The 133,309-nt window shown below is 36.3% G+C and overlaps 23 protein-coding genes across 44 annotated transcripts; 12 read left to right on the top strand and 11 right to left on the bottom strand.

Annotated features, from left to right (window-relative positions):
- Positions 1–436: 436 nt before the first annotated feature.
- On the top strand, positions 437–9,638 carry MESR3 (misexpression suppressor of ras 3). 3 transcript variants are annotated; one of them, XM_066396700.1, is made up of 5 exons: positions 437–685; positions 6,621–6,833; positions 7,851–8,038; positions 8,793–8,949; positions 9,012–9,638. In XM_066396700.1, the coding sequence occupies exons 2-5, from the start codon at positions 6,635–6,637 to the stop codon at positions 9,413–9,415; spliced, it is 948 nt and encodes a 315-aa protein (XP_066252797.1). In that variant the 5' UTR covers positions 437–685; positions 6,621–6,634; the 3' UTR covers positions 9,416–9,638. The 3 variants fall into 3 exon arrangements, with proteins under 3 accessions (XP_066252797.1, XP_066252799.1, XP_066252798.1); XM_066396702.1 differs by lacking the exon at positions 437–685 and adding an exon at positions 861–881; XM_066396701.1 differs by lacking the exon at positions 437–685 and adding an exon at positions 6,151–6,557.
- A 779-nt stretch (positions 9,639–10,417) lies between these two features.
- Positions 10,418–11,887, top strand: LOC136413116 (ADP-ribosylation factor-like protein 6-interacting protein 4). 5 transcript variants are annotated; one of them, XM_066396497.1, is made up of 4 exons: positions 10,418–10,850; positions 10,946–11,138; positions 11,193–11,371; positions 11,437–11,887. In XM_066396497.1, exons 1-4 carry the CDS (start codon positions 10,597–10,599, stop codon positions 11,564–11,566), a joined length of 756 nt encoding a protein of 251 aa, XP_066252594.1. In that variant the 5' UTR covers positions 10,418–10,596; the 3' UTR covers positions 11,567–11,887. The 5 variants fall into 5 exon arrangements, with proteins under 5 accessions (XP_066252594.1, XP_066252592.1, XP_066252593.1 ...); XM_066396495.1 differs by having other exon boundaries at positions 11,181–11,371; XM_066396496.1 differs by having other exon boundaries at positions 10,940–11,138.
- Positions 11,888–13,872: 1,985 nt separating this feature from the next.
- Vha100-2 (V-type ATPase subunit a family protein Vha100-2) lies at positions 13,873–22,513 on the top strand. Of its 6 annotated transcripts, XM_066396611.1 has the most exons (16): positions 16,989–17,006; positions 17,454–17,562; positions 17,639–17,768; positions 17,822–17,998; positions 19,314–19,478; positions 19,529–19,702; positions 19,757–19,972; positions 20,023–20,196; positions 20,248–20,398; positions 20,453–20,660; positions 20,716–20,899; positions 21,152–21,261; positions 21,318–21,451; positions 21,512–21,747; positions 21,804–22,038; positions 22,096–22,513. In XM_066396611.1, exons 3-16 carry the CDS (start codon positions 17,652–17,654, stop codon positions 22,365–22,367), a joined length of 2,553 nt encoding a protein of 850 aa, XP_066252708.1. In that variant the 5' UTR covers positions 16,989–17,006; positions 17,454–17,562; positions 17,639–17,651; the 3' UTR covers positions 22,368–22,513. The 6 variants fall into 6 exon arrangements, with proteins under 6 accessions (XP_066252710.1, XP_066252709.1, XP_066252712.1 ...); XM_066396613.1 differs by lacking the exons at positions 16,989–17,006; positions 17,454–17,562 and adding an exon at positions 13,873–13,893; XM_066396612.1 differs by lacking the exon at positions 17,454–17,562 and having other exon boundaries at positions 16,877–17,006.
- Positions 22,514–24,821: 2,308 nt separating this feature from the next.
- superdeath (Suppressor of ER stress-induced death) lies at positions 24,822–32,350 on the top strand. 2 transcript variants are annotated; one of them, XM_066396608.1, is made up of 16 exons: positions 24,822–24,986; positions 27,896–28,633; positions 28,682–28,840; positions 28,892–29,041; positions 29,095–29,238; positions 29,488–29,671; positions 29,724–29,880; positions 29,931–30,012; positions 30,067–30,297; positions 30,551–30,694; positions 30,746–31,010; positions 31,067–31,266; positions 31,318–31,485; positions 31,547–31,690; positions 31,772–31,853; positions 31,915–32,350. In XM_066396608.1, the coding sequence occupies exons 2-16, from the start codon at positions 27,912–27,914 to the stop codon at positions 32,065–32,067; spliced, it is 2,985 nt and encodes a 994-aa protein (XP_066252705.1). In that variant the 5' UTR covers positions 24,822–24,986; positions 27,896–27,911; the 3' UTR covers positions 32,068–32,350. The 2 variants fall into 2 exon arrangements, with proteins under 2 accessions (XP_066252705.1, XP_066252706.1); XM_066396609.1 differs by lacking the exon at positions 24,822–24,986 and adding an exon at positions 25,875–26,066.
- A 1,881-nt stretch (positions 32,351–34,231) lies between these two features.
- Positions 34,232–38,010, bottom strand: LOC136413213 (gastrula zinc finger protein XlCGF26.1-like). Its single transcript, XM_066396616.1, has 7 exons — positions 37,800–38,010; positions 35,734–36,304; positions 35,500–35,676; positions 35,266–35,444; positions 34,750–35,212; positions 34,516–34,700; positions 34,232–34,465 (listed from the first exon to the last, which is right to left on the bottom strand). The coding sequence occupies exons 1-7, from the start codon at positions 37,905–37,907 to the stop codon at positions 34,253–34,255; spliced, it is 1,896 nt and encodes a 631-aa protein (XP_066252713.1). The 5' UTR covers positions 37,908–38,010; the 3' UTR covers positions 34,232–34,252.
- A 1,013-nt stretch (positions 38,011–39,023) lies between these two features.
- Positions 39,024–51,279, top strand: LOC136413197 (zinc finger protein 583-like). The gene is made up of 4 exons (XM_066396591.1): positions 39,024–39,344; positions 39,407–40,069; positions 49,107–49,943; positions 50,038–51,279. Exons 2-4 carry the CDS (start codon positions 39,734–39,736, stop codon positions 50,818–50,820), a joined length of 1,956 nt encoding a protein of 651 aa, XP_066252688.1. The 5' UTR covers positions 39,024–39,344; positions 39,407–39,733; the 3' UTR covers positions 50,821–51,279.
- On the bottom strand, positions 51,275–61,095 carry sNPF (short neuropeptide F precursor). The gene is made up of 4 exons (XM_066396300.1): positions 60,944–61,095; positions 54,505–54,625; positions 53,432–53,577; positions 51,275–51,834 (listed from the first exon to the last, which is right to left on the bottom strand). The coding sequence occupies exons 2-4, from the start codon at positions 54,608–54,610 to the stop codon at positions 51,787–51,789; spliced, it is 300 nt and encodes a 99-aa protein (XP_066252397.1). The 5' UTR covers positions 54,611–54,625; positions 60,944–61,095; the 3' UTR covers positions 51,275–51,786.
- An 899-nt stretch (positions 61,096–61,994) lies between these two features.
- Positions 61,995–69,801, bottom strand: LOC136413146 (uncharacterized). 3 transcript variants are annotated; one of them, XM_066396536.1, is made up of 13 exons: positions 69,636–69,801; positions 67,830–67,907; positions 67,255–67,508; positions 66,778–66,988; positions 66,437–66,723; positions 66,244–66,367; positions 65,273–65,440; positions 65,033–65,223; positions 64,672–64,858; positions 64,440–64,618; positions 63,979–64,240; positions 62,314–62,447; positions 61,995–62,260 (listed from the first exon to the last, which is right to left on the bottom strand). In XM_066396536.1, the coding sequence occupies exons 2-13, from the start codon at positions 67,900–67,902 to the stop codon at positions 62,084–62,086; spliced, it is 2,247 nt and encodes a 748-aa protein (XP_066252633.1). In that variant the 5' UTR covers positions 67,903–67,907; positions 69,636–69,801; the 3' UTR covers positions 61,995–62,083. The 3 variants fall into 3 exon arrangements, with proteins under 3 accessions (XP_066252633.1, XP_066252634.1, XP_066252636.1); XM_066396539.1 differs by lacking the exon at positions 69,636–69,801 and adding an exon at positions 67,643–67,770 and having other exon boundaries at positions 61,996–62,260; XM_066396537.1 differs by lacking the exon at positions 69,636–69,801 and having other exon boundaries at positions 67,255–67,770.
- A 2,040-nt stretch (positions 69,802–71,841) lies between these two features.
- Positions 71,842–76,625, top strand: LeuRS (Leucyl-tRNA synthetase). The gene is made up of 17 exons (XM_066396742.1): positions 71,842–71,980; positions 72,058–72,275; positions 72,328–72,688; positions 72,742–72,986; positions 73,039–73,264; positions 73,321–73,485; positions 73,541–73,735; positions 73,789–74,196; positions 74,249–74,637; positions 74,690–74,824; positions 74,957–75,154; positions 75,206–75,284; positions 75,336–75,462; positions 75,518–75,645; positions 75,700–75,912; positions 75,961–76,192; positions 76,244–76,625. Exons 1-17 carry the CDS (start codon positions 71,978–71,980, stop codon positions 76,450–76,452), a joined length of 3,531 nt encoding a protein of 1,176 aa, XP_066252839.1. The 5' UTR covers positions 71,842–71,977; the 3' UTR covers positions 76,453–76,625.
- On the bottom strand, positions 76,524–79,544 carry spel1 (DNA mismatch repair protein spel1). The gene is made up of 5 exons (XM_066396743.1): positions 78,115–79,544; positions 77,846–78,056; positions 77,490–77,792; positions 77,089–77,437; positions 76,524–77,041 (listed from the first exon to the last, which is right to left on the bottom strand). The coding sequence occupies exons 1-5, from the start codon at positions 79,482–79,484 to the stop codon at positions 76,524–76,526; spliced, it is 2,751 nt and encodes a 916-aa protein (XP_066252840.1). The 5' UTR covers positions 79,485–79,544.
- Positions 79,545–79,802: 258 nt separating this feature from the next.
- On the bottom strand, positions 79,803–81,751 carry LOC136412973 (protein FAM151B). 2 transcript variants are annotated; one of them, XM_066396253.1, is made up of 4 exons: positions 81,637–81,751; positions 80,805–81,011; positions 80,501–80,748; positions 79,803–80,448 (listed from the first exon to the last, which is right to left on the bottom strand). In XM_066396253.1, the coding sequence occupies exons 2-4, from the start codon at positions 80,971–80,973 to the stop codon at positions 79,915–79,917; spliced, it is 951 nt and encodes a 316-aa protein (XP_066252350.1). In that variant the 5' UTR covers positions 80,974–81,011; positions 81,637–81,751; the 3' UTR covers positions 79,803–79,914. The 2 variants fall into 2 exon arrangements, with proteins under 2 accessions (XP_066252350.1, XP_066252351.1); XM_066396254.1 differs by lacking the exon at positions 81,637–81,751 and adding an exon at positions 81,071–81,122.
- Positions 81,752–81,950: 199 nt separating this feature from the next.
- On the top strand, positions 81,951–83,443 carry LOC136413074 (putative neugrin-like protein DDB_G0288135). Its single transcript, XM_066396436.1, has 2 exons — positions 81,951–82,354; positions 82,713–83,443. Exons 1-2 carry the CDS (start codon positions 81,986–81,988, stop codon positions 83,427–83,429), a joined length of 1,086 nt encoding a protein of 361 aa, XP_066252533.1. The 5' UTR covers positions 81,951–81,985; the 3' UTR covers positions 83,430–83,443.
- On the bottom strand, positions 83,289–84,914 carry LOC136413075 (uncharacterized). The gene is made up of 7 exons (XM_066396437.1): positions 84,690–84,914; positions 84,518–84,635; positions 84,301–84,462; positions 84,017–84,250; positions 83,833–83,964; positions 83,612–83,781; positions 83,289–83,556 (listed from the first exon to the last, which is right to left on the bottom strand). The coding sequence occupies exons 1-7, from the start codon at positions 84,833–84,835 to the stop codon at positions 83,475–83,477; spliced, it is 1,044 nt and encodes a 347-aa protein (XP_066252534.1). The 5' UTR covers positions 84,836–84,914; the 3' UTR covers positions 83,289–83,474.
- Positions 84,915–85,224: 310 nt separating this feature from the next.
- On the bottom strand, positions 85,225–87,665 carry SCOT (Succinyl-CoA:3-ketoacid CoA transferase). The gene is made up of 10 exons (XM_066396737.1): positions 87,369–87,665; positions 87,199–87,310; positions 86,910–87,136; positions 86,599–86,855; positions 86,376–86,544; positions 86,206–86,326; positions 85,927–86,143; positions 85,803–85,878; positions 85,614–85,749; positions 85,225–85,559 (listed from the first exon to the last, which is right to left on the bottom strand). Exons 1-10 carry the CDS (start codon positions 87,462–87,464, stop codon positions 85,375–85,377), a joined length of 1,596 nt encoding a protein of 531 aa, XP_066252834.1. The 5' UTR covers positions 87,465–87,665; the 3' UTR covers positions 85,225–85,374.
- Positions 87,666–87,801: 136 nt separating this feature from the next.
- On the bottom strand, positions 87,802–89,302 carry Noa36 (zinc finger protein 330 homolog Noa36). The gene is made up of 6 exons (XM_066396738.1): positions 89,089–89,302; positions 88,887–89,037; positions 88,676–88,836; positions 88,548–88,618; positions 88,118–88,282; positions 87,802–88,061 (listed from the first exon to the last, which is right to left on the bottom strand). Exons 1-6 carry the CDS (start codon positions 89,226–89,228, stop codon positions 87,835–87,837), a joined length of 915 nt encoding a protein of 304 aa, XP_066252835.1. The 5' UTR covers positions 89,229–89,302; the 3' UTR covers positions 87,802–87,834.
- Positions 89,303–89,563: 261 nt separating this feature from the next.
- On the top strand, positions 89,564–92,198 carry Rep (Rab escort protein). 2 transcript variants are annotated; one of them, XM_066396251.1, is made up of 8 exons: positions 89,564–89,941; positions 89,993–90,059; positions 90,120–90,402; positions 90,456–90,684; positions 90,738–90,960; positions 91,011–91,345; positions 91,394–91,626; positions 91,677–92,198. In XM_066396251.1, the coding sequence occupies exons 1-8, from the start codon at positions 89,893–89,895 to the stop codon at positions 91,812–91,814; spliced, it is 1,557 nt and encodes a 518-aa protein (XP_066252348.1). In that variant the 5' UTR covers positions 89,564–89,892; the 3' UTR covers positions 91,815–92,198. The 2 variants fall into 2 exon arrangements, with proteins under 2 accessions (XP_066252348.1, XP_066252349.1); XM_066396252.1 differs by having other exon boundaries at positions 89,566–89,941; positions 90,456–90,681.
- A 21-nt stretch (positions 92,199–92,219) lies between these two features.
- On the bottom strand, positions 92,220–92,928 carry Atg12 (Autophagy-related 12). 2 transcript variants are annotated; one of them, XM_066396256.1, is made up of 3 exons: positions 92,757–92,928; positions 92,397–92,533; positions 92,220–92,313 (listed from the first exon to the last, which is right to left on the bottom strand). In XM_066396256.1, exons 1-3 carry the CDS (start codon positions 92,845–92,847, stop codon positions 92,302–92,304), a joined length of 240 nt encoding a protein of 79 aa, XP_066252353.1. In that variant the 5' UTR covers positions 92,848–92,928; the 3' UTR covers positions 92,220–92,301. The 2 variants fall into 2 exon arrangements, with proteins under 2 accessions (XP_066252353.1, XP_066252352.1); XM_066396255.1 differs by having other exon boundaries at positions 92,220–92,350; positions 92,757–92,924.
- A 169-nt stretch (positions 92,929–93,097) lies between these two features.
- On the top strand, positions 93,098–97,361 carry Mnn1 (menin 1). 2 transcript variants are annotated; one of them, XM_066395984.1, is made up of 5 exons: positions 93,098–93,945; positions 94,540–95,259; positions 95,556–95,618; positions 95,783–96,027; positions 96,133–97,361. In XM_066395984.1, the coding sequence occupies exons 1-5, from the start codon at positions 93,141–93,143 to the stop codon at positions 96,208–96,210; spliced, it is 1,911 nt and encodes a 636-aa protein (XP_066252081.1). In that variant the 5' UTR covers positions 93,098–93,140; the 3' UTR covers positions 96,211–97,361. The 2 variants fall into 2 exon arrangements, with proteins under 2 accessions (XP_066252081.1, XP_066252082.1); XM_066395985.1 differs by lacking the exon at positions 95,556–95,618.
- A 30-nt stretch (positions 97,362–97,391) lies between these two features.
- ND-B14.5B (NADH dehydrogenase (ubiquinone) B14.5 B subunit) lies at positions 97,392–97,986 on the bottom strand. Its single transcript, XM_066395986.1, has 3 exons — positions 97,754–97,986; positions 97,553–97,696; positions 97,392–97,499 (listed from the first exon to the last, which is right to left on the bottom strand). The coding sequence occupies exons 1-3, from the start codon at positions 97,923–97,925 to the stop codon at positions 97,450–97,452; spliced, it is 366 nt and encodes a 121-aa protein (XP_066252083.1). The 5' UTR covers positions 97,926–97,986; the 3' UTR covers positions 97,392–97,449.
- A 187-nt stretch (positions 97,987–98,173) lies between these two features.
- Positions 98,174–100,892, top strand: S (EGF receptor activation regulator Star). Its single transcript, XM_066396470.1, has 5 exons — positions 98,174–98,462; positions 99,249–99,495; positions 99,549–99,748; positions 99,803–100,000; positions 100,059–100,892. Exons 2-5 carry the CDS (start codon positions 99,282–99,284, stop codon positions 100,407–100,409), a joined length of 963 nt encoding a protein of 320 aa, XP_066252567.1. The 5' UTR covers positions 98,174–98,462; positions 99,249–99,281; the 3' UTR covers positions 100,410–100,892.
- Positions 100,893–101,063: 171 nt separating this feature from the next.
- On the top strand, positions 101,064–102,069 carry LOC136412870 (coiled-coil domain-containing protein 134-like). Its single transcript, XM_066396074.1, has 2 exons — positions 101,064–101,281; positions 101,354–102,069. Exons 1-2 carry the CDS (start codon positions 101,179–101,181, stop codon positions 101,908–101,910), a joined length of 660 nt encoding a protein of 219 aa, XP_066252171.1. The 5' UTR covers positions 101,064–101,178; the 3' UTR covers positions 101,911–102,069.
- A 257-nt stretch (positions 102,070–102,326) lies between these two features.
- Positions 102,327–112,366, top strand: LOC136413086 (homeobox protein Nkx-2.3-like). Its single transcript, XM_066396454.1, has 4 exons — positions 102,327–102,547; positions 107,985–108,184; positions 109,168–109,636; positions 110,234–112,366. The coding sequence occupies exons 1-4, from the start codon at positions 102,429–102,431 to the stop codon at positions 110,463–110,465; spliced, it is 1,020 nt and encodes a 339-aa protein (XP_066252551.1). The 5' UTR covers positions 102,327–102,428; the 3' UTR covers positions 110,466–112,366.
- Positions 112,367–121,192: 8,826 nt separating this feature from the next.
- Mf (myofilin) lies at positions 121,193–132,935 on the bottom strand. 4 transcript variants are annotated; one of them, XM_066396816.1, is made up of 6 exons: positions 132,913–132,935; positions 125,978–126,120; positions 125,672–125,923; positions 123,086–123,384; positions 122,578–122,830; positions 121,193–121,576 (listed from the first exon to the last, which is right to left on the bottom strand). In XM_066396816.1, the coding sequence occupies exons 2-6, from the start codon at positions 126,069–126,071 to the stop codon at positions 121,563–121,565; spliced, it is 912 nt and encodes a 303-aa protein (XP_066252913.1). In that variant the 5' UTR covers positions 126,072–126,120; positions 132,913–132,935; the 3' UTR covers positions 121,193–121,562. The 4 variants fall into 4 exon arrangements, with proteins under 4 accessions (XP_066252913.1, XP_066252911.1, XP_066252914.1 ...); XM_066396814.1 differs by lacking the exon at positions 132,913–132,935 and adding an exon at positions 128,566–128,726; XM_066396817.1 differs by lacking the exon at positions 132,913–132,935 and adding an exon at positions 128,566–128,726 and having other exon boundaries at positions 122,785–122,830.
- Positions 132,936–133,309: the final 374 nt, after the last annotated feature.

The raw sequence follows: 133,309 nt of genomic DNA, 5'->3' as shown, positions 1-133,309 counted from the left end.
CCTTTCTAACAAAGCAATTCCTCGCTCAACTTAGAAACACCACCGTTTGTCAAGACTTTTTCTATTTATCCAGAAATTTACAGTATGTCCTTCTGGGATGTCGTGTATATCCTCAGATTTTCAATCATATCTGATAACACACCAAGTCCTCATCGTGCTTCTGCCATTCTCATGATCTTCCGCCTATTTAAGTTCGATTACATCTCGTTTTATTGCGGTGGGTGTATTGTTTTTGTTGCACAATGCATTTTTGCAACTTTCGCATATAGAGTGAAGATTTAAGGGGAATCCTCAGAAACTGAAGGGACGTGAAGGGAATCCCCTTTGAACTTAGATTGGTGAGAAACTTAAATAGATAAGAACTAATGAACAATAAGCAATCCACCTCCTAGAGTTGTACTCGATCTACGAAGCGCATAGAACTACGCGAGCTACGAGGCGCATAAGCTCTCGTAGGCAGGTGAATCGAAACCACGAACGGAGATAGAATGAAGAGAAGCATCGATCGTCATTATTCACTGAACTACCGCGAGTGAGTAACCAACTCGGCTCCGGGCCGTGACGATTTCATTCCGGTCAAGCGCTCCGGAACACGTTGTATATCGCGAGCTTTGAACTGTGAAGTTATTGGTGCGTTCCTGGATTTAAAAGAAAGAATGTGCAAAGAGTAAAATACGGCCTAAAGGTAAGAACTTATTTTAGGAGTGCATTAAAATAAACAGGGATCAGCGGATTTGTTGAGGATTGTGGCATTTAAAAATATCAACAATCATAAATGTTATGGGTTTGTAAGGTGACGCGGGTAAATAATCGAACAAGTGTTGCATTTAGGCACGGTTTATGTGTGTTGTAATGGTACGAAATGCGGTGCTCTAAATACGGTAATAAGTTGTGTTAATATGGTGCATTTAAAATTTTAATTATTTCACTTCAAGTTGTGAAGCAATGGGCGATGGTTATTAACGTTGGCGGAAGATTCTCTATCTACTAACAACGTACACCTATCGTAGTTCATTAGCATGAACTGTACTTGTGTCATAACGCACCAGCGGCTTTCAAACGGAGAATATTCTCACAAAAAATACATAACAAAAATTAATCTTTCCTGGTGAGACAGTATCCGACATCTCCAGATACCCTTTATTGTCATTGGGAACTTGTGATTACTCACTTTATCAATTTTGTTCTGATTAGATAACAACCCTCCCTTCAAATACTTTGATATTTATAACTCACATCACTACATAAATAAGGATTTTTGCATAATCTGCACGTTGCACCGACGCTGGTGCCACAAGTCTTTCAAACCTTATATAAACATGCATAATCACACTTTTTGTCATTAAAACAGCATTCAACATTCAAGAATTCATAAAGTCCAGTTTGTCGAACTCCTGCTAACTTTGCCAGCGAGATAGTTCCCATGGAAACGGGGAAGTTGACCAATGCCCTGCTCTGCTTTCGTCGCTTCTATGAAAATTATCTTGCTGGCAAAATGGCCAAGAGTTTGAATTTCACCGCATACATTTTTTCTTTAACTTAATTCTATTGTATCGTTTACGATTTCAAGGAAAGACACCGCACTACAAATTTCTCTTTTATTTGTCGCAAAATAGGTTAATTGCTGCAAGGTTAGCGCGAGGTTATTCTAGGTTTTTCTCTCTCGTTCCTTCGTCGTCGAGCAAAATAAGACAATAATTTATATTGCCACATAGTATATAAGCACGTCGTTAAGTTCAAAGTTAGAATCATAAATTTGCTAACCGCATGACCTTCCAATGGGAAAAATGTGCATAAGGAGAGTTGATTAAATGGGCCCGTCATTATTTGGGTTTTTGCCATTTTTGAGATAGCCGTTTAGATGCAACTATCGTACTAGAGAAATTAAATAATGGCACTTAAATGTCCGACCGATAAAATCTTTGGTATAGCTGCAGAATGCACAGCAATCTTTCAGTTTATCGTAGAAATTTGTATCTAAACGTGCAGTAGTTTTGCCTCCAATTTGTACCTACAGCGTGCATCGTTTCCCTAAATTGTCGCTAGCAACAGCTATTTATTATACCTAAATGGTGAAGAAACTGATACTTTACCGCACGCTAAGGTTAATAAAATATTAGCGTGCTGTTAAATTTTTAACCGCACACCTCTGGTAAAATGCTTTACCGTGCGCATGACAATGTCACATGCTCGCAAAAAATTTGCGACACCGACTCCTGCTAGTTTGATTTGCGGGCGGTAAAACTTTTATGAGCACGTGTGCGGTAAGTGCTATGTTTAGCTCGCAAATGCGTGCGGTTAAACCAGTTTACCGCACGCTCGTAGGAGAAACTTCCATCTAGTTAGCCCACTTTTCTCCTCAAAATCTCGGGCAAAAATTCGGGATCGTGGGCAATACGAACAAATCTTAAAACATCAGCTAACATCAAACAGAAATCAGGATTTGCCCGAGCCAATTATAATTTCTGTTTCGTTGAACAATACGTTTCGAATTTCCCAGAATTTAATACCTCTAGGAGAGCGAAAAATTATAAATTATCCGCCAAATTGCACCTTCACTTTTTCCTAACAATTAAAGTTTTTTAAGTCAATTTCAATGTCACAATCATCGCAAAAAATACGTTTTGAACTGGATAGCAAATCATGCATTGGGTGGCTTTTTAAATTTAAATCGAGGCAGGAGCCTTTTTAATTCGTTTTTAGGGGAAACTTTCGTATGGGGTCTTAAGGATTGAAGTTGAAGCTCTCGAAAGAAGCTCTCTCCGGTAATAACTGAGGACCCCTATGTGTAATTCGTCGCAAAAACATGCAAATAACAAGATAATTATCATGTTCAAAAACATCTTAAATTAATGAATCTCTCATAACATCGATGATTTCATTTTCGTGAATCAGCGTCTAATGAGCGAACTACTATTTTATTATTGTAGGTGGAAGTAGTACCTAATTAAAGGCTGGTGGAAGAATGTTTGCAGTCAATTATATGTACAAGGAAATCTTTCAAATTGTCTGAGAAGGGAATTTTATGATAAACTTCCTGTTATAGATTTACATTGTTTACCAGGGTTGGCTAATAAATTCCTCAGTAACGAACGAAAGCGCCACACCGTGTCATAACGATATTCAAATCATCATTCAAACGCGGCATTTGAAAGTGTCTATTAATATCTACTCCTTTTCTGGGGGTGCAGTTCATGAAACTTTAAATGGCTCTACCTATTCATGGTCTGTGGTTCGCAATCAATAAACCGCGGAGCGTGACGATAATTGTTTCATTTATCATAGAAACAACCCCATTTTCGAGAACTTCGTTTCAATGTCGATTCAAGGCTTTCGTCATCGATGACGTAAAAAACAGGCAGGTAAACATTCCAGTCTCTGATAGTCTGCGAGAGGGACCCTCGTGACCTCATAGGATTGGCATCTCGAGAAACTGGCCGAATGAGCGACAAGAAGTGGCCCTTTGCACCTTGTTGTGTTGGTCATATTCGGTCAAAGACCGGCTGAAGCGGGGCTGGGACTTATTGCCTCGCATATACATGACTTTCCTGCAAACTCTTGCAGGCGAAGACATAAGGTTTCATTTATCCTGTTTGCCAACCATGTGCAATTGGTCTCGACCCGAGAAGATGAAACCTGTACTCCCTCAGGGTATCATTGGCGGAGGACCACATCCACCTTTCTTCGACAGCACGTTTGGCCAGTGCAGGTCCGTGCAAAAAATAAGGGGGTCATTTTTTCTTGTAGAGATTTCGGCACTGTCATGTCACAAGAAAACTTCAATCTGCACGCTAATTGTGTCCGCTTCAACAAGGAAGTTTCCTCAAAAGATTCATTTCCTCGAGGGGTAATTTTTTTGATCCAGAGGTGTTTCTTGATTAAACGTATGAGTTTCCGAGATTTACTGCACCATTATGTCGGGAATAAGCCGAACATTTTGCAGATTATTCACGGGTCCTCGCTTCAACCAACGCGTCGAAATGCGTAAAAATCGGCTACATGAATTTGGGATCATCGTTGTTTTAATTTAATCTCAAATGCGGCTAGTTAAAACACAAATTTCATCAACTGGTTCCCTTCGCAAAGGTTGTCCTTCACTCAATAACGTTCCAAATTTGAAACGCAGAAGTTCTCTGCGTGAAATCAGCCTCAAGATGGCGAGAGATTTGCCGGAAAGTTCTCGGAAGAAAAAGCAAGAAAATGCTAATAAATCGAGGTTTATTTGAATCTGAAGCTCTATGGAAGTATAAATGAAGAACAGGGGCACAAGAACTCAGTGGAAATCAACTGCAGGAACTGTAGAGGATTTGCCGAAACTTCCCCAATATAAACGAACTATTGAGGTTAGATACGAAATATTGCAGGGCTGGAGCGGCTCAGTTTGAAGGCCAATAAATACAAGACTCCGCAGGACTCCTGATAAAATTTTCATTCTCATTTTCCACTAAAAAATTCACAGACCTGACCTGCGCAAATTGCGAGTAGTAATTATGAAATTTTATGATATTGATTATGAAGTTCATCTTAAATAATTATAGAAATTTCATGTGCATTTTGTGTGTCTGCCGCACGCAGGATTGTTTTAAATAATTTGACTTTTATTATTTATCATAAGACACTTGTAACCTCGGCCCATGAATCATAATTGGTTGCTATGCATGTAAGGTTGTAATAAAAACGTACAACGTTCTGGTGATTTACATTTCGGAGAAACTAATTGAAATGCGCGGTTTGCATTAAAAACTGCACTTGACATTTTCTTTATATTTTAAATGGGCAATATTCCTCAAGCACGTCATACCTTGAAAAATATGTCGTAAAGGCCATTTTGCCCGATGGTACGTTAGGAAAACTTCAATGCCGAAAATTCTGTAAAACGAGTCCATTTTTGGCGGGGAAAACCTAAAGCAAATAAAATGACCAAATATTTACTTTTCAAAGCACAAATCGTCACGTTATCACAGTAGTATAACGAATTTGCCTTGCAAATATTTACTCAGAACCAAGCGATAATTTCAGCTCCCTGACGCAAGCTGTTTATGTGAGAATTTCCTTCGTAATCCTCAATGGTGGTATAGAGTCATTAGAACAATAATAATTGGACCAAGACTGACGGTAATCAGATTGTAACGAAGGATAATGGACAAAGTAGGTAAAAACACTGAAGAACGACCATCAAACAACGTTACAAGTAGATTTATTAGCTTCCGCTGTAGCGGGTTTTAACTCGAGGAATTCATGGTATTTTATTGGCGATTATACACATTGAATATGCAGGGATTCGGGTCAAAAATGCACTAATCTAAGACTGTAAGCAAGAAATGCGTAAGTGCCATCACCCAGATGGTCTTGTCTATAGGGAAAACGGTTATGATAACGTTCAGTATTTAAATTCTAATAGGGGTCTCAGTGCACCTGTATAAACGCTGATAGCTAAATGTTCAAAGTCATAACATTAGTTGATAACCAATCCTAGCGATAATTCCTATAATTGCCAGGTGGAAAATCTACTTGGCAACGATAGTTATAGTGAACTTTATGGACTGGATAAAATTAATCAACGCCAAGAAAGGTGAGATTCCATGTGTAAACGCACACCTAATTAAAATACACACACCACAATAATGAAATAAAATGACGGTTTTTAATTTTTCGTACTACTGACCTCGAATCTGAAAACGCCTCAAGTCATGTGAAGAAAGTAATTTCTCCTGTCCTCATCGAAGAGTGCCACTGTCTGAGGCAAGTGCTCTTACTTTTTTCATTCATCAAACTTGTTTTCCTTGATATGACTCACTTTTTCTCATCTCCAAATAAAATCATTCTTTAATGCGCCCATTTGAGGTGTGTTTATTAATACACAGTTCGAAGAATTAAATTCCATTGTGGTTATCTAACAAACCGTTTTTTTACCATAACGATTATATGTTTTTATAATAACTCTTAATGTAGTCTCTTGCCACGATTACAAGCGAATTAAGAAATTGAAGGTTTTATGGTACAAGGTTTTGTGGATTTTTATACCGCGTTAATTATTACAAATAAACAGTATTGAAAGCGTTTCTGAGTGACACAATCTAATTATTTTGTTGATTTAAAAGTGAAATTCCTTCAAAGATTTCCTCAGGAACCCAACGCAACTCAATACGGCAACAATTGAAAAGTACAGATTCATACGTATAATCACACACCGCCGGCATACGGATGAAATGTTAATTATTAATAATTAAAATTCATCATAATGTGAGATAAAATGTTGGAATGTTGCGTCTAGAAGGGCAGTGAACCTACCGTTCCATTAACGTCATCATTGCCATGCAGCAGATGCCCCTTCTGCCATTTTATGTCATGAAACTAGTTAATTTCGTGTGTAATTGCATGTCTGGACCGCTAGCAGGATTCAAATTAATGAAATGAAGCCAGAAATGCTCCATATTTGCAACAAACGAAGATTATATTAACCTATACCACAGGGCTGACCTGTAAATCGATATATTTGCATGTATAATAGCTTTCCGATATAATGACGGTGTATTACTCTCACAAAAAGAAGCAAGGTCAAGTTAAAGTTTACTAACATTAAGCCCTGAAATGATTAGAAATATTTCTATCTATTTCAGGGAACTAGGTCAACATGAATTCGAATGATGGATACCTTTATGCCCCCTCGTTTGTGCCAATAGAAAGGAGGATGTCTCACTTATCACTGTCTTCAAGGAATGCCGAAAGTGCCCATGGGATCTCAGAACACCCGATGGATAGGCTCTCACAGAAATACGAATCTTATCAGGATTTTCACAGAAATCAACTTAGGAGGCGATTATCATCCACAGGTAGGATATGATATAATTCATTTATTTTGATGAAATATAACAGAAAATGAGTAATAATATAAGTTATTCATTAGATAAAAATAATCCTAAATGAAACAAGGGGACATACCAGATGATAACAGAAAATGAAAAGAAATATTCCGTGACGGTTTTGCTATTTTTATAAAAATTAATTCTTTGAGTCACGTGAGCAAGGCAATATTGCGCACTTTCTATTATCGTTCAGCATAACAGGGATGAAATTAACAATGTAAACGCCCTCAACATTTTTTAAATAAATAACCTGATATATCATTGTGACAGCGCCACCTAACACCAATCAATGAAATTATTTTGGCTAGGTTTACCCAGGAGTGTGTCAGCGATGCCACCACATTCTTTCAAGTCATACCTCTCCAATTTTAGACATTTTACGTTAGGAAATAACTCTACATCCTAGACCTGCTTATTTATTGCTGAAAAAAGGTCAATGTTTTCCTTATCTCTCCAACAAACAAGGTATTTTTACTAGATTCTCTCATTACCAGTGGCGTCAACAAATTGCCTTTATCGACTGGCTATCCGGTGTTCCAAGAACCACGTCTTCTGTCTTGCCATATCGCACACATTAAGAGAAATGATAATAACAAAATGCGCGCAACCACTGCACTTGACATTCCAAAAACCGCAGTCTAAACCTAAAAAACCGCTGAATCCAGCAAGTATTAATGGATTGTTGGACTAATTTCTCTCGCTTTCATATTCACCACAAGTAATTAATGGTATTATTATAACAATTAACCTTATACCTCGCCAATTATATTACAATCTACACTTTTACATAGGATTTAAATGTAGCCTTTAAAATTCCCCTTAAGTTGAACTTACTGAGATCATTCCAGCGCATTGGACGCATTCTAATGCCGGCTGCGTGAACAGTTCACACAAGATCTAATGAACACGATATTCTCGGGGCACCTACTTACATTCGAATTAGTAAAATTGAAAAAAATAGCTAAAGATTCATCGCTTTTTTAGGAGAAAACAGTGGAGATTCCAGTACTACAGCTTCAGGAAGCAGTTTTGGCGAGCAGGAAGGCAGTGAAGGAAGAGCGGAAAGTGAAGCTTCTTCAGAAACTCCACACGATCGAAAACCCTTGGAAGGTCTGATAAGCGATGCGGAAAGACAAAAAGTCGAAACGTTCTTCAGGGGGCTCAAAACGCAGGTAATTGTCGTCCATATATGACGCAATTAATGCGCTGCAATTTAACGTGATATAAAAACTTATGTCGTAATAGCGTATAATGTACAATGGCAAATTACCGCCAAGAAAATCATTAATGCGAGTGGCACGATCAGAGCGTGACATCGGTTTTTCTTTTTGTTGGTTTATCTCTAATTCAACGTATATCCTTCTATGTCTCATTCACGTTAGCGCGAAATGTTTGTTTTCTTCGCGGGGCAAGTGCTAACAGTAATTTTTATACTATAACAGTTGCTTTTTATCAGCAATTAAAAGGTATCAAACGCAAAGTAATAAAACTGAGATTAGAACTGACATTATTGATCCATTTGGAGCAGTGACTCATCTTTGTAAGATGGTAAAAATAAAAAGTGGAGATATCGAACTAACAAACATGGGAGTGTTGGGTATATATCGCTTGAAGTCAAGAAAGCTGCGATATTGATTCAAGCACACGCCTAAGTCTCTTACACGCTGAATAATTTCGTTGATACAAGAATTAATTCATCACTTGCGAACTTCTAAACAGCCACCTTTTAAGGTTTGCATGTTTCTCATCAACATAATAACCAAAACAATAACGAATTTTCTTCTTCTAACTAACTTAAAGCCGTAAAACAATTTCGTCATTACCCTCATTGTGTCTGAAAATAATGTCTAATTAACAGATGTAATTTAGCCCACTGAGACCGTGAGATCTTCCTGTGGCTGTTTGTACTGAATTGTCCATTTTCAGGTCTTTGTTAGCAATTCCCTAGCGAATTTATACACAAAAGGTCCCAACGACAGCGAATGGCAACTTAAATATACAGGAATCCCCGTGGTCATATTGGATTGTGGGGAATCCAGAGCTAGAGATAAACGAAGAATTCAAATTGCATTAGCAGAAAGGGGTAAGTCCAGTTTAGGATACAGGACAATAGCTCATTATCAAATTTTTAACTTCTATCGACAGGAACGTGTTTCATGCTGTGGTCGGACATAATAGATAACTTATCTTCGTACAAAGTAGACGGGGATTCATTTCACACAATGAGATACTCGTATGACCACACAATGCACGTTGGATTCAGTTTTGATACAAAAGAGGCGGCTGACGAGATGTGGGGCCATATCGAAAAGTTGGTCGCTTGTCCAGAGAATATTTCATTAAGTACTCCAGGTAAAAAGAAGAAAAAGGCGAAACGAGAGAAACCTCCACCATTGCCATCCAAGAACCACATATCTCAACCCTGTTGTTTCCAACACATTACCTCAGTGGATAAAGAAGACACTGAGCGATACTATTCGCTTAAGGAGCTGCTACCTAGAACATCAGAAATGTTAACTCCGAGAATTCATCAGCTGGACAACTCTTAAGGGCTCTTAGAGCAGGTGCATGTGAAAGTTTAACGCTTATTATTGTACAAAGTTGTATGGAAGTGACTATAGTAAATGGGCTACTGAATGTTAAGTATAGTAATTAATGACTGACTGAATGAAATATGTAATTACTTAATATCTCTTCTGTTAATATTGTAGTTCATATTGAAGTTAGTTTAGTTATTTTAATAAAGACTTAATAAACACGTATATAATTATTAATTGAAGAGGTTTAGCTGTGTATTTATCTTAATAAAACTATTGAAATCGAACATTTCTTTATCTACAGCTATCGCTGTCGCATTTCGTAGTAAGGGATTGAATTTGTAATAGAAAACAACCACTCAACAACAAAAACAACAATAAAAAAATTCAAGTTGAATTGATAAATGATATGACTATTCAACATTACTATCAGATAAACCGCCAAAAATGTTCCCTTTAGGAACACAACTATATTTTGGACAGTTATTAAGTACCCAGTTAATGCCTGGGTTCTTTACTAGCTTGTGTTAATATTCCTAAATTTGAGTGTCAACAGTGAAATATAAAAAATCTGTATTTACCTTGTTTAAGCACTAACTAATGCAAACTTCAAATCCTGGGCAAAATGCATATGAATTTCATAAGCAAATAATTAATTTTAACAATAAACACTCTTTGTTGCAGCTGTCACGTTTTGTTCACGAGTATCAGTTTGGCAAATATATTGAAAAGGTTTTTAAAGTAGCAAAAGATTTCACTAAAAACTACATAGATCAATTCTTCTCAACAAAAACCGCCATTTTTTGTATGTTTGAATACTTATGTGTCATGTCTGATGTCAGGCGGCAACGATGAGCTCGTCAGATGGCAGAGACCTACATGATTTGAACAATGCAAATTGGCATCTTTGTCTTTTACTTGCTGAAACAAAGATAAAAGTATTCCCGCTCCACTGACCCAAAGGCAAATCGACAAACAAGTTGCTAAGTCTCCTTTGACGTTCTGTGTCATCTTTTGTCAGATGAAAAGAAAAACATAAAGCAAAATAAATAAATCGAAAATATATTATTATATTATATTTTATTTTTGCCTTTATCTCTACTTCTATTAATTCTCCTGTTTAATTGAAAAAGTTGTAATCGAAGCAGTGGTGCTACAATAACTTATTAGGAAAACACAAACTGGAAGGAACAATGCAAAAGGCCAAAAAAACGAAGTCCAAACTGAACCAAGACCTCTCCAAAAACCGGAGAAAACGGAAACGGAGTACGAGCTCGGACACTTCAACCTCGGATTCCGAAAGTGAATCCACTTCCATCACTTCAAGTACTACTTCTGGAAATGAGTTCCAGAAAAGAAAAAGAACCAAGCACTCCAAGTTGAAAAGAAGAAATTCCTCGAGCTCCAGTTCAAGTAGCACCTCATTGAGCACTGACTCCAGTTCGAGGTAAGGTTCTCCATTTTTGCTTGACATAAAGACAAAACGCTCAGGCTAGCCCAAGCATTTCCAAACAAGAGACATAATAACTATGACAGTTCTAGTTCAGAATCAAGCAGCTTAAGCAGCAGCACTACATCTTCATCAAGTGACAATAAGAAACGCAAAAAGAAGAACAAGGAAATACTAAAAAGGAAAATGAAAGAGAAGCGGAAGGAGAAATTGTATAATAAGCGAAAAGAGAAGTCAAGGAAGAAAAAACTGCTGAATAGTGAGAAAGGGGTGTCCAAAGAAGTGGTGAGTAGTGTAATATGAGAGATATGTATATGTTGTGTATAGCCGTTAATAAAGGAAGGCAAGAACCCAAATAAAGAGAAGAAAAAGAAGTTGGAAAACAATGATGGCACCAATGACATTCCATTACACCTAATGGATCGTAGTAGAGCCATGGCCCCAATGAGGAAAGAAGAGTGGGAGAAGAAGCAAAGTGTTGTTAAGAGAGTTTATGATGAAGAGACTGGCAGACACAGGTGAGTAAAGTTTCACCCTCTCACTCAAAATAATAATAATAATAATAATTTTGCAATGCTTTAAGACTTATTAAGGGAGATGGTGAAATAATAGAAGAAATTGTTAGCAAAGAACGACACAAGGAAATCAACAAACAAGCCACTAAAGGGGATGGGGAATATTTTCGAAACAAATTGGCTGCAAATATAAAGTAACATAAGGTTTTGTGAGAGTGTAGGAATTGAAGAGAAGACTAATATTAAGTAATTCAGTGATTGTTTCTAATGGTTATATCCAATTGTATACCTTCGTCTTAAACTCCACCTATAGTTAAAACAGATTTTGGCAGGTATGGAATGGAATATATGCTGACTTCTCTAAATTTAAATTTTAACTAATACTTAAATCCCAGGTCGAATTTGAAACTAAGGAATACAACCAGGCCTTAAAGCAATTGTTGTATAAAATATAGGAGTATTTAATATGAAAATGGTGTTATTTTGAGCTGGTAATTGAATAAAATTTAGTTCAGGAGGCTCCAGGGTTTTTAAAATGGTCTTATAATAGGTAGGTATATTGAAATAAGCACGTAGGTAATGCACAATTCCTACATGCTATAGAAATCAGGAACTTTGTTTAGAGAAGGTACAATATATCTCTAGTTACTGTACTGAAACTGACAGATTCTGAAAAAACTCAGATATGTCACTCAAGCGTGAGGATGGTTTGAGTATGATTCCTTGTTTCTTTCACAGTAAAATAATATGGGAAGATAAAAAGTAAGGAGATTATGGGAAAATAAAAGATGGACTATCGCACGAATTTGCTATTGTGCAGCAATCTCTTCTAACAGTGCGTAACATAGTGCTGGAATTCCTTTTAAAACACTCCTCTCTCATCATTCATACAACAATCGAAAATTTATTTTCGGATATGAAGTTGAACCTAGAACATAAGATGAAATTATGACCCTTAACCTAATCGTAGGAAGATTTCTTAATATTGCCTTACGTTTATGCAGTGTCAAAATCTTGATGTTTTGCATAAATCCTAATAATGAATATTTATCTAGACTAGAATAGTGTGCAAAATATACCACCGTGCTGCACTAATTTTACCAATGGAATATGCTGGAATTGCTTGTTGGGCAATGTATATAAACTAAGAAAAAAATGTGAAAAACTCGTGCTAGATTCTACTGAATTCGTTAAATTAAGTAACAACAGAGCGAATTGAATGTATTTCCTAGAAAACTCTAATAAAGGAAAATTATAGCTGGCAGTTAAATGAAAATAGGGGAAAAAAGCATCGCGCCTCAAAAATAATCGATACGAGAGTTCTTTGACCGTATCATTTGTGATTTTCCAAGTTGAAAAGATATTAAATACGGCCTTCCATTATTCCACTAAAAGGCACAAAAAGCCAATAAAACCAAATTATCAATAAACAACAAGGTGCCTGTTCATTATTTTGGAAATTTACAACTTCTTATATCCAGATATAATCGTTTCTAAGTTTTATTCTGAAGTGGACATTATACCTTAATCTTATGAGCCTTTTATCTTTTATTAATCTCTATTTCGCTAATTTGAGGATTATTAAATCATTAATCCCGGAAATCCACGGCAAAGAAATTAGGATTGTGTGACTTGCATAAACACAAAATGTCTAAAAGATTCACAGACAGCGGAGAAAGAATAGGACAAAAGCTTTAGAGAAGAGAAAAAAATTATACAACATTAAGGGTATGAAAAATTATTGTAAACATGAATAAACAAATCAAAAATTGCCGCCAGCATAAATTGACACTCCCTTGTAGACCATCAATATTGTAGCATTGTTTTGTAGTTGCAGGAAGTAATGCTGGCATTTTCAGCTTTTGAACTTTCCTTGCTTTATCTATGTACATATATACATGCTTCATGCGTACAAAAATACAAGCGCAAAATCGAACCAGGGCTGACAAACTTATGAGTATTCTACTACATTCAGTAGATGTTTGAACCAAATTAATATACCTCACGGCTATGGCAAAGAATTTATTTTTAATGTAATACTTAGCTAACATATACTCTAAAACGCAATACCGATTCACCTTGAAAATTGACCGTCATGAGTGATTTTTAGGTCGGCATTAAGTTCATGAATATTAAAAGTGAAACCAACTTTTGTTCATAAGAGTCAGGTGGCAAAGTTGACGCTTTTAACTTTTCTGTTCAAGTTGAAACAAATTTTAATGCCAAACCGTTCACAATCTATAAAGTTTTCAATTTACATCACCGTTTAATGCTTACCTATCGCGGTTGTTAATCAGCTATGTATATGCAATACTAAAATATAGTTTCGATGAGAAAACGGTAAAATTTAATGTTATCAGTAGTTCTTCCAACAATAGTGGAAACCTTAGATAGAGAATCGAACCGTGGCGGCGGGATTTGACATTCAAACTAGCGTGTTCTGCCGTGTTAGCTGGTCTGTTTTGTCCATGCGGGTTGACCTCTGCCGGCAATAAAAATTATTTTTTAACTCATGTGATAAACAGGTATTCCTCGTTAATTTTTTTTATATCGTTTATATTGTTTCTTTTCTTTTACTACATCATATAAATTGTTTGTATCAGTGGTGGCCAAAGCAACAAGAAAGGTAAGACAATAATATTTTATAGTAAATAATATCACAAATCTACTTTATAAGCTTTAACTAAACTAGTGACGAAAATACTCATTATTCCACTAACCCGTTCATTCAAGTAATGATCTCGATTTCCAAAAAATAAAAAATAAAAATTATCATTTAAAAAAAAATTTTCATCGATTCTGAAAACAGAATGTTTAATAACTTCTTTTTTTTTTAATTTTTTCAATTCCAAATAAAGATTTTGCTAACTTAATCCCCTGCACACAACGTTATTATCTAACTGCAACAAATTGAGCGCGCATTGCGAAAGGACAAAAAGAAGCGCTAAATAAGCCATGTTCCAGGTGACTTCCGGTCTGTTCATTTCGTTGATATAACAACGTTAAATCAAGGAAATAATATTAAATCACCTTGAAAATCTATGTCATTAACAAACACTGAATATTTGAGATTCTCTGAGGCATTCATCTATCGGTAGAAATAAATATACATATAATAGAAAAACAAGACAGTACTTTTTACCTCTGAAGAAGGGCATTTTACCACTCTCCAGACTATAAATAGGCGACTTTGGCCCAGTTTCCCCTTAAGGGATGGTGCCACTGTTTGCCTCGGAATTATTATAACCTTAATTGCTTCGAGTGACCTTAAAGTGGGGATGTTTGTCCTTTTATGAAGATTCTAAGTAGATTGACTATATCAGGGGACAAGATCTGCTTATATGAGACCCCGTTTTTGATAATCATCATAAAATGGTATGAGGTCGTAGTAGAAATTGCTTTATTTCATTTATCTGTGTAATTGTTATGCTAGGAACGTGTATAAAAACTGGGCATTGTTGTGGTGGATTTGGTACGTGCAAGGATAAAGTGGGTGGCAATTTCATTGATTTATTTCCTTTAGTTTTAATCGTCATAGGTTCAATCACATACATGAAGCCATTATAAAATAGGAAAGAATGGGAGCCTGGCAACAGCGCGTTCTTCTTTTGTCACAAGCTTATGCACAATTATTATGGAAGCAGTGACATATTGTGGGTTACTACAAAAATGCAATGTTGTCAATGTGCTTAATTTTTCTTTCGACTTTTATGATTTCAAAAACAATTTCAAATTTATTTTCCACATCTCCATTTCAACTCCGTATTTTATCCAGAAATTACTTCTAGCCATCTAGAACCGCTCCCCATTTATTAGCGCAATGAATAACAGCATACTTAAAGAGCAAATTCTCTGCTATATCTCCCAAATTGGATTGAAACTCGGTAGATGTTTACCTGGATGTGTTTTCTCCATTCCACTCCTCTATGTAATAATTCTCGGCTTGTTTAACGTAAACAACAAGTACATCTAAACAAAAGCACCATTATTTGAAAGATGTTCACATTAAAAGTGCAAACTTATTGCTTAATTTTCCAAGCTGGAACCTTATGGCTTTGAAGTTTCGGGAAAGTGTTACGCAATGCAAGTTTTAACCCGAATAATAGCAGGATTAGGTAAACACGGTTTGGTTTTTGAATTATTGCTGCTACGATTATTTTCGTAATGGTAGAATTCTTTGGATTTGTGATGAATGAACAAAAGCTGACTCAGTCTAACCCATTGGTTACGGACAATGAAATCCGCATTCAAATTTCATGTCTGCTTATTTTTAAATTTGTTGAAAATTCCGTGTAAAGGTAGATTTCAAATTTCTGCTTTGTCTGTATCGCTTACCCTTAACTGCAGCCGTGAGATTCAACCTAAAATGTAATGAAAACTGAAAATTGCATATATTTATTTAACTGACACTTATTAGCAGATGACAATAAACTGATATGTATCTTGTGTTCAACAATTGATTACTCTAAAAATAACCCAACTGAACAATCGATGAAATGAACTTTAATTGATTTTATTAGCAGATGATGTTAGACCGCATAATCTTGTAGATCTGTAATTAACAGTAATAACGTTTTACAACCATGTATAGACATAATCTGCTTTTGCAATCTAAAGGTGTCGATCTCAGTTCTGTGTCAAGGCTGTTAACTGGCTTAGGTACCTATACGGACTCAAAAATGCACACACTTCAATGGCAAAATCCTTGAAGTTTTTGTCCTTAATTTATTTCCACATTTTGGTTTTCATGACTTGAAAGGAAGATATTTGAAAAATTGTAAATGTGACGATAATTGGGAAAGCTAAAACCAATTCAATTGTTGTGTGTAGAGCCACAGATTTGCAAAATCTCTTTATTCCTAACAATAAAGATAAGCCCATAGTGACAGCTAATTCCCACCATAAATGTTAAGCGCAGATGAAGGGTTCACGTACAATCGCGTAGGTTTGATTGGGCGAAAGCTGCATTTAAAGTTAGTGCACAAAAACGTGCATTAAATTCAATGTAAATATATATATATATATAATAATACACATAATTTAATGATAATTGTAGTTTTTGTGATTCCCCCAAAACTTTAACGCAACATTATCCGGTAAAAGTGCAATATTTTCTTAAACGCCCAACAGCAACAACAAAACCGATAAATTAGAGGCGGCAGTGGTATAGTAACAGCCCGATTTTCAATTGTCATAAACAAACATGGCCGCAGTCAATGGAGATCTGAGTCAGGGTCGTGACGCAATAGCTGTCAGAATGAAGCGGCGTTACCAATGGTTACGAATTTTCCTTGGGTTAGTCTTTTCAAAACTAGCACGTATGTAGCACCATAATTTATGCCTACAACTGTAAGAAATAATTATTCATCAGCAAGCAAATTTTAATGTCTTAACGCAACATCTTAACTGATTAGAAAACATCCATCTTTGGCCAAACACATAGAACAAATAGAGATCTATTATCTTCCTCTTAATTAACATACGTGCTGAGTACAATGGCGTGCAATTCGTCTTAATTCGGCCACTAAGCATACAAACTTCGTACGCTATCATGTGATGTGACTATTGCAATCAGCGTTAAAGAGTTAAGTATCAGTGTTCAAGTCGAAGGTGTGCTAGCTGGAAGAAGTTCGGTGCGGTAAGATCAATTTATTCAAATTTCTTGAGTTAGATTTAACTTGTATTTGATTAGATGATTTGCAATAGATATTGGAAATCAAAGGTGGTTGATCGCAAAGATTCGGGAATTGATTTTAAAAAATCATTTCAACACGGTATAAAGGTAACAAAATCCTTAAGCTTTTTTTGGAAAATACGCGACTTTGCTAGGTTTCATATGAATGATTTGTAAAAATGAAAAATCACACCGGATTGCCGTGTTATTTCATACGAACGATTTATGATAATAGTAAATCATATCGGATTGCCGTGTGACTGATATGATGTAACGCTGATCATATGATCCTTATAGGGTTTCAAGATTTTTATGTATATATGGCCCGCCAAATTAGTAGCTTTTGCTAATTACCCTAATAATCATTGTCGATGATCTAAGATTCCCTTAGATAATTCATTTAATCAACAGAAAGAGCTTCAACCATTAAAGGCCTTTGAGTTCGGAGACTCAGTGCTAAATAACAGAAGGTGATATTCAGTCGTTGTTTAACTAGAACTGATACGAGTCACGAGACTTGGTAATTAAAGACTACTTTACTAATTAAGTGTTAGGATGGGATTATTTTGCTTTTAATTGCCCGACATTATTTACAGAGCAGTCACCAAAATGGGGGCCATGTTCCGCAGCGAAGAAATGGCTCTGGCACAGCTCTTCATTCAGCCAGAGTCAGCGTATTTTGCAGTTTCCGAGTTGGGAGAAGTTGGATGTGTGCAGTTTAGGGATGTAAGTATAGAAAACTTTACTAACAGGAAAATTCCAATTGAGGTATTCTTTAGCTGAACAAAGACGTGAACTTGTTCCAAAGGAAGTTCGTCAGTGAGGTGCGAAGATGCGACGAAATGGAGAGAAAACTCAGATTTATTGAGTCTGAGGTGCACAAGGACTCTGTGACGATACCTGACGTGAGTGAGCTGCCCAAGGCACCGATTCCAAGGGAAATTATCGATTTGGAGGTATGGATTAATTCTCGTTACAACATATTTTAAAAAAACTAAATATAAACTCACACATTTGGTGACGTCAACGTCCGTGACAAGCCAACATGCTGCACTAATTTCTATATAATTTTTGTTTATAAAAAGCCCAGTAGCCGAGTGGGCATTAATTTTCCTTGAAAAGGTGACATTTCCAATTTGCAATAAAGTCGTGTATGTTGTTATTATTAGACCGTAGAACCTTGAAAACCATATTTTTCCAGTAATAAATTTTCCAAACACACATAATATTCAAAGTTTAAAGCCTTAGAATCTCATTATTAATCCCTAAATTATCAAACTTCCCATTGCCGTTCCCACATTCAAACGTATCACGGTATGACTTATACATATATATGTAAAGAGCGTTTCGGAATAATTTTGCCAACTGTAGGTTCCTGTGACCCATGAAAAGATGTGTCTCTATACTTATTTTACGCTTTCCAATTTTTATAAAAATATTTAATGCTGGAAGGAACTTCTAAAATCCAAAATCTAATTTAAAAAAATAATTTTTTGACATCCTGCATTTCAGATAGGAGGCAAAAATGGGCCTATGTTCGTATGAAATTTTTGTTCCTTATTTCGATCACAGGAACTTACAGTAAGTAGTTAGCTGTATACAGGGTGGTGATTTTTGAAAAGCTCGCCATTGGGATATCCGAAACGGTAAGAGTTACATGATAGGTTAAATTGGGAAGAAGTTGCGCATTTTGATGAACATTATGCAACCATTCCGATTTTAGATTTATCTCTTACCATTTCGGATATCCCGATGGTGAGCATTGCAAAAGTGACCACCCTGTATAATAGTATAACTTTTACCTATGTTGCATTGGTGTTAAATTTCTCAATGCTGTGAGTCTCATTTATCTCCTTAGTTTACAACAAGTGCAGCATTATACATGAATAATACGAGACTTGACATAAGCAAAGGAGTTCAATTTCAATTATGATTTAACAACAAAATCGTCCTATTTTGATTGATGATTGATGAAGTATTTTCCAGGAATCCATGCATTTCTCTAAAAAAATGAAACCATTAACTTGGTTTGGACAATGTTCATTTACAAGCCCAATTAACATCTAATTAGTACTTATAATTAGCACCTTCCCAAACCAGATTTCCATTATTATCTACGGGCTTTATGCCTAGCCTCCATATCTATTAAATACCATCACTTGCTAATTAAAAATACATCCTTGACTAATCCATTTTTATTAATCTCTCGAAAGCTTGTTTGTTATTAGTGAATCATGTAATCAAATTAACCACGATATTATTCCATTAAAGGCCCACCTTGAAAAAACCGAAGGAGACATCAAAGAACTCACCGAAAACTCTGTAAACCTCAAATCCAATTTCTTGGAACTCACTGAGTTGCGCCATGTGCTGGATAAGGCTCGTCAATTCTTCAATGAGCAGGATGAGGCCAATGGCTACGAATCAGCCCACAAGGTCAGTAACAAACCTGTATATCACATTATGTGACTGACCACCCATTTTAGGCCCTGATCCCTGATGACCACAACGCCTCAATGCGGGGTCATCTTGGATTCGTAGCTGGGGTTATCAACAGGGAAAGAGTGCCGGCATTTGAAAGAATGCTTTGGAGAGTGTCCAGAGGCAATGTCTTTTTGAAGAGGGCGGAGATTGAAAAGCCCCTAGAGGACCCACAAACTGTAAGTTCTCAATGTAATAATCTTTGATATTCTCATAATGGCAAACATTTTTAGGGTAACGAGCACCACAAAACCGTTTTCGTCGCTTTTTTTCAAGGAGAGCAACTCAAGACCCGCATTAAAAAAGTCTGCTCAGGCTTCCATGCGTCGCTTTATCCTTGCCCCAACACGCAGAAAGAGCGTTCTGAGATGTTGCAAGGGGTGAAAACCAGATTGGAGGATCTGAAGATGGTGTTGAACCAGACTGAGGATCATAGACAGAGAGTTTTGGTATACATAAAGACTGTTTGGATGTTTCAGTCTTGAAAACAAGGGTTTAGGTGGGGGTCGCCAAAGAGCTGCAAAACTGGAGTGTCATGGTGTGCAAAATGAAGGCCATCTATCACACTCTAAATTCGTTTAACATGGACGTGTCCAAAAAGTGCCTTATCGGAGAATGCTGGGTGGCTAGCAAAGATATTCCTGTAGTACAAAAAGCCTTAGCTGACGGATCTGTAAGTGGTTACTACACCTGGCCTCAAAATATTGATTTTAAAATTTTTCAGACTGCTAGTGGAAGCTCAATCCCATCCTTTCTAAACGTCATCCACACCAATGAAATGCCACCTACTTACAACAAAACCAACAAGTTTACCAGAGGATTTCAGAATCTTATTGATGTTTACGGAATTGCTTCTTATCGAGAATGCAATCCAGGTATAAATGCTATCTCTTGTTTTTTGTTGAATTTCTTTTTAATGCAGGTTTCAGCCCTTTACACCATAATAACTTTCCCGTTTCTCTTCGCCGTGATGTTTGGTGATAGTGGACATGCGGTTATCATGGCAGCTTTCGGATTGTGGCTCATAATCTCAGAGAAGAAGATCGCAGCTCAGAAAGGCAAAAGTGAAATTTTCAACATTTTCTTCGGGGGTCGTTACATTATTCTACTTATGGGGCTGTTTTCGTTTTATACCGGGTATATTATTACTAGGTATTTAAATATCAAATAGCATGAAGTTTAATTATTTTAGTTTGGTCTACAACGACGTTTTCTCGAAATCGCTCAACATCTTCGGATCATCTTGGTACATTAATCCAAATACTTTAGAAGGAAATTTCTCGGATGATAGCGACTCTTCTACGGAATTTGAGTTGATACCTAATCACAACTATATAGGCAATCCGTATTTCCTGGGCCTAGATCCGGCTTGGCAGGTATGAAACTATGTTTTTATGAGAGACATTTGGCAACTTATATAGTTTTTTTAATAAATGACGACTGAACTATACAAGGCTGCGGGACCTTAGTTGTGATATTCAGGTTCAATATGCATAGAATCAATTAAAATCAATTAGATAGAAAAACAGAACTTCGAAAATTGAGAAATTTAGAAAATTTTATGATAGAATTTCTGTAAATTTACATAAACGAGTTTGAAGTATCTCTATCATGTATGCGTTTTTCAGGTGGCTACAAACAAAATCATATTCTTAAACTCCTTCAAAATGAAGCTCTCTATTGTAATTGCCGTGGTCCACATGCTTTTCGGTGTCACTGTCAGCACGTTCAATTACATGTAAGTCTTATAGAATTATTATACGTGAAGACTATAATCGCCTTAATTCCATTCAGCCATTTCCGCAAGTACCACAGCCTTTTCCTCGACTTTCTTCCTCAAATTTTGCTTCTCTGCTTCTTGTTCCTGTGGATGGTGGTCATGATTTTCATCAAATGGATCAAATACGCCGCCACGTGGGACACTGTGGGTAAGCAACACAGAAACATCACTATAAGTATAAAGTTAAAAATTAACTTTTAAAATGTAGATGTAACTCGTGGTAGTTCTTGTGCCCCTTCAGTACTCATCTACTTTATCAACATGATGCTGTTCAAAGACACTGATCAAACAAACGTACACTGCGATATTTACATGTTTGAAGCCCAAACTACCGTTCAAACCATCCTCATTTTCGGAGCTTTAATATGTATGCCATGGATGCTTCTGGGTAATCCTATTTATATTATGTGTACCAGAAAGGGTTCCAAAGATGGAGTTGTCCATGTAAGAATTGCGGGTTATTAGTGTAATTTGAGTACATCTGGATAATTATTTAATAGGTGAGGAGTAATGGAGATGTCAACCAAGGCCTGGAAATGAATGAAGTGGCTGCTAATGGTTCTGATGCAACTGCACCTAATGGTTCTTATCATCATGAGGGGGAAGAGGAAGAAGAAGAGCCAATGTCTGAGATTTGGGTGCATCAGGCAATTCACACCATTGAATATGTGCTCAGCACCATTTCCCATACCGCCTCTTACCTGCGTTTATGGGCATTGTCACTTGCGCATGCACGTATGTATAATTTTTCTTCTATTTTTACAGTAAAATATCATTGAGTTATTTTCTTAGAACTCTCAGAAGTCTTATGGGAGATGGTCTTCCGTCAGGGACTCCAAACGAATGGATACATCGGCACAATCTACATTTTCATTTTTTTCGCGGCTTGGGCCTTGTTTACCGTAGCCATTTTGGTGTTAATGGAGGGATTATCAGCCTTTTTACACACTCTTCGTCTTCATTGGGTTGAATTTATGTCAAAGTTTTACGCCGGACAAGGCTACGCTTTCGAACCTTTCTGCTTCAAGAATATTATGGATGAGGAAGAGGAAAGTGCTGATTAGCAAAAATTATGTTGGTTTTATTCATTATGACTTATGGCATATATTAATCCGGTTTTCATTTCGATTTTCTATCGTTTTATTAAGGAAGCGAACCGGGAATAGTTATTTTTGTAGAAGTACCAATATAACTTGTTAGTTTGTTGCAATGAGGTGTTTTCTTTTTCCCTTTTAAGTCTACAATTATGTATATAATGTGGATGAGTTTCCGAAGCTTTAATTTAAAAAAAAAACGAGTTATGGCATTCAAATTTATTTGGGAGATTTTCTTATCCTTTACATACCAATATCTACCAAAAGGTGGGAATCTTGTATTTGAACGGCATTTTCTTGATGACACAATGGTGAATGCAAATTTTTGTCCATTTTGATTTGTCTATAAAATGTTCTTATTAACACTATCAAGACGTGATAGATGGGTAATATTGTCAAGATTAATAATATAGCCGTAAATACCCTAAATTAGCAATCAATTTCAAGATCAAATTAACAACAATCACGATGGTATATCTAGAACTGCAATTATTGATTTTTAGTTTTTTTCAGATTGTTTTGCATATAAAGATAAACAGTAGATCAAATGTTATATCATTCGTCCTTGCGGACTGTTAGTGTGGAAGGTGGGAGATCGCTGTTTTGAATTTTGATTGACTGAGTATTCTCATTGGCCAATTGCAGGAGCCCTTTATATGATGGCGCGACATTTTAAATTGTCATTTGGGTTCTCTCTGTCTTTGACTGTGAAAATTACGGTTTTAAAGCACGACTGTTTATTTTGACTTACGTGAATCGAGTTGTTTATAATGTCTCACTTGAATAGGCTATTACATAGGCCCAATAGGAGTAAAAATGATCTAATTTTGAAAACATCAAAACGTTGTCATGTCTTAAATTTTTAGGATATCTGGATGTTTCTTTTCATCAAATTTAGATTGGTTATTACAAAACCTTCGGTAAGTATTCTTTCCAGAATTGCGCTACCAAAATGCAAATTTAACATCTCACACATAGTACATTGATGTTGGCATAGAATAGTGAATAAGTTCTACTCATTAAAACCATGCAGATTAAAATGTTGCCCTGATTACATTGAAATCATGTTTACATCAGGAATTCCGCTTAGATAAATATACCATTCAGGTAAACTAATTAAACAATAAAATAGTAACAACATTTTCTCTTAAATGGACCAATTTTAGCCATCTGAATGGCATAAATCCAGCCTTGACCGTGCATACACAAGTAAGACGGAAGTAGTTCGTGCCAATTTACCACTTTAATTGGGCAGCAGTTGACCGTGGTGACGTTCGAGGCATTATTTATTCGACAAAGGGAAAATTTGCATTATGACTATCTTGAATCTTGCAATATTTCTGTTATTGACATAGAATACTGATGCACAATTGAAATAAATCAAATATAATTAATAGAAATCATTCGTATATCAACGAAGTCGCCCATTTTGCAGCACTCGTATTCCCGACCAATAAATTTTGTATGTAATAATGTATTTAAGAATTTGTTGACAGTTTCATTAGATTTAATCTAATAAGCAACTCATGTTGGAAAATTTAACATTTTCGCAAAAATCCTAGCAACACGGGAGGACCCTCCCTTTCAGTATACAGACTTAATGCGTCTAGGCTAGACAAAAAGGGTTGTCGGATCAGCCTATTATGATTAAGGGTGAGAAAGTTGAATTCAGAGGGGTCTATTGTGAAGGACAAACTTTATTACCTACTAGAGTCAGCTGCCGCAAAGCTTTGGCTTTCTAGATTTACAAGTTATTTGAAAACTGCTATGGATTGGTAACACACGGTAACAGTCACAACGTATGCCCTACTACAAAAAGTATTATGGACATTAATTTTGCGTGCATAAGTACCTAAGGGCAGAAATGCGTGCATATGAGTCACAAGCAACCCCACGTTTTCCCACAAATATATTCATTAGTCACAAACATTTTGTTTTTGGGCAATTAGTGAATATTTATTGCCTTAATTTTCTTGTCAAACTGTAACGCAAGTGGAAATCATTTTTTGGTCGAGTATTTGCGGAAGGGACTAAGACATCATTCCTATAATAAACTGGCACTAACCCCCCCCAGAACGATAGTGTTTCGATGTCGCAGCCGTTAACATGACACATTATCTATAAGCAAAAGGGCAGCAGGACCTCTGATTTTTTCTTTATTTACCCAGGGGTTGTACCCTAAATTTACATCAATCTAAACCCTATAGGGAGTTTTCGATCCTCGCTCCTATTCATTGTAACCACAATTTTATCTCTACTAACCTTACAAGGACATCTATTTACTCTCAACCTAATGCGGATATTTATAAATTTGTGGCCTTTGAGCAATGAGAAATTGAATGAGCAACAGGCAATTCCTCAGAGACGTCATGGAGGCGACATACGAAAACTCCCAATCGGGGATCTCGATCGCGATTTGGACTGAAGAATTCAGTAAAAGTTCGACCGTTGCGCTTGTAACTTCATCATACTTTAAACTTGCGCAAGTAAGGGCGCATTATTCAAGTTCAGTGTTAAGAGCCAGGGGTGGCCGGATTTTCGCGACCATGAGAAGAATGTTCTTGAGTAATCTGGAATTTTGAGTTCTGAGTAAGCTAATTTTTTAAAAATAAATTTTGTATTGTGGGATTGAACTTTTAGCGTTTACGTAGACCGCTAAATTGGTAGGTGAAGTAATTACAAAATGGAAATTTGCAAGCAAATCTCCTTTACGACCGTTCCATTGATTCCAATTAAATGTTGCAGATAGGTTAATTATTATTATTATTTTATTACTTATTGCTTATTATTATATTACTAATTGATGTTCATTAAGTTTACGCAGAACAAGTACTGCGTAAACGTTAAAAAATCTCTAAACTATTTTTCGCAATAAATAAATCTTCTATTGAAATAAATTTTATGAAGGGGGGGGAGTCGGTCAGTAAATCTATGAAATAATACTTTAATTCACATTATGTAAGTCAACTAGGGACATTACTTTTCAATTCTTCTTTCAAAAATTAATCCAGCTGCTAAAAGAAAAAATATAATTCCCATGTCTCAAGATGTAAGGAAAAGAACATCTGTATGTGCTCTTCAATTATTATTGTCCATTAAGGGCCTCTCTCGAAAGATTGCGTAAATAATAACACACGAAATCAGTAAAATAAATAAAGCTTCAAAGTAAACAATGCCGGTTTTAAATAAATTTGGCCGATATTATGGTCAATAAACGCGTATGATTTATTTGAAGCTCCGTAAAGTCCGAATTTTCGGAAAATTGCTACAAAAGAAAAGTTGACTGCACCAGTTTAAATGCCAGTATCAAAGCTTTTTCAAAAAATGAATGAGTAATGGTTTGTTTATACAGTTTTATCATTCGTTTAATTAATCAAAACACAACGCATCTGATTATTATACTTAAACAAAAATTAAAAAAAGATGAATTCCGGATTACGTCAATGAGTACCACCATATGTAACAGGTGTGATAAGATCTCTCTCAGAATGTCAACCTGATTTACAATGTACATAAATAAGAATTGTATAAACAGACACTTAAGTGAGATTTTAGCAGGATCCATTATAGCATGTTATCACGTCACGGACGTTAAAATACGTTTTTATGTGAATAATGAAGACATGTCAAAAATTACTTGATTTAGCTCTAAAAGCACAGAATTAGAAGGTAAGTCTAAAATAAACCAACTAAGTTAATTGAGTGAAATGAGTCGACTCAAACATCTTAATTAGAAAATTGTTTTACATGTATGTATGTGACTGAACTTGTGGGCTGAGCCCCTTTTCTGGTTCAAGACGAATTGTTTTGATGAAAATACTTAATGAATCCTAATTAATTGCCTGCTCTCGTTATTAACAATAATTATAAAGCATATGTGGTTTTATTAGAATTTCTTAGCGCCATTTTGGTAGTTTACCAGTGCAAAGCAGATACAATTAATCACCCAATAAGAATTCTTCCCAGACATTAAAAAAAATTGGATCCACCTCGTTAATAAATCTAATCCATCTTCCTCATAAATTTCGATAATATAGATATCCTGCTTGCCAATATTTTTATCATTTTTACTATGTATTTTAGCAATGCCCACAAACAACAAATTAGTGATAAAATATTGTGCTTATTAAAAGCATTTGACAGGATGCCAAAAAAATTCAATAGGAAGCTCGAGATGCGGGTGGGCTGAACCTAATAGACCTAAACTTTTATGGTACCCCTATGATTAATTTAAGCGCTCTTATTATTTGGTATGGTATAATTGTTATGGTGTCAAGTTTCTTATTGTGGGCAATCACAGCCTTATGCACCCATCTAATGACGGTCTTAATAGATAAATCCGTTTGTTGACAATGGGGCCCGATATGTTGCAGACTCTTTCTTCAATCATGCTCTCTATTATTACCAATAAAGCACATTCAAGAATTCAAAAATGCGCCACAAAATAATAAATGCCTAAAAATACTCCACGTTTTATGTTATTGGGTCAAAGAACGTTGCTTTGGCGGATCATGTTTGATATTAGGTCAGAATGTGTGACAATAATAATTGATTAAAATAGATTCTTGCTTGCTTTTGGTGCTAAACACAAACAGGCAATATGAGCAAAGTCCGAAAAGTTCGCAAAATATGGTCTTGGACTCGAGGCATCAACGAACAATGTAATGAAACTGTATATTATTTGGTAAACAGGCAGGAAGAGGGAAATCAATAGGCACAGCAGGAAGGAAATTCCTATACCGTATAGGGTTTCCACGGACACCTGACAAGCAACATTAAAAAATATGTTCAGGGGGTGAAATCTTCAAAATTTAAAATTTATTGAGTAAACAGCAAGTATAACTTGAGAACCACCATCAGTTCGTTAAACAAAAATGATTCAATGGGAATTTTTTAGGTTTATAAAAAACGGAAGTAAAAAACTTTACAATTATTAATTCATAACATAAGAAAAGTTGCTTGGTGTCTTACAGAGCATGTCGAGACGATTAATTCGATATATTTTTTAGTCAAGTTGGTGCATAAGTTTCCAAGATACCGACAAGCATCTAAATTTGAACATACATAGTTAGAAACTATTTAAACCAACCTAGAATGCAGGGAATTAAAATTGTCTCCAAATAATTTCAAAATAATCATGAGAAATTGTAAACATCTTAATCAGAAAAAACTCAAAATCTTAAGGAGCCTAAGGCTTTCTCAAGCGTTTCACATTGGCATTACCTCAACAAGTTTAAAAAGGTTTTCCTTGCTGGGGGACAAACATGGCTCAAATTCAAATAAACTTTATGATACCTTGGGCTATATGCAAATATATGAATAAATTTCTCTGGAAAAGGAATATTAACTCGTTAAATTCAATACGCGGGAAGTAAACAAACGTTGTGATGAATCGTAATTTGGATCTTACGTACACCTGGAAAATTTACAATTATCTGGAAATCCATAGCTCGAAACAAGCCGAATTGGAACTTTCTATAATTTTTAATTCATTCCAGGAACTTTAATCTCATCATGACCCACAACAACCATGAAAACCTGTCCATGATGGACGCCGTCACTACTAAATACGGCAAAACCACCTTCGTGACTGTAACCAAGACTTTAGCTATCATTTTAGTCGTCGTTTTCTTCATCTGCCTGGTAGCAACCGGACTTTTAGTGTATAGTTTCACTTCGTGTCCGAAGAATGACACTACTTTCCTTACGGACCCAATCGAGGATAGTGTTAGTGCTAAACAAGTCACCTCTTTATGTGATACTATACAAACGATGCAGGCGCAAAACACCACTCGAATTCTTCAGACAACTACAGTTACAGAACCAACAACAACCACAACTCCAAAGACCGTAGTGAAAAACCTGGACATTCGGCTGCCGAAGAATATAGTTCCGGATTTGTATGAGATCCATTTAACCCCGTTCATCCACGAAAGCAACTTCACGTTCCATGGGGAAGAAACCATCCTCATCAACGTCACTGAAGCCAGTAGTAACGTTACATTGCACTCGATGTCTTTGATTATTGAGGCAGTGAATATTAGAAATTTGAAAAACGAGAGCATATCCATTAAAAATGAGGGCACCATGGAAAGGCAGCAATTCATCATATTTGATTTGGATGGGATATTAGAGGCTGGTCATCAGTATTACATTTATATTAAGTTTAAAGGTGTGCTCAACGATATGCTGCAGGGTTTTTATCGGAGCAGCTACGTGGAAAATAACGTCACCAGGTTAGTTTGAGGTGATGTGATGCTGGAAAATTAATATCCGTTTTCCAGATGGATCGCCGCCACACAATTCCAATCGACGGATGCCAGAAAAGCATTTCCGTGCTTCGACGAACCAGCGTTTAAGGCAAGATTCCAAATCAACATTGCGAGACCGAAAAATATGACCGCGATATCAAATATGCCTAGAAAGAGCACTACTCAATATGTGTAAGTTTTCTAGAAAAAATGTTCGGTAGAGTTTTTAGTTATATTATTCAGGAACGACCTGCCTGACTACGTTTGGGACCATTTCGAGGAAAGTTTACCCATGTCCACTTATCTAGTGGCTTTCGTAGTGTCCGATTTTAAGAATATCAGCAATGGAATATTCAGTGTATGGGCCAGAGCTAGTGCTTTATCTCAAGCAAAGTATTAGTAGAGCTGGACTGCTCTTGGTCGTTTTATTTACGAAAGCTTTGCAGATTTGCTCTTGACATCGGTCCCGGGATTCTTAAACATTACGAGAAGTTCTTTGGAAGTAAATATCCATTGCCAAAAGTTGATATGGTGGCCATATCCGATTTTTCAGCAGGGGCCATGGAAAACTGGGGGCTCATTACCTATCGGTAAAATTTGCTTGTAATTTAACTTTTATATTGCTCAAATATCCGAATAAAACTATATTCGCACTATTCCTAGAAATGTAGTAAACGGTTAGGATTACGCAAAATTATTCATAAATCAATACGAACTTGGACACGGATGTCATTTATTGTACTCGCTCACTCGTTTCATAAACATCTTGCGATATTGCCAACATGTGTCAGATGTCTTTAAATTTCGGAAACTGATGTCGTAAACAAAACGTTATTTAGGGAACCCGCTCTTTTATACGAAAAAGGCGTCTCAAGTGGCGTGAGCAAACAGAGAATAGCGCACGTGGTGGCTCATGAATTGGCCCATCAATGGTTCGGCAATTTAGTAACTCCCGTGTGGTGGGAGGATGTCTGGCTAAATGAGGGTTTTGCAACTTATGTCGAATTCTTGGGCGCGCATGCTGTGAGTAAATCACTCTGGGCACTTAATATTTTGCAATAAAAATATCTTTAAGGTGAATCCTAAATGGAAGGACCTCGACTTATTTTTAGTCAGCGAATTGCACGAGTCTCTCAGCTTGGACGCCCTGAAATCTTCGCACCCAATATCTGTGAAGGTTAACGATCCCGAGGAGGTGAACGATATATTCGATAAAATATCATACTCGAAAGGTAACACTGACATATCTCCTCATCAAGATGTGGACATTAACTTATTACAGGAGCATCGATAATACGCATGATGAGAGAGTTCCTAGGAGACGAAATATTTCATTCCGGGCTGCACAAATATCTCAAAAATAGGTATAGTAGCAGCAACGTTATAGTGATTTACTTTTCTAATGAACTTATTTGAAGAATGTTTAAAAACGCTGAACAAGACGATCTCTGGCAAACTCTGACAGATCAGGCCTCAAGAACAGAAGTTCTGCCCAAAAACACGACTGTGAAAGAAATTATGGATACCTGGACATTACAAACAGGATTTCCTGTTGTAACAGCCAAACAGTCGCAAATTAAAGATCATTTAGTTATCAGCCAAGAAAGATACGTGTTGAATTCAAATGAAGTGGAGGACCAAACGCTATGGTAAGTATTAGCTCATTTACATAAAACCAATAGATGGGACATTTCACTAAGTCAGTTCTGTAGATATTTGAATAACCTAACAACATTTTTGAAAGCTTTGTATCAGCTGGAACAGCTTATAGCCATGACTTGAAGAAGTTACATTATGCCAATAATGCATTGGTTTATCGGACTGTTCTGTTTACTAGTCGCGTATAAACGAGCCATAAAGTTCTCCTATATAATAGTCAGTTTACAAAAAGATATCTTTTAGGTGGATTCCAATCAGCGTTTTCGATAGCACAAGTAAGAAAACGCAAACGTGGCTAAAGAAAGAGAAACAGATTGTCCTGAGTAACTCAATTTCTTCTCAGTCATCATGGTATCTGCTTAATTTTCACCAAACCGGCTACTACAGGTAAAAATCGCCAACTTCAAAAGCACATAATATTAAATCATCAATTTAAAGGGTAAATTACAACGTAGACAACTGGAAAGCTTTGATAAAGCAGCTGCTCGAAAGCCACCACGCGATTAACTCAAAGAACCGGGCCCAAATGATTGATGATGCTATGAATTTGGCTTATGCCGGATATCTGGACTACGGCATTGCCTTCAACGTCACCCGCTACCTCAGAAATGAGAGACAATTTGGGCCATGGAAAACTGCTCTTAACAACTTCCAGTTTCTCTATAACATGTTCATTCGAACAGGCCATTTTGATAAATTTAAAGTGAGCTTGAACATGAATTTAATTGGTTTTAATTTTTCTTTGCTAATTTGATCTAGGTTTACTTGATTTCACTACTGAAAGACTTCTACAAGGAGTTGACTTTCAAAGAGAGCTCGAATGACGATCCTACCCAGGTGCTTAATAGAATGGAAATCGTGGATTATGCCTGCAAACTGGGGTTGAAACATTGCGTCTTACAAGCAGTTCAGTTCTTTCAAAATTGGAGGAACAGCGCCAATCCCGATAAAGAGAATTTGTAAGTGCTCTTCAAAGACACATGATTTAAGTCAACTAAAATTGTCTTTAGGATCAATCCTGACCTTCGTCAAACAGTGTATTGCACGGCAATTGGTGATGGAGGTCAAGAAGAGTGGGAGTTCGCTTGGAGTCGGTACGTAAACACTAACGTTGCCAGCGACAAGGAAATACTCCTCAACTCATTGGCGTGTTCCAAGGACATTTGGATTTTAAGCAGGTATTTTGAAATCTTATCCACTAACCTTTTAACTTGAATTGGCAATCACTTTTTTCCGCAGATATCTGGAATGGTCAATAACAGAGAATTCGGGAATCAGGAAGCAGGACACTGCTAGGGTATTTGCCTCAGTTTCTGAGAATCCCATTGGGTATGATTTGGCGTATCGGTTCTTGAAAACACACTGGAAGAGCATATTGGATTAGTGAGTATGCAACATTTTAATACATGACACTTTGATGATTGGCCTATTGAAGTAATAAATTAAAGAATATTAATTTCATAGCTTGGGGCATACATCTTTATCTCTGAGCAGCTTGGTAAGCTCATCCACTCAAAAATTCAACACAGAGGAGGAAGTTAATGACGTATGTGATATTTACGTAAACTGGATAAATTATTTAATCGTAATTATCTATCGATTTTTAGTTCAAGGCATTCGTGGAGAAGAACAAAGATAAATTGGGAACCGCCTTTAGAACAGCCCAACAATCTATTGAACAGGGGGTCGCGAACACCCGGTGGATGGCCCGACACTTTAACGTGGTTAAAAAATGGTTGGAAATTACTACGACAGAATAGGGAGCAGCAAAATATTTATCAATATACTTAAAATATTCCACGGTTATAGCTAGGGGACTTTTCCTTCATTTAGGCCTGGATTAATGCAGCCTTAGCCCTTAGGAAATATTTATCTACCGGATTATGTCAACAAGAAATTATTCTTCGTTAAAATAATTGAATTATATAAGATTACTTAAAAATTAATTATTTTGTAAGTTTTGTAAATACCAACGATATGATTAAATTATCAGTAAGTACATTTAACCAAAAATTTTATCAAACAAAAAATAATTTTTATTTATTGGTTCTGGTTACTATACATGGCGTTCCAAATTATTGGCTTTCTATGTGTGTATTAAGATTTCCGAAATTATAGGAGCTACAAAGTCGGTAGAACGAAGAAAGACAATTGTATTTGTGTTAAAGCAACAGTAATTTTTGAGAAAACGAAAAAGATGCATTTTCAAAAAACTATTATAAGTCCTTTATTTTTCAAAATAACCGAAATCTGTAACATTTCTTAATCCACTTCATGAGTGAAATACGCTTATAAAGTTAATTTTTCTACATGCCTATAGTGCACACATATGCTCTCTAACAAAATTATAGGCCACCCCAATTTTTTACGATAATTGTAACTCTAGTAAACAAGACTTTTTTTAATTATTTTAGGTTTTACAACATTGCAAATAATAAACAAAAAACAACTTTTTAATGACACGAATTTATTTCTGGTTCAAATACGAAAATAAAATAAAATTCTAAGGCGACAAAAACATAGGCCAACCTTTCTATATCTGCCAATTACCTCTATAGTTTTTCTATTTAATCGTTAATCCCCCGTTGTTTTCTAAGACTTCCACCAATCGGTTTGAAAGTGATTTAAAAAGTTTTTGTATGCATTCTTGTTGAATATTGGCCCACTTTTCTATGATGCAAGAACTTAAATTGTTCTATGAAGATGAACTATTTTCCTTATGCATAAACTGCTCGAGAAAGTTCTCAACAATTCTCAATAATGTTGAGATTTAGTGATCGGGCTGACCAATGTAAAATTGAAATGTTTTTAGCTCAAAAATTTGTTTTACTATTCATGCTGTGGAACAAGTGCATTGTCTTGCTGAAAGATGAAGCTCTCTCTTGTTAGCTTTTATCTTCTTGCAACGATCGGTTCTTGAATAACTTCTATATATTTTTTGCGTTCATTTTTAGTGAACAAAATATTAATTCAGTCTTTCCATAATACTCTATTCCAGCCTAAACCATAATGCTCCCCCCCCCCCCCCCCAGTTAACGTTTGCTTAAAAATTTTGTTTTCTTAAATAAATCATAAAAATAATATCCATATTCATCAGAATCATCCAAATTAAAACGTTTTTCTTCACTGAAAATAACTTGTCTCCGTTTCTTTTTCCAACAGACATGTTCAATTGCGAATCGCTTCCTGTGGGCTTTGTGGGTTTTGAAAAAGGAGGTTTTATTCTTAGTTTTAATCACTTTAAATTTCTAACTTTTTGCAAAATGCGTTCGTCATTTCTTATGTTTTTTTGTACTCCAGCTTATTCACAAATTTCCTTTGTAATGGCTACAGAGTTGGATGCTTGGCGTAGAATTGCTTTTTGTTCCCGGACAGTCGTTGCTATGGGTCTGCCTGTGCTCTTCTTTCAACCAGAATCATCGTCCAGCCTGACAAAATTCCTTATAACGTGCCTACTTCGATTTAAAATTTAAGTAATTTTTGAAATTGTCCAATTTTTTTCGTGTAAAGTTTTAATAACTTTTTTCTCACTCTCCGACAATACTTTTCCTCTTGACATTGTTTAATTGAATTTAATTGCTTTGAATAATAACATAAGGGATTTAATATTTCAAAACTAAATTATTACTGCGTTTTGAACAAGATTAAGATTAAAAATCGAGCATGGCCTACGTTTTTGTCGCCTTAGAATTTTATTTTATTTTCGTATTTGAATTAAAAATAAATTTGTATTATCAAAAAGTTATTTTTCATTTATTATTTGAAACGTTGTAAAAACTAAAAAAAATTTTTAAAGTCTTGTCTACTAGAATTAACAATTATCGTAAAAAATTGGGGCGGCCTATAATTTTGTCAGGGAGTGTACTCACCGTTGATTCAATCCTGGTGCCTTCTTCCTTATGCTCATGCATCCAAGAAAGTAGGTTTGAATTTGAAACTACTTTATTAACTTGAAACATGATTGCTCTTAATATGAAGATTCAGACTTTTCCTGCTAATATAGCACTTCTGACAAAAGTTGCAAACGAAGGGTTTTTGCCCAGTATGGCCGCGTATGTGCGCTTTCAGAGTTTTGGCCGAATGGAAACCTTTGCTGCATATCATGCAATAATCCAGCTTTCCTTCGTCCTCCTTCAGATGATTGGACTTAATATGTTCCTAGAATAATAACCTCCCAATACTAAATCTTTAACAAAGCAGTAATATACCCTCAAATGTGACCTCGACATGTATTTCTTGTCACACATTTTACATGCAAAAGCGCGGTCCTTTGTGTGGTACCGCACATGAGTATCTCTGGTCTCCTTTCGTCTGAAAGACTGTCCACAAATCCAGCAAGAATACGGTTTCTCGCCGGTGTGAACCATCATGTGTTTCCTCAATTGAGTGCTTGCTGAAATTTCTTAACTGAACATCTAATCACTTTAGTCTAGAAAACTTACAAATAAAAGCTTTATCGCAAAAAGTACAAACAAACGGCTTAACGCCTGTATGGATTCGATTGTGAACTTCTAGATTGGTATTGGTCGTGAACCTCTTTCCGCAAGTGGAACAAATATGCGGTTTTTCGCCGGAATGCGTCAAAGTATGCGCATTTACATTTGATTGTTGGTTGAATCTCTTGCCGCATATGTTGCATTCGAATTGCCGAGCTTTATGTATTAACTTATGTCTATGCAAACTGCTCGGTAGGGCAAACGTCCGATAACAAATTTCACATTTCAAAGGTCTTTCCCCACTGTGAGTCCTCATATGGAGTATTAGATTATTATAGTTTTTGTATCTTTTCCCGCACAACGTACATATATCTTTTTTCTCCTCTTGTATTGAGGTGGAATCGATGAAATGAATGTCTTTCAAGTGCTTTTTTAGATACTTTTGGTCGGTAAAAGTCCTATCACAAATCTGTTAAAGATTTTTTTTTAATAAACATTAATTTGATTTAAAAAAAACCTTACGTCGCACAACAAGTTTTGACTAGTACTCTCAATATTGTCAAACGAAAAATTGTCTTTAGAATTCGTATCAAACGTATACTCAAGCAACATACTCTTAGTCAGTTCATTAGTGATATTTGTACTAAAATACTTATCCTGACACGCCTGACTTTTAGTATGTTCATCCAACAACCACGTGTCTGTAAAAAAATCTAATTCACCCCAAAATCCACAAGCAAAAAACTACAGACATACCCTTAAATGACTCCCCACAAAACTGGCATTTGCAATAATTTTCAGGTACATTAAAACTATTAGACATGTTTTCAGTATTTAGAGGGCAAACTTGATTATCTGCCTCCCAGGACTCTGGCAAGCATTGCTCTGCAATTGTTTGAAGACTCTGCATGGTTTCTGCAAAATCTGATACTACTGAAATTTCAAACAACCTTGCTTTCTTGTTCCAGTGATAAATCATTAAACAAATACCTGCATTGGCCTGATTATTATCAAAATTTCCTACCAAAGTTTGATTAGCCGAAGTATTAAAGATGTCTTGAAAGAAAGTGCTTTGCTGAAACACTTCACTATTCCCCCATAAATCATTCCGAACTTCATTGACATTATTGATCATTACATGACTTTCAATCCCGTTAAGATTATTGCAATTTACGGGCATATTCCCAAAATCACTCATAGAAACTGCTATGGCATTGCTTATAGTTGACATGGACGTATGTTCGGGCATTAGATTCATTGAGTTTTGAATGTCACCACTGGGAAATAATGTGTTAGAGCTTGCCATAACTCTACAACTCATAATGTCACTGCTACTGCAAGTTGCCAGCATATTGTTCTGGGGAAATATGTTTTCACTGCTAGTGAGATCATTGCGAATATCACAGATTTGACTAATATCACTATCTAATTTGACAGTCTCTAAATAATTTCGAAGAGTTGAGTCGGATTTCTCGCATTTCTGTTTGAAGCAGAAGGCTTTGTTGACGTCCCGGAGACACTGAGTGCAAATTTGGTGAGGAAGGCCATCTCCTTGAATGATCTGAGGTATAATAAGGAAATGTGAAGTGGGATTGTAAAAAAAATATGAAATTGAGTAAATAAAAGTAATGAAATGACTTTCGAAAAATTGTTATCTTATTAAATTGATTCATATTAAAGTAGCATAAAAACAAATAGGTTATTTGATAAATTTGCTAAACATTTAACAATTAAAGAGCGATATTTTTAGTTATAGAGGTGAAATTTTATGTTCTTTACTGTGGATTTTTAAATTCAAAATTCACTATAAAGCATTATTAGTATCTTCCATATGGAGACTATTTAATTGATAATAAAAAATACTCTTTTTACTAGAAAGAGATTAAATAAGATAAATTTATAGTGTTACTGTTACAAAAAAAAACCATTAACTATCATTTCAATTCTTTGAAAGGACATTTTGAAATATTAGTTATTTACTTGGTTGTTGAGTTCTGATAACCAACCATCAATCAAGACAGAGTATACTAAATATTATGTATGTCAATAACTTAAACCATTGAAATTTGAATTTGAATTTATTGAAACATATATAATATTGAATATACAGGCTGTCCCAGTTAAGAATGCACTCTACAGGGATCTTGCAAACCAAAAGAAATAGGGAGGTGGTTAAATTAGAGAAAAATTGCACCTTTCTGTGTTCTGCAAAATCATATCTTCAAATTTGAAAACTTTCGAATGGATCCAAAGCTATTTGAGAAAAACTGATTTTCACTATGCTTTTTTTTACTGTTTTCTAATTTTCTTTCAAAAGATATTTCAAAATAAATTCAACATTTTAATTGCACTTTTCCTCCTCTACAAGATGGTGTTCTTAGATTTTCGATCCAACGTTTTGTTTCTTTGAAAACATCGTCAACTTTGTTTTTCAAATAGTCAACAAATTTTATTTTATGCTCAGTAAATTCTGAATCTAACGATACATCATAGTTATGATTTATTAAATGGTTTAGTTCAAAAATCTCACTCTCCTTTGTCAAAATTATTGATATTTGTATTGATTTTTTCTTAGATAGAACGCCGATGTCATGGAATAAATTGCAGTGAAAACCTATCCTATATATTTTAGGCAGAGGGTTTAGGACAAATTAAATTACCTTGGAAATTAGCTTGAAATTTTTAACAATCAAACATTATTATTATTCAAGTTGCTATTAAAAATTACAATGAAGTTGGCAAGAATAGAGTGGATTGATATCAAGCAACATTTGAAGAAGCACTTTTTGAAAAGACAAGCAATAAGTAACCTAGGGGCACATAGAAATAAAGTCCGAATACATGAAATGTAATCTTGATAAACTAAACAAAACTACCAACCTTCATGAAGATTAAAGAACATGTACTTGGTTTATTTAAAAGAATCAAATAGACAAGAGATAGGCTGCCAAGAAAGTGACTAGATTTTTTTGCGAACATAATAAAGTAGACACTTTTGAGGGGTTATTCAAAATTAACAATCTTTCTTTTCCTATTGAGGTACACTTTATACTGACCTGGATAGTAGTAAACGACATAATCATACTAGGAATACAAGCATCAAACAACACTTTAAGATCATTTTTCTGCACCAAGCAGGTTCTGCAAATTTTATCTAATTTCATTGTTATGGTAAAATCAATAATTTCTTTTCAAAACTTTGAGGAAAACAGATGTTTATATCAATTAAATTACAGGGGAAAGAAAATAATAACAATAATCAAATTAAAAGTTGTGTGATCCAAACAAAAACAAAACGCAAACGACAAATGCAATGCCACAAGTGAGGTTAAAAACTGGAAAGGGTTTTTAAATAGGTGAGTTCTCCGATGTACTTCCGATGTATTCACTACACTTTTTACACTTTGCTGTAAGGAGCACTTGAAATTTAATTATTTTTTTTAGTTCAAATTAGATCGAATTAGTTCAGATTAGTTAAAATTGTACCAAAGGCTGCATAGGGAAATATAAAATTAATAATTATTTTAGTCATTAAACCCACATTAACTCTCACTCAAGCCTTATTTTCCTTTTCATTTAAAAACTATTATAGTTATCATAAGAAACGAAGGCAACGAGATTTTTTTCCCATTTAATAATCTTGATGAACCTGTAACCCACATCAAAACATCACCACAGTGGTTCAAATTCAGGTTCTAATAGATAACATCACTTCTATTAATTCACATGATTGGTACACAGCTACCTATATTTATTTCCATTTATAATTTATTACGAAAACATTTAGCTCGTTTATCCGTTCCGATTTTCCAACTTAGATGACTTTTTCCAATCGCATCGCGTAAAATCCTCAATAATGAATATGAAAATTCGATGACCTCAGAGGATTCAACAGGCTGCGATGGGAAAAAGGAAGTCCACATCTCATTGATTGTTGATTCATAATTAAGGTGTAAATTTTTTAATCTAACTGTGACTGGATGGAACGTTCATTGAGGATAAATCATCTGGCCACTACTAAATACTAAACACTCTTAAATCGTTAAAATACATATTTACGAGGTGCGTTCGGGATGTTTTAATTTAGGGATTTTTCTTTGGTTTTCTTTAAAGAGGACTGATGTCGAACGATATATTTCCAAGCACCTGAACTCTCCACTCCGTCACACAGCCATATAGTATCTACTGGGTGGAGGAACGAGAAACGGCTACCAAAAAAAAAATCATCCATGTATCCCCACATTTCAAACTGCCCTGGTATAAAGCAATTCCGATACTTTTCGCAAACGGAGAGAAAAATGATTGAATAAACAAATAGTAAAAGTTCCTTGATAGGATTTGTCATAAGGTGACTTATAATAAGTACAGGGGATCCCCTTTGCATCGTAACAGCTTGTCGGAAACGTAGTTCCCCATAAAAGTGACGTAGTGACTTGCAGTGATGCCGTACTGCGTCCCAACACAATCTTTACTATCGTAGAATTCTTTTCTAAAATTAGATGATAACGGTAATGGATCTACGACAATGCACTTCATCGCACACAAAATTGAATTTGTTCCCTGGCGAGCGGATATCGAAGATTGTTGCATGACAACTGCTGGTAACTGTGCTTTAGATAGAAAATTTTCATTTCACCAGAACTTCTTCTCTTACTTTTACCAGGTACCCGCGAAAACCACCTTTCCAACGGAGCTAAGCTGATTAAGAGGATTTACACATAAAATCCTAATGTACCCGCCTGCGGACTGGGGTATTCCAACCATTCCACCAAAATACTCTTACTTTCAGCTTCGCCATTAAGAAGGAGTATAGTGTTTTCTGCATAGGAAACAATATGATTGATAACGTTTGGCATCGTGGTACCACTCACGGCGCATTCAGCTTAAGCACAACGTGCGATGGAAGTCGAATTCGCGGCAATTGAGTCCACCGGGATTTCTACCTCAATCACCGAGACTTAATGGTAGCGAATTCGGTTCGCATTTCAGAATGTCCACATTAGAAGAAAACTCTTCATCATCCACCCGTCTTCAATTACATGATCAAGTAGTAACGATAAAAAACAAGACCGATAACTCCAGTGACTGCCAGCCCATCATTCATTGTAGTGATAACGTGACCATCTATCAACAAACCCTTGATTCAGTGATCGAAGAAAAACTGAAGCGTGAGCTTCTGAATGAATTGTTCAATTCTACCAATCTTTTTTGTGATATCTGTGATGACGTTGAGACGCAGAGAGTGATCAACCTGAACGAGCAGGAGCGATTCACGGGGGGGATCGTTGTGAAGCAAATTCGGAAAATTGGCCTGCAGAGGAAGAGGGTGAGCAACTTTGTTGAGCAGCATTTTTTTTTAAAACAGAAAGTGGTTTAAAATTAAGAAATAATCCGAGTCTGGGGCGAATGAGTTTTCGACTTTAAAATGTAAAGTGCTGTAGGTGTAGTTCACTACAATTTTCAGTTCACTAGAATTCTTCTATCAACTTAAGACAATATTTTACTGACAATTTCATGGTAGAACCTATCTACTAAGCTTAGACTTTCGGAAGGATTTTTGGAAATCTTAAAACATCATTCAAAAGCAGTAAAAAATCTTTGGAAAATAAAGATTCCACGAAAACCAAGCAGCTAAATTTATTTGTGTTAATACAAATATTTACGTAAAAATCGGCTAAAATATTTCCATAGAAAAAAAACATTTTTTAAAAACTCTAAAAAATCCGCCTGTAGACCAATAAATTCCTCTTGAATAGTAAAAGAATTCTTTAAAATTTGGAAAATATTAGGAAGCACAATTTTGGTCAAAAATCAACATTTCATGTAATTTAAAATAATTCAAAAAATCAGCAGAAACTCCTTAATTTATCATTACTACAAACCTCAAAAACTGGACAAAAATAGATTTCAAAAAGTCATCTCTACTGATTTTATACTAATTTGAAGGTACATGAACCGGGACGTAAAATTCCTAGTTCATTATCATAAATTCCACGAACTATTTTTTATAAATAAATACGTTCACATTATTTGAAAATTAGAACGCGCTCTAATCCGTTAGTAAATTCGCGTATTTCTTCCTGAATTAAACCTTTAAATTATCAGTGTCAAAGAGGTTTTACATGAAATTAATTGATTGATTGATTTATTGAGACTTCGCAAAGAAAATCACGAATAAATCGTCAAGAAGTAATAAACTCCTGTACAAAATTATCGCACGAATAAAAATAAACCATAACTTGGGCTAAATAACTTCTAAATCTATTGCCCGAGCATCCCTACAGCACATCCTTACATATTGAGTATTATTATCATTGGATAATGGGTGAACTAACAGATAATGATATTTCCAAAATTTTGAAGGTCCCAGCGAATTATTGTAGCGTTAGAAAATGTTTAAACCACATTTGAGGTATATAACAAAATATGGAAATCAATCAAAAGACAAATATGTCTCGATGTGCATCAAATATGATTTATAGTGCAATATTTTTAAACGCGAATGCAGAGATTGCTCCAAAATTTAGGAAAAAAATACTGCAGATTTGTATCACTAAAAAATCACTAAAATCAATTCAAAAGTTATTCAGCATCAAAGTCTTAGTATATTTTTAATGGTAGATGATCAGAGATCCGGGAAATTATTGCGGTAATTTCATTAATCCACCAAATTTGATATTTCAACAATGCAAAATTAGTTTGTTATTGTTACACTGAACCAATCACTGGCGAATTACAGCAATAATTTGCACTAGCGTAATTATCGCGTTAATATCCATAGTCACCTCAGCAATGTTGTAGCGAAGTAAAATATTTCAACCTTGTGGACGTGTTCTTCGAGGATGTAATTCATGAAATTCTCTCCTTAAATACTATTAGTGCAAGAAAAATAAATCTATGCTTTTTGAGAAATTTATACTCATGTGAATTTAACTAAAAAATGGACTCGTGCACTGCCTGCTATAGTTCACCTGACCTTTTATTTGTGCAAACTTCCCAAAAATTATCGATAATTTTCGTCGCACGTATTATATTGTTCGTGATTAGTATCGCAAAACAATGAGATCCTAATACTGATAATTTAAACTTTAATGTAATACAGGCGTTATCAAATTACATATTTAATATAAAAGTTGAAGGATATTTAAAAAAATTCTTTAATCATCAAATTTAGCGTAAAATCTAATTGTAGGAATCTAGGATTCTTAAAATCAACGAGTTTAGTTTTTGCATTTGCTTTTAGGCTCTATTGCTTTGCAGCATGGCTAGGCTTTGAGAATCTTTATGATGATTCATTACAGCTTTTCTAGCCAGTATATCCAAAGCGTAGTAACTTTACCAAGAAACTACTTTCCATGGAAACGTGGGAATTGGCCAATAATGCTGTGCTTCGATTTCATCGCTTTCATATGGAAATTCCTTTGTTGGCAAAGTTATTAAGTTTTGACTGTATTAGCTTGTACTTAGTGTAGCCGAATTATTGAAATGACGGGTTGTTTTGTGTTACGAGAAACGTATAGGATATATGGAAATGCAGTAACGAATCTGAACTTTAGGTCCCTGCTAAACTTGCCTACGGACATATATCAATAACTATGACTGAGGACCAGTTGCTGGATCTTAGTTTCAGGTCGGTTCCAATCAACCAGATCCTCGTATATACGACTGATATAATACGAAATTTGATAAGATTACTGTTATCGTGACAAAACTGCAGTTTTCATAAATGTCAAAATTTACGAGGATGGAAGTTAGGTGAGCTAAGCTTAAACCGACCAACTGACCTTAAATTGTTTTTTTAGAAAAATATTAAATATCCAGTTCAGTACCATCAAGAAATTTCAAATAAAAATTGGTCAAAATTCGTTTAAATCTCTTTAAATCCTTTGCCTTCTCACATGTCCCAAAAGCCATTGAAAATTCAGAAGGAATTACGGAAAATCCCTGAAGATATTTTAAAATACAAATGACGCATTCGAAATTCTGTTTACAGTTCTTAAAAAATATCAACCTAAAGTACTTAAGAAAATCAAGACGAAATCAGGTGTAATTCCAAGCGGTCTAATATTTTCTGGAGTTTCTGTTTCTTCTGTCTCTGTTCTGTTTCATGATAAAAGATAAAATTTCAAATACGATCCAATTCGAAATTAAAATCAATAGTAAATGGGTAGCAATTATAATAATCAATCACAAATTGTAAGATTGTCGTCAGACTGGGAGTTTGTACATTCAACCGAGTTGTTATCATTATAAATAATCGCCAATTTTTCATGGAATTCATATACTATGTATATATGAAATAAAGTGATTCCCAGCCAAGGCAGTTATTTTTAACTTACTTTTTTAAATTTTACTTATTCCCAGTACTCTATACCTTTATTTCTAAGCTCCAAGGGGAAAAACCTCACATTCCAGCGACATTTCTAGGAATCATCATTAACTTGTATTTGGAAATAGTATATATCTTATATATATATATATCTTATCTGTAATATTTATCACTCCAGTATATGAGTGATTCTTTCGGGGTTTAAAAATATTTGCAAATATGCATAATTATGTACTTGGCAATGTGCGTTACATGTTCTTTAAAAACTGTTTACTGATCTCCTTATGATGCATCGTAAATCCATCTATTAGTTTCTCGATTCAATCATGGAAGTAGCTGAAATTTGGTGATTCTGCGAAAAGCATCGGGCGTTCTGCTTGTGAGCAAATTGCAAATTTCTGACATATTTATATTTAGTTTTGAATGTTGATGTGAAGAAAAACCATAAGTAGGTGTCGAAACGTCGGAAAAATGTTTTAGATAAATTCATCAGCTGTGATCTAGTAGTCAGATGTTCACTACCAACTGCGAGTTTTTTCTAATGATCACTCGTCCTAAATATTATCACGGAAGGATAAAGGAGGATTATTAGATGAGAATATCTTTATTTAATAAATTCAATTATAATTCGAAAAATCTACGAAGTGTCCGAACTAATTTATCTATACTTGTCTTACTTGTCGTCACCTCCGCGTTCCAGTGCGCAAGACTGGATTAGTTGTATAGATTGCAGGGTCGAAGTCGGGGTGGGGTAGACGTTACAATTATAGTGAATCACACAATATTGTTATTTGAAGATTATTTTTAATCTTCATATAGATAGTTAGATAACCAAAAGTTATAAAAAAACATTGTAGCACTGTTAATCTTATTTTAAATTAAGTCGCAGCCAGAATACTTAGTTTTGTCTTTATGCAATTACTATTATCATGTCGATAAACACCAAATATCAGTGATTAAATAACAAAAGATGTGACCATTGAGCTCATGCAAGTTTTAAAAATTATGCTCCGGTAGATATTTTCATTTGGTGTTCCCTGAAACGGTGAGTAGTTCAATATGTTTTTATAGAGTCTATTCGTTGTAACCACAATCAATTCCCGACGTACAAAAAGCTAAATATTCGGGGCGTTTTCTCGACCTTTTTACAGGTCGCAATCAGCCAATATCCATGTTGTTTCTGCTGAGAAACCCAACGAGGGATTTCCCCACGAAGGTCTGCCGACATTACAATTTCTTTAATTCCGTGAAAATAACCCGAATATAGACCTATCAGTTATGCTTTTACCGGTGCTGCAATTCGCGATTGTTGGAAATTCCTAATTGAATCCATTTTTGGGTCACTGGACGCGCGGCAGATTTGAAAGTTGCGATTCATTGTCAGAATTTGTGGCTCCGCGGCAAACTGTTTGCTTATGCTCATCTGCTCAAGGTTAATCTGTGCGGTTTTCTCGCCAAGATGTGTGTACCACTTTTCTTCACTTTTATTAACTGTTAAAATCTAGATGGAATTAATTACTATAAAACATTATTACCTCAATGGACGCTTCTATTCGACAGCTGAATAAATTGAAAAATAAAAAACATTGGCACATCAACGTAAATAAAGACATGTAAACCAGTTATATTGTGCGTCCATAGTTCAATTAGTGAAACAAAGACCGATATAGCATTATCATCCCTTACGAGCGAAAACGTAGTAAAGAAATGCGCCAATAATACTGAGGAGGTTGTGCATGACGTTGTTACTACGTCAAAACGCCTCCATTTTGAGCTGTTGAATGTGCATTCTATTAAGGATGACTTTGTTATTATTAAAGCAATTGGAAAGTTGCATATCTGCAAGTTCTATATAGAGTACTACAAATTTGGAGGAACGTCTGGGGACCTTCCGAACTATAACAGATAGAGGATCAGGTAAATTATAGTAAATATGCGAAATTTAATGGTTACGATTTCGGAATGCGTTGAGCTTAACTCATCGGAGACTACGCAGATTGTGAAGTTGTAGTTTTTCATACTTATCATGGAAGAGGCTTCCAAAAAACGAAATTAATAATTTTCGAAGCTATTGAGGGTTTTCTTTAAATAAATATTTAAAGTAACTGATTATTACCAGTAAATACAGAATAAAAATTGAATACAAATATTCACAAAATCAAGCAGATAATTGTGAATTATTTGGTCTAAATCTCATAGTTTTATGTTTCAAGGTCCATATAAGACGATTAAACCAAAAGACAGCACTTCAAAAATCCTGAAAGGAATTTGAAAATGTCTAACGTGTAAAGATACCCATGTATTTTTTGCCCCTTTTCATACTTTGAACACCGACATCTTGAGAATCCATGAAGAGATTGTTTTAAAAATAGCCTTTCGAAGTCTGTACAAGTAAAGTTATAATCCAATAATTTTTTTTCGATATAGAGTCACTTGAACCCTTTTTTTGTTATTTTTAAAGTGCCTTTAACTGAAAATGACTAAAACATGACATGAGATCTGTATCAGTTGATTAGACTCAAATCCAGCATCTTAATAATTTCAGAATTTTCTTGAAATTTTTCAAAAAGGGAGAAGCAGGTAAGTACTTGCGTTTCCCATTTTTTATACTTTAAGCTTCTGAGATATACGATCACTTAAGTGTTTTTGCGATTATGAAAATATTGTGATATAACCGTATAGTTAAACTCCAAATCAATTGATTTAAGTGAAAGCCTACTTGAAATTTTAGATGTTGATAAGGTGGAAAGTATCTGCACACTTTCTGCCACAGTCAAATTTTGATAGATGATAGTTTAAGAATTTTCACAGTAGTTACCTCAAAATATCAGTACAAATGGGACAGTAATAATTAATTCTGTTTCCGGAATTCAGGTTCTATTTTGCGGTTTTGAATGTGCCTTAAAATAAAGGTTCTTTAAATCGTACTTTATAGATTTTCGATCTAAAAATAAGGCACCCCTACTAGATGTACAGTTGGTAAAAGTGAAATTCAAACACTTCCATATTTTTGCTGTTAAAATTTTTCAATGATGTATATAGTACAAATTCATATTTGGTACTTTTATAGGATGTTTATAATTTATAACAAACAATAACAACCAAAAACTAATAGATTTAGAAATTTATATAAAAACATTGATTCTACATGGTCTCTTTATTAAAATTGAGATCAAAATTAAACTTATCCATTTTTGATGTCACTGATTCTTTGCAGTGTTAACTGTAGTTGCATAAGTGATTAAGTATGAAATTTAAGACTTTTATCTCTTTACATTTTTATATGGAGCCTCAACGGACCCAAATAAGAATTAGTAATTCATCATTATCAAAAAGGAAAATCTTATAGATAAATAACTTCAATAATTAACAGAAGATTGTCTACAGTTCAGAGTATAATTAAATGGTTTAAAAATTACAAGAGTGTCCAACAAAGTCCGAGAAAAAGTTTAAATCGTATGATGAACACTGGATTTTAAGAAAAATAAAAAAAAATCAAAGATTCAGTCTCGAAACTTACTGATGAAATTGAAAAATATTTAGAAAAGAAACTAAGTGCTCAAACAGTGAGGAATGTATCGAAGAAACATAATTTTCATGGGAAAGTAGCTCGTAGGAAGCCATTTATTAGCAGAGCAAAAAAAGTTAAACGCGTAAGTTTTGCAGAAAAATATAGGGAAAAGGATTTTAATTATTGGAAGAATGTCATTTTAACGGATGAATCTAAATTTAACATATTTTTTTCAGGCAAAAAAAAATTACGCGATACTGTTAAATACGGTGGCGGTTCGATTTGTGTTTGGGGCTATAAGTCGGCAGCAGATCCAGGAAAATTACACTTCATCTAAAGTACTATAAATTAAGACGTTTATAAGAATATTTTAAGACAAAATTCGAAGTAGAGCGTCCTTCAGTGGGGTCTTAAAAACACTTTTATATTTTATCGATAAACGACCCAAAGCATAAAACCTACAAAGTTCGACCCTAGTTACTCTAAAATTGCCAAAAAGTGATAGATGCACACCCATAAAGTTCAGATGTGAACGTTATACAAAATTTATCACCTTATTTAAACAGAAAACATCACATTTCTAATAATCAAGATCTTAAACCAGCGCTTCGAAAAAAATGAGACAATACACAACCAAATTTTTGTGAAAAACTGGTTTTTTGAATGCCCAATAGGTTAAAAGTAGTGTTGAAAATTCAGGGTCTGCCCACAACTTATTAAGTTTCTTTTGTGTCGTTCAATTTTTTTTAGAATTAGTTATTAGTTTCATTTAGATCATGAATAATTTGGTATAATTTATTTTTTCATTACTAAGTAATTAAGAGAATTTTTTTCTTTATATATGAATCGGTTTCAGACTAAAACATAAAATTAAACGGTTTCCAGTTGTTCTAGTGAAGTACTTTTATTTGTTGAATAAAATAAATACATAATGTTGAGGCGTATGAGCTTCACTTTGATTAACTGTGTACAGGATCCAATCTAACGATGTAAGTGAAAAAGAGCACTTAGAACAAATTTCTCAAATTTTCCAAAAGGGGGAAGGCATCTCGGTTTTACCATCTTCGACACAAATAGAGTTGTAATTGTAATATCATTTTTTATTTGTGAGATACAGAGTGGTTTTGCATTTTCATTATTTTTTTTTGTACGTTTTGAATGCCCCTCTAATTGATATTTAATTTATCTATTGTAGGGAGATGTCCAAAAATCTCAACATTAACATTCCATAACTTTACAAACAAAACATCGTGCTTTGCCATTAAATAGTAACTGGAATAATAAGCTCATAAGCTGTTTACTCGATTCCCAGAAATGTTTATTTTTTCAAATACATATTCTAAACCAGGATAAATCTCCAATGATCAATATAAAATATCGATAAAACTATTGTAAAGGCAATGTTAGATATACGTGTTAAATAATACTTGGGTTAAATTCTCTAATCCTAATAATTCAGTTTTAAACATGATCAAGTTAGTGAAAAGTGATGAGTTCAGGTAAAGAAAAAACCTAATTGATATCACTAAAATTCCTAAAAGTTCCTATTTCCATAAAAACAGCAATGTCATTCTTATAGACTAGTTCAAGCACCAGTTCTGCTTCAACTTGACTTGCTTTGACACATGACTGCTCAACTAGACCTGAGGCCTAAAACTATAAAACTCGGTTCAGGTGAACTAAATCTGGATGATCCCATAAGAATAACATTGCTATAAAATTAATACAATAAGTTCTTTATGAAAAGCTTCGAGGGAAATAAACCTCTAGTTAAGCATAGCTCAAGGCTTACTTGTACAACCAGGTTACGTTGCGTCTTAGGCCGGACTGTACGGTTTAAACCCGTCTAAAAGTTTAAGTTTCAAGTTTCACATATGAAAATTTAACTTCAGGTAAAGTTTAAACTGAACTTTACACTCGGCCTTTAATGATTTAAATTTAAACTATTTGCGACACTAATGCCAACAGAAAATCCTTTGATAATTTGTGCGTGTGCAGTAAATTATCCTTAAATTATCGCATTAAGTTAACAGAAACATTTGCACGTTCAAGCGCAGATCATAATCATGAGTGACATGGAAATCAGTACTTGAAATAGTACCTAATAACAAATAATTGTCCCCTCTTCTAAGCGAGATTCTCCATTGGGAGGAGGGGCTTAAAGCTTAAATGTTAAAACGCACTCTCGCATGTTCAGGAACATTTATTTACTCAACATAAGCCGTATCAATTTAGATCATCACATGAATGGTTGGTTTACGCCCTTATCAAGTAGTCCCTCCGACTTATGGTGATTTAAGCTTATTTTCGAAGCTTATAAATCAGGTTTTGTATGGAAGGCGGTGGTTAGAATTCATATTTTAATCTAACCAACATGATAACGTAACTATTTTTAAATAGGTGTATTCTGAGAAGTATGACAGTCGTATCAGAGATTAACCAATGGATCAGGTAAAATAGAATTTGAAACCACTTTCTGATTAGATTTAGTTATTCATTATCCCCATAAAGTTGTCTCTTTAGGTAATACAAAAGAACTTTCCTGATCAAGCCTGCCGCCATTGCTTCAGGCAAATAGTCTTACTTGGCAACAGATTAAAGGGAAAATTCCTGGAGCGCAAAACGAATAAGAATAAATATAGCATGGAAGAGTATCTCCATGGCATTAATTGCCAATGCATGACTTGTCAAGATCGATTTGGGAACCTGGGTCTCATTGTGGAAGGCATGGAAAGCCTCTCGTCGCAGCCTCAAGCTATGGAAGACATCTGTCCTCAACCCATTCCCAGTATGCCTTATTTTCCCCAAGAAATGCACAGCTACAGTAATCTTACCTCAAACTCCATATCTTACGAGCCAGCTTCCCATTTCCAGCAAAATTTTCCTTCTCAACCCAGTTACCCTGATTACTCCTATAGTCGGAACGAATCTGCTAGCAGTACTTCATTTCCCTCTTATTCAACTTACCCAACAAGTCAAGAGTCTCAACTCCCTGTGGTAATACAACAATTCGAGAATCAGCCCTCAACATCCAGAGGGTTCCCTACCCAAAATCCCGAAGAGGAGACCTTGTCGAGGAGGACTAGGAAAGTGTGTCACCATTGCAAGAAGGAGTTTAACCATACTGGAGACTTTAGGAAACACCTTAGAAAGCACACCAAGGAGAAACCTTTTGCGTGCAACCAGTGCGGAAAAATGTTTTCACATACTTCAAATCTTCACAGACACGTGCGGTCCCATTCGGGGGACCGCCCTTACAAGTGCGAATTTTGTTCTAAAGAGTTTAATAGGAAAGATAAGTTAGATAGTCATAAGAGAAGTAAGTCGTGTAAGAACAGAAAGCAATCGGATGATAATCAATAAATGTTTTACTTTTTTTTTATTTTTGACCCTTTGATTGTGGTTACAGTTCGCTTAGAAGCTTGAATAAGTTACCAAGAATATTTCCTTTCAGAGGTTAGTAAGTCAGTTTCCAATGGAGGAATTTCACATTGATACGGATATTGCCCTGGAAGATCAAAATCTTGATTATTTGCCTGCAGGAAGCTCTCCTCAAAACTACATTTCTCGTAACAGTTTAGATTCTGTTTCGAATCATCATGGCTTAATTCAAGATCAGCAATATATTCTCCCATCAGAAGCTAATTTAAACCCGAATTTTAGTGGTCGACACTATAATGAAACAGAGTCGGATGGATTCCCCATCCAGCAGTCGATTTCGATAATCTTGTATTCCGCAGAAGATCAACCTTCTACAAGTAGTGAACATTACTCCCCGGTGCTTGTGCCAGAGCATTCAATTTCAAACTGTTTGTATTTCGATGAGTCTTTGGTTCAATCACCTTCATCTTCAAATCAGCGAATGGCAGCAAATAAAGGAAAAGTTTATTGCACTTCTGCTCTGGATTTCCAACTCCTGGAGCAAACATCTGCTAAAGTGAAAGAGGAACAGTCTAAGAAGAAAAAGTGCAGCAATTGTCTCAAATTATTTCGTCACATGGGAGATTATAAGAAACACTTGAGGGTTCATACAGGAGAAAAGCCAGATAAGTGCAAATATTGCTCAAAAGCCTTTTCGAATTCATCCAATTGTCGAAGACATGAACGCTCCCTTCATCCAGAATTTTCGTCGGTTCCGAAATTGGATTGTAAATATTGTTCCAAGAAGTTTCATCGTAAGGATAAGCTAAAGAGTCATATAAAAATCCATCAAAACACGCGTAAGAGGAGTAAATAGCAATGAATTATTTTTATTTTATTATTGAGATTAATGTTTTTTTTTTCAATGACTTTACAGATACCAAAAATTATTATATATTATTTTATCTTATATAAGTACCCACATACTTTGTATGAGGCCAAATTACAGCTCGCCTTTTTGGCGGTCTTTTTTTGTGCAACTGATGATGCAGCGAAAATGGTCTCTTTCAGCGTGGTTGACCAGTTCCCAATCAAAATGATTCATTGGGTGCGCCTCTTCCTTTATTACATTTAGCTCCTAAAAATCCAGTTTCGACCGGCTGATTCGTTACAGTGTATCAAATTTCTGTAAAAAAGCAGTTTAATTGAGGAAAAAATTAAAGGGAGTCATCTTTTCGGCCGGTCGAAACAAATTCGGAAATCCCATGCAGAGCGTGGTTTAATGTGATATTGTACTAAATGGTCTTTAACTTTAATAAACAGGACTATGCGAGACTGAGAAAAATTAACTTTATTTCTTCATAACTTATTTATGTTTATTATACATTCATATTTGACTATGCTAACGACGATATTACATTCAGGATAGGACCTCTTGGACTATGGCGCATAAATAGTTGCCAGTTATGTAGACTTTGTTAAACCCGCCCCAACAAGATTATTATATGCCACTTTAGTGTAAAATAAACGAACGTAACACCATTAATGTTTGATGTCCACGTTTAACATTACTTACCTCTAAAGGCTAATACTTAAGTAAGCCACGTTCCCTAAGTATTGAAGATGAGTAACTTTTTGATTATAATACTAAAGTAATAAATGTAATAGTAAAGTATAGTAAAGTAAATTTTCATTATGAAGGTTTAACAGTAATTAACGTGGTAGAGGCATGACAGCAAAATTACCTTTGATTTAGTATTGAATTCTTAATAGTATTTAGTAATTAGCACTAGACTCTATAGGATAAGTCATGCAGATACATTATCGGAACCATATTTGAAGTCTAGTTTTCATTAGGAGTATCGTAGATGGCAGAGATATAAGCTGGGATCTGAAAAAAATATGGGTTTTAATCTATTTGCAAAACCACAAAGTGATTTCAGAAGTGAATTTCCGAACACAGCTGTGCAAAATAGTTGACTTGCTGTATAGGGGCAATGAAAAAACATTGTCAACTATGTTCCAAATTTTACTGGACTCTGTAGTATATATTTTAAGGCATTATTTTATTATGCTGTGAATCCAGTAGAATCCAGAAATTTCTATAAAATCAGTATCGAAGGTTACTCTTTTTGTTTTTCTTCCAATTTAGTCAACAGATTATTAACAATAGAGGCAAATACTAAAATATACATTGTGCTTATATGGTATATCTATCACCGAGGCCCAGAAACCGATAGTATATTAATATCCAATTCAAAACTTCACCTCATGAAATTTCTTTGTCAAGGCAAAGCTATGAATTGGTATCAAACGAGGTGTTTTTGCACAAAGCTATATAAAGCAATTGATCGTTCGCCTATGCTGGTAATACAAAAATATTGTCAAGTAATGTTCGAAATATGTTTCAGTGCAATTTTGTATTGTCGAGTCCCGAATTTCCAGAAAGCCTCTCTCTAGTATTTTTTGTTGAATGAGCTTTGTGGCTAAGTGCAATACCTAAATTTAAGTATTTGTTTGCTCGAAAGTAAAATCTTTCACTATTGAAATGATTTTTTTCTTATTATAAATATCAACTTTCGATCCATAAAACCAAGTATTTGCAAGTAGTTGATTAGGAAAATACCAGAATATTGGAAAACTAAATTTCAAGATCGATGCTATAGAGGAAACGACTGGAAAATGAATGACATTTTCCTATGCGGTTTGTTAATTGCTTTTTCAATTACTTTTTACAATGAGGTGAAGCAAGGTAATAAAACCGGCTTTTAAAACCTCCATTGAAGTGCATTGTTTTATCCAGATTTAAAATCTAAACATTAAAATTTTGTGGCCCCGGCACACTGTAGAATTTTGATCAGCCGATAGTTTAGCCGGTGCTTAATTGGAGTAAAGATATACATGGATTTTCATATTTACATTCGATTTTAAATTTTCTTATAAATTTATGCACACACTGATGTACTTGATCTAACAAAACTATCGGCTAACTTCTTAGTTTGCAGTCTAACGGGAGCCTTAAAAGCCTACAGACTGAACAATTGACCACTTGTTTAGTCGGATTCAGGGTGTGTGGTCAGTAAATATATGCACACTCTATGTCTTTATGTCCAAAAGTCTGTAGTCTGTAACGGCCCTTAGAAATTAAGTTCGTTTGTTTTCATCCATCACTGATTTTTTTCACATTTTAATATATCAATTTCAGCACCTTTATGCAAGCCCTACACCACATTGCCTCAAGACTACTAGTATAATATAATGACCGGCTTCCGCAGAGTCGACAGTTAGATACTTGTTGGGATTTTTCGTGAATGACACGTTGCTCTTCAAATGGATTTAAATGGAAATTGACGTAATTTTTGTTACGAATTTCAAACAGTTGCATATCGTTAAATCTGCTGAATGTGGTGAAAACAAAATTGTAAACACATTTAAGGTAAGTGCACCTTCATTTACTTCAGTGCTACAATTAATAAAAAACTACTTACCGCGTATTGGGAATCTGAACGTTTTCCGAACCGTAACCGCAACTGAGGCGACCGGCCGGCTTTCCGGGAAACCGTGTGGTAACCGAGCCTGCTATCTTCCATGTTTTCCCTTTGGAGAAGCATGTCGATCAGTTCCCGAATACTACCTGCAAAAATTAGCTTTAAAAACTCCTCTATTGTGCAACTTTGTGTTAGAGCCAAATTTGCATGCGAACGTGTACGTTTTTAATGGCGTTATGAGCTTGTTATGCTGTTTAATGGTCCAATATCTCTATTCATGATTGTGCGAAACATCGAATAGAGGCGTTAAAGTGAAATTGGCACCTGAGTCAAGAGTAAACTGAATCGATAACTATACAAATTTGTATGTTGAACTGCTCTGAAAATCGCCATTAAACTTTCAAGAGCAACATTAAGAAAGTCAGTACAGCAGCAGCTTAACCTAATGAAATTTCAATTTAGCCGGTCTCTACAGAATCCAGAGATTTGGTGCATAGTAGTCGTATCGTCATTCTCATAAGCGCCTAACAAAACTTGGCACCTGATTGGCCAGTGGTTACCGCCGGCCTTTTTAAACCTTAGGAAAATGAAAAAACTGCTCAGATGAATAATAAGGTATCGATCTCTAAAAGCTTTATTGCGCTACTCTATAAATATACCACCTGGATTAAGATGATAACCCCGAAGGTTTATCAAAGCCCTAAACTTTAAACAATTTTAAACGTTTATACTGTTTCGCCTTCTGTGTCGGACAGGTCGAAAGAGTTAGTCCTCCTGCAAGATCTACCCCGATCAATTGCATAATAAACCAGCTTAGCTGCAAATGAATCTCTATCGAAAAGGCTCAGTTTCGCTCAGATTGATTTTACACGGTAAAGTGTGCGTCATTAAAACCACGGCTTTATAAAAATCTCTCTTATACAGTCCTTGAACCTTCATCAGCCCATCCTTATAATGATCGATTGCCCTGCTCATTAAAATGTATGGTAATTTAGCCAGACCTAGCCATTGAATATTAAATACGAACAATCAGCTATATTAAAAGCTGATCTTTGAGGGTAAGGGGTACTCACTATCGTTTTCGCCGTTCCACGAAGAGGGTGCAGAAGTGACGTTGGCCACGAATAGCATCAGGCAGGCAAAAAGAGAGAATATTTTAACTGCACTACTGAAGTTCATGGTGCTACGATGAAACTATAAAAGAAATAAATTGAAAAAATTTAATTACGGTTTAATCAATTAACGTCTGAAGTTTCAGATTGATTCCTTATTTTTAATGTCTCGTTTAAAGTATCTTACTTTAATGAACCATCAGCCAGATTTTTGCTGCCTTCACAACATTCATAACTCAATTTGTCTTAATATTAGCGCGCATGTTTTTATTTTTAAGACTATTCTTTTATCGTTATCAATTTCCATTAAATGCCGAGAGTATTTTTAAGTCTTCCATTGTTAAGTGCCACACTTTCCAAGAAAGCCTTTTAACTGAATGCATAATTTAGCGGTTATTGTGTTTTATAAAAACGAAGGAAAATTATAAGTTCTGTTTTCCCAGACGCAAAGGACACTTGCAGGTCACCACTCGACCTACAAATAACTTCAGTCTTTTGCAATGGGAAGCAAAATTGAATCAATCGGATTCATACTCGAAATCAAATTCTTATGCATAATTCTTTTGCCTTGAATACGCTTATGTCCCTTCGGGCCTCTTTGAAGACTGCTTTTATTCAGATATAACTAAAAGTGGGAGGAAAAATTGAATCCGACATGAGGAGAGTCAATAATATTAAAAGTGTATCAACGTATTCCCAATACAGGTGTTGCCCTGTTTGACAACTATCCGCTAACACCCTCGATGTAGTAATCGACTAATTAATTGAACCTAACCGATTTTGGTTTGGCGGGGGAAGCACTATTATGCAATATCTAAAGTTTTGATTAACCACGGAGATTCCAAGAGCTTTAGCTTCGTCTGAAAACGATATCTAATTACCCTCCCCACAACTAGAGTCACATATCAACCCCAACTATACAGGCTGCTTAAATTGGACTTCAGGAAACTGCATGGAATCTCTATGCAAATTCCTTCGAAACCACTTTCTTGACGTTAATATTTCAGGACAGGATCAACACGGTCAACGGCCCTTTTACGATCCAGGTTTAAACTCCTGTGTGTAATCCAATCAGTATGTAATAGGAGCACTTGCAAGCTCAAATCTCTTTTAAGCTTCAATCTGTAATATCGCTAATGCAACTTCAATTAGAAAGATGAATATTAAGGCTTTGATATGCTACGACATGTACGGACGCAATAAATTAATCAGTTGTTTTTCTAATTTTTGGAGAATTCTGCCTCACGGTGATATTTATTCTCAGTTTATAACTCGAATCTGAGTCTCTAAACTGAGAGCTGTCCGAGCTGCCTATCCAGCGCGAGTTTATATCCGGAGTGGAAAGGCTCTTCTGAGTAGACGTGCTGCCTAAGAAAGGCTGTAACCCTCCATAGGGTGCACTGATTGATTACTCAATGCCTTTTCCTACCATGCCCCTCACCTTTATCGCGTCCACCACAAAGGCCTCTTATTTCTACCATCTCTCTCTGAGTTCAAGCACGCTCCCAATCATGTGTGGCACTCGCTTCCGCGTGTGATAGGAGATTCACATTCATTCGTTCCGATGCCATTTGGGGCATTCAAAAGTAATCTGAACTAACTCCACGGCAACGACGACCATTACCTCTGCTGGTGCATGCAGGGTGTAACTTATTGTCATAGAGATATTTCAAGGAACGATAGTACTCTACTAAACAGTAAAAAAATGCTAGTAGACCTATGGTCAAAAACGCACTGTTTTCGATCTACAGGATGGCAAATTTTAGCATTTTTTACTATATTTTTAGTTTTTCTCACGTATGCTTTGAGTTAATTTTTTTAATGTCGTTCACTTATTTCCTTTAAGACCCTCTATAAAACAATGTCAAAATCCTCGGTAGTCATATAGAGGGTGTTATATTTTTCGAGTTATGTACTATTTTATGTTTCCTATTTTTTTTAAACACTTTGTATAAATTCTGATGCGAAACTTAATTTTCTTGTTCAATTCTTTAGCTTTTTGGTCTTTTGCAGTATTTTCGTATTTTTCACTGTGTTCGTAAAATTTGCGAAAATATTTATTGATTCAAATTAAGAAAGTCTGGAATCTAGGATGCCAGGGCCATGGCCATCAGCCATTTTAATAATTTTATTTTAACTTTTGACGTTATTTTCAAAAATTTAAATCAAGGCATACGGAGAAAAACGCAAGATATGAGGAAAAGTATTGCCACCCTGAATATCAAAATGGTGCGTTTATGACTATCGATTCGTCAATATCTTCTTATTATTTTGCGAAGTATTATTGCCCCCTGAAATATCTTCATGATGATATGTGACACCCTGTATATTAGGCGTTACTCCCAAAAATTAAAAACAGAATACATAATCCGTCTTAGACGCATGAGACAACATTAATTAGTCGCAGGTTTAAAGAAGATTTGCACTCACACCGGTTCATTATCGCTTATTAGTTTCATCCCAGGGGATAATGAATGCCGTTGCTCACATAAACATACCCGCGTAGGTACATCCCTAAGTTTGATCAAACGCTCAAAGCTCGTTCAAAAGCAAACCAATTAACATCGCAGTATTGTGCATTATTTATCCTGAATTACTGTGATCGGTTCTGATGTTCGTGTGAGCCAATTAGATTCAATAACAATGATATATAGAGGTGCAAACAGTCTCATGATAATACGCCCATTCGTCAAGATTTTAGAGGAAAAACCAATAATTAGGTCATGGCTCTGCTTAGTGCCCTCCCACGGCTGATATTAAAATGCGGAATAACGCAAAAAGTTTTCAAAAGGACCGCTGAAATGAAAATTGTTTGATGTCCGAGTTAATCAATCACTTAAGGAAAATCACGTCTAAGGAATTGCGGCATAATTCTAAAAAACTGTGATGGGGGTATTTGAAAGGCAGATTTTAGCGCAAGCTTCTAAGGCGGATTTAGCTTTTCCAACAAATATTCAAATTCCACGCAGTAGGAGTAAATCTTATTATTTGTATGTATATTTAGGAAACTCATTTGTCTCGGCTGGGTTAATATGATCTCATAATTCGTATTTGCAATTATTAATTAGATTTCAACATAGTTTGTTAATTAGTTTCAAAAATTTTGATGTGATGTTCATGCAGTTCTAGAGGTGAAATATGTGTTGCAGACGCCCGGAGAGATTCGTATTCTCTGCTTGAAACGCTTCCAATATCTGGAGGTTTATTGGGGAAAGCTGCTGATAAGATTTTGAGTTCAATCCGCCGGGATTATCCAACCACCTCACCAACCCCTGTCAATCAATTACCCCTAAGCACATTTCCCAATCGAAGGCTAAGCTCTAATTTAAGGAAAACGAGATAAAGAATAATACGTTATTTTCATCTTCATTTTTTTGACATGTAGAACTTAATAAATTATGATTTATTAATCATCCCACGCACGTGCTTACATGCCCGAAAAAGTCGAGAGAGAAATGAAAATTGCTCCATGTTACAGCTTATTGGTATTCCACTTCAAGAAGTTCTTAACTAAATTTTCTACTCTTTAACATGGTCATTGTCTAAAATGGCGAAAGAGAAATAAAAAGTGCTTCACTATTTTAGCTACTTCCGTTTCAAGGTCTTAACCAATTTTTTGGTATTAAATTTTGCCAATTGCTCAACATCCGGAACGCAGTCGAGTGCAGCCGCACTGACGTCAAAATGACGAGCAACAATGGATCTCCAGCACTCGACTTATCATACCATACGCAATTTTGACGTCATTTAAGACAACTTCTTTCAATATTTTGTGTAGTCTAATTATCACCTGCAAAGCTAACCACTTAGATTGTGAAAACGAGTTGAAACGCAGACATCGCGTAACTTCCACGATTTGTGATAATATTGAAAAAAGAGGGTACAATCTTACATTTGTGTCCATTGAAATTGCCTTTCGGGCCCGCTTAGAAATTATAAAGGTGAGGCCTGATTTAACCCGAGGATTTTAGCCAGCTTTTCCTATAAAAATATTGGCCTTATGTGGCATCACCCGATGATAAGCCGTGATCGAAAACCCATCATCTTCCTAATAGAGTTGGTAACTCTAACTCGCGAATTTGTTTCGAGCTCACGTCCACTGTGTAATGCGATTTGGTCTTGGCAATATTTATTCTGCATCCCTCCTTCGCACGGCACAAAATATAATTTTCTTAATTACATTGCCCCCTATGCTGATCGAGACAATGTGAGACCTTTCGAACTTTGCCAGCCGTTTTATAGGGCAATTGATTCCTCACCAGACTTGACCTTTAGCATACTTTAAGTGGATCGCTATATTCGGCATCTGTAATGTGTTTCATCTTCAGCCGTTGTTTAAACATAGCTTCGCCTTCAGTTTCTATAGCCAGGATTCATTTCTATTAAGTTACCTCATCGATCTAAAGTTGAAGTTTTATTGGCCACTTACATGAATGTCACCTCAGAGCCCCAAATTTAACGAACGGATGCTCAATAAAATATTACGTAGAGGTGCTTAGAAGTGTTTTTTTAAATAATTTTGTTCTTTCCAGGCTGGAGGTGTCTTAAAAGCTCGAAACTTTCTAACAACAATATTTCAATGGCCGTTTCAAATTCTTTCCTTTACGTTGCAGTTAATTCTTTGTGGCCGAAAATACTTTCAACAATTCAAAAACAAACGAGTAAATATTAATTTTCTTTGATTAAGGTTGGAAGGGATTTTTTGTTAAGTCAACAAATGCTTTGAATACTTAACGAGGAAAGGTCAAAACAAAGTAAGGGACTGTACACTAACAAAAGACTCATGGCACAACTGAAAAAGTGAAACTATACGGAAAACCCAAATAAAAGGGTTTTGTGAGTGATATTCGCTTTGCGCATGAAATCAGGCTTTAGTTCAAAAAACTCAATTTCCACTAATGCACCTTAATTAAACACATAGTTGGTTTTCCCTGTAACCCTTTTTGATTCAATAATTATCCACCCAAGTAGAACTTAATTGGGCTCTGAACCGCTATTAATGTACCCTCCCTTTTGCGGCTACTCTTCTGCAGTTCAACTCAAAATTGATTCGGGTTTTTTCTATGCAACCTCGACTATTTTTTGACACAATTCTAATTTCGTCCCTTTCCAGAGCTGATTCCTTGAAAGGAAATCCGCAGACTAGAAGCTTCTCAAGGTAAGCCTGTCTTCGCCATTTTGTCGAGATTATGTTCCTGTCTCTTACTTAAAAAAACTATGAAGGCTTAATTCATAAACAGTTCTGATGCAATCGTAGATTTGATGATTTTCCTCTATCTAAAATACACGGAACCGCATTCGGCCCTTATCTTTTTTTCTTTTTTTGACGTCATTCCAGAACTATTTAATCGCTTCGTTTTAAAAGCTTTGAAGACTGTAATTCCTTTATTAAAAATAAGCCCCATTTAAACGAATTCTGACCCTCAGATTTAATATAGCTTATCCGGCATACCACTAAACTGCCCTATTTAAAGGATCGAATACAGAAGTTTGGATCTGTCCATCCATTTTTGGTTAATTTATTAACCTAAGGGGGTAGTAGTCATCGGTCATCGTTGGTGGCAATAAATGCTGGATAATAAGAGAGTGTGTTAAATAGTTCAAAGGGTTATGTGTGGGATATGGTGTGGCATTACATTGGTTTTCCGCTTGTCTTCGCATAATGCGCAAAATTGAATATCCAACGCAAATATTAATTATGCGCTTGGTGGTTGAGAATAAATAGAGACATAGATAAAGAGATAATGTATAGTGTTTCAAAACCCCAAAAACACGCCATTATTACGATTATAATCCCATAATGCACAATTTCGTTCACTCATTCGTTTTATAAAAGTGAATAGAATAATGTGAGTCATACCGAGATAAATTATGATTTGTATCGCACGCATCACATTAGCCCAGCATTTAACAGGCATATTTTAACAATTTGGCTTTCCCAGATAATCAGAGTTTAGCTTTAACGCAATACTCCACATTCAGTTATGTTTGGTGTATAATATTCACCACTTAGTAAAGGGATATTATAGGACATACATTATATATGTAATATAAACCGCAGGTGTCGTATAAACAGCTAATGAGAATAATGCATATTGATAACTATCGCTTAATAGGCGTAACAAGATTGCATGATGCAGAATATTCAGTTGAATTCCGCACGCAACTGTTGACTTGCATTTGCCAGGCGAAGTTCTTGTGCTTTTTATTTCGCACGCATTTCATAACACAATCAAAAAATGAAAAAAATCAATTTTTTTCTCGCGTAATTTAAAATTTAACTTATGGCTGTAGACTTCAATTGCAACATTAATAAATCAAATTTTCCTAACGTTAACAAGCAAGCTGGTCTCAGCTCCGTTAATTAGCGTTATAAAACAACTATATAATTGGAGCTTACCGGTGCCTCAGGAACAAAATTATCAGCTACTTCTACACTGGTGATGAGCACTACCTAGCTAAATAGCTTACCTACTTGTTGATAAGCGCGCGAATGGTAAGTTTAGCAAGAGTGACAACCTTTTATAGAGCGAGTTATTCGCACGTTTAGATTGCCGCTCTTTCCCTACGCATGGCCCTTTGTCGTATTCGATAGCGTGGGATGTAGAGAGCAACTTCCTCGAAGGAATGATAGGCCTGTATATCATTTGATAAAATTAGATTAATGGACATTTTAACTTGACATTATCAGGTAAAATTAGCCGTTTAATCAGGATATAATTAACCGAAAAGGTAAATTTGTCTCTTAAAAGAAATGCATGTGAAGATACCCACATATTCGACAGGTTTATCACAAGAGTGTATTTCGGAAAATCATGTCTCATTGCATAGATGATCCTCCACCATTTTGTCCAGAAGATCCGCGTTACATATTCATCAAAAATTACCATAGAGTCCCCATATATAAGTATCTATCACGTCGGTACTTATATTAGCGTTAAGGAGCGCCTCATTATAAGGCCTAAAAATAGGTCGTAAGCCTCTCAAAAATAAAACTTAATTAAGACCACATTTCTATTCAGCAAACAAATATTGACGGTTGAGAGTTGCCGTGATTAATAGCTGCGGTATTTGATATGTCTATTATAAACATGCCGTATTGACTTGGAGGGTAGTATAACACAGCAGTTTGCTCATGTCCCTTATTAAGTTTTCGAGTATAGTTTTCTCTTTTATGTTAAAATCGTTCCATATCTAAAGGACGAATTTACCCCTTCGTTAAGGGTGTTATGAGTGGCAAGAAAGTGTCCCATTGCCGTACACGTAAAAATAACCTAAAGCACGTTCGTTAGGGGCTATTCCCTGCAGGCGATGGAAAAGGAACGGTTTGCTCTGGAAACAAACGAAATTTGCATTTTAGATGCAATTACTCCGGCATTGGGTACATAATGCATTTCTGGTGTTTTCTATCATGCTACCCCTGTTATCTGTCTGCAGATTCAATTGGAAAATGTATATTCTTTGAAAATACAATACTTATGTAAAAGGTATAAACCGTTAGATCACAGGCATATCACAACTCTTAGGCTAAAGCTGTTGCTTAAACTAGCAGCAGCCACATAAGCAGGCAAATCTGGGCAATAGCACTACTGAGGCCGATAATTCCATTTCCTGCAGAACTATCCTGGCAATAGTCTCCGTAAAGCACCTTTTCAAAATTCTTTATTAGAGCATTTTTGCTGCATATAGGCTTTGAGGGCTCAGTGTCATCGGGCACCTAATAGAAATATAGTCAGAATGGGCTTTGCTAATAGAAAAGCTGATGCTAACCGATGGTAAATAATCCCCGCACCGTGGGAACCCTTCAGGCACAGGCAGCATTTGGCTATCTTCTCCTATTTTAAAAATTAGGGCCATCCCGATTTCTGCATGAAACTCCAAGTGGCAGTGGAATATCCAGAAACCTGGAAAGGTGGATTACGTATTAAAAATTGCGAATTAGGGGCAATGCACGGAGACAAAAGCTTGTTGATTTGATTTTTCATGACCTGGAATTTTATGTTCTATAGTTTTTCGTTAAGAAAACAGCCGCTGTTGTTCCTGTACAAGGTGGTTCAAATTCGAGGCGTATCATTGAGATCTCGGAAACTATAAGAGATACGAGGTCGCTCGACAAAGTTGCACAACTTAGTGCCCAAGAAAATGCCACTTTGAACCGGGAAAAAATCCGAATACTTCATTAGATATAAAGAAAAAACAGAACTTTTACTATATGATTTTTATTTTTTCCTGACTTTATTTGAAGAGATGTTTCAAAACAACTGTCACTTCATTATTGCCACTTTTTTTGAGACCTCCTAACATATTAATTTGCATTTATTTACCAAAAATATGAAACTTCTGAATTATTATCATTTCATTTTAGATAATTTAATTAAATCCGTAATTTAAATAATCTTTAATACCAGTTTTAAAGTTTTTTATTCCTGCAAACAGCGCTCTGAAGGTAATTGCACATTTTTATTACAAGCGTAATTGATTTTTATCACATCACGCTTTTCAAGTGATGAGAACATTTTATTTTACTTTAATAATAATTAATGTCACCTTTATAATTTACTGAATAAATTTGATAGAATGACAATTTGATAATTAAACAATTTGACAATTAAACAATTTGGCAATTGTTTACTTATTAAAAAAAAAATTAAAACGATTTCAATATATAGCCGCCTACTTGTGCAGATATGATTTTTTTTAATACTCATAATTTTAATACTCACAAGTCCTATCTATTCATTATACTTTATAAAAAATTATGATTGAAAACATCTATTGCGGGAGCAGAAGAAATTGTAACAAAGACAAACCTATGTTAAAAACAATGCGTGGGAGAGCGATAGATATATGCACTTTTAAAGAGGGTATTTTTATCACATCTACCACTTTTTTGGTGGTTGTTATACGGTATTGTTCTTAAAAGGGCAATAAAAGGTAATATAAAAAATTCAGGTCTGTATTTTAAAAAAATTAAGTTGATGATGGTGGCTTAAAAACGAAACGTCGGAGTTCAAATTTTACAACGCCATCTTATAGAGACGAAAAAGTGATAATAATGAAGTGGTATTTGTTATGAAATATCTCTTCAATGAAAATCAGGAAAAATAAAAATGATATAGCAAAATTTCTTTTTTTTCCCGATATATCCTGAAGTATTCGGAATTTTTCCAACTTGAAAATAATATTTTCTTGAAGACTAAATTGTGCAACTGTGCCCCAATTTAAGCGACGTCGATTATAGTTTCTGAGATTCTAATGACGCGTCTCGAATGTGGACCACCCCGTACAGGTGCTGAAAATATGTCATCCTCAATTCCGGTTATTTTCCCGTTAGCATTCTAATTGAGGAAACGCTTCTTAGAAGAAACAAAGCAGCACAATACTACCCTTTTTCGTTTCAGTTTTTTTAAGCTTTAAAATACAAGGAGTTTTCACCTGGATTATCAGCTTGAAATCTCACAACAGTATAACCCCCATCGGGGACCGTGACGGTGTCCTTAATTGGGGCATCCAGCAGGTTCCTCTTTATTAGCCCTTTTTTGTCCTTCAGTTTAACTTGTTTCACGGTTACATTAGAGCCGAGTTTTTCCATTGCGACCACTCGAAAGGCGTACCCGTGGAGGTGCAGGGGGTGGTTGGCGTCGTAGGCGAAGCCTTCGTCTATTATTACTAGTTCAACTACCGAATTGAAGGGCAACTGAAATAGAGAAAAACAGTTTCAGCAAAGTTAAGGCGGAGAAATTTCATAATTAATAAATATTTAGATTATTGAGCGAAAATCGTTGGAATATTGTATCGAATCGGTTAATTTGCTGCGGGCGAAACTACGCATTGAACTTCTTTCGAGGCCGTGAAAATACATAATTTTCTTTTTTTTTAAATTAAATTATACCTACCGCATAAGCATGGGGACATTCACAGTACCCTTTAGAGCAATTATCCCCTTTAACGGTGTTCTCATTGCAAAACATATCGGCCGTAATTTGACCTCTTTGGGGTAGCAGCGGGAACGAAGGAATCTGCATCGAAATATGATTGATCTGAGGGGTTAGCAATTGATTAGTATCAGGAGTGACTGAAAAATAATTCGTTTTGATAATTGAAATGAAAATCGCCCATCGGATTTACCATTGTGGAACTTGTACCCTCTCCCATGGAAATGCACGTTGTCAATCCGGTAAAAATCAAAGGCCAAAAAAAATTGGTAATCCGGCTTAAGTTTCAAACTGTGATCCCATTTTCGGACAGAGGATAATTCTGGCATGCTGATGTGCGAACTGTCCGCCTCGGTGCCCTTATTCAACGAATTAATTTGCTACAAAAAAATTAAAAATTCCTGTTTTATCGTACATGCAGAGGCAAAACAAATATAACATTTTTTTGTGACCAGAAAGAAGGGCAAACGAGAGTTTCAGAACTAATGGAGTTTTAAAGGAACATAAAACCATTTAAAAATTGTCGCAATTTTACCGGGGGAAGCGAAACTTACCTTGCCCCCTCTGTGCGAGTTATCATAGTCAGGCACTGACTCTGGAAGATCCTCCTTCTCAATACTCTCAATGAGGTCCTTAAAAGAGACTTCGGTTCTCTCAGAAAACTCCTCATTTGTTGGTATATTATTGCTCAATTCAGTCTCAGTGTTATTAGACTCCGTCGCCTTAGTTGCGACTTGATTGACTTCTGGTGATGGCAATAGTAAACGCATGAAAAAATGCAGTGACAGTTTTACCTGTATTGGAGAAACCCTTGTATTCTAGAACGGCCACTTGAAAAGACTTCATAAAGCGCTCGTCACAGTCCATGAGCCCACGAAATCTCATCCAATATAAACTTTTCGGCTTGTCAGCGGATAACACGAAATCGAAACGCTCCCCTGCGTAGGTTACCAAAGAGTCCGCTAGTGAAGAAGTAAAAAATGAATGATAAAAATTTGGAATTTATGTGCAAGAGAATGAAATGAGTGTATAAAGTGAGTTATTTTGAAATTTTAAATTAAGGCAATCGCGGCACAAAGTTATGTAGGTTATACGAAAACACTCCCTCTTTTGCAATTAAAGTTAGTGAACCTTCGTAGATCCCCAAAGAGTCCACTAGTGGAAAAATAATAATAAATTAGAAAAACTAGGAATTTGAATGAAAGTGAATAAAATGAGAGGGTAAAATGAGTAATTTTGAAATTCTAAATTAAGGCAATCGCGGGACAAAGTTATGTAGGTTATACGAAAACACTCCCTGTTTTGCATTTAAAGTTAATAAACCTGCGTAGGTTCCCAAATAGTGCAATAGTGAAAAAATAAAAAATGAATGAGAAAAACTTGAAATTTGTATGAAATTAAATGAAATGAGAGGGTAAAGTGAGTAATTTTGAAATTTTAAATTGAGGCAATCGCGGGACAAAGTTATCTAGGTTATGCGAAAACACTCCGTGTTTTGCAATTAAAGTTAATGAATTTGCGTAGGTCCCCAAAGAGTCCATTAATGAAAAATAAAAAATAAATTTAAAAAACTTGAAATTTGTATGAAAGTGAATAAAATGAGAGGGAAAAATGAGTAATTTTGAAATTTTAAATTAAGGTAATCGTGGGACAAAGTTATGTAGGTTATGCGAACTCCCTGTTTTACAATTAAAGTTAATGAACCTTCAATCCCCCGTTTCCATAATTTTCCATTAACATTTTACAATAATTAGAAAAAAATTACCCTCGACTGGAGCCACGTCCCCCCCGTCGCTACTTATCACGGTAATCGTGTGATTATCCACCGACACCTCCACAGGACAGTTTAAGAATCCAGCGTTTATGACCCTAAACCGATACCTGTAGCCCTTTATAATAAATAAATAAATAAATGAATGAATAAACTCTAATTAGACTCAATGAGCTTGAAACCCCACCTGATCAACCATGAATCTCGCCAAGGGGGTGTAGTAAGTGGCGTTGTTATCATCATAACTGAACCCCCTATTCCTGCCCATGGCGTTGACCAAAAGGGTCAAGGGCTTATTGTTTCCGACGCTGTGATGGTGATTCAGGAACTTTTCCACGCCAGTAACCTTTTCCCAGTCAATGAGAACCATTGTGTGCTCAGAAAGGTCATAGTCGTAAAGGGGGTCGTGGGGATTTTCCTCCTCAGGCATTCGCACGATTAGGGGCCCGTAACACCCGTCAACGCGCTGCATCCCTAACGAGTCATATATTATTAAAAAATATTGATTGTTGTTAGAGGAGTCCTTGCCGAGGTGAGAGTGCCAGAAATGGGTTCCGACTTGAACGGCCCGAAATGTGTACCTAAAGGTAGTTCTCGGAGGTATGGGACATTGAGTCACGTACGGGACTCCGTCCATGTATGGGGAAGTCTTCATGTGTTGGCCGTGCCAATGGATGGTGGTACCTTCGGACATCAAACGATTCTCCACGTCTACCACCACTAAATCGTTCTGGCAGACCTATATCAGAGGCCGTTAAAATGAAACGCTCTATAGGCACAAAAACCGGTTTGTTGAACCTCTTTGAGCGGAATAAAAGATTGAATTACACATAAAACATCCTCACGAAAACATCTGAGTTTAATCTGTTAAGGAAAGTTGGGATGCGATGCTTCATACACATATCGGCAAATATAGAAAAGTTTTGATTAGATTTCCTCATATACGAGATGGAGCTCGCTCAAAGGCACGAAAGCTTTTATGTTCTAACAGGGAAATAAAAATACCTCAATAGACGGTCCAGGGATCCTTCTATTGACCGCGACCACACCCCTAGGATGGCCATCACCCGGTATGCAGTCTGTCCGGAAGCAATCCGTCCGATTTCTCGGACAGTCATGACAAGCTTTAGTCATCGTGTAGTAGTTTTCGATTTTAAAGTGGTACTGGCATACCCTGGGAGACTCGCCCTGTATGCATTTTCTTGCACAGGGATGGTCCGTTTCCTCGAAGATGTAATCTTTGACCTCTGAGGAGCTACCTGGAAAATTTATCATGCTTGTGTGTTAGTGAATAATTAGCGTGACTGACCACAATAAAGACATGATATAATATGTAATAATACTTTAATGTTAAAAATGGTGTGAGCGTAATAGCGATTAATGTCTTTTTTACCATCATGATACCCAAGCAATTAGCAGTGTAAGCAATTAGTTTGGGGGAATTTCAATGTAGCACCGGACTGATACAACCTTCATGGAACAATAGCAAATTTCGAGTTCATTAGTGATTTGTTGAACGGCCTGCAATGTGCTAATTCAGTATTTAAATATTTGTTGGCTAATACAGGTAGAATACTTACCGCTTGCAGGATCTGCAAGGATGAGTGCAACATTGCATAGAAGCAACAGGAAGAGTTGCTTATCATACCTCATAGCATCTGAAAAATATTAGTAACGACTTATTTTCGTATGGTTAAATGTGTCTTCAAATGACTTTGAGCAGAGCATAAGAACTTATCTGCACCAGATTAGGCACTTTAAGCATACGAATTAAAATTTATTAAAGCATTAAATTCTAAGAAATATACAGGATATTTTGTGGTATTATGATTGTATCGATTAAAAAAATCCTCTCTTGATTTTATACGACAAAAAACATGTGATATCTTTCGTTTATCTAAATATTGGTAATTCTTTTATTGTGCCCTAAATTGCCCATTATCACCCAGCAATATCTATTTTTACCTCAATTACCGTGTTAGCGTTAATGCGCACTCGCCATTTACTCCAGAATTGTTATTCTTTCACTTTTATTTTTGTATTATGTAATATCAACGTTCTGAAACGAAACGAATTGATATTTTATTCGCCATTTTGCCCAGAAATTCAGTTTCTTTACGACTTATTTTTGTATTAGATAATTTCAATGTTCTAAAATCAAATCGATTAATACAGTATTCGCCATTTTATTCAGAAATGTAATTTCTTTACGCCTTTTTTTAGTGGTAGGTAATATCAAAATTATGAATCGAAACGGGTTAATGTACTCGCCATTTTGTCCAGAAATGCAATTTTTACGTCTTATTTTTGTATTAGGTAATATTTACGTTCTGAAACAAAACATATTAAAATAGTATTCGCCATTTTGTCCAGAAATACAATTTCTTCCCGTCTTGTTTTTGTATTACGTAATGTCAAATTCTGAAACGAGACGAAACGATCGTTATAAAACATGGCAGAGAACTAAAAACAAATCTGAATTATTCATATACGTTCATTTCGTAAAAAAAAACATATTGCCAAATACTAACACTTGATGCCATTGACTGAAATCTAATTGTAATTATCATTTTAACATGCGATCTTTTGCTATAACCTTATGCGTATACGATGTGAAGGTTTCTATATCCACACAGCTGAATTCCCCTGTAAATGGCATCTTTACGTTTTGTGAAATATACGGGTTTTAATAATTATTACATCCGTTTTTTCTTGCAAAATACGTGTTTAGTAACCCAGTTATTTTTGTTAATTTATTACTATACTTATTTCGTTATCGAGAAGTTCTCATTGTTGCGTCTGACACTTGGATAATTTATATGTATGTATTTTTCGCGTAAAATATTATGAAACTATAATATCAATTACAAAAAACGATTTGCGGTCAATACGTATAAATATGTGTGAGGTATTCAGCAGCTTATTTTGCGCTCATTTATATGATAATGCGAGATGAAACCTGACTACAGGGCGATTTTCGACTTTCTTAATGAAACTTAAAAAAAAACACGTTTAAGGTGCTTGTTGAAAATTACACTAATTGCTGTTAAAATATTTTATACCTAAAGTGATATTCAAATTTTCGATACAGGATGTTTCTGATAAGATCAATTTGTCTTTCCCAAACATGTACAATATCCTCACCCCCTTTGTGCCGGACCTGCAGAAAGTTTTCTTTTATTTTATTTATTCATTTATCTTTTGAAAAAAAACAAAAATATAATTAAAAAAATCAATTTTATTTTTTTTTATTGAATTGAAATACAAAATATCTATTTTCATTCGGAATTTCATCGCAACGCCACACAACGAGAAAGTGATATGTTTCTTGAACCCCCTTAGTCCTAATAATTTTCAAAAAATCTGCAATCATTCTAAAAACTTACCCGATTTCTTTAAGTCCACCTTAAAAACAAAATTATTCACAAAAAAAACTCACTAATCCCTTTGGAAGAAACACTATCCAAACAAACTAAGCAGGCACCATCGCTTTCGCCCTTCAACTACTATTAGTTCTCCGTTATTCCAAACAAACTGAAAACTATTGAAAAGTATTTTGCATTGAAAGGTAAATACTATAAAAGAATTAAATAACTGGCAGATTGCGGTGGCATGGTGGGAGTGCCTTGGCAGCAGTCCCACGATGAGCGTTTTACAGCTACGCGTGCAAGAACCCGCGGATCAGGGGATTCCTACAGTCACATACAATAATCAACAATGGGTGCTACCATAATCTTAGCGGTGATTCTGGGTATTTACGTGATCCTTTTTGAAATGACCCATCTGCGAGATTCATGCAGCAACACTTCTCTTTATGGACACCTCTCAATTCCGGACACCGCTAAATCGCGGTCTTTGGTAATTGAATTTTATATAAAGGGTTTCGCCTGACCCTCTATTCACTATGATATTGAACTATTTGGCAAATCGCCCCTGAATAATGGACAGTCCAGACGGCTTCTGTTGCTTCGTTTCGCTGCTTCCTGTGCCGACATTGAAATCAAATATCATACGCGATGGTTTTGGGTTTATGGTCTTACCTACTTGCAGCACCTATGCATAAATTGAGTTTTAAGTAGGCGAATAGTAGCTGAGATTTAGTCAGAAGAATTGGTTGATGTAGCTTCAAATGTTTCGAAAGCGCATAAGAATTTAAAGATATTGAGAATGGAGTTGGCGACATTTGCGGGCCCGTTGGAAGAGCGCAAATAATATTTCTTGCGCTTTGTTGGAATGCGAAAAGCTTGATTTGAAACAGAAATGCTTCGCTGGAAAATGGAAAAGGGGAAAAATGATTATTGCAGATTATTTTTAATAATTTAGAAGAATTTTAATTAATGATTTTCAAGTCTTTTTGGATTTTTTTTTCTTCAATCAATTTAGTATTTACAGGCACGGCCCTCGAAATCACGGATAGTTTGATGTGTCGGACAATTTACGATTCCTCGTGGGTCTCCAGTTTTAGCAGGTTTTACGACAGCATAATGACGAAAACTTCCATAATAATTAGCGTGATAACGAAAACATCTCTAATAATGAACCATTGTTTGGCCTCTCCTGATTACAAATTTGAAATTTTATAGGTACGACTTAGTCATACGATTTTCAAAGATACTGAAGATTACTGATATGAGTATGGGCATTATGAAAATACTCTTCTGCATACTCTCTCGTATGTAGTAATTTTTAATGAGCTATAATCAATTGAGCCTCCCTATGTCTGATGTGGCTTCAAATACTTCACGTTTTTATCGCATTTTTCGTGATTGTGCAAGGTTCTAAGAAGAATACAAGAACAATATAATAATACAAGAATGCGAACTAATTAAGCGTTCAGCTTGCTCAAAATGCGTTAAAATGACGCCAACGCGAGCGTCACAAGTCTAGCAGGAAATCCCAGTTTTGCCATCCGGGACTTACAACCTCTGGCGAGTACTACCGGCAAAGGAAAGGCCCATATATGTGGTATCCTTTTGGCTACAGGTATTCCCAAGAGGACATCGATGATTTATTTTATGAGTAAGTAAGTAAATTATAGTTGAAGGAGATCTTGTGACTAATTGATTCCTTGCACACAAATTTTAATGATGAATGTCCATGCTATAAACGACCTTGCTTATTGTTCAAGCTTTCAAACTATTACATATTTACACTTTTTCATGGTAAATGCAATTATTAGATAATGAGAGACGACAAGAGAGGCAAACTATGTAAGAAAATAAATGCCCATAATTAAATATTGATTTATTTACCGATTTCTTAATAATGGTTTTAACGCTTTAGACGAGCGTTAAAATAAATCTAATCGTAATACCAAGAATACACTTGACAGAAAACATACTTGAAATTATGATAAACTTTATTCTTTAAATTGTAATGCTTTTGAAATAACATCTTTCAATATTATAAATTATTCTAAAATTGCGTAAAAACTATTATGCACTATTGTTTACAAAATTTACAAAAGTCATTAGCACAGCACTATAAATCGCTGATTTTCTAGCTCTAACTGCTTGACAAAGCAATTAGAGTAATTCTGAACATACTTCAATTTTTTTTAGTATGAGGTGGGAGCTTATTTCCAATGTTAGTGTCAGATTTCCACCTAACCTTAAATGTGTTTAGGCGCCTCCGTATGTTAAATTTTTAAAAGAAAATCCAGCTTTTAACTTATTTTTATTATATATATATATACCTAATACGGTGTATATATACCTGCTAACAAGCAATGGTAAGAATAGCTTTCCTAATACCATATATTTTCGCTACTTGAAAAAATCATGATGCAATTGCTATCTATACTTGTAGGAACGAAAAGGTACTTTTAAAGTGGAATACCTCCAGAAAATCGAGGCGGAAGTGCAGGATCGTTGGAAAAAAGAAAAAATCCATGAATTCGATGCTCCCACCACTCCTAAGAAATCCAATGAGGAAAAATTCCTGTGTACTTTTCCTTATCCGTACATGAATGGACGTTTGCACTTAGGGCATACGTTCTCCCTATCTAAATGCGAATTTGCAGTCCGGTATGCAAAAACCTAGTCTTACCCTCAAAAAATTATTATTACAAAACCTTAGATATCAACGCTTGAAGGGCAAACAAGTCCTCTTTCCTTTTGGACTCCATTGCACTGGCATGCCAATAAAGGCATGTGCAGACAAGCTCAAGAGGGAGATTGAACTTTATGGATATCCCCCTCAGTTTCCCGAAGATGAGGAGGAAGAAGTGAAAGAAGAGAATGATGGGCTGCCTAAAGATAAAAGTAAAGGGAAGAAGAGTAAAGCTGTAGCAAAAGTTGGTTCAGCCAAGTTTCAATGGCAAATCATGCAAAGTCTTGGACTGAAAGATGAGAAGATTGGAAAGTTTGCTGATGTTAACTATTGGCTGGAGTATTTTCCTCCTTTAACTGTTAAAGATTTGACTGCCTTGGGTATTCATGTAAGACATTTGGAATGCATTTTTTTAGCCAAATTTGAAAATATGCCAAATAGGTGGACTGGCGCCGCACATTTATTACCACAGATGTCAATCCTTTCTATGATTCCTTTGTTCGGTGGCAATACTTGAAACTAAAGGAAAGAAATAAAACTAAATTTGGCAAAAGGTACACTATTTATTCAGCTAAAGATGGCCAGCCTTGCATGGACCATGATAGGGCTACTGGAGAAGGTGTAGGTCCTCAAGAGTACACCCTTATTAAAATGAAAGTTTTGGAACCACTTCCAACAAAATTAAAGTAAATCAATAATTATCGAGTTTTTCACATTTTTATAATGATGAGTTGTTAGGCCATATTCGGGAAAACCAATTTACTTTGTGGCAGCAACTTTAAGACCTGAAACAATGTACGGGCAGACTAACTGTTGGATTCACCCTGATATTAAATATATAGCTTTTGAGACTATTAAAGGGGAGGTGTTCGTTTGTTCAGCAAGGTCAGCAAAAAATATGTGTTTCCAAGGCTTCACAAAGGTGGAGGGAGAGTTTGGAGTTCTTTGTGAGTTAATCGGACAGGTGATGATAATTTGGAGGAATAAATTCTAATGATTTTCTAATTGAAACCTTTACAGGATTTAATGGGGTGTGCCCTTAAAGCTCCTATGACGTCTTATAATAAAATTTATGCCCTTCCTATGTTGACAATTAAAGACAATAAAGGAACTGGTGTAGTCACTAGTGTACCCTCTGATTCTCCTGATGATTATGCTGCTCTGACAGATCTTAAAAAGAAGCAGGTATTTTTAATGGAATAATCTTAAGAGTCACTAAATACTAAACATCTTTTCAAAGTCTTTCAGAGAAAAATATGGTCTTAAAGATGAAATGGTACTACCATATGAAGCCATTCCTATAATAAAAGTACCAGAATTTGGAAATTTATCTGCAATTGCTGCCTATGATATGTTGAAAATCCAAAGCCAAAATGACAAGGAGAAACTTACCCAAGCCAAAGAAATGGTGTATTTAAAGGGATTTTATGATGGGGTATATTTTATTCAAAGTTCTAAATCAGCTCTAGCTATTTTATGGTTTCTTAGATTATGTTAGTGGGGGAATATAAAGGGAAAAAAATCCAAGACGTCAAGAAATCCCTCCAGAAAACCCTAATTGATAATAATGAGGCAGTAATTTATTATGAGCCTGAAAAAACCATAATGTCTCGTTCAGGAGATGAATGTGTGGTGGCTCTGTGTGATCAATGGTATTTGGATTATGGAGAGGAAAACTGGAAGAAGCAAGTTTTAAAGGCTTTAGAAAATATCAATACTTACCATGATGAAGTGAAGAAGAACTTCATGGGTTGCATTGATTGGCTACATGAGCACGCATTTTCGCGCACCTATGGTTTGGGTACCAAGCTACCATGGGACCCCCAGTGGCTTATTGAGTCTCTATCAGATTCCACTATTTATAACGCCTATTATACTGTGGCTCATTTACTTCAGGTACCTATAGTTTCATGTTAAAATATACATGCTATTTAAAGACTTTAATTAGGGAAACACTTTCCGCGGTAATAAACCCAATGCCCTTGGCATCAAAGCGGAACAGCTTACTCCAGAAGTTTGGGACTATGTGTTTTTTAAAGATGCCAAGTATCCTCAAAAATGCGGCATCAAGAAAGAATCTTTGGACGTCATGAAACGTGAATTTGAATATTGGTACCCAGTGGATGTTCGAGCTTCCGGCAAGGATTTAGTGCAAAATCATCTGACGTATTTCATTTACAATCACTGTGCTATTTGGCCAAATGATGAGTCAAAGTGGCCGAGAAGTATCAGAGCAAACGGGCATCTTTTGCTCAATTCCGCTAAAATGAGCAAAAACGACGGGAATTTTTTAACTCTCACGGAGGCCCTTGGGAAGTACAGCGCCGATGGAATGAGGTGGTTACATATGGCATGTAGAAGTAAAATGGATTTGTATCTTTGGTCGTAGATTATGTTTGGCAGATGCCGGAGATTCAGTAGAAGATGCCAATTTCGTTGAAGCCTCTGCTGATGCTGGCATTTTGAGACTTTACACTTTTATTGAATGGGTCAAGGAAATCTTGCAATCCAAAGGAAGTTTACGGTAAGTATATAAAATGCCTCAAAATATGTTTGCAATTTCCTAAATTCTGAAAGATTATTCACATGTTCTGGAATACCCCACCCTGAATAGTCCAGGAAAGACTCTAAGATCATTATTAAACTTGCTTTCTAGATCCGATAAAAACTATTCTTTTAATGACAAAGTATTTGAGAGCGAAATTAATCTGAAAATCAAGGAAACTGACAATTTTTACGGTAAAATGTTATTTAAAGAGGCTCTGAGAACGGGGTTTTTTGAGCTCCAAGCAGCCAGAGACAAATACCGTGAACTGTCTTTGCTGGATGGCATGCATATAGACCTAATTTTGAGGTAAAAAAATGTCTATTTTGAATTACATTTTCTTGAAGAATGTTTTCGTAGATTTATCGAAGTGCAGGCACTCCTTTTATCCCCAATTTGTCCACATATTTGCGAGAAAGTGTGGGAGTTACTGGGAAATGTGAGTTTTTTGCCTCCATTTTAACTGTAAAAAAATTTATTTTATCGATAGAAATCCAGCATAGTGAAAGCTACATGGCCAGCAGTAGGTACAATCAATGAAATTGATATAAAGGCTTCGGAATACCTTATGGAGGCCGCTCATTCCTTCAGAGTGCATTTAAAAATTTATTTGCAAGGTTAAGTTCGCATTTTGATTGAACCCAAAAATTTGTTTAATTATACTATACATAGGCTTAAAATCAAAGCAAAATCCCAACCCTCCTCCAATGGAAAAACCAAACGTGTGCACCATATGGGTAGCAAAGTCTTTTCCTCCTTGGCAGAGCTGCATTTTAACAGTCCTGAAAGAGTACTTTGTGGTATTTTTTTCATTTGTAGAATAAGTAACAGCTTGCGTAATTGAAATTTTCCAGAAAAACGGCGGACTTCCAGACAATAAAACATTATCAACCGAGTTCACAAAAAAGGAAGAACTGAAGAAATACATGAAGAGAGTAATGCCTTTTGTTCAATCCACAAGAGAAAAAGTCAATCAGTTCGGTCTCAAAACTTTGGCACTCACTTTAGAATTCGATGAGGCCGAAATTCTGAGCAATAACAAAGTTTATTTGGCCAATACGCTTGACGTAAGCTCATTAATTTGTGCTTATTTCGATGCATATTTTTTTTTGCAGGTAGAGGAAGTGATAATTAAATTCACAGATGACCCTGACGCCAATGAGAAAATGCGAGAATGCTGCCCAGGCTCCCCATTTGTACTTTTCTCGAACAAACCTGGAGTGAAACTCGAACTTGTCAATCCCACACCATCTTCCGGTCTTTTTTCCAAGTACATTGTAATTAGCGATGGAGATACTCATAGAAAAGTTGCAGAAAAATTAGCGAAACACTTCAAGGAAATAAAAAGTACTTTTCCTTGTCCTTAATCGTTTACATCTCACAATGACAACATTTCAGAGCCAGAATTAGTGGAGCTCTATCGCTTCCAAGACCCAATAATGGGCCCTGTTACACTGCCGACCTTCGGAGAACCCTTAAAAGGAAAAGAACGTATTTCTCCTGATGCAGTCTTCAGAGTAGACTTGGAGAAAGGTAATGTTCGTATTGAAAACGGCACCAAGGCCGTCGAGATTGGAAAGCAAGTCATTTATTTGCTTAAGCCTTAATGTTCATATATTTCGTATTTATTTTATTTTATTGTGCATTAACACCTGAGTTAAATTAAAAAACTTAAAACTTATTTCGATAACATCCCTTTAACGAATAAATTATCTTGACTTCGCATTTCTGACCTAACACGACTCAAAGAGTGCTCTAAAGCATCTGCCTCTTGTTGTTCTTTAAAAATCCTTTTCAATGTTCTTAATGCCGTTCTCACACACTCATCTCCTTTTTCCATTATAGCTTTCTTCTCCTCAGTTTCCAGTTCCTCCATAAACTTCATGCCTTCCTGATGTTCCAATTCTTTTAAATTGTCCGAAGCCCAATCTAACACTTCATTCGGAAATTCTGCAATTTTCGCACAGTGTATCCCGTAGCTTTTGTCGCACTCTCCAGGCTTTACTTTATAAAGCGGCATTATTGAGTCACTGGAGCACAGAGCCGATACATGCAAGTTCCCAACTGAGGGACTACTGTCGACAAGTTTGGTTATTTTATGGAAATGAGTGGCGAATAACGAAAAACTTTTTACGTCTGTGGCTAAATGTTCTGCTATGGCCCACGCAATGCCACATCCATCGTAGGTGGATGTGCCTAGAAGAATTCGTTGTTCATGAAGTTAAGTTTGCCCAGTAACTCACCTCTCCCCAATTCATCAATAATCACAAGTGAGTTCTCGGTGGCGGTTTTTAATATGGTAGAAGTTTCGATCATTTCCAACATAAAAGTGGACAACCCCTTCAGCTGGCAATCGTCCGCTCCCACTCGAGCCAAAATTCCGTCCATCAGCGACATTTCTGCATTTTCGCAAGGCACGAAACACCCTATATGAGCCATTAGTACACACACTCCTATGGACCTGATATAGGTACTTTTGCCACACATGTTGGGTCCGGTGATTATGTAGAACGTTTTGTCCTTTTGGTTAAAATTCACGTCGTTTGGAATAAAATCTTGAGGGAGTTGGTGCTCTAGACATGGATGTCGAACCTTGCAATGGGTGGGTTTTAAATAATTAAACTACTGAAACGTGGTCTACAACCTTCTCGAGTTTTAGCACTCTTTCCCCATCAGTCTTCAGAATAGGTCGAACATAAGGGATTTTGGCTGACACTGACGCTATAGCAAACGAAGTGAGCACATCCAAAGTGGCAAGAACCATGTTAATGCTGCGCACAGTGTCTGCATATCCTGCTGCCACTGTGAGCATCTCGTCCACCATTTCCTTCTGAAGTGTTTCGAAGCTTTCGTTTATTGAGGAATATTTTTCATTGAGCACATTTAAACTTTCGTTCCTGAATCGGACCCCGCCAGCCACAGCATCGATAATTTTGTAATTTTTTGCCTGCGAATTGTTTTATAAAAATATATTATTTGTGTGGTAATTTTCAATACTACATGTCTTAAAGCATGTTCCTCCTTCTTGGTGATTCTAAAGAAGTAGCCATGCTGAGAGGTAAATTCCAGCTTAATGGTTTTACCCTCCTCTAAAGACAAATCCTTTGCAGCCTTATGTAAGAGGTTTTGCATCTTCTCCTCAATGCTTTCTTTGCGTTTATGCAATTCATTGAGTTCTGGACTTACATTACTTTTGATCAGATACTCCCCCCTTAATATATTACCAATTGAAAATTAAAAGTATGGTGTGAGACAATATCGAAACTTACCTGTCAACTAAATTGAGATCCAATAAAGTCTCAATCATAGTTTGAAATTTTGCCATATCAGTGAGGAATTCTCCTAATGGAGATGTAATGACATCCTTCATTGACTTATTATTTACTTTCCTCAGGATGCCTACTAAAGAAGGCAAGTAGTTAATTGCTTGATACAATCGGTAACAGTCCTGTAGTTTCGCTTTTTCACCAGATAATTTCTTGGACAATAACATTAAATCTGGAATTCTCTTTAGAGCCTCCTTACTAATAACTGACTGAAGTTCTGAGTTGCGTACTAAACACTCCACAATATCCAGTCGTTCTTTAATTATATTTACATCTTTTAGAGGTTGTTTTATCCATTGCTCCAATAGCCTTCGCCCTTGTGGGGTTGTGCAATGATTTAGAATTCCAATTAAACTGTAAGCTTTGCCAGATGCGGTGAAAACTGGGGCTCCTTCATTGTTGAAAGTGGGCTTAGGCAAGATATTGAGAGCATAAAGAGCAGCATTATCTATTCGTACATGTCTATGGGCATCTACAGTTTTCAATCTGTATTGGTTAAAATTTGTCTCACTGCCAGTAAGATTTAGGAAGGAAATAATGGCCCTTAAACAGCTCATGGCTTCATTTAAATTTGTTTCAGGAATTCTCTCAGAATTCCTTGGCTGCCGCACTTGGAAAAACAACAGTCTATTCAAGTCTTGGATTATATCATCAGAGTTAAAGTCAGATTTCTTCACTTGGGCCACAAGTATTCCATTACGTTCTAAGATGTTTTTGAGATTGATCAACTCTGATGAGTTCCCATTAGGTATAATACATTCTCTTGGGCTAATTTGAGCCAGCAACGCTTCAAATTCTGTTAAATGTTCATTATCCACAAATTCAGATACCTCAAAAACCAAATCTGTGGTGTTAACATTACTCACAGCCAATGTTCTTTCTTTGCCAAACTTTACAGCCATAACACAATTTGAAGAGTCAATTGTGGCATTTTCAAAAAGCACATGCTCAAACTGAGTGAGATTCCCTGGAGATCCTTTATACTCCAATTGCCACTCATTGCTCTTTCCTGCGATTTTTACATAGACCTCTACTCGGTACTGGCGTACTAGTAGCAGCTCACGAACAAAAGTTTCCATCTCATGTCTGCTTAAGCAAACGTAGCTTAGCTTGGAATGCTCACCCATGTTTTTGATGATTTTTGAGGTAAAATCTGCTGCTAGCTGAGCATCAGATCCATGGGCAGTGTAGTAATCAGTGCGGTTAAATAGGCGAACGGTTGAGGCGCTCTTTTCGGGCAAACTTTGGTAGAACTTGATGAATTGTTGTTGGGCAAGATCCAAGTTGGGGGTTGAAAGGGGTTCGGCAGTCATTGTATTTCGGTGAGTATCTATTAGGTACTTAATGGCCAATGTTTATGTATTTTTTAAGTATTTTATGATCGTTTTTTGTTAGTTTATAGCACAGATTTTCCTAAAAGAATAAACATTTCCCGATCCCGCCATAATTTATATATTTTTTTGGTTTGTATGTCAATCAGATTGATCTGTCAAAATTATTGACAGTGTGAATTATTCTATCGAGGGTACTCAAACCTTTGCAAGTTTGAAGTGATTAATAGAGCTGTGTTTGAGTTATTAATATTGTTACCCAATTCCCTTTTACTTTAGATTTTTAAAAATTATTAAAAAAAACTATAGAAGTAAATATATTACCAAAACATACAATTTTATAAATTCACCGCAAATTTTAAATAAGTAGCAATCGAAAATACGTTCTCTTTATAGTTAATTTGCTTCTAGTTTACCACCATTTAACTCCAAAACCCAGAATCAACATCGCCAAACCGGTGAACCAAACAAAGTTCCTCAATGGAGATCCCCCGTTTGGTAAATCATTCAGGTGCAATTGTTCCAAAAGTTCGCTTGGCACATCAATAAAAGTCTTATTTAAACCGTTCTCTTTGATCAACACCCTCAGTTTCTCGATATCAACGCAGTCTCCATCGGACGACCAAATAGTAAGAGTGGAATTTGGCACTTGTTCAGTTAAATTCATTAATAGATCAATACTCAGGGCGGCTAATCCGGCTCGAACAGGGAATGTTATGTTTTGAGTAACGTTGTTAACTTGAATGACTTGGATCATATGTTCGATTTGGCTGGAATTGTAAGCCCCTGTGGCGGAGCCTGAATAGTTGGTGGTCCAGCCAATCGAAAGAGTTGAATTAAGGAATAATTTTGCTCCCTGAAAGAATTCCTTAGAGTCAACTGTAGGCGGGTTTGCATCTATAGGTCCTGGGAGAATGTCAGCGTTGATCCAAATAGGAAAAAGTCCCTAAAAAGAAGTTTTAGCGTTTAGATCACTCAACTTAATTATCTGCTCAAACCTCATCAAAATTCTTCACAATTTTTGTAGAATTTTTAAAGGCATCCGTAGATTTAAAGTCTAATTTGATTCCCTTTCTGGTTGTTTTAGTAGTATTGGCTTTTAAATTAAATTCTTTGGTTTGATTCAAGAACTTCTCCAGAGACAAATCAGAAGCGTTCAAAGGAGGGTGGGCCATTATAGGTATTATTTTGGAATCATTAAATAAGGTACCCATAACAACATCTGCTTCTATCATGTTAACATTGTCTGAAATCAATAAAAAATATTCGCTAATCTTAATTTTAATATGTGAGTGTTGTTACCATTGGACAGTGTAGTATTTAAGTAACTTTGATTGTTTACTGCGTGCGCCCATGTAATATTTGTGAGATTTTGCTTTACCCTAGGCAAAAAGTCCTCCACCTCTAATCCAGTGGTCATTATAGAACTCCAAGATGCGAGAAGCAGAAAAAGGGAACTTAAGAAAAACATTTTTTTGAGACGTTTATCACTCTCCAGTTAATCTATAACTAAAAATAAGTATAAGGATACCAGACAAAAAATTTCTGTGATTATAAGAACTTCGCACCTGCAATTCACTGATAAACTACGCAGGGCAACCTATTAACGTTCAATACAAATTAATCAAATATAATAAGAGTAATAATCAACACTGATTAACGGAGGATGTGGTTAGTAATAAATGAATAAGTACTAGAATTTCTAAAATTATGATTTCCATTTGTAAAATGGAATAAAGAAACAATTTAAGAGTCTGAAATTCAGGAAGAGTTTTTGTACATTCTCTACGTACTGTACGATGTCAATATCGATAATATATAGCAGAGTGAAATTGTACTAAATTCTGTACATTTATTGCAAAAGCGACAACCATATACCAAATCACAATCACCATTTTAATGAAATTAAAAGATACGAAGCAAAATTAATTAAATATTGTTACCTTAAAGTGTTGTTATTACAGTTATTTTGTGTGCAAAGTAAACAACACTTAACATTGCGTTACGATTAGAAAATAGGCTTTGCTACTACTGTATTGACACAACGCAGGAACAGAGCTGATCACCAGCCCTAGCATTCCATTATGATAATACTGATAATTATTAGCGAGCAAAAAACAAAAAGTATTCTTACCCTGTAACACACTTGGTTATTTGTGCACGTTTAAAAGGGGTTTCCCACATAATTTGCCTGTGAATTCCATAACAATATAAAATTTGAGATTATAAATAAATTCATTAACTCCTATTGTATTTTTGAGAGTAAGAGGTTCAAGATGTTCTCAACCTTGGTGAATTGTTAAATCGATATCGATATGGTTTTCTATACTTACATTCTATTTTACTCGCATCAAAACTCAATACTTACCCGCTACTATTTTTATGACAGCTGTCATCAAACTTTGTTAGCAAATTTTTCTAAAGTTTGTGGTTAGGTTTCACGTTATGTTTTTCACCCCCTCAGAGTTATATTTTCCATTAATATGTTAGTTTTACGCCGTTTATATTCAAAACATGCTGGTAGATATCTCAGAAACGATCCTGGTATTAGTAGGCGGAAAGAAATGTTTGAAACGCCAATACAAACTGAAGAAGACTGTGATTTTGAAGACTTGGAATCAGACTTTATGACTGTGGACAAATCCTATAAAGAGCATTTGAGGGAGGCACGACTACTCAAAGAAAGGGAGAAGTATCTCCTGGTAAAGCAGAAATATTTCAAAGAAAAATGGCCCAATTTTTTAACTTGGCAAGACAAGGAATTGATTCGGTATTTGCACAACAAAGAGCCTGAGGAGTGGACAATTGAAAAGTTGTCTGAGGGATTTCCAGCACTTCCAGAAGTGATTCAGGTATTTTACAAAGAGTAAAGTTGTTGTTAATATAAAATTGATAATAGATAGATGAAATATGATGGTACTCTCAGATCTAAATTTCATGTAAAATTTTATATCATTGTTTCATGGTTAATTTGCTTTGTTTTCAATATACAAGATGTGATATGTGATGAAAAATTTAACAGCATCACTCAATTTCTTAGATTCAAATTAATTCAATTTTTCTTTTACTTTCAAGTATTGCCTTGTAAAAATTGTTTCTAATCTTAATAATAACTTAAATACCATATGAAATTATTTAAGTTAAAACACCTTGTACATGACATCCATTGATTTGATTCTTACACACTATGAGATATTTATCTCCTTCCAGAAAATTATCAAAGGAAGATGGACCAAATCCAACCAGAGCAAAATACTCAATCATGACAAATCAGTGCTGCAAAACTGGGACAATTATAAAAATGGAAATTTCACTGATCTTCCAGAAGACCTGAAGCAACATTTAAACAAATTTTCCGATAGGAGACTCACACTTCACAATAGTTTTATACCCTCGACAACCTTAAGCATTGGACCTAAAAAGGGAGGGGAATTTTCTGAAATTATCACAAGCTATCAAAACCTTAGAAATAATACTAATGAAGAAATTAGCATTGAAGATGAAAATAGTAGGGATAGAGATGAGCTAAATGCTACCTTAAATCAGACATATAAAACAAAAAATAGAAGCCGGGGAGTTACTTTGAGACAACTGGAAAAAGATGTTGCTAGAAAAGCTAAGGAAGGACGAGTATCTCTAGAAGAAAGGCTAATTATTGAGCAGTCAGGATTTAACAAAGTAACACAGAACAATGGACAAATTATTCAGCTTCAACCTGATGAGGAAAATTTAGTAAAATATACAGGAAGTCAAAGTAGAGTAAACCTGGCAGAAAAAAAGATGCAAGATGTTTCACATTTAATTTATGTAGAAAAAATTAAGATCCCTCCAGACATTTACAAAAAGGGGTACACCTACAAGATGAATGACTGTTTTTATGATAGTGATGGTCTGTTTTTGTATAGAGTCCCTGGTATGATACAATAAAACATATTTATCATCCATTATTATATTGTAGTTGCTACTTGGAACTTAATCTGTCTGCATTATCTCCCAATACTTCTTAACTTCGTGTCCCTCCCAATGTTTCTCTCGCAGCCTTGTTTTAAAGATGCTAAAAATTAATTAACTTAAATTACAATTCATGATAAGTATATCAAGAATCTTACTTCATAACTTGAGTATATACATTGAGTTCATGTTGAGTCAAACCTTGCTGCAAAACTTTCAAATTGTACTCAACCACTTCAACTGAATCCATTCCAATCAGTGTTGTGTCAGGACCTGGTTGTTGTAAGCTGTGCCAAACTGCTAGATTACCTAATTCCGCGTTGTTTTCCTTGAAAAAAAGTACTAAATAACTCGTAGTATGTTCGACGGAAAAACCTACAATACACAGTTTTCTAGCCTCAGCACAAACATTCTTAATAGTCTGAGTTGCGACGTGCCAGTCACGTTCTCCTAGATTCGTTAACAGCCCCAAGCCATTAACAGCGGCATTAACGATACCCAACTTGTATTTCTAAGGAAAAAAATGTTTTTATTGTTTATTTGTTAATAGTTTTTGGAGTTACTTTAAACAACGGCAGGAACTCGTTTAGAGAGTCATCAAACATGGTCAGTCTGGCATAGGATAAGACCATATCCAATTTAACTGAACTTTTTTGGACACATTCTGCCAACGGTTTTATGGGGTAACCAGTAACGCCCATAAATCGAGCTTTTCCTGACTTTATAATCTCCTGGACTGTGGGCAAAGTTTCTTTCAGAACGACGTCCAGAGAAGAGGCGAATTCCACGTCATGTACCTACATATCTATATATATAAAATTGTCGGTTTTTGGTGGATAGTTTCAACCTGCAAAATATCCACATAATCTAGCTTCAGCCTTCTAAGTGAGTCATCTATGCTTTGTCGTGTTTTTTCCGCGCTGAAGTCAAATTGTTTTTTGATTTCTTTTTCGTATCTGCCCACTTTCGTTGCAATGTAATAGGCCTTTCTGGGAATTCCTTGCAGGATCTATACAAATTCTTATTTAAAATATAATTACCAAGATTGAGAATGTTGTGTTTACTTTGCCTAAAACTTCTTCAGATTCCCCATGACCATAGTAGGGCGCAGTGTCGATGTAATTTATACCACTCTTAAGAGCTCGGACCAGGGCTTGTCTGCATTTTTCTATGTCAACATCACTGTACAAAATGTTAATATTATATAAGAATTAGATAGTGTAGCTACGCTCTTACTTGTAGGCATAACAAAATACCCCCGTCCCAAAAGCGATCTTAGAGACTTGAAGTCCAGTGCTCCCGAAATCATTGTAGGTCATCTTCCTGGTTTGCTCCTCATCGTGGAAGCCTGGCACAAAAGTTTCTGGCAAAATACCCGACATTTTTTTGTTAAAAGAACGCGACGAACCTCTAGATTCTGTTATTGCAACTGCTATAAATAGACGCGCTTATATACGGTTTATGTATTTCTCAGATAACGGAAATCAAGAAGCTGTTACTATTTGTTTGCTTATAATGTGGCATTATCTCGAAAGTGAAAATAATATTGGGCAATTATTGTGGGTATAGGAGATGCATTAAAGTGCCCAAATTGAGGCTTCACGCTGGGTGAACGTGCATCTGAACCACTTGTTATTTTCAACTCTTCAAATGTAGGTCTTAAAAATAGCATATCTGCCGTATAAATTCAAATGTAAGCAACTTGTTTTCATGCCATTTATATCCGTATTACATAAGACGTCTCTAGAAATAACATTAAACAAAATTTACATACTTAAACAGCAAACCAAACGTGTCCATTTATTTTACATTATATTACATGCTATCTAAACAGTTTTGGTTTAAATTTAAACATAGCGATAAGAAAATTTAATATACAATACGTTTTTCTTTAAGTTCCACCAGATTATTGAGTCAAGACTCACAGCCCAACCTGAATTTGCCCCATAGATTTCAGCTCCTCAGCAACTTGGAAATTACACCCAGTCGTCATTAGAATATCCTCGACCCCCACACCCTCAGCCACCTCCGTCAACGTTAAACCGTTCTCTTTGTCAACGGTAAACACCGCCTTTTCCGTTATTATTAAATCCACCACTTGTTTACCTGTTTAAAAACAAACAAATCAATTCTTTCCAATTAAATGAATGACAAACGGACCTGTGAGGGGTAAAGTGCAATTCTCCAGGATCTTTTTGCCGCCGTCCTTGGCGGCGTGCTCCATGCAAACTACGACTTTAGTCCCGGGGGCAGACACCAAATCCATGGCCCCACCCATTCCCTTAACCAGCTTCCCCTATGCCAAGAACTATTTAAAAATGTATAAAAATCAATGCGTTGTTTGCGTACTGGTATCATCCAGTTGGCCAAATCCCCATATTGAGACACCTCCATGGCCCCCAGTATCGTCAAATCTATATGTCCTCTGAGGGGGATTTAATCTGGTGAAAAATTCCAATATAAATCTGCTCACCCTCTGATCATGGCAAAGCTTTCATCGCTGCTAAAGAAGGAAGCTCCAGGAACAATAGTAACAGTTTCTTTTCCTGCATTTATTAAGTCAGGATCGAGGCAATTAGGCAACGGGAACGGCCCTAGACCTAAAATACCGTTCTCAGATTGCAGAAATATTTCCATATCATTGGGGATATAGTTGGAGGCGAGCATGGGCATTCCGATTCCTAAGTTTGCTGAATTTTTTGGGTTAAGAAAAAACCGCACAACAAAGGCACTTTACTCAAATAAAGGATACCATACATTCCATCCTTGAACTCCAAAGCGGCCCTCCGGGCTATTCTTTCTCGTTTCTCAGCAGCAGGATTGCGTTTCACCACAGATTCCGCACTATCCGACATTTTTTGAACGGTAACTCTCTTAAAAAAACCTTCTAAGCTTTACGATTTTTAATCGAAAGTAACATACTTCAATGCGTTTTTCGTATTTCTCCCCTAAAATTATTCTATCAACATAAATCCCTGGTAAATGCACTTGATCTGGAGTGATGTTTCCAAGATCCACAATTTCCTCAACCTCAGCAATAGTTACTTTGGCAGCCCTTGCCATAGTAGGGTTAAAATTCCTGGCTGACTTGCTAAATATGAATTATCATTAATAATAAAACCAATTAAATTTGCCCAGGGTCTACTTGAAAATTAAATTCCCCACTGGGTCAGCTTTCCAAGCTTTGATTAAAGCAAAATCCCCAGTAATAGCCTCTTCCATAATATATTCTTTGCCATTAAATAGTCTTGCTTCACGCTGGTTGCTGGCTAAGGCAACTTTCCCTTTATCATCATATTTAATTGGTGACCCACCCTCATGCACTAAAGTACCGAAAGCTGTGGGTGTGAAAAATGCTGGAATTCCTGAGCCACCAGCTCTGATGCGCTCAGCTAATGTGCCCTTTAATTAAATGCTAAATAAACAAAAGGCAAAAAGCACCTTCATGAAGTTTACTTGAGGAGTTAATTCAACTTCCAATTCTCCAGATAAAAACTGTTTTTCAAATTCAGCATTTTCACCTACATAGCTGGATATCATTCTTTTGATTTTTTTCTGTTTTAAAAGCAGGCCTAGACCAAATTTGTCTACGCCTGCATTGTTAGACACTATCGTCAGATTTTTTGCTTCATGCTGCAGTAGGGCAGCAATGAGGTTTTCAGGTATACCACATAGGCCAAAGCCTAAGAAAAAGCATATTTATAAATTGCCTTTTATCACAATTTTTCGTTTAGATTAATTATACCTCCAACAAGCAATTTGGACTCATCTTGTATATCCCTTATGGCCTCTTTAATATCCTTGTAGATCTTTCTTCTTTGACTGTTTGATTTAGTGGCAAAGGCACAAACTGCAAACTACAAATGAATTTCACCTTGTGTACTTTGATTAGAGGGTTTTGATGTGTTAATCTACCTTGTGAGTATTTTTCGCAGAACTTAAACTCAGTAATTTACCACTACTGGATATTATGCAAATTTTATTTAAGTTTGAAATGAAAGATTTCAGCATTTTTAATGTTGGGAAGACAGGACGAAAGGAAACTTATGTTGCTTAGAAAAAAAATTGTTTTATGAGATAATAAGAATTTGACAAAAACAACTACGTAGATTATGAAGTAATTTGTGATAATGAGTATGTATTTAACATAAAGTTAAATTAGAATAACACACAGCTTTTACTTTCAATAGTGCAAAAATAGAAGTATGTAAACAAGTAGACCTAACCTCAGAAAATTTGACAGCTATTGTTTTTTATTTATAATGTGCATACACAATTACGTAGGCAATTTTTTCGCAATTTTCACCCAGAATATTCACTTTAAACGTTACTTAATGCAACGAAACATATTGAATGATAATTTATTGCAATAAACAATTAACTAAGCAGAATTTTTTAATTCTACATTTCGAGCAGCTTCATCTGAACTGTCTGCAGAGCAGTCTTCCTCTTCTTCATCTGAATCACTTTCATCATCATCATCAGAGCTCTCTTCATAATCCCCATAATTAGCTGTAGCAGTATAACCAGCCCCATCATCATAGTCATAATCATCATCCCCATTGTCATAGGAGGCCTGGCCTTGCCGACCAAATTTATGACTTCTAGCTGCAATTTTATTCAGAGTAATTAAATGAAAATATAGAAAATACAGTGAAACTTACTTGACATGCTAAGGTCCTTGGTTTGAGACGTTTCATAGCCACACTTAGGACAGGGAAAGGCTTTGTTTTTCTCATATTTAAAGCCTTTTCTTTTCACATGATCTTCACAGTAGCAAGTTTTGCACTTGAGACATGAATATTGGCCCAACTTATTGCACGATTGACCTATTTTAAATTATAAAACATCAGACGATATAATAAGTTCTATATGTTTGAAGCAATTATTAATTTTTTCGTATATTTTATTTGGGAGAAACTCTTCAACAAGGGATTATTCCCATACAAAATAAACAAGAAAATCAAAGATTATCACTGAATATGAGGTGTCTTTTGGCAATGAAGCATTTTTTTAATATAGTTGGTACAAACTGGCAATTTTTCAGCTGTTAAACTGCTGCTACCAACCCAGACACCTTGAATATTAACTCACATTTGTAATTCTCTGATTCTAAAACTTGACATGAAGCTTGGTGTTCGAACTGGTCGTCTTCACATAGATAACTACATTTAATAAAAACTTAAATAATTTTCCTGGCAAATGTAATCATTATGTATTACCCATTGCAATATGAGCATTTAAAAATCCGCCCGCCGTGGTCCCAGACATTACGCTCACACTCCAGGCAAGCAGCGTCCTGCAAAGGGCAGGTACATGCATGGGACTGCAAGCATTTCCGGCCATGACATACCCATGCTTCACAAAAATCACATATTGCCCCCTAATTTACACAATTAAAAACAACATTTTAAGAACATTTAATATACATACCACCATGGCCATGCCTGTGGTATAGACCCCTGGATGCTTAATCACACAGTCCCCAGTCTTGAGCATACATTTCATTTTGCCACATTGAGCACATACAGGCAGTCTCTGGACACTTTGGCAGAAATAGCAGAAGGCTCGACTTTTTTGCTTGCTTCAAAATAATTAATTGAGGCCCAGTATTTGGATAAATATTAACTAATACCGATGGCATTTTTCACATTCCATGGAAGCATTGCAAGGGTGCTGCGCTAGTTGCACATTCTCCTTAGCGGTACGGATTCCTTTTTGTCTGATACGCTGTTTTTCAGCCTTTTTGCGTTGTCCAGTTTTCTTTTTAGGCATTACTTATTACTTTTGTAATTTTTGGTTAAAATTATAAAAGACACACCAAGACGTGGCAGGAAAGTTGATAACTATGATAGGAGAAATGATTACAAAAAAGTAAAGAATAGAGATGTGAAAGCGCCATCTATGATGATACCACGCTCTAATTTACGCCTTGTTGCCAATTCTAAAACTGCTTATTTAACCTGAATGATTTCAGTCACATGGAAGCTGTCAAAATACATCACTGCACCTGTCAATGTTTGTTGTTGATTTTTGTTAATTGATTCAAAATTATCTAAGCAAAAATATATAAAACTATAAATTAACTATAAGTTAATAGATCTTTTATTGCTAAACGAAATTTACAGTTTTCTGTACTAGTTAATATAAAGAAGACAGATTTTTTTAAGCAGTACATTGTGCCTTGTCGACCTATGAGACATTCATTTTTAAGTCTATGTGAATTCTTCCATTGGGACTATAGCTGATAAATCAAAACACGATAAAGCTGTCTTTGTGTACATTCATGATATGTCCAGAACTATCTGCCCTACCTCAAGACCTGGACCCATTAGTTTACCATATTGCTGCACAGTCAAATTTTCCATAGAAACATATTAGCTACAAAACTTATAATCTTTAAAAATTTAATAAGAATTCGCTAGAAATTATATAAAAAATGGAAAACCAACTTCCCACAGAGTTTGATGTGGTTCTCATTGGAACTGGTAAAGAATTATGCCAATAGTTTCATATTTTTAACTTTGTATTTTCCTTAGGAATGATAGAATCAATAGTCTCTGCAGCTGCCAGTCGTGTGGGCAAAAATGTGCTACATATCGATTGGTAATGAATAATTGATTACTAATATTAAATAAATTAATGACTAAGCAAGATTTCTTACAGCAATGATTATTATGGGAGTCAGTGGGCGTCTTTTAATTTAAGAAGTATTCATAGCTTTTTGCCATCTTCCTATGAGGCTCAGGAATCACAGAAAGACCATAAAACTATTGGCAACAAGATTTTTAATATACAAAACTTTGAAACTCAATGGCATATACCAAAAACTGAACCTAACACTCCAGATTTGATAGAGTCGCCACAAGAAACCCAACAACAAACATTATATACCCAGTCAAAGTTATTGGATGATTCTAGAAAGTTTAATATTGATTTAGTCCCCAAAGTATATGGCTTTTACTTACAACTCAGATCTGCTTACCTACTTACTGATTTCAGTTACATTTTGCCAAAGGAGAGTTTGTTGAACTACTAATATCCTCCAATATAGCCCGATATGTTGAATACCGCAGTGTTAGTAGAGTATTAACTTACCTAAATGGCCAGTTAGAGGTTGTTCCATGTTCCAGATCAGATGTATTTGCCAATAGCAGGGTTTCAGTTATTGAAAAAAGGATGCTTATGAAATTGTTAACATCTCTTGATGAAATTGATGACACATTAAGAAGTTGAGATTATTTCAGTTTTCCTTATTTCATACTGTTTAATTCTGGTTTGCAGATGATAAAGATATAACATTTAAGAAGTATTTAAGTAGCAAAAAACTGTCTGACAATTTAATCCACTTTATTTTATATGCTATGGCTAGAAGCACCAGTGAAACCTCTCTTGCAGAGGGTATAGAACGTACCAAACAATTTCTTAATAGTTTAGGAAGGTTTGGTAAAACACCTATGCTATTTTCCATGTATGGAAGTGGAGAAACTCCCCAAGCATTTTGCAGGTAAATTTTTAAACCATGCCTCAATAAAAATTTACACTGAATTTTAACAGATTAAGTGCAGTATTTGGAGGGATCTATGCCTTAAATCAAGAGACCCAATTGAGCATTAAAGTAGAAAGTAACTCTATAAAATTCCTTCAAAATGGCAAACAAGAAATTAAAGCTGAGAAATTTGTTGTGGGAGCAGAATATACCCCTCAAGAGTTTGTGAAAGCAATTAATGTTAAACATTATATTGCAAGGGCAATTTTCATCACAGATCAATCAGTAATGCCAATTGACCACGAGCATTTAACTCTGCTCATGTACCCCCCTGAGGAGGGTAAAAATATTGTCACTATCATTGAGACTGGTTCACACACAGGAACTTGTCCCAAAAACTTGTGTAAGTTTGGTATTTTTGAAGCTTTCTTAGCTAATTTACCTGCTTTAGTTCTAGTACATTTCACAGCAAAGCAGTTGAGAACTCCTAGAGATGACTTTCAGCATATAATTAAGAATTTATTTAATATTAATGATTCATTGCCTAACAGGCCAAAAATACTATGGTCCTGTTATTTTTCAATTCCACTAACAAGTGACTTGAAATTTGAAGATGTGCCAGAAAATATGTTTGTTTGCAGTGGTCCAGATATGGACTTGGATTATGATTCTGCTATAAAAAAGGTTTTTTTTACAATTTAGAGTTTTCAATGTATCTGAAGTGGGGTTTTTAGGGGAGAAGTATCTTCCAAAAGATGTATCCTGACTTAGAATTTTTGCCAAGAGCTCCAGACCCTGAGGAAATTATTTTTGGTGAAGAGAGTACTTCTGAAGGTGCCGTTATAAATAATGAAACAAGTGATGTTCAGTGATTAAAGTAGTTTGATATTACTTAAATAGATAATTATTTAAAAAAAATTATACATTGTCCAATATAAGAAGGATATGGGGTTCTTATAACAGGTGTAGATATAATATAATAATTTGATCTATGTGGAAAATAGAATTTAAAAATAACTCAAAACCAAAATTGTAGATCTGTGTGCACCATTATCCCTTGAATGCACAATTATTCCCCCATTAAACCTAGTTCATATCTATTACCTTTACAAGATAGCCATATTGACCCTCCATATGTTGGAAACAATTTATACATTATAATAAAACGTGTACACTTATAATGAAATTTAACATAAGCAGTTCATCACATCATACATTCAACTTATGGCTTTTATGAATGCAAAATATTTAGGAAACACCTTAAAGTGTTTTTCTCAAGGGAATATTATCCCCAAGCCTGGGTTGTGCAATAATGCAACACTAATTTGCCTTCTGTGCAGTAACAGTTGTAAAGATTCCTTACAGTCTGGTCTGGGGAAGGGGCAAATGTTTGATTCACATAAATAAACTTAATTTATTATTAGTAATGACACTTAGATTTTTAAGAAACTTACCAATTTTTCACTGGGATCCAACTTTAGATATTTCTTAACAAACTCAATTATCCACCCTATAGGTTTATCACTATCCACAGTCCATTTTTTGGTCTTCATTATAGGGGCATTCCCTGTAGGTTTCAGTAAAATATCAACTACAAAAATTGCAGGAGTTAACCCTTTTGGACCGACATTTAATGTTCTTCAAAGAAACTTATTTGTCTGGCATGAAAACAGATAAGATAAAAGAAATAATGAAAATATATAGTTTTGAGTAGCGCTCACTGGGCAAGCAGAAAACATTTGAGTTGTGGTGCTTTTGCAGGATCACATGACAACAAAGGGTTAAAAGAGCTTTCTTACTCAAATATATCAAACCTTTTTGCTTTTCTGCAGTCTTTTTTACACTTGTTTCTGATCCAAAACTGCAGTGATTTTCAACTTCTTGATTATCTGTAGAGTCACTCATTGTCCCACTAAATTTTAATCAGAATTTTGTATTAAATAAATCCTTTTTGCAAGAAAAATCTGTGTTTATGGGTATCAATTAAAGAAAAATTGTTTTGAAAACAAAAACATATTAATGAAAACGTCAATAATGACCTATGAAAGCTTGAAATTTAATATGCACTCTTGACTCTCAAATCCAGATCGAGAAAGTCCTTAGCGGTAGTCCTGAAGTGACAATCGAATGCTTTTTCGGTGACGTTGACATAACGTCACTGTCGACAACAGAACAACAAAAAATGCGAATTTCCAGACATGGCGGTATTCCGGGACGTTGATAAAGCGTTATTCCCTTTAAAAGATATAAAAGCGGTAGTGAAACTGTTTGCCGGCCAACTACAGGGCCCCAATGAGCCCGATTTGACTCTCCTGTCAATCGTTACCGGCGTGATTGAGAATCAACTGACCAGCCGGTCTTATGTGGGCCAGAACTCCGATTCGCCGGAAACCAATGTTTTGCCCCTTTTTGAACTCGATACTATAGAGAATTTGTACAAAAAGTTCCATTTGATCATTAAAAGTGCCGTGGAACCCAATAAGGCCAAGACCTACGCGACCAGAGAGTTGGTAAAGCGGGTCTCAGACGTGATATGGAACAGCCTGACAAGGAGCTATTACAAAGACAAGGCCCACTTGCAAAGTCTCTTCAGCTTCCTCACTGGCAGCAAACTGGATTGCTTTGGAGTCGCTTTTGCTGTTGTAGCAGGTTGTCAAGTGCTGGGATATGATGATGTGCATTTGGCATTGTCTGAGGATCATGCCTGGGTTGTATTTGGAGGGCCACAGCAGTCAGAGACAGCTGAGGTGACTTGGCATGGAAAGGGAAATGAAGATAAACGTGGGCAGGAAGTTGGAAAAGGGGTATCAGCTCGCTCATGGTTGTATGTTAATAATAAACCAGTGGTGTGCACCAGACAAATGGAAGTGGCAGCTATAATTTCTGCAATAAATCCTTCATTGAATGCTAATTTTGATGCCACAGAAATCGCCCTGTTACAGCAAGAGTTGCTGTGGCTGATGTATGATTTGGGGCATCTCAAGAAGTACCCTATGGCATTGGGTAAGTGGAATGTCTGACTGTCTATTCAATTCTGTCAGCAGAACTGTCTTTACTATGGCTTAACATACTTAACTGACAAAAACAACTTATAATTTAGAACAAATGATAGAAAACTGTTTTTAGTTTGAATTTTGGAGAGGTATACAGAATAATTGTGTAAAAAATTGCAATATCAGTAGCATTCAACTATTGCACAAGGTTATTTATTATATAGAGTGTCTCTAATTGGCCTGTATAGAACTCTACCATAAATTTCTGATTTAAATATATAACAGTTGAACTTAGACAATAAACCTAAAAACATATACATTTTTATATATTTCTTATTAGCCTTTTAGTGATTATTTTAATTTAACAGTTAAAAAAACTACATATAAAGCATACACAGATTGTGCTAATATTTTTGGCTGTTTTTATGGGGGGTATCCCTTCCATATAACCACATAATGTCCAAATAAAATCCACACAAAACCTAAAATGCTTCAAAATTATTCTCCCAAATTCAAACAATTAAATCAAATAAAATGAGAAATATAATTTGCAGCTTATTCTCTGGTGGTTTAGCTGATTTTTAGGTTGTACCTTTTTTGGCAGGTAACTTAGGTGACTTGGAAGAAATATCCTCACAACGCCCTGAAATCTCCTGCAGTAGTTTATATGAAGAAGCCATAGAGTCTGCTAGACGTTACTACAACAATCAGCATGTGTACCCTTACACTTACCAAGGAGGCTTCTATTTTAGAAGACAAAAGTACAAAGAAGCATTTGAAAGTTGGGCCAATGCCAGTGATGTCATTCGATGGTATAATTATTCTAGAGATGATGAAGAAATCTACAAAGAATTTCTGGAAATTGCCAATGAGCATATTCCCAGTATCATGAAATCTGAAAGTTCAGGCTTTGAAGCGCACACTATTCTCAAAAAGCCTGAGTGTTTTGCTAATTTACTAAAATTCTATGATGGAATTTGCCAGTGGGAAGAAGGCAGTGCCACCCCAGTGTTACATATAGGCTGGGCCAAACCTTTGGTCAACACCATATCGAAGTTCGACGCGGACGTTCGAGCCCAAGTCAATATTGTTTGTGATAGTTTCGAGGAGAAACTGAAGAAAAACGGGTCAATTTACAATAGTAGTATTAACAATAACAACTACGAGAAGGAGAATGTTTCCAGTAGTGCTAAACCCGTTTTACATGAGGAACAGTCATCTACATCGAATTTTCATCCCACGATCGAGGCTTTGACGGCGGCCTGCTCAGAAAAACTATTGAATCCTGAGTTTCTATTGCAAGGGGATGGATCTCCTTTTGTCGGTAAGTTCATTATACATTTTAGTGATATATTTCCTGAGGTTGTTCAGTATATAGAGATGATTAATTCGAACGTTTCGGTCTCAAAATTACAACTGGTTTTGCAGGCGGCATCAGTCAGGGATTAAAAATTAAAACTGAGGCACCTGAAGACGGCCTTGAGAATAACGGTGGGAAAATGTTGATGTGTATTTTTTTGTATTGATTAGTTGTGGTTTGTGACCGTGTATTTTGCAACTTGGGGTTTTGGTCAAAAGTACAACTCCACTGTCAAAAGTGTTTTACGAATTCTCTTATAGGTATGGAAAGTTGCGCAGAGCTTGACATAAAGCCAGAAACTCACATTAAGCAGGAAGACTTGGGTAAAAAATTCCACATCATATCTATAAACGTTATCGTTTGATGTTTGTAGATGTATTGATTTGCGGCTTTTTAGCGGTTTTGTTTAGCATTTTCAGTGATAAATGTTTCTTATTTTGCAAAACAAACCTCTGTCATTATCTGGTGAGTAAGTGTATGATTTCAGGTGGAGAGTACACAAAACCTACGGTGCCCGTGAAAAAGGAAGAGGAGGAGAAAGAAAACGGCAAACCAGGGACATCAAAATCTCCAGATTCGCAATCCAAACACGGGGATTATGAGGAAGAGCCGAAGCGTGTAAGGCCAACCGTGGTGCTGCACAGTCAAAAAATGAAGCAGCTAAAAGATCTTTTGTTGGCAGAGAAACTCAATACCCATGCGATTTCTTTGCATTTAACCGCTCAGTCACAGGTAAGTCTCGGAAAATTGTAAAACGTGGTATGGCTTTAATAACTAAATTTAGTATAAAGAACTCATCTTGGTGCAAAAATTATTTAAAGTTTTTTTTTCAATTAGGTACAGGTGGGGAAAAAAGGCCGGAGCGATTCGATAGATACATCGACGGTGCGACCTAAACGGAGTAGAAGAGATTAGAAGCAAACGGAAGTCAAATCGCTTATTTAAGCGTATTTAAGCTTAGTACTTAAATCGATAGGGCATTCTGCGCAGCTGCGGGACTTATTAGCGCTTACAACTTAAGTCTTTCTCTATGATCAGGAAATAGATGTATTTTAATTATTCTGTCTGTAGTACTTCGTAAGTAATTTTAACAAAGTATTATTATTAGTAGGCGTGGATTTATGGCTGACTTAAAATGCTTTTGGCGCACCGATAGGTGCCTGATAATAACAATCAAAGTGTAGTAGAAACTGTTGAGTGATCGTGTACTCTTAGAGCAGGAATACTGTTTTCTTGCCTCTTGGTTAATTTAGTTTGAATGAGCCACCACTATTGTTTTGCATGTTTCAACAAGTAGAGCAACTAAAAATAATGTTAGCTTCTAGTACAAGTATTATTGCGCCTCGGTTGAAAGATAGGTGTAGTCTCATTAACATTCCTAAGAATTGTGATTTAATCACACCCAGTGTTTTTAAGTTAAGTTTGTTGTTTCTTTTTTTGTATATAAGTAATTGCCCATGGTTTTTCTATAATTATTATTTATTAATTTTTGTGTGAGTCTTTTTAGTTTTAGAGAGCACGTCATTTTAATTTGAATTGAGTAAGTGCAATGGCCATAATCAAAATACTACTGTTGAATTTGTTGTATCAGTAGACTGATCTTAGAAGAACTATTTTAAAGATTTCTGTCATTTACTAACTGGAATTATCAATCAATTATTGAAAACCCTTAATCACAAAATAGTGCCATTTATTAGGCTAACAATAATTGAATAGCAGTGCTTCTGAAACAGTATCTTTGCATAGTTTTGACTTCTATATTGGAATCTGTGATGAAGAAAAGGGTGTCTAATGTATTTATTCTATTTCATAATAGTTGTTAGATGATGAGTATTTTTGTAAAAGTAATTTATAAAATTCAGGACAACTTACTATATGGGATTTGGAGAGTTATAATATAGCAATTCTAAACCTGGAAATTTCTTGTTAAGAGTGTATCAGTTAGATTAGAAGTTGTCCTCACTACAAATAATGAGTGTACAAAATTAAAGCTGATTGTGTATACCTACCATTAGAATTTTATCAGTCTGTATTGAAATATATTAAGGAATGATGATGCAGAATAATTGTGACATTTTAATCAAAACAATCAAATACCTCTAGTAATTTTATTCTTAATATTTGTTCCTAACTAAAACACTGCATGTAAATTTATTAACGGATAGGTACCCAAGGTTGAAAGACATCTTTATACAGCTTTCGTTCTAAAACAACAATTCTCAAATACTCATTCCATATTAGAACAGAAGGACCTTACCATAAGGAGGAAAATCTTCAGGGTGCAGTTCAATATAATGCCTAAATATAGCATCCCTTTCAGCTGTTTTCTCATCTGTTTTTTTCTGAATAAACAAACCTACTGCCACACCAATAACAGTAGCTAATATGTGTTTCTGTATCCCTGTGTCGCAAAAAAGGGACATAGGCACAAAAGAAATTAATTATGTAACCAACTTACCACTGAAAACTGGCCTTTTGGTGCCGTAATTTGTTCCGATAACGGCAAGAAAGCCGGTGAAGCCGGTTATTCCGGGTACGAAGAATTGGTTGAATGGGCCGGGAGCTATTCTAGGGGTATTTAATAGTTCCAGGGGACTTTCTGCCACTTTAGGCCTCCCAGGTACTGCCATTGTTATTTTTCGATTTCAAAATTGAAACAAATTGAGAAAATAGGGATTCTTCTAAATAGGCAGTGATATTGACAGGAATGACAAAGACATGAGTCAATTTAACGTTACTCTAACCATTTCTTAAACTACACTCTTTTACTCTAGACAATTCATAATTGTGAATCACGTGATATTCGTAAGGAACATTTACCAAGCTACACGTGGTTGACCATAAACCTATGGGATTAAGACAAAAAGGGTAAGCACGTTCTGACCAAAACAATAGCGTTTTCTTTCTTTATGGGCAATGGATGGTGTGGTGGGTGATGGGCTAACAATAATCAAATAATCGGCGTGCTGGGCATCAACAATGCTAATTGAAATTATATTCTTAACTATATATAATTTTCGACTTTAACGTATCTAATTTGTAGGCAGTTGTTGGAGAGTGTGAAGCTGAATGTATATTTATATTTTGTTTCCATTAGCCTATCAATACCAGAGTTTGAAAGTTAGCATTTCAAGTTTTCAAAAGACTCCACTGATACCAGGTGCCAAGTAAGTAGGACTAATCCTAGACTAACCTGAATTAATATTAGAAGAATTCATATAGTGTTGCGTTTTGTCTGTTGATTTAACCATCTTCCTTTTCCTATGAAGGTATAGGTATCATTTAGATGGTCCTACAGCTTAGCTTAATGTGGATTTTAAATTACTGTCCACAACTACATCTGCAATATTTAAAGTATTAAACAAAGAATATGTAATCACAAGAAATCATTCTTTAGATTCTAAATATCCTAGCTTTGCCTGCTTTACTGTTTAATTCATATTAAACCAGTTTACTTACATTTGAAGACAGTTGGTTCACAGAATGGCCATGTAACAAGAAACAGATACAATTTACTAATAATACCTCAATATTGACTTATCCACTTGAACAAAAGTTATATGGTATTGTTATGAGAATCATTTAATGACATATTCCAACCCTTTGGAGAGTTAGACAAAATTTTCAAATGGCTATTATTAAATCTATAATCTCTGTTTTAAGAAGGATCAAGGGTCTTATTTGCCATATAAAATATTCTCACCTTCAATCCAGTTCTCTGTATTAGTTTTAAGCTTGAACACTGACGAGTTTTGCTCTGAAAGCAGGATGGATTCCTTTGCCCTTTGTACTGTAACTGAATATTAAGAAAAATGAATGATTTTTCATCATTTACTTTCAAATTTCAAACTAAAAGCTGCCTGATACAGTGTGAAATTTGTGAGGCTCCTTTCTTCCTTATTTTTAGATTTATTAATATTTTTGTTGTATAAGATCTCCTTCATCAATCCTAGGTACCACCCAGGAATCTCAATTTCTGCAAGAACATGACGGCATCATCCAATATTTGCAACACACCTTACCCTCCTCCATTGGCACAACAAAATGGCCTTCCAACCACCCTCCCAAGCTCCATGAAGTGCCTAGATGATACAGACAGCCATAATCGGATTTTAACAAGACGCCTGCTGCCAATCGCCCTTTTTTTCGTCGCCTTCGCCACAGTCATGTCAGTTTTGATTTTGTATATGGATAACACAGGTACATGCTCATTGAGCTCATTTGAACACAGTGCAAGATTATAGATTTTTTAGCCATGAAACATCACCAGTTCACATTAAGCTTGAGCAAAGATATGGAATTAAATGGCATAGCCCAAGATGATCCTCAGCTTATCATGTATTTGAGAGAAGTTGCATTGTTTCCAGCAATTGAGCCTCATCAGAAGTCTTTTGAAGCGCAAGAACCGACTTTTGCAGATACTGAATTTGTGTTGAAATTGTTGAATTTTAAGGTATGTGAATTAACAGTAGAGATTAACATGATTTTTATTGATTTGTTGGTGTAGAAAAATGGAATCTTTGTGGAGGCTGGTGCCTATAGTGATGGCAAAACATCAAAAACTGAAGTTCTGGAAAGGAAGTTTAACTGGAAGGGTCTCTTAATACAACCAGATCCGCGTCACTATTTTAACCTGCGCAGGCACAATCGAGCAAAGAGCCAGTGTGTTCATGCCTGTCTAAGTCCTATGCCCTACCCCAGGGAGGTAAGCAAATGTTTTCATAAATGAATATAATTTTTCTTTATAAGAGCAATCTTCAAAGGTGACTCTGCATAACGAAAATGACGTGAAAATCAACGATATTCGCAGTAACTCAATTGACAACCCTGATTGGTTGGTTATAAGAGTCAAGTGTTTTCCCTTGTATTCGCTTCTGCTGGCGATGAATTCCAGCAATGTTGATTACCTAAGTTTAGCTACAGACGGTACTGAGTTGCAAGTGCTAGAAACGCTCCCTTTTGATAGAGTAAAAATAGAAATTATTGGCGTTGACTTGAATGAGAATGATTCGGATATCGGGATTATTAAGAAATTTCTAGCCAGTAAAAAGTATCAATTTATGGACAGATTTAATGGCACCTACATATTCATGATGAATCGAGTTAAGATTTAAAGCAGTTTTTATCGATTTTTATTTTCAAGACTGAATTGCACAATAACACCATTCCGTTCGTTTTACTTAGATTTTTAGATGCGGGTAATATTCAATTGCTTCTGAGCCAATTATTAGCACTTTAAATGAAATATTGCAGCACTTATTGACCACTCAACAACACAAGTAATTTTTAGTTGTAGTTCTCGAATTTTGATCTCGAATAAGTCTCTCTCTAAAGCTTTTGACGTTAAGTAATATGTTCGCTATCGTCTTTGAAATCACAATTTACATTATAATAGTGCCTTTACAAGATGATGTATTTTTATATTAAAGTATAGAGTAGGTTTATTTCTTAAATTTAGCACATTAGTTTAAGTCTAATTGTGTATTGGCTTTCGTTAGTAGTCAGGTATCTCTATTATTTTAAGCCTTTTTTACTTTGTACTTATTTCTAGGAAGTAGGTAGGTTTACAAGTCTCAAATATATAGTTATTAAAATTATTATTTTTCTTAGTTTTCATTTTATAAATCCTTATTCTTCTTTAAGAATAGTTTTTGTTGGTTGAAGTGTGTTTTAATATTTGTATACATTATCGACATTGTTTACTTCATACAAATAGCTCACTCTATCTACTCTATTCCATATTCAACAAATACCTAACATTAAATAGATAAAATCAATAATGAATAAAATGAGGTTAGGAAGATCAGTTTATATTTTTTATCTTTTTCATTTCAACTTAAATAAACATTTTAAATAGCCCCTTCGCTTTCATTTTCAAAGAAAATGGAACCACTCGGTCTAAAATGGGGCCTATTAACTCTTCTTCTAATGTCCACTCATAAGGCAAATCAAATGCCTAGCGAACCTGAGATGGCTGAACAATTATGTATCCTTTATTCCTTCAAAAAGTCTTGTTAAACATACAAACCTAGATTATGCCTTAACTAACATAAAACAGACAAAAAGCTCCTAAAACGCCAACGAGCGGAGCAGTTGGCGGCTATAAAAAGCTTTCAAAAGGTCCACAGCTATGAGAAGCAGTTTCACATGATTAATCTCATAGCTGAGAAAGTGTTTACAATTATCCAAGACAGTAGGGCTATTATAGAGGCTTCACCTTTCATCCCTGGTGTGTCAGAGTTTCCCTTAGATGACACCATACGAGATGCCTTATCCAACATCATAGAAAACACAGCTTTATTTGCCGAGATCATCTTGAGATTCCCAGATATTTCAGTGTCAGTCTTAAAAACCAACAATAACTGGGATGTCCTCTTGCAATGGGGCATCGCATACTGCCATCAGGTCAAATATTTGTTGGACAGTAGCACCATTAAAGTGCTATCTTTAGTCAGTCAAGAGCTATACTATGTTCCTCGTGATCCGAATTATATAAACCCATATAGGAAGGCCCAGGAAGATCAGATCAAGCAAGAAGAGGTGGAGGTTGTTACCTCCAGGCAAAAGAAAAAGAAAAAATTGAAAAAGGGGCCAAGACTGCATGAGGAGTTTTGAATTTTCCTTATTGCTACTGCCTGCGTTGCTTTAAGTGTTGTACCTGTCCATAGAGTAAGATTTAAGTAATGCTACCTCTCTTTCTTATTAAATGTTAAGGATGCTAAAAGCTCATATTTGATCAGTATTTTTACTCAATAAAGTTCTCGGTTAAATTGAGATGAGTTTTATGTTTTTTGTGTTGAAGTAATTCTGAGGTAAATTGAAATGATTTCAAATTCTCTGTTATCAATATCAATCATACATCCCGCGGCGGTCCCATCCATATCGTTTGGGAAATATACACAATAAGGCACCTGTCAATAGATACACACACGAACCGATATCACCGAAGATACAACAAAATATTATCATATCTTATCAATAATTTTATATAAATGTGTGTTCGGGGCCCCTCAATCTCGCAGATTGCACTGGTTCACGATACGAGGTGTCGCCCTTTTATTGGGATCATTACAATTGCCTGTGGGAAAAAATTGGTTTTGTTTTTCGTCGGTTTAAGTGCGGAAGAAACGAAAATGGCTGACTTATCGGCCACCGCAGGACAAGGATACGATCAAGACTGCACCTCTTACGAGAGCTCTTGGCATATTATACCCCCTGATTATGTTCATATGGAGGATGAGTATCGTTACTCGTGAGTATTCGCGATTTTTATTATTTTAATTGCGATTTAAAGGGCAATACAGAAATCAATATTGCAAGAGAAATTAATAATTTATTGCATATAGATGAAACATCATTTAATCCTTTTGATAAGAGTAAAATTTGCTTGCAATACTAGTTCATTGCCTTTATTTCGTGATTGAATTGCGTAATGATGTGACAAGATCTTCGTGGTCCGATCCTTTTGAATAAAGAGCATTTCCGGCCTACCTCTGTATATAAATTATCGGTCATTGAAAAGATTTCGAAAACGCGGTTTTGTTAGCTTTTGAACGGACATTTCGAAACTTCTTTCTGAATGGTTGTGTTTTCGGCCTTTTTGTCGGTCCTTTTTCACAGCAGTTTACGGCACTTCCGATTCTGTACGTGATGGTGAGAACTGATGAACAGAAAAAAGAAAGCAATTTTAATACTAACAATAAGAAGTCTAAATCGCCGGAATTTACTTTTAAAAAGTGTTATTAAACTTTAATGAGCTTCGGCAGCTTTTTTTATTGATTAAGTGAAATAAAATTATGAGTGTAATAAACGAACCGAAAAGTCAGAATTTTATTTTATAAGATACCATAAAAGTTCATAAAATACGAGAAGAAATCCTGTATATCTACCTGAAAGGTATTTTTTCGAATAGAAGGTGAGAAATAGTAATTAAAACACGACATCCCGAACGTTTGTGAATGTGTTGCAATAAACACTTGGGTGCAAAAAGGGCCCTCTAATAATTAACTAAGATACCGCTCGTCCACTATAGACAAAGCAGCGTCAATAGAGAGTGATAAGAGGGGCATTGTAATTTGTTTAGAATACTACACCCTGTAAGAGTTCTGGGGCAAAAGTGCCTTTCCCAGAATCCTCACCTGATACAATGGCTGTCCAGGTAGAGGCGAGGAAGTATCTTATAAAGCTACGCCGAAATTTACCGAGGCAGACTGTATGTCGCCAAGGGCCCTTGAATGAATCAACGAGACCACACTGATCGTAGTAAATTTCGGTTGACCATTCATGAAAGGATTTCTGTAATAGAAGTATTCACGTTTTAAATGGATTATGGGTTACAAGGGGTGCACTTACGACAGACGATAAGAGAAAAAAAAGCAAAAAATACCAGAAAAGTAAGCTGATTGTGGAATTTGCGGATAATTTAATTAATTTATTGAAAGCAGCAAAGTTTAATGGACAATTTATGAGAAACTTAAAGAAACTTCCTAGGCGATCTAGCATACATAATAATTCCAGTAATATGCATAATACAGCACAATAATTCAGTGTATCATAATTGTGTTTTTGCCTTCTTTTTTCATTTCTTACATTCATCAACCCCTGCTTTCGTCCTCATATGCGCCTAAATGATTTTAATTTCTACATGAAAAGTAACATGGAAATAAAACAATTTTCGCGGTAGTAGAAAAATTATTGTTTCTCACTCACGCGGAAAATGTCTTTCTCGTATTCTCTGCTCGGCTTCCCGGAATTCGGGCAATGGCAGTCGCGTGCAAAAAAATAACGCTTTCCGCAGTTGTGGGAAAAATAACCATTTTTTTATATAGACTAAGAAATACAGGTTCATTTAAGATAAAGAATCTTGCTTCTTGCTGGTTTACCTAGATTTGAATCGAGAAAAAGAGAAACCAGGTCATGCTTAAAATCGATTCATAATTTTCTGATCTAATTATCACACTTCTGCATTTCTTACATACGAAGGAATTTCTTACATCTATAAGCTTTCGTGTTTGATGAACAAATAAAGCCTATTTGTTTCCGGTCACTTTCAAAAGAGACCCACCGCACGTATCTTTTCCATAAGTGCCAGCCCTTTGAGCCCCTTTCCGACCCCGGCCACTTAAATTTTTAGTGGTTTTATTATTGCACCAGAAGCAGGGCTTATAAAACCAACATTCCAGCATCCACTAATATTCTAGCCTTTATTAACATGCATGCAATAATGGACAGCTGAAGCTTTTAAGTCCATTAGAACTCGCCCCTATGCCGCAACCCGGGGGAAGTTCACTCAAAAAAGCCCTTTTTTAACATTAACAATCGAGGTTGTACAATACAAACATACAAAACTCGCTCTCATCCTCCCCCCCCCCCCCTTGTACCACTAAACCCCTCTTTTGTTCCGTTTGGAGAAACTACCACTTATTCATAAGGGTGCGCCATACGCGCCTATTTATGAGAGCCCTGTGCGGTTCCGTGTCGTGATTCGTCGGTTCAAGTCCCGCCCTCCATATCGCTGGCCCCATTGGCCGCATCGAGAGCCCTCCGAAAGGGCCCTTCAATCGAGGAGGCTCTTCAGTGGCTCTCGACGGTCAATGTGTTCGCGTGTCCTGGCTCTTGAATTTCCGAAATCGCGCTTTCGAGATATTACCAGAAGATTCGGAAGAAAAGTAGTAAAAGTGGCTGAAAAAAGTGAGCACAGTGAGTCTCCCCGGCCAACTGAGGCGGAGAAAGGCGAGCCCCCAAAAATGCCCCCTTCGACTCACGGTGCCGATAAACCGGGCATTCCGGGTTTGCCCCCCTTGTTAACTTGGCCGCCCCTGTTCTTGCCCTGGGCGCCTCTGCTTCCAGGGGCTTGGTGCTCCAATGCTCTGAGAAGCGCACTTCCTGGGTAGGTATGTTTTCTTTCAATTGAAGAAGTCGATCCGCCTCAAGGCAAACTTCTTGTCTTTCGAGATCGAAGACCGTTTTAAGTACAATTTTAATGCATATGAGGAACATATAATGCCTTTTCAGTGTGTTAAATTTTGAGCTTTGATTGAGTTTAACGTGAGTGATAGAAACGGCTTTCGTACTATAGCGACGATCGCGCTTCCCTCGAGCGAAGTTCAAAATTTGATACTTTGAAAAGAAATCAGTGTGTTAAAGTTTTGCGGCAAACACATGGCTTCCTTTCTGTGTATTTATTATAAACTTTAACACACTATATCTCGAAAATTACAGATTTGCGGCTATGAGTTCGTTCATCAAACCGGACTTATTTTTCAACCGTTAATTATCCCTTTTATTTTCAACAAACGTATTAAAATCTCTCTTATAATGAGTTTAAACATATAGGAGTGGGATAAGAATTCTTACTGCAGTAAAATCGGCCTCATGCAAATCTGAAAACATGACTATTATCATTACTGTTGAATGCTACATAGTTTGATAATTTTATCCTTGCTTAAAACGATATAAATATATACAGGGTATTCATTTTATGTCCTCAGTCATGTAAACGGCTGTAACATCTTTATATTTTGAGATAACTGCCTCATTCAAAAACCGATTTGATCGTTGTCCCTCAAATTTTATATGATAATTTTATGTTTTGTCCTATCTTATTCGGTTTTCACGCAATCGAAATAGCCACACTTTTTTTAATACGACACGCTGTATACCAATATTATCTTAAATGTATCTTTTCGTGCTGATTTCACGTAATTCGTCGTTATCTGTATCACCAACCTGGCTTCGAGTCACTACACTGTTCACCTTTAATTTGGAAGTTGCAACTGATCGTCATTTTACCTTGGTCCAGAGAAGCTCGATAGAATTCGCAATTGTTTGAACAATTGAATTGTTTTCAAAGAATGATGATGTTCCACAGCCACCTTCGGCAAAAATGCCAAAATAATGCAATGCGTAGAGACAATATCCAAAACTTCAATCTTTCCAAGAAATTAGTCGAGTTTTTATTCCAAGAATCTGTGTTTGTTACGAATAAATTTAGGATATTTAGTAAAAATTTAAAAGTTGATGTGTGGAAGAGTTTATGCTACTACCACTAGGCTTTAAGAGTACGTTATTTTTGTGTATTTTGGGGATACCATATAAACGAGATATTTTTCTGTTGTGAGTGGTTATGTTTTTCAGTGTTTTGTAATTGTGTAATATATTACAGACAGCCTTTATAAAATTTATGGCATGATCTCTAATGGATTTCTTCAGATTTAATAACGTCTAGTCCATAACAACAAAATGTGTTTTTTAAGGGAAACTTAATTTTTGACAATATGGCGAATTATGAATGCATGCAGGGAGGGTAAAATATTTTTTGTTCTACTTTTGAAGGGTTCAAAAATGCAATTATTTCTTCCATAGCAGATTCTACAGTTTTTTATCTTTGGATGAGATGTTTTGGATGATCTAATTTTTACCTTCCTACCCGTTTCGCTTTCATTTCGAAAACAATTTGTTATGAGGTATTTTATTTGGAGAGGGAGCGGATGGTGGTCTCTTTTTTCACCTCTACATTTTTAAGCAGCGCTATCATTAAATTCAGTGCTACATTTTCTACACTTTCTTGCAAAAGTCAATTCATCGAAAAAATAATATATCACCAAGCATTAGCTGGCTATCTTAACAACCGTAAAAATACGCACTTCACGTTTTTAACAACGGATTCCTTCCCATTCAAGAACCATTCACCCACCTGTGAGAACCCAATAGTTTCGGAAACGGTCTGACACCTACACCGGAAAGGGCCAGTTTACACACAGCAGGTAGAAACGTCCTATGAGTAACCCATTTAAGGACCAAACTATTTAAATGGGCATTTTTCTCTGTAAAGTGTTTTATCGGTATCAGAGGACGCATTTATTTGAAAAACTGAAGCTAAAGAAATGAGAAGAAACAAATAGCGCGTCCTTTGGGAGTAAGCCACTTTCCAGACTTCCTCTAAGAGTTTCGGATTGAATTTGAAGTTCAGAATGATAGATAAATCTAAACTTACTATCAAAAGGAGTTTTTTACCAAACATTTTACTATATGACCTGTTTTTTTTTGCACTATAAGGCAATTTATTGGTTTCCAAGATTTTTTTGGGGTTTTCAGCGGAATATAAATAAAAGTACTGTAAAGGTATCGATGAATAAGACCTGTAGGGCGGCGCCTTTTGTATCCCAAATCCGTTGGAACGTATAAATGGCACGTTCTGACAATTAAAAGTGGGATGTACTTGATGGAAAGTGGCGACTTTGTGTACTTCAGGTCATTTCTTCCAGACGGGGATTTTTAAGAGTTTATACTTCTTTAGATTATGGGCAAACGAGCATACGTCCGTATTCTGCCTAAACCATTCGCAGTAGATATGGATGAAACATTATACAATTCTCAAGCTTATCACTAGATTCAATCAAACATATGTCTGAAAACAAGAAATCAGTGCTCTATCCTTCATTTCTTTATAAGATAACGATGTATCTATATAGACATAAAATATGTATATTATCGGTGACGTGAAGGTGAATTTTTGCCAAAAGTCGTGTTGGTTTCAATGTGGATAAATGCACACGTAATGACAAGGTAAATAACTAGAAATGCGCGGTTGTGCCCACAGAATTACCCAACAGAAATCTCCTACAATTTCGATTCTTCCGTTCTTTCTCAAAATACCCTTGTACTATACGCTCAACCTTTCCTTCCAGATTGCTGGACAGCATCAAAATGACCAACCCCATGAGCAACCCGCGACAACCGGGCGGCTTCGCCATAAGCGACATCTTGGAGTTAGATCGCCAGAACAACGTCCAACATCCAGAGTTGGACCCTAGCATGGCAGAAGCCCTATACACGACCACGGATCTGTCTTACATGCCCCGACATTGGCCCCAAATACCCGATCACGGTGAGTTCACGTTCGTGAAATTAAATCGAAATTACGAGAACAAAGAAGGCGAGGATCATTGACAATGAAGAACGGCGTTTTAAGGGGTGGAGACGAGGGGTTTGGCCGCAAAACCCTGTCACCTAAGGGTAGTTAACACGGAATAAAGGCGTGACACCGGCAAACAGCTGCTCGGATTGTCTTTTTTCGGGAGCAGATGTGATTTTGCTGCCATTTTTAAATGGAGGCAATGTCACCCCTAAAGTTAAGCGATTTTAAACGAGCGATTAATTGCATTATTAACTGCATTTTGTAGCTTATGGAGACTTGGCCTCTTACGGGATATTCTCACCTTAAATTTGAGTCGAATTATGTAGGACAAATTAATTAATTATTGAGGTATTTTAGAGGTATGACATGGATTTTTTTAGGCGCTTTAGACATCCGATCCACCTCAACCAAATTGATAGGAATGATGGTGAAATAGAGCCTTCCGCGGTTCCATTTCCGCAAATGCTTCTTTTGACGCACTTTTTGAAACAAATTAGTATATGAAATTCAAGAGCGCACTAACTCCACATTGGAGATTTCTCTTTCTCTTCAGTACTCTTAACACAGTCGAACTAAACAATTTTACCAGAAATTTTGAGCATTCTTGCCTAATTAAACCTGACCTACTAAACTATATTTTCAGCTAATTTGAGCGGTACTTTCAGTACTTTTGACTCTCTGCAACTGAGCAATTTTGAGCACATAATTTTCTCTGCATCTAACTCACTTAGTTCGATATAGCATTCACATGTTTATCCATCAAATTGTGAGATAAAGAACCAGAACTCTTCACTTATGCGAGTCTAACTCAGGATCTTACTAACGATTCGGGACTCGCCCGAATTGTCCAATTTTCGGCGTAACTTTCACCACTTTTTTACCGCGTACACATATTTGCCACCTTTTTGCTGGAAAATAATACACATTAAGTTGACCATAAATATTTCTTCCAGCATCTTTACCACCCATTCACCCAGCCCACCAGCAGCAACATCTCCTCCCCCCCCTGCACCATCCGCCGCAAGTATCACCTGATAGTACCAGCCCTCCAATGTCGGACAGGTCAAGCGTAGAACCCAGTAGTTTAACAGATCCGACAACGCCCCTAGGGGCCCCCTCAATGGTGATGTTACACCATAGCGACACGTCCTCAGCTCCTGCCAGTAACGGGGCGCTGAGCGATAACGAGGACGGAGCTGGAGAGAACGACGACGGTGGGGTGGATAAAGACGATGATCGGGAGCCAGGTTCAGGGGGTCACAAGAAACGAAAGCGAAGAGTGTTGTTCTCCAAAGCACAAACTTACGAGTTGGAGAGGCGATTCAGGCAGCAAAAGTACTTGTCGGCCCCCGAACGGGAGCACTTGGCCTCTCTTATACGGCTCACGCCCACTCAAGTGAAAATTTGGTTCCAAAATCATCGGTAAGTGTTGTTTTTTTTAAGTGAAAGTGCTTCTGAAAGCTGATACAGAAACAATCGAATTAATGCGGATTATGGGGGTTTAATTGAGTATTAGCCAGTTTTAGTGCGAGATTAGAACGAGGAGTGATGAATAAAAACCTCTCTATTTATATATCTAAAGCTTTATATCTGCAAAGTCAGTTTCAGCGCTGTTATGAAAATGTATTATCGGCAATATAAACCGAAAGATTTACTTGATTTTACATGGTTCGCAATTCCGCAAAGGGAAGTAAAATGGAGGATTTTGTTGTAAGTGGAAGCAATATGAGACCCGCAAAATGTGCCGTTGTTTGCAACATCTATTTGCGCTTTTTTCGTTCTTTCTGAAAAAATGTCAAAAATGCAGCGAATTTGTCAATTATATTTTTAAATCACCGACGTTTGTTAACCAAATCATCCATTAATCAAATATATTATCATCAGTCACGCTCACTATAGATGGTTTCGTGTAATTTAAACTCTAGAGGTACTCACACATTCACATTGTATTGATAAGAATTTAAATGCATGTTTGACAGTAAATCATTTATTATCAACACCATCCCTTTTCTATTTCAGATACAAGACTAAACGGGCGCAGCACGAAAAGGGCCTACACGACCAGCAAAACAATAACCCCCTGCCCTCTCCGAGGCGAGTGGCAGTACCGGTACTGGTGCGAGATGGAAAACCCTGTTTGGGGGGACCTCCGAAGCCTCCGCAAGACAACCCCCAACTGGGTACCGCCCATTTGGGACCCCTCATGCCACCTCACCACGTGTTATACGGCCAACACCGATGGCACTGGTAAAAAGAGTTCCTTGGGGATTAAGGGCGTGTTTATACTGTTCGAGTTAAATGATTACTCTCAGGTTTCTTAACAGGCCCTTGCTTAATACCAAAGAATAGGAAAATCGTGGATATGACTTTAGCCCTAAAATACTCAAAAAAAAATGCTGTTTGTGTTACCAATTATTATAGGAAATGCGTTCTGCGCGATTCTATATGACCGACAAGGTTCACAAAATAGCATTTCCTTATGAGATTTTTTTATAAGTCTTCATTACGAAAAGTGACACTTTATTTGTGAGTAAAAGTTTTGAGGTGAAAACAACTTCATGAAAAATTTCATGATCATTTTCGGAAAATTTTAAAAAAATGAGTAAAATCCCATATAAGAAATTTTTCAAAGTTTGGCAACGTGGGGCTACAGTTTGACATTCTCAGTCACGACGATTTCCTATGTTCTACTCAGAACAAAAGAACGTTGCAATGTCGCTAATTCCCAATATTTCTTGATTTTCTCTTAATTAATTTAGGTTATGATCAGGGCCATTCAGTCAAAGACGGTATGTTGTGTAACAAAGTCAATTCGGTCATGCGCCAGATTGGGATTGAACAAACATTGTTATCTCCAAAGAAATTTTATAATAAATAATTAAAAAATATCGTAGATAAAGATTCAATTGAATGGAGCCACTCAGAAACTTTGCCATTAAGCAAATAATTTTGTTTGATTTAATGTAATGACGTCGGAGGAGAGTTTATTCTTTAAACTTGTTTATTTTGTTTCAAAAACATGACATTTAATAAAATATTTCGTGATTGTGTCGCTACTTTGGCTGCCGTTGTCATGAGTAATTTCAAAATTTATAATTTCGACACTAAAAGAGTTTTAGTCATTGCACCTTTGAAACGCTCTCCAGGGAGAAAGATTCCTGAATTTAGGGAGTACCATGTTCTCGAAGAATGACGTACGTTCAGATGTTTTCGTTATTCTCTAGGAACGTCCTATTCCTCCAGATTCGAGCATTTGGCTCCTGGAATTGGGGATTACAGCTACAAGCAATTTCCGGAATTGAGCTCAATTTTTTTATTTCAAAACAGCCCGAAATTTCATTTTCAATGAATGCAATATCACAATTCAATCATCGACACCCACACACCATAACACATCCAATTGCAGCACAGTTAAATCCCCAACGTCGTTTTAATTTTTCGAAAAATACCTCTTACGCCACCATTTTAAATCCAAAAATCGGATTGTAATACTTCATTGAAGAGCAAATTTTGCACTCTTTCTATATATGCAAAAATGTCCACAAAATTGCATTTATGATCAATTTTTCTGATATCTAAAAAATATTCACATTTTCTTGTACTTACTCAATTTCCTGCATCTCCCTGTATCAATATAGGGCCTGAATTAGATACCTGAATTCGAGATTGTAGCCACAATTAATGTGGCCGTTTTGTAGTACCAACAAGCGATTTTACCTCAAAATCTAGTCATTTTTACGATAAATAAGTGTTATATTGGTGTTTTATGATGCGTGATCATTAAAGAATCTTTGCACTACACGTTGATTGAATTAGATCTAAGGTTTTCTAATGGTCACCCGTTATTAAAATGTTTATTCTTATTCTTAGCGGTGTTTCTATATAGGGCAATATTTTGTAAATATTTCTGTTTTGGTTCCTATTTTATAGTTTTTTTAAGTCAGATTATTCCTTTACGAAATGTGTATAGTGTACATATTAGCGGTAGCAAACTTAGAAAAGTTAGATTCCCAAAAACTGTTGTATAGTGTTGGAAAGTGGATAAAATGTTATTGGTCGACTGGCACTAATTTTTTGTTTTCCTGATGTACAAGTTTTTAGGTGATATTTATTAAATAACAATAAATTATAATCTAGAAATAGTCATATAAATGTTCATTTCAATATACCCAGTCCTGTGAAAGGACCATCAATAACCCAACTGAATTGAATCATTGCCTCTAATTGCGGTGTCCGTTTTCAGTTTGACGGTGTCATTACCGGTTTCAGATGCATTTTCCTGCATGCCTGCCCCGATTTCCTGTCGAGCTGGATCGATGCGACCACGCCCAGTCGCTTCCCGGACTCAATCCTACCTTAGGGGTTGAAAAAGTTCTTTGTTCCCCTTTAAACTATTTTGTTTGGGACGTGTATAGTGATGGGATAATTGATTTTTTTCTACTTAAATTTCGGTGCGAGTTTTTTCTGTGAAATTTTCTTTTCTTTGAGTCCGAGTTTCTTCCAGAATTGAGTGCATTTGATCGTAGGAATTCCGAGTGTATAAAAGTTTTAGCAGATGCAGTTTGGAGTGATTGACTGAACAATGAAAACCAAACGTAAATTTTATACAAACTCGAGTGTTTCGCGTACAAAATGCGTCAAAATTATGATTAAAATTAATCGACTTCAAATTTTAAAAATTTAAGAAAAATCTTTAATTTTGTCTCTTTAAATTATAGGTACGATCCACTGTTCGCTTCGGCATATGACTCAAAATTGAAACTAACTGCTTCATAGCATTTAACTATCTTTTTCTGGCACACGGTTTTAAATAAAGACAAAAAATATAATGTACATGATAATTGCATTCAGAGCTACTTTACTATTCAAGGTACCAGGATTAACGTCCCAGCTTTCGTCTTCGTCTACGCTATATAATAACCAAAGACGGCTGTATGATGAGGGGCTTGGGATACGACTTAAAGACATTGGCATAGTGGTGGCAACTGAGAATGTTAATAGCAAAAGCAACATTTTTTCTTAGACAAATTCTTGTCTAAGTACTAGTAGACACGAATTTGCAAAAACAATACTGGTACTAAAACAGCTCCGTGGAGGATCTATATATAAAAAAAGCAAAATATTTAGATAACGTAATATTAAAGTCCTCGCGTTTATTTAGGCTTTATCTCATGAGTGATTAACTAAAATCAATAAGAATGATTACCTATTATATTTTATTATGATTATATACCTATACGTACATACAGGTAGCGATAATGAAAGCAAACAAACGCGATAAAATATGGTGTATAGCGACAGTTTACCAAACCTGATTTAAGCGCTGATGTTATTTAGTTTAAATAGAAGTTTCATGAGAGAAATCTATAAAATAATTAGACTTTCAATTATATGCATCTTTGGCCGAGAGGGCCTAGATGGAACTTCGAGAAGAAAATTTGCTAGTAAAAATTCAATAAAAATGCAGTAAAACTAATGCAAATGTGACTGACACTCATGCATAAGTAGCACACTACTAAAGTAATACCTGGTATAGAACAATCTGATAAATGAATTTATGGCCCCACTTGTCGATTTTATAGCCCACTTATGTGGCGTTACTTTTAATGCTTCCCGGATTTGGCTGTATCCGCGTATGGAGACCAGATTGATCATCGTAAAAAACTAGCAGGAATGTTTACAAATAGTACTGAAAACAGGGATTAAACACAAGAGTCGATCAACTTCAGAATGGAGTGGCTGTTGGCTGGAAAAGTGATACTCATTTAATTCAAGAGGACTGTTAAATTGACACGAGTGATTCGCTCCACATATTGAGAGAAATTAGTTTACTTTGATATTACTACATTGTCCACACTTAGCTGATGATTCACTCATCACTTTCGACATTTAAATTAGTGTTAAAGGGCCCTTTCGGTTATCAGCAGGTGTTGTGGCGAAAGAGAATTAAAGGGCGATCATCACGTAATCAGGGTGGAAATCAGCCGGCCCACGATTAAAAGAGGTTTTAGCCGCATGATCGATTAATTTGCCTAATATGGCCCAGTCACGCTCGGGCTTATGCCACTGGAGCAACAATAACTCAGAAATGCCTGGAATATATTAAGAAGTAATCAAAATCCATCATCATTAGCGGAGGAACAAGATTAGACGCCTGATTGATGCTCCTGCTACCGACTTAAGAACGTCGTTTATCTCCCAAGTGGAAGAATGGTACTGAAACGAACCTTGAATGCTGCCATCATCAAGGGTTTTAAAGAAATTCTTTCTTTAAAAACATGATGATGACACCAAGGGGAATGCCCACTCAAAGGAAGTCTTGTCTGGTCGCAGCCGGGTTTTATTGCAGGCCGGGATATGGCCCCCAACCAAATTAATCAAATCCTTTTATTGAAATTGAAATAATTTCCGGAATTTGCGAGGCCGAATCGGTCAATGTAACGTAAAAAACGTCCTCAGATCCATTGCCTCTGATTTATCCCTTTATTCGAACAGATTGTCTAGACTTCGCAATCCCGAAGAGTGACCCTTGTAGAACTGTTGCCACATGTCTCGTTGAGAGAAAGGAAAGGGAGCCCGACGCCGCCGGGTTTTCCCGCACTCTCGGCCCCCCCGGGCACGTGGCCCTTGAAGAGAATTTTCTTTCTTCGGGGAAATGTCTCTATTTTCCCCTCTTCGAGCCTCAAATTTCTTGTTTCAAAATCTGGCAACGCTCACTGTCCCTGTCAGTAGCAAAAGTAATAAAAGTGACAAACGGACTGGTGGACGTCCCGCTGGTCCATTTCACGCCCTAAAAAAACCCATCCGGATGGAAATTAAGCCGGATTAGACGGGCGGAAACGGAAAAAATAAAATAAGAATTCCGAGATGCCCTCGTTCCCCCCGGCCCCCGAAACGGGCTACTTTCCTCCAAACCACCTAGATCTGTCCCTGTCCATTCATCACCACTTACAATCGAAAATCGGGGGTTTGTTTGACACTCGGCTAACGTGGGTGGCTATTGTGCCACCTCTATGGGCATGGAGGGTTGTTTCAAAACATCTGAACCAGCGTTACCAGCCCACAAAAGTCTCTCATCATATGCCTACAATAACCACTAGTGCAAAAATAAGCGCGGTTAAGTGGGCGTGTAAAGAAGCTCATTGTTCAGGCTCATTGAAGAAGCAGCTTCAAGTGGGCGTGTAACTTGAAAGTTATCTGAATTCTGAGGAATATCGTACATAAATCACCATTCTTGTGTAAATAGTAATTGGGGTACGTAGGGGAATGAATTGGGCCTGCAACAAAACGAATGTTTAATCGAATAAATATACCGTGACAAAGCTGCGTTAAAACAATGAGAACGAGCAGATGCTTTTCCAGTCCGACTTGTTAAGTTGCCATATCCACCCTCGTAATAAATGCCCCATCATTTTAATATACGTACAAAAGTGCTATTTCCATGTTAGGATTTAAGCCCGCAATTCATGGTTTTCTTCCAGTCGGCGTTGAATTTGCTCTATACAGGGTGTAACGTGCCACCATGGAGATATTTCAGGGAGCGACGGCAGCCTGCAAAATCATAAAAAAGTGCGAACAGACCCTTGGTCAAAAACGCATCGTTTTTGATATAGACAAAGTGGCAAGGTTTCGCATTTATTCTCAAATTTCGCGTTTTTCCTACATGTGCCTTAAATTAAATTTTTGAAATTTCCTACGCCTATTTTCTCTAAGAAATTTCTTTGCAAAACCCAAATGTGATTCATGCAGGATGGTGTACCAGCCCATTTCAGTATGACGGTAAAAGACTTCCTGAATCAACGTTTTAACAACCGTTGCATAGGCCGAGAGGGTCCTCAGTTGTGGCCTCCTAGATCCCCCGACCGAAATAGCTTGGACTTGTTTTTCTAAGGATATCTGAAATCATTGGTGTATCAGATCCCAATTGAAACAGAAGAGGAATTGCAAAATAGAACAATGGATGCATGCAAAATCGTCCGCAATACTTCTGGAATATCTGAGAGAGCTCTTTGATCTATGAGGCAAAGAGTGGTGTCCTGCATCTTAGGAAGAAGACAATTTCATCAGCTTTTATAATTTTGTTTCCGTCTAGATTTATTTTTACAAATCTGATTAAATGTTACGAATTGCTTCAGATAGTTTGATAACTAAGCCGGATGATTATTTCTTTCTTTACTTCCTTTACATTCTTAATTTGCGTCGATAGATATTTTTGCAAATTCTACGAAACCGATGAAAGATGCGAAAATATTACAAAAGACCAAAAAACTAAAGAATTGAAGAGGGAATTTAAATTTGTTATTCGAATTCATATAGGGAGTTCCAAAAAAGATACATGCGTAAAGTAATACATGACCCGAAAAGACAAAACACCCTGTATATGGCTACTGACGATTTTGATGTTTTGTTCTAGAAGGTCTTAAAGGAAATAAATGCACAAAATTTCAAAACTCTAACTCAAAGCTTACGTGAGAGAAATGCAAAATATGAGAAAAATTTGCCACCCTATATATCGAAAATGGTGCTTTTTTGACCACGGGTCTATTAGTATTTTTTTTTATCATTTAACAGGGTATTATCGCTCCCTGAAATGTCTCCATAATAATATGTTACGCCTTGTATTTAGGTTTACCGAAATTGCGAAATTAGGATCAGGCTGAAGACCAAGGCATCTTAAAGAGAGTAGAGACGGATCAAGAGGTAAGTGAGGCCTTTCATCTTCTTTCTCTAGTTTCAAGATTTTCAGTTGACTTCTGATAGAATTCAAGTTTAAGACCTTTTTGGGAGACCCTTGAGAAACAGCCAGACCGCTTACTTGGCTCATTATTGACCCTCATATTTACCGTTTGAGTTAAGGAATGCTTGAAGAAGTCTCTAATCTCGGAGGGCATCCGAATAAAAAAGGGTTGCCCAACTACCAGCAGGGCCGGCCTTAGCAAGTCTGGCGCCTTGGGTGAATTTTTTATCCCCCCCTTCGCCAAGAAATTCCCCGTTTACTGACTACCAGGTTACTCAAGCCCATCCTGGATTGCTCAGAAAGTTCAGGCTCGGAGTTAAGTAACAACTGCCAATATTGCTTCTTCAGGCTTCAAGCTGCATGGTGCCTTACTTTAGATCATTCAAGTCTCCCAAAATCTTGACCTTCGAGTTAAGTAGTTTAGTCTTTGGTGGAAACGTTCGAAATTCCCCAATTTTCCAGATGAATTCAAGACACATTACATACATAAAAATAGCTCTAATCCAATTTTCTCCATTATCCACAAACACCAAAAATGCGTAATATCGGAAAGTTGACTGAGCCGTGGAATGTGGCCTCCAGCATGGAAATATCTGTGATCTATTATGTGTTCAGCAAAATTCTTCTACAACAAAAGTGTTTGAATAGAGCCTTTTTTGGGATTGGGTAGTTTGGATGTAACCTGATGAGTTGCAAGTAATCTGCAAAGGTTCGGTTCGCTTCCGGGTTACTTAAGCACATCCTGGATTACTCACGAACTTCAATATTTCAAATTTGAAATAAAGAAAATGCTCAGCGATTCATTATTGAATTTCTCAATCACTCTAAATGCAAAAAGTGCATTTCTCCAAAATCCTTTTCTTCCCAAAAAGATAGAAGTGTTTAGCGACTCAATAAACTCGGAGGTGTAGCTGGGTCTAGGGGGGAAAGTTTCCTGTTCGCGTATCCATGGCGACTGTTTCGTTATTGGTTAAAAGCCGGAAGGAAGGAAGGACTTCCTCCCCCGGAACGGGGGGAAACTGGGGGGCGGTTAATAAACGCCGGGGGGATCGTTTCAGTTAACAAGCTTTATAAAGGTAAGCTTTCAGTGACGCTTTTATGAGGCTTTTACAAGCCGTTCCGGTGTTATTGCTTTTCATGCAAATGGGCTCCGCTTATTGGGATTTCGCTAGGAGAGAGCTTTGTAATGAGATTTCCTTTTGGGGAACTTTGGTCTTTGGATACGAGCGAAATAAAAGGTTTCTATGCCAAATTGAGCATGTATCCGCTAAAGCTGAAAAGCCAAGAGGTATCAAAAGGAAGCTAAACTACCCGGGACAAAACGCAACTTCCGCTAACGCCTTTAAAGTTCGATTTAAATGGTAAGATTGAATACTTGGATCGGCGAGAAGAATCGGTCACAAGGTAGAAAGCGTTATCAATGGTTTGTCGCTGGTCTTGGAGCCCCGCCCAAGAAGGACACGGTTTTCTAAGATTGCACAAAAGACCGTCCCGGGTCCAAATTAAATATTTAGCCACCTGGGGTTAGGACACGTGTAAACACGGTAGTCTTTGTTACCGGGGCAGTTCCGCCTTAAGGTACATCGCCGGCAATGTCATTTGTTAAATCGAAACGATATGGTGATATTGAGCGAGGGTCCTGATCCGGTAATCCCGAAAACTAATAAAAACTCCGCTCGATCACTGCTAATGACCTGGCAAACCGAAAGTTTAATAAAGCCTTAATGCGGATCAACCCTTCAAGATCGTCGCGTCCATGCTCCATTGGGTGACAACTTAATTAAGGGAGTCATAATTTATTTATAAGCTCGAACTTTTGTGTGTTCTTCCAGATTTAGCGGCATAATATAAATTTGAGAAAACAAAGGGATGCGTGTCGGTGAAACGAGCGATCACGATCGAATCAGCCCCTCTTTTCGTTTTATACGACAACGAGGGCAATCTGTTAAGGCGAATCGGGACAACCGTAATGAAAATAAACGAGCCCCGGGGACTTTTATAAAGCACCCTAATGGCTTAATGACTGTTGTATATGGGGCGATGGATTGATTTTTCCCCTTTTAGTGTTATGATGTAGTCGTTTCGAATTTAGTAGGGGCATATGGAAAAGGTATCTGTTGCCTGAAACTTTTGCAACTTCACTTAGTTACGAATACTTCGGAAATAAATTCTCAAATCGGGGAACTTTGTAGGTGCGGATGGATGTTATCCTCTGTCAATCGTGAAAACTTCGAGTTCCTGAAATACTGACTAGCCTTAATGCCGATTTTCTCGAATTTGAAAATGCCTCAGAGTGGAGATTCAAAAGCGAGAGGCGAATAAAAAAAAAGTATTCGAACGCCAAAAGCTTAATCTACTTGAACTCGAACCGTCAATTGGTGTCTGATTTTTTCATTGAATTTCAAAAGTTAACGCGCTTAAACGCGAATTTGTAATCTCCTTTGTAAGAAAAATTGATGTTTTTACTAACAAAACTCTAATTTGCCACCACTGTGCAATGTCATCAAATCGTATTCATCTATCCCACATAATATAGCCGTCTTTATTTATCTTATTACAAGTTACCCCAGTAGTAAAGTAGGCTCTGGATGCAATTGCACGTACGTTAAATATATTGTTTTCATTTAAGCGCGTGTATAAGAAAAGGATGGTTATAGATTATACAGTAGTTAGCTTTGAGAGTGGTGGTAAATAAAAATTTAAACAGACAAAATCAGATAATTTTGTTCCAGTTTTTGGAGTTCACTCCATGGAACGATTTTGTTGTTAATCTTCTAGAAATCGATGTTTTTTACATTTTTAATCCAATTACTTTAGATTAGCTTCGGTTAATACTTTAAATACAATAATTTATTGAAACTACTTACAGTTTTTTAATCTATCCATATCGATAACATTTTCTTAATCAATAAACTTGACTTTTTCCAGTAAACTTTTTAGTGTGATCGAATTATTATGCTACTACACGAGGTAATTTGTATGGAGAAATCGAGTCAGAATATCTCGGGGAAGTAGTTGAACTTAGGTTGGAACGCACTGGAAAACTTGGACAACATCGAAGTCCACTACCTCTACAATCGCTTGGACAAATGTCCGAAAAATCTTTTGGACTCGCAGTGAGTAACAAGGAGAACGACCTTATCAACACCTAAACACTATGGAGGACGCAACGAAATTAATCTTTTCAGCCCTACAAGCTGGAAGAAGCAGACTCACAGTTCCTCCTCTATCTTCCGAGTTCGGTCCTAGTTACGCAATACATTAATAAACAAATTCCCCTGCTGGCTAAACCGCATACATTAAACACCATCCTAAATGGACCTAAACCGAGGTCCATTATTCCAAAAATCATAATTCCGGGGCCTTATCGGTTTTCAACTCGACTTGCTCCATACGGGCTTTATGATGAATGACCCTGCTGCGTCATGTCCAGGCCATTTGGCCCTTATCGCAACTGAGATAGGATTGAGCTTTAGCCACGTGACCGCTCTCTATGCCACACAAGAGGATGCGAAAAAAGCAATAATTTGTCCATCAGCAGCAATGAAAATTGTGTAAATTGTCCCCCGGAGAGAGCTCGTCAATAAGGCCAGGTGGCAATTTGTATGGTGTCTAAAACATTGAAGGATCCATGCTGTTGGTCATCTGTCCTGTAGGGGATAGTGAAGCATAAAATTGATTTGTCAGTTGGTGGTGGCGAGGCGCAAGAATCCATCAAACCAACCAAACTAAATCCGGCCTAATGTTTACGTACAAGCGATATAAAGACATATTCAAGCCTAATGGGTATACTAATTCCGTATACGAAACTATTCGGCTCCGATCCAGGGATTTAAGCCCTATAGCTCGACAAAGAACAGTTTAAACCTTTTGTACGGGGGCAATTTTTCGTCTTTTGTGAGGCGATACAACATAAATAACCTTATTAGGGCGATACAATGGCTTTTCACACATCCGTGTTTACGGTATACCCGGGTATTGTGCCGAGTTTTATATAAATAACCATGGAATTGTGTGGCTGCTCTCTGGATCCTCGTATTTGTCCCAGATTGATGTAGTTAATTATAACACGCAGATAAGGATTGTTTATTCACTTTTCAAGGTAACGTGGAGATATTCAAACCTATTTTCAATCAATTCCACGTAAGGCAAATATTGCCTGCCTCATTGCACAATCGGTGGGAACAAGCATTGTATTCAAAAACTCGATAATGGAGGTGTATGTAAATGAAAGGCGGAGCTTCTGTTACAGTTGTTCGACAGAATTTTATTAATTCGTTTAAAATAAGCCCAATAATCTAGACCAAAAATAATAAATATTAATACAAGAATAACAGTAAATAAAATTAAAAAAATTGATTTGGCCGCTCCGAGATCGCAGGTTTGATGGAATGGAGAGACACATTGAGGATCTCAGAAACGGGCAAATCGTCGAAAAATAGAATTGTATATTATAAGGCACTTAAAAGTAGTTATGTATAAGCCTTTTTGAAGTATGGTACTTAATCATGAACACGTGATTTTAAGATACTGGTTCAAATGCGATTAACGAGTGGATCAGTCCGCCGCACCAATTTCCCTTTAGATCATCGACTCTTCACTCTGTCGCACTTAGTAGACGGCAGCTGGAACACCAAATTGATCAGTTTATATTAATGCCGAGGAATCATACAGTATTAGTACAAAATTCGCTTCGTTACCGAAACTTCCTGCTGGAGAAATGTGGATAAAACACTCAAATCAGGCGGAAGTCTTGACGGAGGGCAGGATAGGAAGTTGGGCTTAGGCACAAAAATTTGTCATGTTCAATCCAAAAATTGATTAAAATGTAAGTGGCATTAGTGCAACCCCATCGGCTTTTTAGCGATAAGCATCAGGGACTCAACGAAAGCTGGAAGAATTGTTAAAAAATAAGGATTTGTTAAGACATCAAATACGTTAACGAGGAATTCATCGGAAGCCTCTTCGGACCTTCAAAGAGCCCGCTTCAGAAAAATTCAGATCAGAAAGATCAAAGGCAGAATCACGAAATATTGGTTAATTTGATACTGCAGATGCTTCTGTCAATTTTAAAATGTAAAGAGACACTGTTCACTTTCTAGAATGGAATTTACTGGGGCAAGACAAAATCCCCAATTCCCCAAATCTCTGGTTACAAACAAGTCTTGTAAAGAAGCATTTTTTAACGCAAAGACGCATTTTTACGTAACGCAAATCTTACGTTCTCGCATCGGTCTCTAGAAATCTTCCGAAATCCTGAACCGCTCATAATGAAATTGACGCGCTCGGTTAAGCCACAACGCCTTACTTACATTCTCTCTCGCCAAATTCTGCTTACAACATCTCTGCGCAAAAGCATTTTCGTGAATTATTACATTAAAATTAAATTCCTTAAATTTCTCAAAAATGTTGACCCTTTTAAAATGGAATTAAACCGAACTAACCGGATTAAAAAAAAACAAACAAAAAAATGCCAACAATTAATAGAAGAAGTCATTGCAAACGCCATAATTTAATAAACAGCTCTTAAACTCTGGATGCGTGTTTGTCAAAGTCGCGCGTGCTCATCTTTAAAGCAGCGCATAACAAGCATATCGGCAAACGTCGGCAATGTTCGTCGACTTACCGAACGGCCTGATGGGGTGCTTGTCCCACAAGAAAGTCCTTTTGACGGGTGACAGATACGAATCGCGCAGGTAGAAGGGCGATTTGCCCCAAGGAGTGTGAATGGATGCGGGTCTGAGGGGGGAATCCCACCAGAAGGGATCCCTCGTCACCGCGGAGATGGGCAGGGATGGGGAGGGGTCCAAAAGGTCGTTGAACAGGCTCTTACTTGGTCTGCTCCAGAGGGGCTGGCCGGCGTAACTGTATCCCCCAGGCTGGAAATAAAAAACAATTCCCATTGATCTCCAAAAACAAATGCGATTTCTTATGGATAAGAAGTAAAACGAAAAAAAGCGTTGTTGATGTGATTATCCGGTTTGTTTAGATTTAGTTTGTTCGCACGTTTATTACTCGACTTGCTCCTGGAACTGGCTACAATTCTTTGTAGTTCAACTTCAAGTGCGCATCCAGCAACTTGCCGAATATTTCTGTGGTAATTTATCGGTCGGATAATCGTCATTTCACCCTACCTTGGAGACAGGAGTAGAGTTGAGTTTGTTCCCAGTGAGGGGCCACAAAGTGGGGTAGATCTTGTCAAGCTCAGCCAAACGGTCGAGGTGACTCAGCCAGGAACGGTGGGGGTCGTACTTGTCGGTTGATGGTGGAGGCCTTTTACTGTAAACCAAATAGAGGGGGTAGCGCGAGAAGGGGTAGGTGGTGTGGAAGATGTTGCTGGGCCATTGACTGGGCTCGCGACCACGGACGCGCTCGACGTGGTCTCTCCAGGCTCCGTCGGAGTCGTAAGGTCTTGGTTTGGTCACGTGATAGGCTGTATGGGGGAAATTATTGGTAAAATTTCTCGTCGCTTAAACAGACTTCCTTTAACTACTAAAATTCAGTGAAATGAGGATTAAAACGCCAATATCATTAAGGAATGGCCACTCAGATTGTGACGTTTGTTTTTTTTTATGACGAACGTCTCGCCATTTTGGCAGGCAGTGCAGTGTTGCAAAGTGGAAAATAATCTCTTTCTGTGAAATTTATAAAAGAGATCGATTCGATATTATTAAGAAAACAGTGATTTAAGCGGGATTGCTTCTTATTAGCTGAATTTCGAACAATCGGATTTGTCTCTGATGGTATCCAACCAATCAGATCAACTGAAGGTCAGCTGATACCATTGTTTAGTAGCCAATGTTGCCACGTCAAGTCAAAAGGCTTATTACATTGTATTTTTGTAATAAACGTTGAGCATAACACACTTGTAAAGTAAAGCTAGTTGGACTGTTTCTTGATTTTAGGTGATATTTTCCATATAGTAACCTGAATGAGGTGTTTTTCCCAGGTGATTGAGTATCGCTAAGGGGAACCCAATTCCATTCCTTCACGCATACAGCCAAAGCAGACGTCGACGCTAATTTTTAAAGATGGAAAACGGGCTCCGGGTGTGGAAAATCTTCAGAGAGCTCGAAATCTCTTTTGTAGTACATCGATGGGAATTCAAGGTTTTTTAAAAATTGCTTCAGTTCGGGCAACCTTTTTGGAAAAAACAAATTACCAAAGGGACTGAATATTGTGTTTTAATCTTGTTGCGGGCGGTTTTCCAGGTCACGTTACTCGGATCGCCTCATGTGAGCGTGGTCCATACCCGATTCCGTTCAAAATTATTCAAATACATGCACTCGGAAACACATTACAAATAAAGGCATTTCCCAGTGGGACACTCCTTAAAAGCGTGCCTACTATTATAGGAGATCATTGATGAAATCCGCCTAAAAATAGAGGAAACTTGACTGCCAAAAACCACACGATTCCAAAGATCCGAAAATATTTTTGGATCACCTTGAACGGTTTAACTACGTGTGTAAATCTGGACCAGCCTGGCACTGCTGAGCTAAATTGTTCCGTTTTACTGGAATACTAAAATAGTTTTCAAGGTGAACGTTATTTTAAATCCAAATGCAACTTAAGGAATATCGAAATCGCTTTAGTACTACAGAAGAAGTTAATTGTTCAAAAGGTTAAAAAATAAAGGGCCAAAGCGACAGTCACAAATGAGGGAAAATTTTCAAAAAAAAAATATCTGCTGCTTACCCATAACAACTTATTTTTATCGCCACCCAACCCGCGCGAGACGCAACTGAGCTTCGCTCTGATTCAGTTTCACGAAAACGAAAAACTTTTGGCTCCCACCACTGTCTTGTTGCCGATGACGTCACCCCGCGGCTTTGGGTTAAAAATATGATTTTTTTCGCTTAGGTAACGGCGATATGGCTAACGGTCAGTGATTAATGGAATATGTATGCAGTTAGCTGGCGATAATTGTTAGCTGGACACTCATCCAAAAGGAGTTGCCAGTTAGTTTTCGTCGTTCAAAGGTCGGGTTAGCCTGCGAACAGCTGAGAATGTTAGTTTAAGTATATACACCACACTACAGAATACTTTGAAGAGTCGGGTTGCGCCTCTTCAAGGGATCCTCTGGCGACAACCAAGCGGATATCTTACCTCCAAGGCGATTCCCTCAAACATCAAAATCAGCTACATGTCGCTATACATACAACCTCAAACACGTGTACGCTCGTGGGAAAAAAATAACTGCGGATCGCCCTGGCAAATGCTGGAGCAGTTAATGTTAAAAAGCTTCGTTAGTTGCTTTGGACATGACATTCAAGCGATGGTAGGCTGCAAGAGACCATGGGTGTCGGGTCTAATGCCCCATTGAACACGGCTCGAGCGTTTGCGGGGGCGTGCGCGATTTAGTGCTTTTCCAACACTTTTTTATTTCAATTCTGAGGCTGTACAATCATCACTATCAAATATATCATATTATAGAATTACACGTATGTATAAATACACTTCTAAATATAAACAGTAAATACAATAACTCATAAAATTGAACGACACAAGATAAAGCAAGGCACATTGTCTTCCTTGGTTGTTTCGAGGGTTTGCTAACTAAAGCCGCCTCAAATTTGGACTCAGCTACACCGCTTTAGGTTTTGTTCACGTAGGTACAGCCTTAAAACATTGATCCGGAAAATCGGCTCAATTTTAGGCGGCTTTAGCTAGCCATAACATGTTTGGAGAAAAGTTTTAATACTGGTAAGACGACTTACCAGGCCTGTATCTATCCAAATGCCCAAAGTTGTGGGGGAAGATCGGTCTGGGAGAGTAGCCATAAGTGTCGCGATGAAGGGGGTCGTACCGGTATCCAGGAACGTGGATACGTTCGGCTGCAGCACTGGGCTCGTCGTAAATGGACTTGCCGAAGGGCCAGCCGGTTGAAAGTTCTGGGATGTCGCTCAGAGGTCTAAAGATGCCTCTGGGTCTGGATGAGTACGTATCGGAGGCCCGCAGGTCGTCAGATCCTGAAGACGAACACTACAATACTCCAAGTTACAACTACTAATCGAGGAGAGTACCTTTGAGGGATCGCACAAAGGACTGCCAGAACTTGGCCTTTTTAGTGGGCGACTCGTTGAGGCTGATCATTTCGAGATGGTCTTTGAAAGACATGGCGTCGTTTGTAAGTTGCTTCGGCTACTTGGTTTACTTGGTCGTTCGTCTGGAAGAAAAAAAGATACCGTGGAGCGTTCTGGAAATGTGAGGGGCCAATGCTACGCGTTTGATGCAGCATTTAATTTTATTAACTTCGAGCCCTGGTATTAGCTAACAAGCCACCAGCCCTTGCAACTACGACAGGTTGGTGAAGGAGGCGAATGGTGGAATGTGCTTGCATAGGCTCTGTCCTCATCGGGGCTTTAAAAGTTTTCGCTTACTGGATGGCTACCCCACTGAGGTGTAAATATGTATGTTTTGGAAATACACAGTGTGCTAAAGATTACTCTAAGGATTCATTGAGGAAGATTGGAAATTGTTGATAATCTGTTTAAAAAAATCTATTAGTTTAATTTAACCTAATGGCCCCATAAATCATTTTAATGGCTCCCCCCTCCCGGTTTTTTGTTGAGTGAAACTCAAATGAACTTTTCGAAAATTTTTAGAAATAAAAAAAAATCTTAAAAATCACATCAATTTAAAAAATATATATAGAGAAATTTTGATTTTTTTTTTAGTTGGAAAAATCTTAAATTAACTCTAACAATCCATCAACTATACAATCTTCAGAGACCACAATAGATCTTCGGAAAACTTTTGAATATCAAATTTTCGAGAATCTCATCAAAACCTTATGAATATCACATAAATTTTTCCATAGAAATATTCAAAAAGGTCTGAAAAATCCAAAGCTATTTCTGAAAACCCCTTTGATCTTATGGATTTGCCCTTGATTTTTAACACGAGATTTCAAAAATCTTCAAAATTTTTCGTATCACTTCAAACCGATTTAACAGTTTTAAAAGAATCAAGAAACTGCTGAAAACTCGTTAAAAAGTATCTTGAAATGTTCTGAAATTATTTAAAAACGTGTAAGAAATTGCCCAGTCTCGTGCAAAATCGCCTGAAAGTCTCTGAGGAGCAAAAATGTCTCTCGAGAATAACTTGCAAGTGAAATGAAATATTCTAAGGCAAAACCTCGGAAAAGGAGTTTCTGGCTCAAAAAAAAATTGAAAAATTCCTGAATATTCCAAGAAAATTAAGACTGAATAAAGAAAAGCTGTTTAAAATAATTTTAAAAAATCATCGAAAAAATCCATAAAAAATGCTTTAGACCTAAACTCTCCATCTCAGGTACCATTGTTTCCTTCTTAATTCAATGCGAGTCAACGCATTGTACCAGTTCCATCATGTTACTTTTTATTATTTGTTGTTTGCATGTTACTTGCTATATTTAGGGTTTGAAATTCATCCCTCCAATTTAAAATTGAGATTCCGTATCGAATTGCCAAACAAAATACAGACTATAAATAAACTAAGTAATGACTTTGAAAACAAATAAGTAGTTTCCGTCTTGTGTGCCGATGGAGTTTCAAAGTTCTAGCGAAAAATTGGCAAATGATGGAATTTTAATGTAAAACAAATCAGGCACAGCAGGATGGATACTGCTGTGACGTCGCATCCAGTATCTCCCGCACGAGCCCGAGGTCGATCTAATTTGGTGGTGGGCCTATTTTTAAAACTACTTTTATGCTTCTGGCAAGTCTGGATTTTCGCGAAACAGATCTTGTTTGTAGCATCATAAAAAGCATTCTAGGATTGTGAAAATCGCGTTTTATATATAACTTAACGCTTTTATGCACCGAGTTCGCATCACAAAGTTGTACCTACTCACAAAGTGAATACAACACCGCGTTGTAAAGCTCGTAAAAATCATTCATGGCTGCACATAATTAGCGAGATGTTTTTCGGGTGCGATGCCAAAATTTACGAAATAACTTTTTCGAAGGAACGAAAACAAATGAGCGTATAAAATTTCGCTAACATAACAATTTTACATAACGATCCCCACGGCCAGAGCTGCCTATTTTTGTGTATAGCTTGGGCGGCCAGCGAATCGAAAATAGACCTCATATAATATCATCTCGAAAAATAATTTTGCGGGCGGTCATTTGACTGCTCATTTGACGCATAGCGTTTCCAGATAACCAAAATTTCAAATTTGCTAAGTTCCCCTGAGGCTCAAAAATATGTGAGCTTTCTTCGGCCAAAAATCGTCCAACAGGGGTCTTCTTGACAAGTGGCGGACGCAAGGGTTCATATTAAATGGCGCACTTATTGGTGAAGGGGAATAAAAAAATTTCGAAAGAATCTCATCACCGAAAAAGGCCTTATGTAGCTTGAGTCATGTATCGCATGACGTCATTTTATCTGTAGGCATATAAGTCAATTCAACAAGACAAAAATAGCCCCGTTACATAAAACAATAGGTGCACCTCGACGGGAATAGTCATGTAGGCTTAAAATACTACCATGGGGAGGATCTAAAAATTCCAAAGGAAACTTGCTCGTTGACCTTAAAGTAACCCTACATACTTACGACCCCAGAAACAAACTCTTTTTTGGCACTGAAAATATACGAAGAAACACTTGGTGTTTTTTCTGTACTAACCTACTAAGTTGGCGGTATAGCGAGTCGAGATCTGCGACTACTGTTCGGCACTGACTGCGTCGCGACGTTCGGCGTCGTTTTTCGAGAGGCGTCCGTGACGTCGTCGGGACGCGGGGGCGTTATCCCTCCATTTGTTCAAAATTACCACGTATGGTTTTTCGCGGGCGCCGATTTGCCAAAATTTCAGTTTTAGATCACTTACGTAGCGTGTGGCGTCACGATGACATTGAAATAAATAAATAAATAAAACGTGATCGTTTGCTAATGTTCGGCCAAATAAATGCGGATTCAGTTGGCCCTTGATTAGGGCTAAGCTGCCAATTTCAGAGAGCCAATTTCGGGATTAGAAGCTGGAGGTGTGGAGAGAGATTTGGAGGAAATAAAGTTCAACTTCAGCACAAAAAACCTTTATTATACCCGAAATTCGTTCATTAGTGGACAACAGCTTAATAGATAGAAAAACTAACAAGTAGAGGGTTTTCCCATTTTTTGAGAAACTGGAAATGAGTTTATCTGGAAGTTTTCAGAAACTGGAAATCAGTGTAAAAGGAATTCAATCTTGGAAAAATTCTCGAAATTGGAAAGGCCAAAAAATTATCAAACAAATTCATCTACATCAAGGACAATTTTACTGTTGAAAGCAGCATATTTTAGCATACTTCAGAAACAAAGCAAATTGTTGCAACACAATGTTGATAACACATTTGTTTTACAACATTGCCATAAAACTTAGTTAATGAATTTTCCACACTCAAGAAGGAAATCGCAATTCCACTATCACTTTTAGCTTGGCCCAGAGATATGGCGTAGTGCTTCGAAGCCGTATGCGCAAGCGCCAAATTGAATTTTTTTTACCATCCCGGCGTTCCAGAGCCACCTTCGGAAAAAAACTCTATTATTTCAAGATTTAGATATGATACACAAAACAGTGTTTATTGATCAAATATGACGATTTAGGTATGGATAGATGATGATATATCGTTTTAAAGGAAATTTAATCGTCTCGCAATACATTTACTAATGTACAAGATGTTCAATTTTTTTAAAAAAGCACTTAAAAATTAAATGATATATATAGGGTGTCCCATTTAATATATCAAAATTGCTACTACTTTTTTATACAAGGAGTTCCCGAAACCATGGTACAAATGGGTATTGGGTGCTAGAGAGTAAAAAAACAGAGCGAGTTAGTTAAATTGGCCAGATATTTTCAAACAATAGGTCATACTCAGGAATCCCCCTAGGAACAAATCCAAATCCGAAAATCAAAAACTGTGACATCTATTTTCAATTCACACAATAAAAAAATACTTTGGCACCCTGTAGAATGATAACGAGCAATTTTTGTATAATATAAATCTATCTGAAAAAATCGATAAAGTGTCTCTTCAGTGCCACGACACTCCCTCAAGTGAACGTATAAAACTTTAGGTAGAAGTTTCTGGGACACCCCGTATATACTATTTTTTTGGCGGCTATGGACCAAGTACACGAAGCGATAAGGAAACACAGAATTTGCTTTAATGTATTTCAAAGGACAATTTTACTGATAACTGATTAGATATAGTATAATATGTACATTAAACCCGAATGTTAAAATCAGTTTCGTCAGATTTTATGTTAAAATTAGGGTATATAAGGGGCCCTTCAAAGTCCTATGGCTGTCCATGGGCGGCATAATAGCGCTTCCTATTATAGCTTACGATGGGCTTACAACCGCAAGAGTTCAACAACCTTTGATTGTTTCTCTTTCGAACTTGCTGATTAGGATGAATAGAAATTAGGAAACCTCCTTTTGTTTAGTAAACTGTTGTATGCTGAAAATAAGCACTTTTGTTTCTCTAAACTAGATCGATTAATTTAAAGAAAAAGAGCCAAATTTTCAATAAACACCCACCAAAGTGCGTCACATGTTTTTCCATGCCCACGCAGTATAGTTTTAATAAAAATATGTTTTTCTCCGACCATGGAAAAAAAGGTAACTTTTATCCTAATTAAGCTCAACCAAAAGCATTGTTTTCGCCTCAAGTAAGAGAATATTCCGTAGCGTCGTCTCTAGAAGCGAAAGTTTCAAAGGACGCTCGAACGCAGTCCGCCATTCATGGAAGTATTGTTGGAAGCCGATGTTGACTGTTTTGATAATTTCGTGTATGCTTGGCTGCCTGCAATAAATCGTGGATTGTCGAAGCGCAGCGTGTGCAAGTGTGGCTGGTCATGTGAACAATAATTAAATTTTAATTTAAATTATATTAACATGCTTGAGCCCAGAAAAAGTGTTCTACTCGGTGAGAATCGTGTTCTGCATTTCATTAAACAAATCCATTTTCGGTTTAAATAAACGGACAGTGGCGAGCGACAAACATTTTTGAGGTGATGAAAACAATTCTGGCCCTCGAAGAAGGACCGCCCTGTAGATGCTCACAACAAGTCCTGGTGGCCTAGATTCTAACGAGCAGTATACGTATAAAATTTCGAATGTGATATTTCAAAAACTGAAGGAGCTGCAATAACGAAAAATTTTTGCATATATAGGGTGTCTCATAATAGTATGTCAAAAATTCAACGGATGAATCTGTAGTTGATTTTCAGAAAAAAACTTCACATGAACATGGATTCATTTTCGCTTCCTGTCTGAAATACAGGGTGATTCAAACATATTTTTTTAGTATTTCCTCGTAAGTCCATTCCGGCATTAAATGTTAAATTTATGAAAAATGACGAGTGTAAAATAGGTATGGAGACACGACTTTTAAGGGAAACACGATGTTTTTAATTTTATCAGTGGCGTTTCCGTTGATATAACCCTGAACGTTTTCAATGAAAAATGTGATACTCCATTGGTTTTTAATAAAAATAATTTTCTGAATGTTTCATATTTCTGTAAAAAAAGTTTCTTAAATATTTTCCACAATGTTAACCGTTTTCATGAGGAAAAACATTATTTTCTAACTAATATTGAAACTACTAGACTAAGTTAGGTATACTATGTTAAGAAAAATTGATATAAATAAAATGTTGAAAATGCCCTTCATCTGATAGAATGCTTACAAAAGGAAGTGAAAAAAGAAACCAGTGACATATCACATTTTTCGTTTAAATTGTTTAGGATCGCATCAATGGGGACGTCATTGGTGGAATTAAAAAATTGTTTTCCCCTTAAAAAATCCACACCTATTTTTGCTCCCCAATTTTTTTAAGATTATTTAATACCGGAACGAACTTATGAGGAAAACATTTTAAAAATCATGATTTTTTACCACCCTGTATTTTAGGCCGGAAACGAAAACGAGCTTATGCTCATACGATTTTTTCTTCTTAAAATCATCCACGGATTCACCCCCTGAATTTTTGATATACTAATATGAAACACCCTGTATATAGCGAATTATATAGCGAACTATTCATATTTTTGATTAAGTAATTTGCTGTTTCAGGTTGGTCAGCTAATTTTAGGGACATCCTGTCTCGTACTACAGAACGACATTGTTCTGCATTGGTCTCCGTATGCACACCCGCAGCAACTCCAAAGTAAAGTTCTTCGTAATTAAATTTCCGTATGAAGTAAAGGAAACATAATCAGGGAGATTATTGGAGAAGTTATTTCGCTTTCTTGCGTGGTTTAAAGCAGCTTCAAAATATCTGAAAAACGTGTAAACACAACGGATCTTGCTACGTCTTCGGCTATCTATTGATTCTAAATTTAAAATATGCACGAGTTCCTTGCCAATGCGTCTGGAAATTGAAATAAAAATATTTTTAATTTTCGCAAGAACACATGAGCGCAGCGGCAGCTTATAATACACAAAAATAGCAGTTTCATTCCCTTTATCTGGATATAACGATTACCGAATTCATGGGCTTCTAAAAGCGGCAATGAGTTGCCCAATGAATGAAAAGCTATTTTTGAACACTTAATTCAACGTTTTCAAGAATAATTAATGGCTGCCTGTTTACTCGACAACCTACACTAAAAGCGGAAAATTCGCATCTCTCCAGGAAATATAAACATGGATATAAATTTCCAGTCTTACTACATTATTCCTGTCTTGATGTGACTACTTAGGGGATATATGGGGAAACTGAAACTTTCCCCATTTACCAGTTAATTTGAAAAGAAAAAAAAACCTTTCGGGGTTAACATGGGAAAAGCAAATATCAGCCGTTGGCTACAAATTGACCTTTCGCCACCTCTTACTTTGGACAAACAAGTAGAATGTTGTCTTGATCCCATTTGACCGTGTAAACAGGGTGGAATCAAATTAAGCGAGAAAAAGCGTCCCCGGCCGTTGCAAACAAGGCAATATACTCAACCCCGCGTATTGGGGTGGTTTTATTGTGTCAACTCACCCCCGCAACCGAATATGTTCACTGCACGTGACCAAACTGAAAGTCGCGTGTCGGAGATGTTCATTTGGTTTGAGAGTAGTGGCGAGAATAAAACTCGTTTTTCCATGAGAAAGCCTCTTTTTCTGTGAAGTTATAAAATAATTAAAATAGACACTGTGACCGCAATAATAATCCGGCTGGCATTGGCCAATAACGATGAGCCACAAATGAAACTACGACCTACTTTTACGACGACCGGGACATGAGAATTTCGAAATCCGCGAGTGTCCTTTAAAAGGCTCTCAGATCAATATCGAAAAGAGAAGCAAAGGGACGAGTTATTCTATTATTAGTTCGATAAAAACCATCAACTCGTGAAAAGCTTCGTGTCTGTTTTTCTAGGCCTCCAGTCACGACT

This window comes from Euwallacea similis, chromosome 13 (assembly GCF_039881205.1).
Source record: "Euwallacea similis isolate ESF13 chromosome 13, ESF131.1, whole genome shotgun sequence".
Lineage (NCBI taxonomy): Eukaryota > Metazoa > Arthropoda > Insecta > Coleoptera > Curculionidae > Euwallacea > Euwallacea similis.
The sequence above is the reverse complement of the archived record's forward strand: the minus strand, read 5'-3'. Positions and strand labels throughout refer to the sequence as shown.

Excerpts from the sequence above, each read along its gene's own strand:
- LOC136413197 (XM_066396591.1), top strand. The coding sequence starts at position 39,734 with ATGTCCACATTAGAAGAAAACTCTTCATCATCCACCCGTCTTCAATTA. Across the intron at positions 40,070-49,106 it reads TTGGCCTGCAGAGGAAGAGG|GTAATACAAAAGAACTTTCC; the intron begins GTGAGCAACTTT and ends TTGTCTCTTTAG. Across the intron at positions 49,944-50,037 it reads AGCAATCGGATGATAATCAA|AGGTTAGTAAGTCAGTTTCC; the intron begins TAAATGTTTTAC and ends ATTTCCTTTCAG.
- Rep (XM_066396251.1), top strand. The coding sequence starts at position 89,893 with ATGGAAAACCAACTTCCCACAGAGTTTGATGTGGTTCTCATTGGAACT. Across the intron at positions 90,060-90,119 it reads AATGTGCTACATATCGATTG|CAATGATTATTATGGGAGTC; the intron begins GTAATGAATAAT and ends GATTTCTTACAG. Across the intron at positions 90,403-90,455 it reads ATATTGATTTAGTCCCCAAA|TTACATTTTGCCAAAGGAGA; the intron begins GTATATGGCTTT and ends TACTGATTTCAG.
- LOC136413086 (XM_066396454.1), top strand. The coding sequence starts at position 102,429 with ATGGCTGACTTATCGGCCACCGCAGGACAAGGATACGATCAAGACTGC. Across the intron at positions 108,185-109,167 it reads GCCCCAAATACCCGATCACG|CATCTTTACCACCCATTCAC; the intron begins GTGAGTTCACGT and ends TATTTCTTCCAG. Across the intron at positions 109,637-110,233 it reads ATTTGGTTCCAAAATCATCG|ATACAAGACTAAACGGGCGC; the intron begins GTAAGTGTTGTT and ends TTTCTATTTCAG.
- sNPF (XM_066396300.1), bottom strand. The coding sequence starts at position 54,610 with ATGAACTTCAGTAGTGCAGTTAAAATATTCTCTCTTTTTGCCTGCCTG. Across the intron at positions 53,578-54,504 it reads GTGGAACGGCGAAAACGATA|GTAGTATTCGGGAACTGATC; the intron begins GTGAGTACCCCT and ends TAATTTTTGCAG. Across the intron at positions 51,835-53,431 it reads GTTCAGATTCCCAATACGCG|ATCCCAGCTTATATCTCTGC; the intron begins GTAAGTAGTTTT and ends TATTTTTTTCAG.
- LOC136413075 (XM_066396437.1), bottom strand. The coding sequence starts at position 84,835 with ATGTCGGGTATTTTGCCAGAAACTTTTGTGCCAGGCTTCCACGATGAG. Across the intron at positions 84,463-84,517 it reads CTGAAGAAGTTTTAGGCAAA|ATCCTGCAAGGAATTCCCAG; the intron begins GTAAACACAACA and ends GAATTTGTATAG. Across the intron at positions 83,782-83,832 it reads AGGCTAGAAAACTGTGTATT|GAAAACAACGCGGAATTAGG; the intron begins GTAGGTTTTTCC and ends CTTTTTTTCAAG.
- SCOT (XM_066396737.1), bottom strand. The coding sequence starts at position 87,464 with ATGCTGAAATCTTTCATTTCAAACTTAAATAAAATTTGCATAATATCC. Across the intron at positions 87,311-87,368 it reads CTGCGAAAAATACTCACAAG|TTTGCAGTTTGTGCCTTTGC; the intron begins GTAGATTAACAC and ends ATTCATTTGTAG. Across the intron at positions 85,879-85,926 it reads AGCTTTGCCATGATCAGAGG|AGGACATATAGATTTGACGA; the intron begins GTGAGCAGATTT and ends AATCCCCCTCAG.
- LeuRS (XM_066396742.1), top strand. Across the intron at positions 73,736-73,788 it reads TAAAGGGATTTTATGATGGG|ATTATGTTAGTGGGGGAATA; the intron begins GTATATTTTATT and ends ATGGTTTCTTAG. Across the intron at positions 75,155-75,205 it reads CATATAGACCTAATTTTGAG|ATTTATCGAAGTGCAGGCAC; the intron begins GTAAAAAAATGT and ends ATGTTTTCGTAG.
- Mf (XM_066396816.1), bottom strand. The coding sequence starts at position 126,071 with ATGTCTTTCAAAGACCATCTCGAAATGATCAGCCTCAACGAGTCGCCC. Across the intron at positions 125,924-125,977 it reads CTTTGTGCGATCCCTCAAAG|GATCTGACGACCTGCGGGCC; the intron begins GTACTCTCCTCG and ends GTTCGTCTTCAG. Across the intron at positions 123,385-125,671 it reads TTTGGATAGATACAGGCCTG|CCTATCACGTGACCAAACCA; the intron begins GTAAGTCGTCTT and ends TCCCCCATACAG.
- superdeath (XM_066396608.1), top strand. The coding sequence starts at position 27,912 with ATGACCCACAACAACCATGAAAACCTGTCCATGATGGACGCCGTCACT. Across the intron at positions 30,298-30,550 it reads GTGGAGGACCAAACGCTATG|GTGGATTCCAATCAGCGTTT; the intron begins GTAAGTATTAGC and ends GATATCTTTTAG. Across the intron at positions 31,011-31,066 it reads GCCATTTTGATAAATTTAAA|GTTTACTTGATTTCACTACT; the intron begins GTGAGCTTGAAC and ends AATTTGATCTAG.
- LOC136413146 (XM_066396536.1), bottom strand. The coding sequence starts at position 67,902 with ATGAGGTATGATAAGCAACTCTTCCTGTTGCTTCTATGCAATGTTGCA. Across the intron at positions 65,441-66,243 it reads GGACGTGGCTCCAGTCGAGG|CGGACTCTTTGGTAACCTAC; the intron begins GTAATTTTTTTC and ends CTTCTTCACTAG. Across the intron at positions 62,448-63,978 it reads ATTTCAAGCTGATAATCCAG|GTTTCTGGATATTCCACTGC; the intron begins GTGAAAACTCCT and ends CCACCTTTCCAG.
- LOC136412973 (XM_066396253.1), bottom strand. The coding sequence starts at position 80,973 with ATGTTTTTCTTAAGTTCCCTTTTTCTGCTTCTCGCATCTTGGAGTTCT. Across the intron at positions 80,749-80,804 it reads AAATACTACACTGTCCAATG|ACAATGTTAACATGATAGAA; the intron begins GTAACAACACTC and ends TATTGATTTCAG. Across the intron at positions 80,449-80,500 it reads TTGTGAAGAATTTTGATGAG|GGACTTTTTCCTATTTGGAT; the intron begins GTTTGAGCAGAT and ends ACTTCTTTTTAG.
- LOC136412870 (XM_066396074.1), top strand. The coding sequence starts at position 101,179 with ATGGAACCACTCGGTCTAAAATGGGGCCTATTAACTCTTCTTCTAATG. Across the intron at positions 101,282-101,353 it reads TGAGATGGCTGAACAATTAT|ACAAAAAGCTCCTAAAACGC; the intron begins GTATCCTTTATT and ends AACATAAAACAG.
- LOC136413213 (XM_066396616.1), bottom strand. The coding sequence starts at position 37,907 with ATGAAATTAGATAAAATTTGCAGAACCTGCTTGGTGCAGAAAAATGAT. Across the intron at positions 36,305-37,799 it reads TGTCGTTTACTACTATCCAG|ATCATTCAAGGAGATGGCCT; the intron begins GTCAGTATAAAG and ends ATTATACCTCAG. Across the intron at positions 34,701-34,749 it reads TTGCGATAAAGCTTTTATTT|CAAGCACTCAATTGAGGAAA; the intron begins GTAAGTTTTCTA and ends AAGAAATTTCAG.
- Mnn1 (XM_066395984.1), top strand. The coding sequence starts at position 93,141 with ATGGCGGTATTCCGGGACGTTGATAAAGCGTTATTCCCTTTAAAAGAT. Across the intron at positions 95,260-95,555 it reads GGATGGATCTCCTTTTGTCG|GTATGGAAAGTTGCGCAGAG; the intron begins GTAAGTTCATTA and ends ATTCTCTTATAG. Across the intron at positions 95,619-95,782 it reads CATTAAGCAGGAAGACTTGG|GTGGAGAGTACACAAAACCT; the intron begins GTAAAAAATTCC and ends GTATGATTTCAG.
- Atg12 (XM_066396255.1), bottom strand. The coding sequence starts at position 92,847 with ATGAGTGACTCTACAGATAATCAAGAAGTTGAAAATCACTGCAGTTTT. Across the intron at positions 92,534-92,756 it reads GACTGCAGAAAAGCAAAAAG|TTGATATTTTACTGAAACCT; the intron begins GTTTGATATATT and ends CAATTTTTGTAG. Across the intron at positions 92,351-92,396 it reads TGGATCCCAGTGAAAAATTG|TTTATTTATGTGAATCAAAC; the intron begins GTAAGTTTCTTA and ends TAATAAATTAAG.
- Noa36 (XM_066396738.1), bottom strand. The coding sequence starts at position 89,228 with ATGCCTAAAAAGAAAACTGGACAACGCAAAAAGGCTGAAAAACAGCGT. Across the intron at positions 89,038-89,088 it reads GAATGTGAAAAATGCCATCG|CAAGCAAAAAAGTCGAGCCT; the intron begins GTATTAGTTAAT and ends ATTATTTTGAAG. Across the intron at positions 88,837-88,886 it reads CCACAGGCATGGCCATGGTG|GGGGCAATATGTGATTTTTG; the intron begins GTATGTATATTA and ends TGTGTAAATTAG.
- LOC136413116 (XM_066396494.1), top strand. The coding sequence starts at position 10,597 with ATGCAAAAGGCCAAAAAAACGAAGTCCAAACTGAACCAAGACCTCTCC. Across the intron at positions 10,851-10,939 it reads AGCACTGACTCCAGTTCGAG|TTCTAGTTCAGAATCAAGCA; the intron begins GTAAGGTTCTCC and ends TAACTATGACAG. Across the intron at positions 11,372-11,436 it reads GAAGAGACTGGCAGACACAG|ACTTATTAAGGGAGATGGTG; the intron begins GTGAGTAAAGTT and ends CAATGCTTTAAG.
- LOC136413074 (XM_066396436.1), top strand. The coding sequence starts at position 81,986 with ATGTTAGTTTTACGCCGTTTATATTCAAAACATGCTGGTAGATATCTC. Across the intron at positions 82,355-82,712 it reads CACTTCCAGAAGTGATTCAG|AAAATTATCAAAGGAAGATG; the intron begins GTATTTTACAAA and ends ATCTCCTTCCAG.
- Vha100-2 (XM_066396613.1), top strand. The coding sequence starts at position 17,652 with ATGGGGGCCATGTTCCGCAGCGAAGAAATGGCTCTGGCACAGCTCTTC. Across the intron at positions 19,479-19,528 it reads GCTACGAATCAGCCCACAAG|GCCCTGATCCCTGATGACCA; the intron begins GTCAGTAACAAA and ends CACCCATTTTAG. Across the intron at positions 19,973-20,022 it reads ATCATAGACAGAGAGTTTTG|GTGGGGGTCGCCAAAGAGCT; the intron begins GTATACATAAAG and ends ACAAGGGTTTAG.
- spel1 (XM_066396743.1), bottom strand. The coding sequence starts at position 79,484 with ATGACTGCCGAACCCCTTTCAACCCCCAACTTGGATCTTGCCCAACAA. Across the intron at positions 78,057-78,114 it reads GATCTCAATTTAGTTGACAG|GGGGGAGTATCTGATCAAAA; the intron begins GTAAGTTTCGAT and ends TAATATATTAAG. Across the intron at positions 77,793-77,845 it reads AGGAACATGCTTTAAGACAT|GCAAAAAATTACAAAATTAT; the intron begins GTAGTATTGAAA and ends AACAATTCGCAG.
- ND-B14.5B (XM_066395986.1), bottom strand. The coding sequence starts at position 97,925 with ATGGCAGTACCTGGGAGGCCTAAAGTGGCAGAAAGTCCCCTGGAACTA. Across the intron at positions 97,697-97,753 it reads CAAAAGGCCAGTTTTCAGTG|GGATACAGAAACACATATTA; the intron begins GTAAGTTGGTTA and ends TTTGCGACACAG. Across the intron at positions 97,500-97,552 it reads TGAAGATTTTCCTCCTTATG|AACGAAAGCTGTATAAAGAT; the intron begins GTAAGGTCCTTC and ends TTGTTGTTTTAG.
- S (XM_066396470.1), top strand. The coding sequence starts at position 99,282 with ATGACGGCATCATCCAATATTTGCAACACACCTTACCCTCCTCCATTG. Across the intron at positions 99,496-99,548 it reads TTTGTATATGGATAACACAG|CCATGAAACATCACCAGTTC; the intron begins GTACATGCTCAT and ends TAGATTTTTTAG. Across the intron at positions 99,749-99,802 it reads TGAAATTGTTGAATTTTAAG|AAAAATGGAATCTTTGTGGA; the intron begins GTATGTGAATTA and ends TTGTTGGTGTAG.
- MESR3 (XM_066396700.1), top strand. The coding sequence starts at position 6,635 with ATGAATTCGAATGATGGATACCTTTATGCCCCCTCGTTTGTGCCAATA. Across the intron at positions 6,834-7,850 it reads GAGGCGATTATCATCCACAG|GAGAAAACAGTGGAGATTCC; the intron begins GTAGGATATGAT and ends TCGCTTTTTTAG. Across the intron at positions 8,950-9,011 it reads AATTGCATTAGCAGAAAGGG|GAACGTGTTTCATGCTGTGG; the intron begins GTAAGTCCAGTT and ends TTCTATCGACAG.